The following is a 144,179-nucleotide window of genomic DNA, read 5'->3' as shown; positions in this document are numbered from 1 at the left end:
AGGTGCCTTTCTTATGTTTCACTTCAACAATATCTCCTTCACTTTGCTCTCAGTTATTACAAACTCATTTAGTCCCCTGTCAGAGTTTGATAAACTTCTGTCATTCCCCGCCCTGAATAACTCATGTGTGTGAATGTAATGCAAAATACTTATTCAGTTTGTCAGCCATCTGAGCAGGTCATCCAGAGCTAGATTTCTCATTAGGCACTGTAGGCACAGTGACTAGGGCCTATGAAGGCAGGGGGAAAAAAAAAAACAAAAAAAAAAAAAAAAACACAACAACGCTTCACTCTTTTCACTGCGACTAACAAAAAACAAGCTGAAAAAACGTGCGCAATCAACTCTAGGAGCTCCAATTCAATGTGCATACGCTATCTAGTAACTTTTCTCAAAACTAGAAGAATCGAAGTGATGGTTGCTCCGTGAATTGTTTATCATTTATTATAGTTTTAACTGATGTGATTCGCAGTCAAAAATTTTACCCCCACCACCCAATTTTTTAGCACATTTCAGAATAAAAGTCTTAGGGCCTATGAACACCAAAATCCAGCCCTAGGATCATCAACGGTCGAACCATCGAAACAACAGTTGAAACATCAAGTGGACCAATCTGATTCATCCCCTTCCTCCAGAATTTACATAACAGAAGAAGTACAAATTGCCCTGTTGTACTGGGATCCATGGTGAAATGAAATGATAATGGATTTTCATTGGATTTATACGTTATCATTATTTCATAACAGAAGAACTCTTTGCTGTTTTTCTTTGCATCTTTGTCAAAGATTTCTTGTAATCTGCCTTTGCCTGCCTAACCTCCTTTGTGATCTGATTACAGACCAGCTTTTATTTACCATAGGCTTCTGGGTCACCTGATAATTTATATGCATCTCGTGCATTTTTCTTCTCTGCCACGAGTCTCATTAGTTTATCTGACATCGAGTTAAGCCTAAACCCTAAACAATATTTTTAAGATGATATGAAAAGCCTAGTAGATTCCAAGGTTGAATGCTTCCCATTTTGAATTTGCTGTTGGTAACATCATCAGTTAGTCCCACTGTATAGAATTTAAAAAAAAAAAGTCTCAGACCACAGTAGTCGCCTTTATGAAAGCAAAAACACTTCCCTTTATCTCCGAAGTTACTGACATCTTTGAGTAAATACCACATCAGCAACAAACACTAGGTGCCATTGATACTGTGGTTAATGCCACCTAGTTTTTCCTTTATCTGCAGATTCTTAATGCATGAAGGATCACTGTTGATAATCAGATTAAGAGTATTACTCCCTCTGGTTGCCTTTTGAAAATGCTGCTCTAGAAAACAATCATCCAATAAATCCACAAAAGTCTTGCCAATGTGTGAGTGACTAACCTACCCACAAATTCCAGTCAATGTGTGGGAAGTTAAAATCCCCCATTATAAGACAGTCTCATTTACTGTCCCACGCTATTTCTCTGTAGTTGTTGGCTGTACTCAAAGTAATTACACCTATAGCACACACCTACTATCAATTTTGTTTTCCCTGTGCTTAGGTTGCACCATACTGACTCAACATTCCACTGTCCATCTATGTCAACTGGATGCACTTCCTCTGATTATGTGTTTCTTAACTAACAGCATAAACCTACCTACCTACCTACCTACCCACCCACCCACCCATCCATACACACGGTACTCCTCAAATTCAAATTCTGCATTCCTTATATCAGTGTCACACCACCATGTCTCTGATATCCCAACAATATCTGCCTTTGATGTTTAGACCAGCATCTCAAATTTATCAAATATATTTACTAAGCTTGTTGTTTGTTATTTTGGTTTTTAGGAGCATTAGCAACTAAGGCCATATTGCTCCGGGATATGCGGTGGTCATTCCCTGACCTTTCTGCATCCTCCGTATTTGGTGGTGACAAGCTCGAACCCCGGTCTAATCAAGAAGCGTGTGCTCCTTCCCATCTGGCTACGGAGCCGCCCTATTTACTAAGTTTCTAGCATTAGTGTAAATGCAACATGTTTCTTGCTCATATTCTTATACATGTTCTTATTCTTAGTTATCCTAACACAGCCCTTGTATCTATTTGTTCCATGATGACTCTCAAGCAGTCCTTGAAACCCCAGCACCTTTTTTTTTTCCACGTTGCTGCTCATTCCAATAGAAGCTGTGCTGGAATCACTTTTGCCTCTGCCAGCAGCTACTGTTAATCTTTAAGTCTGTGTACCCCCCCCCCCAAACTAGCAGTTTTCCAATCCACCTAGCACTGCCCTGACAACATCAGCAAATATTCCTGCACCCTTTCTATTTAAGTGTATCCCATCCTTGTAGAACCTCTAGAAGCAGCCCCTCCTGTTAACAAGCACAGACCATGCTGAGAAAAATTTTACCACGTTAGCCTTGCACAATCTCTCCAGAGCTGAATTGATCGGCAAGGCTCTCATCATATCGTATCTGGGCAGAATTGCAGACAGTGTCGAATTCAACCTTAATTCGTGACTTTTTTTTTAACATTCACCTGTACTTGTTAATTCCACAGTTCTCCTACTCTTAATGTCATTAGTGCAATGTGTACAACAATATCACCTTTTGTGCCCTAAAATACGATATCTGCTCTACAACGTCATTAACTTTTGCCCCTGGCAGAAATACCCAAGTCCTGTTCCACTTATCGTTTTGCCCAATATACAGGGTGTCCGAAAAATAATGGTGGGGTTTGGTGTTGGTTTATGTGGTAATAAACGTTACGCAATATGTTGTGAAATATTTTTATTGCAGTTAATAGGTAACATAGATTCTTAAAATTATTACAATGTGTCTAGATGTGCACCATTAACAGCACAGCACCCATCCAAACGATAATCAACCTCGGTCCATACTCGAGCAAGAAAGTCCTGAGTAATGCTTGCAATTGATGCAGTGATTCTTTCCTTCACATGGACAAGATTCTGAATCTTTTCACTGTTGTTTCACCTTTGTTTTCACATAACCCCAAAGGAAGCAATCCAATGGGGTAAGGTCTGGGCTTCATGGGGGGCCAAGGAATGGGTCCATTTCGTCCAATCCACCATCTTGGAAAACGAACATTTAACACATCGTGCACAATCACTGCAAAGTGTGCGCCATCCTGTTGAAAGATGATGAGATCAGATTCATCCATGTTCTTGATTTGGGGAAAGAAAAAAAGCTCCAGATGTCTAAATATACACTGCCATTAAGAAAAAGGGCCAAAATAACCCCAGGGGCTCATATCTGGTGAGTATGGGCTTGGCACACCCAGGATCCTGAGCAGGATATCATCATTCTTCTCTTTCTTGGTGATTCCCTTTTGACTCTCTCTCTCTCTCTCTCTCTCTCTCTCTCTTAGGGTAACTCGGGAATTTTTTTTTGGCTGGTGCAGCATAAGCCTCAGGCTTCCTTGCACCATATAGCTGATAATAATAATAATAATAAATCCTATTGTGCATTAAACCGCACCAAATATTGACCTTTGGAGAGTCTCTAATGTGCTCACGTATCACGGTAGGATTTTCAGTTGCCCATATCCGCCAGTTGTGATGATTTACACACCTACTGATATGGATGTAGCCTCATCCGAGAATATGATGCGATTTAAAAATCCTGGCTTATCGTCGCATCTCTGCAGCATGGTGACAGCGAATTCCGTTCTTCTCGGCTTGTCATTGGGGTGGATTGCATGCAGGAGTTGAATTTTGTAAGGAAAAAGGTTTAGCCTTTTCCGCACAACGTCGTGCACAGTTGATTTCGGGAGACACAATTGTCGACTTCGCTGGCGAATACTTCTGCGAACTTCAAATGGAGGACTTCCGTATTGCTTCCACGTTATCATCCGATGCCCGTGATCTTCCTGGTCATTTACATTTCTCAACACTGCCTCTCCTAAAACTGTTTAAACCATTGATGGATATTGATCTCTTGTGGCAGATCCTAGTGATATTTTCATCTGAAACGCCGTTGAACCTCTATTAAGGATTGGCATTCTGCCAACCACAAAACACATACTGCTTTCTCTTGCATGGTTGTCATTGCCAGACCAACTGACATGCCGCTGACTGTCCCATTGAACAGCTATTATACAGGGCACCTCACTGTGTGCACAGAGGACTGCCTGTATGCACAATGTGGCACCTGCCACAAACTTGTTGCCCTATTGACTTCATTTGAACACTTTTCCAGCCATGGTGGTTGCCGTGTGTCGCATAACATTAGTACAAAACCCCACCGTTATTTTTCGGACACCCTGTATTCCCCGTTCCCTTGACAAAAGTCACTGGCAACTAATTCCTGTTGGAACAATTACTTCCTGTGGGACATGTCTGTCTCTAGGAGAATAGTAATCTATTGTTTTGCCTTTTTCCACCAGCTCTCACCTTTAAATATACACATTTTATCAGATAGCAACTTAAAAAAAAAAAAAAAAAAAAAAGAGCCAAGTATCATGAACATTTTTTGCAGACATCATCAAAAGTCATTCCAAGAATACCATTTCAAGACTTGCATGCGTTGTCTTTTATTCTCTTATCCTACCTGGTGCAGGGATGTCTCTGAACTACAGCAAATGCTTAGAACATGCATCATCTACAGATAGTAAAATCTTAATCTTGTTTGCAATTGGCAAAGCTACCTGCTTCGTAGCAGCTGTACTGATAAACCAACAGTCTCTCTTTTTTTTTATTTTTTTTTTTATGTGAACTCGAAACACGAGAGGTATTAGAACCTATAGTACTTAGTACCATGCTTGGGGTGGAGGTTGAGAAGAAGATAGAAGATATTTGTTGACATTGGACTTGAATTTCTGTAGATTGTAATTTTCAGGAAATACGTATGAAGGAAGGTTGTTCCAGAAAACGGCAGTTGAATGAATAAATGGGGAAGATGAAAAGTTGGTTCTGTGAGTTTGAAGTTGGACAGTAAATGGATGTTGGCTTGTGGCGGCACATGTTCGGACTGTTTTGAAAGAGAGAGCGGGAATTATAGAAGCCAATTCAGAAAAACAGTGCCCATGGAAGTATATGTAGAAGAGACATACAGCAGAAACAGTACGTCTATGAGAAAGCAAGTGGAGAGACTCTGTTAGAGATGAATCATTAATTAACCTAACTGCCCTCTTCTGAATGGCATCAAGAAGCCTGAGAGAGGTTATGGGGGCACACCCCAGATGTGAGAACAATATTCCATGCCAGGGCAGTTTTGCGATTTATACAGAGTGAGCAGCTGTTTGGAAGAAAAGTAACGCCGAGAGCGAAAGAGAAAACCAAGTTTTTTAGATGCAGAGGAAGCAATATTTGTAATGTGCATGTGACAAGAGAGATTAGAAGTCAGGGAAATCCCCAAAACAGATATATCTTTTTGTCTAGAAATCGGAGTGTCACTAAAGATAAGCATAGGAGCAAAAGAATCCTTTTTGCGCGATATAAGACAAGACTGAGTTTTAGAAGGGTTGAAATCAAATAAGTTGTCTTTGCCCCACTGGAGAATTACCTGAAGATCGGCATTTAAGGAATTGGTAGCAGATTTTCGAGAAGTTGAAGCTGACTGAGCAAGACAAGGTTTCTCAAAATGGAAAGTGGAATGCAATGTGCTTTCATCGGCAAAACTATGGATAGGATTTCCAGTCAATGGAAGAAGGTCATTAATATACAAGAGGAAAAGCATGGGGGAAAGAACTGAACCTTGGGGGACTTTTTTTTTTTTTTTTTTGTAGTTGTTGGCGCATCGGCATCTGTGGCCATAATGCACCTCCCAAGGTTTTTGCAGTACTTTGATCCACGCCCGAGGCGGGATTTGAACCCGCGACCTTTGGGTTGCCAGACAGGTACTTTACCCACCCGGCTAGCCCGGTCGGCAACCTTGGGGGACACCGGCATTAGTGAAGAAGTTAGAAGACAGAGAGCCATCTACCATCACCAACAGTGAGCGATCAGAGAGAAAACTGGATAACCAATTACTAAAAACAGTTGGCAAACCATAAGATGGAAGCTTGTTTAGAAGTCCTTTATGCCAAACACGATCAAAAGCCTATGAGATGTCAAGAGAAACTACTTGTATTTCACCAAACCTTTCCATTGAATTAGTCCATAAATGGGTAACATAAGCCAGAATATCACCAGTGGATCGACACTGATGGAATCCATACTGGCGATCGTTGATCGGACGGAAGGTTTCTAGGTAGTTTAAGAGTTGGCGGTTAATTGATTTCTCCATTACTTTAGAAAAAGTAGAAGTAATTGCAATGGGACGATAATTGGATGGGAGGGATATGTCACAATTTTTAGGAACTGGCTGGATATGAGCAAATTTCCAAGCAGAAGGAAAAACACCTTTGGAATAAGAAATTGAAAAAAGGCAGCAAAGAACAGGAGTAAATTTCGGAGCATAGGTTTTGAGAACAAGTGGAGAAATACCATCAGGACCTGGAGATTTCTTTGCATTAAGATTCGTCAAAATCCTTCTGACATCCTTTTGACGGAAGACCACAGGAGGCATTGAATGGAGCGTGTTGGGAATGGTGGGAGGTGTTTTACCAAGATCATTAATAATACACGAGCTGGAAGAAAAATAGGATGCTAGCAGGTCAGCTTTATCCTTGGCTGAAGTGACAACAGAACCATCTGGTTTGGACAGAGGTGGGCAAAAGTTGCGGCCAATAGCTTTGGCAAGAGACCAGAATGCTCGGCTACCATTAGAGCAAGAAGCAAGTTTTCTACTCTTAGACTGTTCAAACTCTAGTTTGGACTGCTAATAACTGCTTTACAATTGTTGCGAGCTTTGGTGTAGGCAGAAAATGAAACTGAAGAATTAGAAACAAGCCAATTACGATATGCAACATTCTTCTCTTGAACAGCCTTAGCACATTTATTGGAAAACCAAGGTTTAGATAAAGGACGAGATTTTAAAGTAGAGTGTGGGATAAAGGATTCCATTCCTGCAAGAATAATTTCACTGATACGATCTGAGCAAACGTTGACATCAGAACTTTTGAAACAGTAAACCGACCAAGGAAAAGAAGAAAAGAAGTCTCGAAGGTCATCACATTTTGCATTCTTGTAATGCCAAACAACACGAGGTTGGGAATAGCCATGACATAAAGGTTCCATTGGAGAAGAGATAATCACCAAGTTGCGATCTGAAGTTCCTAAAGAACCTCTCACTTCGACTATGTACTTAGAAGGGTTGTTTGTGAGAAAAAGATCAAACGTATTGGCTGTATGATTAGGATTGTCCGGTATTCTTGTAGGTAAATGAACAGTCTGTGCTAGGTCATTAGTAATTGTAAAAGCCTCAGCATCTCGACCTGCTGGGTCGGTGTGACTAGAAAACGGAAGCCAGCTGGAGTTGTGAACATTAAAATCACCAAGGAAAATTACCTCACTGTTAGGAAAGTTGGACTGGAGAAAGCCAAGTTGCAAAGAGGGGAAGTCAAAGAGCTCCAAGTGATTAGTGGAGTTGGGAGAACGGAACAGACAACAGATGAATTTGACACAGAGGTAGAGAGATTTTAAGCCAGAGAAGATCAGAGGGGAGATTCCAAATTGCCAAGTCTCTGACAGGGAATATCAGAACAGACATATGCACAAGTACCACCTTTGAGGCGAAAGGAATCATACAGCGAATAATTTGGGAATCTGAGATGAGCAGTAGTTGAATCAACCGATAACTGAGATTCTGTCAGGAAAAAGTACATGGGGTTTAGCAGACTGCAAGTGGCAATGGACATCGTTGAGATTAGAATTGAGACTACATATATTTGTGAAATTAATTAGGAAATGCTTGGGAGGTTTAGATCTTTTTGCAGATAAAGCTTGCTCTATTAGTTTGACAATTCATGGTGTATTCAATAGTAAGAAAAAGTGAGTGAGACATGCCGTATGAAGTAATGAAATTTTTGGATATGGCGTACACATGGTAAGAATATACCCAGATCTTTGACATAACGTGGCCTCGACAATGCTCCCCGCATACACACTACTCGGACTCCCTCCAGTCACTATCTGGCAGAGAAGAGGTAGCAAAGTTATACACTAGCTGATCCGGAAGCCTCCTAGAGAGTTACCAATAGGTTGGTCCAGTGTACTAAATAGTGGCCGGCCTTCCAACACAGTTTTAGAGCTGTATCCTCGAAATATAAGGAATATTGGATCTCGCCACGATGTTCATCATAACCTTAAAAATCATCAATCATACTGCATGATGGAAGAGATGGGGGAAGGTTGACCGGAAATTACCTCTAGAGACTAAAAATGGGTTGCACCACTTCAAGCCTCCAATAAGCAAAGTGGTGGTATTTCACCGGTTGATGCGTCATCTACCACCTAGTACTGCCTGGTAACATAGAGGGGCGGCGTTTCTCCATGTAGTGTGTGCGCCACACCTCGACCCCTGCTTACGTTGGTTCACACCTGGGTGGTCACCCACCATGTACTTGTGCATGGAGGTTATACCCAGTCTCTATATATTTATAGTAAAATGAATTTCTAGTCAAAATTAATTTCATTATACCAATAAGTGAATTATCACAGTCAGACTGCAAGCTCATTATCAGCTTCAATATTCTTTCATTTTTAAATGTGAATACTGTTTAAAAAAGTAACAAATAAGAAGGAATGAAAGAAATTTTTCAGCTATTATGAAGAAACTTGACCTAGTCATTTATAATGTGCTGGGATGTTCAAAAGAGGACTGCTATAAAAGGATTTGGGTTCTAGGCTGTTTGGACTATACAACTGGATGACATTCAGTGCCCCCTAGTGGCCAGTTTGGGAGATATGCTATTTCTCTGCATTTCCCAAAAACTGGCCGCTAGGGCTTTGCCCTGTGCACGCACACACATGCACAGTCAAAGTTACCTACTATTCAGTGTATCCATTTCTAATAATTATCAATATATTTTTTTTAAAGTTGCCTCTCTGGTTATAGCTAAGGACACTTGCACCATTTTTTTGCAGTATTATTAACTGGCTTATTTCTTATGCTGGGCACTAATATATGCTATTGGCATTCTTGGCTTCTCTATTTAAAGGCACATTGCTTTACACTTTTTTTTTTAATAGTTTCCCATATATATCGTCTTCTTTCTCATAATTTCAGCAGATTACCTCTAAAAAAGACACTGAAATTGTAATACGGCAATGTGTTATCTTATCTCATTTTATATTATTATACCTCATCCCTTTTTAACTTCTTGTGTTTACTGTAAATTCAAGAATATCAGCTTTCTCTTACACTCTTTCAATATATCACTATATATGAGAAATTTATATTTATTTCAAACGATATAGCTTACTATAACCAATAAAGGTCACTAACAGTCTCAATATAAAGCAAAGTCATACTAATTCCAATATTAACAATCAATATTACCATAATGTCATTACTGAATAAGGCTTACATTGAAAGGCACGTCAACTGAGACTAGTGCCTCTCAATATATGCCAACAATAACAACATAAGCTATCTGTTTCAGCTAGCTAAATGACAGCTTCACCATACTAATATATACTAAACATAGCATAAGCATAGGCATTTGATGCAAGAAAGCAAGCTTATGCAGCACCAAACAAAAAAAAAAAAAACCACTTCCACTTCACCCCTCTGTTCGTTCAAAATACCTGTCCAGCTGAGCCTTAAACTTATTTAGGCTATCAACTTCCACTACAAGGGATGGAAGTCTGTTCCACCAACCAACAACCCGCTTGCTAAAGACAAATTTCCGCACATCTATCCTACATCTGTCTTTCCTCAATTTGAATTTATGCTCTCTCAGGTGATTATTCAGAGCTAGAGGAAGAATCCCATCAGCATTGAGCATGCTCAAACCATTCAAGGCTTTATGCACATCTATCAGATCACCTCGCTGGTGCCTAGTCTCCAGACACTGTAATTTGCAAAATTAAGCCTTTCTTCGTAAGAGCACCCCTTTGTTCCATTCACTAATCTTGTTGCCCTTCTCTGTACTCGTTCCAGCAGCTCTACATCCATCTTGAAATGAGGCCTCCAGACCTGTATACAGTACTCAAGGTGTGGCTTGATCATTGCCTTATACAAGGGGATAATCAACTTATCCCTGCTAGAAAAATTCCTGTATATCATTGACAAGACACCATGAGCTACTCTTGCAGACCATCTGCACTGCTCAAAAAACTTCATATCTGCCTGCACAATTACCCCCAGGTCCTTTTCGTTCTCTACCCCTGTCAGTGTAGTACCACACAGTCGATACGTTACTCTGGGGTTACTATTTCCCATATATAGTACTTTACATTTGTCAATGTTAAATTTCATTTGCCACCTCTCAGCCCATCTGCTCAACCTTTCCAGATCCCGTTGCAGCAGCATAGCGTCAGTAGTGTCCTTAATAACCTTGCCAACCTTTGTATTGTCTGCAAACTTGGACATTAAGCTTGATATACCATCATCAATATCATTTATAAATAGAGAAAACAATAATGGACCCAACACTGAAACCTGAGAGACTCCACTAATAACATTAGTCCACGATGAGCAGTGTCCATTGATTACCACTCCCCCCCTTCAATCAAATTAGCAGCAATTTGCCTCCAATGCCACACTGCTCCAATTTGTTTGTTTGTTTGTTTTGTTGGTTTTTAGGAGCATTAGCAACTAAGGCCATATTGCTCCGGGATATGCGGTGGTCATTCCTTGACCTTTCCGCATCCTCCGTATTTGGTGGTGACGGGCTCGAACCCCGGTCTAATCAAGAAGCGTGTGCTACGCACCGCTGCTCCTTCCCACCTGGCTACGGAGGCACCGCTCCAATTTGTGCAGCGGTCTTCCATGTGCAACAGTATCAAAAGCCTTTCTAACATCCAAGTATATAATATCAAAGTTATTCCCTGCATCCAGATCTTTTGTGACTGCATCATAGTATCCAATCAAATTGGTCAGGCAAGACTTCCCCTTAACAAAACCATGCTGTGTCTGGGCTATAACTGAAGTCTTGTCTAGATGATCCTGCAGTGCTTCTTTAACCAGTGCCTCCATTAATTTTCCTGGAACAGAAGTTAAACTCACAGGTCTATAATTACGTGTTTTGGCCTTTGATCCTCCTTTGTGAATTGGGGTCACATTTGCACATCTCCAGTCTGTGGTTACCTCCCCTGAGTCCAAGGAAGCTCTCATAATTATGGCTAAGGGTTTTCTGCCTCCTTTAGTATAACTGGATAGATCCCATCCACCCCAGGTGCCTTTCTTGCGTTTATCTTCAACAATTTCTCCTCCACTTTATTCTCAGTTATTACAAGCTTCTCTAGCTTACTGCCAAAGTTGAATACACCTCTGGCATTACCCTCGCTGAATAACTCCTCATGTGTGAATGTCGATGCAAAATATTCATTTAGTTTGTTAGCTGCCTGAGCAGGATCATCAACAGTTGACCCATCGATATCAAGTGGACCAATCTGATTCATCTCCTTCCTTCTAGAGTTTACATAAGTAAAGAAATCTTTGCTGTTTTTCTTTGCATCCCGTGCCAAAGATTTCTCGTATTCTGCCTTCGCCTGCCTAACCTCCTTTGTAACTTGGTTACAGATCAACTTGTATCTATCATAGGCTTCTGGGTCACGTGTTAATTTGTACGTATCCCATGCATTTTCTTCTCTGCCATATGTCTGATTAGTTCATCTGACATCCATTTAGGACTAAACCTTGAACAAGATTTTAGTTGGTATGTAAAGCCTAGTAGCTTCCAAGATAAGTTCTTTCGATGCTTACCCATTTTGAATTTGCTGTTGGTAACATCATTAGTTGGTCTCACTGTATAGAATTTAAATACTGTCTCAGTCCATCGTAGTCGCCTTTATGAAAGCAATAACCCTTCCCTTCACCCCTAATGGTAGTTACCTCTTTGAGTAAATCCCACTTCAACACACTGTGATCACTGCCACCTAGTGGTTCCTTTATCTGCAGATTCTTAATGCATGAAGAATCACTACTGATAATCAAATCAAGAGTATTACTCCCTCTAATTGCCTCCCGAACATGATGATGTAGAAAACAATCACCCAATAAATCCACAAATTCCAGTCAATATCTGGGAAATTAAAATTCCCCATTATAAGACTCTCTGATGTACTGGCCCATTCTATTTCTCTGTATAGTTTCTTATTATACTCATCAGAGTCATCGAGTCAAACTGACTCGACACTGCACGGTCCAGCGATGTCGACTGGCTTCACTTCCTTGGATTTTTATGTGTTTCTTAACTAATAGCATAACCCCTCCTCCCTTCCTATCCTTTCTGTAGACTTTGTACTCCCCAAATTCCAGTTCTGCATTCCTTATATCTGTGTGACGTGACGTCTCTGATATCCCAACAACATCTGCCTTTGATGTTTTGAGCAATACCTTAAATTCATCAAATTTATTTACTAAACTCTTACCATTGGTGTACACGCAAGTATACATGCACCTGTTTCTATTCTTAGCTACAACCCATGTGTTTACTTGTACCGCAATGACTTCCAGTAGTATCTGATATATCCTGCATCTTGTTTTTCAGGCTTCTGCTCATTCCAATAGAAGCAGTGCAAGAATCACTTTCACCTCTGCCACTGGCTACTGTTAATCTATTAGTCCTTGTATCCCTCCCAAGCTAGCAGTTTTCCGACCCACCTAACACTGCCTCGATAGCATCGATTCTTGCAACCTTTCTATTTAAGTGTATCCCATCCCTGTAGAAGCAGTCTCTCCTGTTAACAAGTACAGACCAGGCTGAAAAAAAAATTCTACCCCTTGAACCTTGCACAATATTTCCAGGGCCGAATTGATCGAGAAGGCTCTCATCATATACTCCCTCCTATCGTGTCTGGGCAGAATTGCAGACACTTTCAAGTTCAACCCTAATTCACGGCTTTTTTTCAACAGTGACCTGACTTGCTAAGTAATTCCGCCGGTCTCTACTCTTAATATCATTAGTGCCAACGTGTACAACTATATCACCTTTTGTGCCCTTAAAAGATGATATCCGCTCTACAACGTCATCAACCTTTGCCCCTGGCAGACATACCCTGGTCCTATTCCACCTATCCTTTTTACAAAGTATGTTCCCCGTTTCCCTGACAATAGTCACCAACAACTACTAGTTCCTGTGGGACCAGCGCATTCTGCCTAGGGGGCTGCTTCTGTGTTGCCTGATGACCAAGTGCAAGCTCTGGTTTCCAGGGCAGAATTAATCGACAAGGTTCTCATCATATACTCCCTCCTATCGTGTCTGGGCAGAATTGCAGACACTTTCAAATTCAACCCTAATTCACGGCTTTTTTTCAACAGTGACCTGTACTTGTTAAGTAATTCTGCCGGTCTCCTACTCTTGATAGTATACATAATTGCTTTAAGATTAAATTTAAGTAGCTAAATGTGCTAATGTTACCAAATATAAATCTCGCAAAATAAAATAGGAACGGCAGACTGGCAAAAAAATAACTGCTAACCCTACAGACAGCCATACTCTTAAATATTAATGGAATATTTACACACGTGTTTCTGTTTCCGTAGCAAAATGCATAGGTAGAAAGAATAGCAAGGGCATAAGCCCAAAAAACTATGCGAAAGGAATAGGCAAAAAGTATAGCAATAGCATCTCAATCTCCCTTGAATTACTCTAACAGATTTCGAGGCATAAGATACAAGAGTTAGATAGCATATAGATAAAAGTAGAGGTAAAGACAGCAAACTACTTCGGAAAATAACTAGGGGTCTAAATCCCTAGTAGTAGGGTTACTGGTAATTCATTGTGTACAGAAGCTTGTACTAATCCGATTAAGATTAAAAGACTTAAATATAGAATTAAAGCTAAAATTAACCACCATAATGACAGAAAAGCAAGCCAATATTAGAGAACAAAGCAAAAATTTACCAATATACAAAGGGTACTAGGAAAGTTTTGCAATACAGCTTTGTTTATTTAATTTTTTCAAAGTAATTTCCTCTACATTCAATACACCTCTCCATCCTCCGAAACCAATCTTTAAACCAGTTCTGCCAAGTTTCATTAGGGAGTAAAGCACACTCGTCCCAAGCCCGTAGAAGGTCCTCATCACTGGAAAACCGCCTCCCTTTTAGCTTCATTTTCACATGCGGGAACAGTGCAAAGTCGCAGGGAGCAAGGTCTGGACTGTAAGGAGGGTGCTAGAGTAGTTTCAGTCCTGTCGTGGTCAAATATTCGGTGCAGGCCTTGGCGCGGTGAGCTGGAGCATTTTCGTGATGGAGGTACCAGGTGTCCATTCTTGACTTTGGCCACAGGTTCTTCATAGATCCAATGACTTTAGGCAGTTATTGTTCAGTATACCACTTAGCTGTGACTGTCTTCTGCGTGTCCAAAACGACACGTTCCACAATTCCACTCGATTTGAAAAATACAGCTATCATTTTCTTCTTTACAGATCGGGATTTTCTGACAATTACGGGTCTGTCGTCATCATCAAAGACCCAAACTTTGTTTTGAGCCTTGGTCGGCAGATCGTAATAGTACAGCCAAGTCTCGTCACCTGTCACGATGTTGTTCACATACCGAGATTGTCCCTTATCAAAAATTTTTAACATCTCCAGGCACCAAGTCACACGTCGTGTCATCTGCTCTTCAGTCAGTTGATGCGGCACCCAGAGAGAACAAAGTTTCTCACGTGCAAATGATCTTGCAGAATCGAACGAATTGCTGGTGCATTTAGGCCCAAAGTATCCTCTGTCTGTTGGTAGGTCACTCGCCTGTTTTCGTCAAGCATTTTCCTCACAGCAGTAACGTTTTCCTCCATAACTGACGTTCGTGGCCTTCCCGGCCTCTCAGAATCCTCCAGAGTGAAATTTCCCCTTTGGAATTCTCTATACCACCTGAATATCGTTGTACGATGTGGACAATCATCATCTAGTGCAAGAGTCATTTCTTCTAAGCACTGGTCTATGGTTAAACCACGCACGAAATTATACCGCAAAACTGTCCTTATCTCATTTCGTGACCACGATGCCATCGCAAGCACTTTACACTCTCACTATTAATGAATAACTAAGCCCATCGACTTGGCGCGGCGGCTACTATGCATGTATGAACATGTCTCAACATGCAGCAACAAGCAGCTTCCTGTGATTCATTGTTGCGTCATATTGCAAAACTTTCCTAGTACCCTTTGTATCACGTGGATAGACCCAAGCTGCAGCGTGAAGTGAAAGAAAGTTCAAAGCTCCCTCTACGGCCATATGAGATTACGGAAAAGGTATCCTCCAATTAAAAGCATTGTGGACATAAGTGACCAATGGGAGAAGATAAAAAAAAAATCCTTCCCATAGAACAACTATGGGTACAACTCTTTCAGAGTGTAAGACACAGATCAACAGTTCTATAAGAAGTGCCTAACATGTACTTATATACATAAGCTTAAAAAAAGACATCTTTTTAGTAAATCCCCAAATTCCTAACTATATGAGGGCACATATTATCATACCATAAATTTATAGCAATATAAATAGCTTTACATAAATACTTAAACATGAATTTCACGGGGAATCCATTTTTACTAAGCTTTTTAATAAATTCTGTCAGTGAAACTACAATATTATTGGGACTATTACATATTGTTATTAATCTTAATTCCTAGGATAGAATTATATTGCTATGAATTCTGTGGGAGTTGTTTGATTGCCGCCAATGTGTGAGATTGATTGTCTCAAATTCAAAATCTTTACGTTTGTCATACACTTTAGCAACTACCTACTCAGTTGTAATTTTAATATCAACATCTAGAAATGTGGCTGCCAGAAAACTCTTTATTAGTACATTCAAGCTGCAAGTCTGTACAATAAAAAATTAGTTTCACTGCCAGAATTTATTAACAAGCTTAGTAAAAATGGATTCCCTCTTAAATTCATATTTAAGTATTTATGTAAAGCTGTTTATATTGATATAAATTTAGGGCATGATAATATTTGCCCTCAGACTATAGTTAGGAATTTGGGGATTTACTAAAAAGATGTCTTGTTTTAAGCTTATGTATATAAGTACATATTAGGCACTTCCCATAGAACTGTTGATCTGTGTCTTACACTCTGAAAAAGTTGTACCCATAGTTGTTCTATGGGAAGGAATAATTTTTTTTTTTTTTTTAACTTGTGCAGAGGTTGCTTATGTCCACAATGCTTTTAATTGGAGGATACCTTTTCTGTAATCTCATATGGCAGTAGAGGGAGCTTTGAACTTTCTTTGCAGCATGAAGTGTATAACTTCACGCTGCAGCTTGGGTCTATCCACGTTTTGTAAGCTCTGGTATATTGGTAAATTTTTGCTTTTTTCTTTAATGCTGGCTTGCTTTTCTTCATTATGACAGTTAATTTTAGCTTTAATTCTATATTTAAGTCCTTTAATCTTAGTTGGATTAGTATAAGCTTCTTTACACAAATTACCAGGAATCCTGCTAAGGAACAGGGATTTACACCCCCGGTTATTTTCCGAAGTAGTTTGCTGTCTTTACCTCTACGTTTATCTATATGCTATTTAACCCTTGTATCTTATGCCTCAAAATCAATTAGAGTAATTCGAGGGAGACTGAGGGCTATTGCTATACTTGTCGCCTATTCCTTTTGCCTAGTTTTTTGGGCTTATGCCCTTGCTATTCTTTCTACCTGAGCATTTTGCTATGAAAACAAAAACACTTGTGTAAATATTCCATTAATGTTTAAGGCAATACTATTGTATAAGGCAATGGTCAGGCCAGATCTTGGCAGACCACATTTTTGGAATAATGCATAGCTGCTGAAATTGGTACAGGGAAGGCCAACGAGACTGGTGAGGGGAACAGAATTGTGCTCTTGACATGAAATGTTTCAGTTCTGAAAATTGTAGCATCTAGAGACTAGACACCCATGAAGCGATCTGATCGAACTGTTTAAGGCTTTGAATACATTGAGCAAGCTAAATGTTGACAGGATTCTTCGTCCTGCTCAGGCTACACACGCGAGGGGAAATAAATTCAAACTGAGTAAGGAGGTTTTTAGAACAGATGTGCAGAAGTTTAGCATTAGCCAGCAGGTGGCCAATTTCTTGAACAAATTTCAATCTGTTGTTGTGGAAGTGTATAACTTAAATAAATTCAAAGTAGTAGACAAATTATTGGAGGAAATATATAAGAAAAATGGGATTTCTTTCTTTATTATTTTTTTTTTTTTTTTGTTAATGTTGTATAAACATGCTTTCTTGCATCACTTTCCATTATTAATACTGATACTACTCACACTAATTACTTAAATGTTAATCTCCAGATAATCCTCTATTGGGGCAAAGATAACTTAGTTTATTTCAATTCTAATAAAACACAATCCTGTCTTATATCTTGAAAAAAATGATTCTTCTGCTCCTATGCTTACCTTAAACAACACAAAGATTTATAAACAAGATGACATATCTCTGTCTGTTAGGGATTACCCTGACTTCTAATCTCTCTTGGCATTAGCATATCATAAACATTGCTTCCTCTGTATCTAAAAAACTGGTTTGTCTTTTTCGCTCTCAGTGTTACTTTTCTTCTAGGCAGCTACTCACTCTGTACTAATCCCAAATCTGCCCTACCAAGAATATTGTTCCCATGTAAGAGTGATGTTCCCACAACCTCCCGAAGGCTTGCAGGCACCATTCAAAAGATGGTAGTTAGGTTAATTATTGACTCTTTGCATACCGTCTCTCTACTCTCTGTCTCATAGTTGTTTTGTTTCTACTGCTTGTTTGTTTGTTTCGGGATTTATTAGGCACATCGGGAACTATGGCCACAGTGTACCAGACGTATGGTAAGTATACATGAAATTTCTTCTCAAATACAGATAAAATTGACAAAAAAAAAAAAAAAAGGATACCAGAAAGTAATTTTTTAACTAACTAAAGGAGGTGATATACTTTAATCATCTTAAGAAAGTTTAAATGCTTGAGACATTTGTTTCATCCTTTAAATGTGAAGTAAATGTAGGAGGATCTTCTGTTGTGGCTGGAGTGCAAAGATTCTGGCTTTCTCTTGTATATTCAACAAGAATATGTTTCACTGAAGACATTGTATTACAGTGATGACACTGAGGGGATATCTCCCCTCTTAAAAGATAACCATGAGTGATATTTGTGTGACTTATTTACAGACGAGTCAATATCACTTCTTGATGCCGGATTGAATTGAAGCTGGAAGGCCATTGTTCAAGGTTTGGCTTAATACTTCGAAGCTTATTGTTAGGTTGATTTTCACATGATAACTGCCATTGGCACATCCATTTTTCCTGGATCATTGGTCGATAGTCTTGATGAGGCACTTTCCACTTGTTCTCAGGCAGTAGGTGAGTCAATTTGGCAGCATTGTAAGTTAGTTCATTTCCTGGAATTGCCATATGTCCTGGGAGCTAGCAGAAGTACCGTATTTCCCCATGCATAAGATGCACCTTTTTTCGAAAAAATTGGGGTCTAAAAACTGGGTGCGTCTTATACAGTGGTTGTAGATTTTTTTTTACTTGCATTTCCTGCTTTTTCGCGCTTGTTGTCTTTGCGCTCATTGTTTCGCACTTGTTACCGGTATATTAGGTTACGTTTTGCCACGTTCTGCCCAGAAATGGCTCAGAAAATAAAAGTTTGTACAGTGCTGAATTCAAGTTAAAAGTGATCCAGTTTGCAAAAGTGAATGGAAATCGTGCTGCTGAACGTAAGTTTGGTCCTCCTCCAACTGAGAAAACAATCCGAGACTGGCTACGGGAAAAAGAAACCCTACTGAAAACGCCACGGCAGAAGAAGGCCATGAGAGGCAAGTCAGCAAAATGGCCTGATTTAGAGAGGGAATTGAAGATATGGATTGTAGAGCAAACGGCAATTGGAATTCCAGTGTCCACAAAGATGGTTCAGCATGAGGCAAGAAGAATTGCTGATGAAAAAGAAGTTACTGATTTCAAAGGAGGACACAATTGATGTTTCAGGTTCATGAAACGGAATGGAGTAAGCATGCGTACACGCACCAGACTTGCCCAAAAGATGCCTGAAAGCTATGAGCAGAAAGTCATTGAATTTCATCATTTTGTCATTCAATGTCGGAAGACACATCAGTTTGAGTTGGGACAGATTGCAAATATGGACAAAGTCTCCCTTCAATTTGATGTCCCAAGTAACAGAACTGTTGATAAGAAGGGGGGGGGGGTGAAAACTGTAACTGTGAAGACAAGTGGACATGAAAAGAGCCATTATACAGTTGTTCTAGCTTGTTGTGCCGGCGGAACCAAGCTGCCTCCTATGCTGATTTTCAAACGCAAAACAATGCCAAAAGAAGACATTCCTTGAGGAGTGATTGTCCACATTCATGACAAGGGTTGGATGGATCAGGATGGGATGAAGATCTGTTTTGAGAAAGTTTGTAGCAGGAGACCAGGTGGGCTCTTAAGCAAACCTGCCCTGTTGGTGCTTGATCAGTTCAGGGCACACATAACAAAAAACACAAAGCAGAGCTGCAGAGCTAAAAACACGTGATTTGTAGAGTCTTTACCTGGTTTAGGGAAGGCAAGGAATGTAGCATGATGCCATTGATTAGGGAATTTATCTTCCAGCAAGAGTCTACTGAATAGATGAAGAAGTGACTGTAATGATTCGGAACTTCGTATCTATATCAGGGAATAATGAATATTATCTGGTCCTACAGCACTGCACCTAGTGGTTGACAAGGCTCTGTGTAGTTCGTGGATGCGAAAAGTTACCTTTTCGCATCCCCGTTGTATTGTTCATCTCCTTTTGAAGAGAAGTTTAACTTTTGTTTTTCTGAACTTGTTTTCAAACTTCTGAAGGTCAGTCAGTGTATAACTTTCTGTTGCTGATGTTTTGGCAAAGGTTTCACTTAGTATACTGGCAATTCCAGCAGGATCATTTACATTCTGCCCTCTCCATTCCATGATGGGTAGATGTGTAGTTTCATATTTGCCACTCATTTTTCTGATTGCTTTCCAAATTTTATGTGTAGGAGTTGCTTGATTGATAGTTGAAGTGAAGCGGATCCAAGCAGCCTTTTTATTACAGTGTCTAAAATATCTCGCTCTTGATCTAGCGCATATGTTGAACGAGATTGGTTATAGTTGAACTGCGGAGAAAAGAATTCTAAGCTTTGCTTTGCTCTTTTTTAGCCACAAGGGATTCATCACTCCACCCGATTTTTGGATGAATCGGTAATTTTGAAGAGGATTTCGGTATGGTTTGTTCTGCTGCATGTATTTTCCAATGGAACCTTTTTCTCATGGCTATTCCCAACCTCGTATTGTTTGGCATTACAAGAATGCAAAATGAAATGACTTAAAAGATTTATTTTCTTCTTTTCCTTGGTTGGACTACTGTTTCAAAACTTCTGTAAACGTTTGCTCTGATCGCCTCACTGGAATTATTCGTGTAGGAATGGAATTCTTTATTCCACATTCCACATTAAAATTTCATCCTTTATCTAAACTTTGGTTTCTCAATAAATGTGCTAAGGCTGTTCAACAGAAGAATTTTGCATATCATAATTGGCTTGTTTCCAATTCGTCAGTTTCATTTTCTGCCTACACCAATTGTAAAGCAGTCATTAATCAGTCCAAACTAGATTTTGAACAGGCTAAGAGTAGAAAATTTGCTTCTTGCCCTAATGGTAGCCAAGCATTCTGGTCTTTTGCCAAATCTATTGGCCGCAACTTTTGCCCATCTCTGCTCCCACCTCTGTTAAAACCAGATGGTTCTGTTGTCACTTCAGCCAAAGATAAAGCTGACCTGCTAGCATCCCATTTTACTTCCAACCCATGTATCAATGATCTTGGTAAAACACTTCCCACCATTCCAAACAAGCTGCATTCAATGCTTCCCGTGGTCTTTTGTCAAAAGGGTGTCAGAAGGATTCTGAAGAATCTCGATACTAAGAAAGCTCCAGGTCCTGATGGTATTTCTCCACTTGTTATCAAAACCCGTGCTCCGGAACTTACTCCTGTTCTTTGCCGCCTTTTTTCACTTTCTTATTCCAAAGGTGTTTTTCCTTCTGCTTGGAAATTTGATAATATCCAGCCAGTGCCTAAAAAGGGTGACAAATCTCTCCCATCCAATTATCATCCCATTGCAATTACATCTACTCTTTCTAAAGTAATAAAGAAATCAATTAACAGCCAACTCTTAAACTACCTAGAAACCTTTTGTCTGATCAACGATCGCCAGTATGGATTCCGTTAGTGTTGATCCACTGGTGATATTCTGGCTTATGTTACTCATTTATGGACTAACTCAATGGAAACGTTTGGTGAAACACAAGCAGTTGCTCTTGACATCTCAAAGGCTTTCGATCGTGTTTAGCATAAAGGTGTTCTAAACAAGCTTCCATCCTATGGTTTGGCAACTGTTTTTTGTAATTAGTTATCCAGTTTTTTCTCAGATCACTCACTGACAGTGCTGGTAGATGGCTCTCTGTCTTCTAACTTCTCCACTAATGCCGGTGTCCCATAAGGTTCAGTTCTTTCCCCCACTCTTTTCCTTTTGTATATTAATGACTTTCTTCCATTCACCGGAAATCCTATCCATAGTTTTGCCGATGATAGCACATTGCATTCCACTTTCCATTTTGAAAAACCTTACCCTACTCAATCAGCTTCAACTTCTCGAATATCAGCTTCCAATTCCTTAAATGCCGATCTCCAGTGGAGCAGAGACAACTTAGTTGATTTCAATCCTTCTAAAACTCAGTCTTGTCTTATATCTCATTGGGAGATCAAAGGTCTTATAAGCATTGGGTCTTGTCTTATATCTCATTGGGAGATCAAAGGTCTTATAAGCATAGAGTCTTGTCTTATATCTCATTGGGAGATCAAAGGTCTTATAAGCACAGAGTCTTGTCTTATATCTCATTGGGAGATCAAAACTGAGAGTAGGAGTGTGCTCTAGGCATAATGACTGATGAGTACGATAAGAAACTGTACAGGGAAATAGAGTGGGCCAGTAAATCAGAGAGTCTTATAATGGGGAATTTTAATTTCCCAGATATTGATTGGAATTTGGGGGCTGGTCACTCACACACTAGCAAGGCTTTTGTGAATTTATTGGATGATTGTTTTCAACATCAGCATGTTCGGGAGGCAACTAGACGGAGTAATACTCTTGGTTTGATTATCAGTAGTGATTCTTCATGCATTAAGAATCTGCAGATAAATGAACCACTAGGTGGCAGTGATCACAGTGTGCTGAAGTGGGATTTACTAAAAGAGGTAGCTACCATTAGGGGTAAAGGGAAGGGTTATTGCTTTCGTAAAGGCGACTACGATGGACTGAGACAGTATTTAAATTCTATACAGTGAGACCAACTGATGATGTTACCAACAGCAAATTCAAAATGGGAAGCATTCAAAGAACTTATCTTGAAAGCTACTAGGCTTTACATACCAACTAAGAAATATTGTTCAAGGTTTAGGCCTAAATGGATGTCAGATGAACTAATGAGACATATGGCAGAGAAGAAAAATGCATGGGATACATACAAATTAACACGTGACACAGAAGCCTATGATAGATACAAGTTACAAAGGAGGTTAGTCAGGCGAAGGCAGATTACGAGAAATCTTTGGCAAGGGATGCAAAGAAAAACAGCAAAGAGTTCTTTACTTATGTAAACTCTAGAAGGAAGGGGATGAATCAGATTGGTCCACTTATTATCGATGTGTCAACTGTTGATGATCCTGCTCAGGTAGCTAACAAACTAAATGAATATTTTTGCATCGACATTCACACATCAGGAGTTATTCAGCGAGGGAAATGCCAGAGGTGTATTCAACTCTGGCAGTAAGCTAGAGAATCTTGTAATAACTGAGAGTAAAGTGGAGGAGAAATTGTTGAAGATAAACACAAGAAAGGCACCTTGGATGGATGGGATCTATCCAGTTACATTAAAGGAGGCAGCAAAGGAAGTAAGCAAACCCTTAGCCATAATTATGAGAGCTTCCTTGGACTCAGGGGAGGTACTCATTAACTGTAGATGTGCAAACGTGACCCCAATTTACAAAGGAGGATCAATAGCTGACACAAGTAATTATAGACCTGTGAGTTTAACTTCTGTTCCCGGAAAATTAATGGAGGCACTGGTTAAAGAAGCACTGCAGAATCATCTAAACAAGACTTCAGTTATAGCTCGGGGAAGTTTTTCCTGACCAATTTGATTGGATACTATGATGCAGTCACAAAAGAACTGGATGCAGGGAATAACTTTGATATTATATATTTGGATCTTAGAAAGGCTTTTGATACTGTTGCACATGGAGGACTGCTGCACAAATTGGAGCAGTGTGGCATTGGAGGCAAATTGCTGCTATGGATAAAGGGGTGGTTGAGGGGGTGAAGACAGAGAGTGGTAATCAATGAACACTGCTCATCGTGGACTAATGTTATTAGTGGAGTCCCTCAGGGTTCAGTATTGGGTCCATTATTGTTTTCTGTATTTATAAATGATATCGATGATGGTATATCAAGCTTAATGTCCAAGTTTGCAGACGATACGAAGATTGACAGGGTTGTCAAGGACACTACTGACACTATGCTACTGCAACAGGATCTGGAAAGGTTGAACAGATGGGCTGAGAGGTGGCAAATGAAGTTTAACATTGATAAATGTAAAGTACTACATATGGGAAACAGCAACCCCAGAGCAACATATCAACTCTGTGGTACTACACTGACAGTGGTAGAGAATGAAAAGGACCTGGGGGTGGTTGTGCAGGCAGATATGAAGTTCTCTGTGCAGTGCAGACGGACTGGAAGAGTAGCTCATGGTGTATTGTCAATGATATATAGGAATTTTTCTAGCAGGGATAGGAGGTGATTATTCCCTTGTATAAGGCAATGGTCAGGCCACACCTAGAGTACTGTATACAGGTCTGGAAGCCTCATTTCAATGTAGAGCTGCTGGAACGATTGAGAAGGGCAACAAGATTAGTGAATGTAATGAAGGGCTGCTCTTCCGAAGAAAGGCTTAAGTTTTGCAAATTACAGTGTCTGGAGACTAGGCACCAGCGAGGTGATCTGATAGAGGTGTATAAAGCCTTGAATGGTTTGAGCATGCTCAATGCTGATGGGATTCTTCCTCTTGCTCAGAATAATCACTTGAGAGGGCATAAATTCAAATTGAGGAAAGACAGATGTAGGATAGACGTGCGGAAATTTGCCTTTAGCCAGCGGGTGCTTGGTTGGTGGAACAGACTTTCATCCCTTGTCATGGAAGTTGATAGCCCAAATAATTTTAAGGCTCAGCTGGACAGGCATTTCGAACGAACAGAGGGGTGAAGTTGAAGTGGTTATTTTTTATTTATTTATTTTTTTTTTTTGCTGATGCTGCATAAGCTTGCTTTCTTGCATCAAATGCCTCTACTAATGCTAATGCTAATCTTGCAAAAAAAAAGGATTCTTCTGTTCCTATGCTTATCTTTGGTGACACTCCGATTTCTAGGCAAGTTGATATACCTCTTTTGGGGATTACCCTGACTTCTAATCTCTCTTGGCACAAGCACATTACAAATATTGCTTCCTCTGCATCTAAAAAACTTGGTTTTTTCTTTCGCTCTCATACTATTCTTCCAAATAGCTGCTCACTCTGTACAAATCGCAAATCCACCCTACTATGGAATATTGTTCCCACATCTGGGGTGGTGCCACCAAAACCTTTCTCGGGCTTCTTGATTCCATTTTGATTCCAGTTAAGTTAATTAATGACTCATTTCTAACAGAAACTTTCCACTTGCTGTCTCATAGACGTACTGTTTCTGCTGCATGCCTTTTCTACGGATTTCTACTTCCACGAGCACTGTTCTTCTGAATTGGCTTCTATAATTCCCGCTCTCTCTTTCAAAACAGTCTGAACACGTGCCGCCACCAGCCAACATCCATTTACTGTCCAACTTCAACTCACAGAACCAACTTTTCATTTTCCTCGTTTATTCATTCAACTGCCGTTTTCTGGAACAACCTTCCTTCATACACATTTTCTGAAAATTACAGTCTACAGAAATTCAAGTCTTATGTCAACAAATATCTTCTTTCGTCTTCTCAACCTCCAACCCAAGCATGGTACTAAGTACTATAGGTTCTAATACCTCTTGTGTTTGGGGTTTTCACATAAAAAAAAAAAATATATCGTCTTTGTGACACAGTCAACTGCTTCATCAGTTGTGGAATTTTGGATTACTTTGGGATCAAGCTTAATTAATTTTTTATAGGACTGCCAATCTGCTTTATCAGTGAACGAATGTGGAATTTTAGTAGTATGATGACATTGCTTATTAAGTAATTCAATTATTATGGGGAAATAAACGCTATGTAGTGAATCGTTGTTTATCGTCCACTTAAGGGTAGCATACAAGGTTGCTGAACAGATAGACAAGTCTATTGCAGTACTTGTTCCTGAAGGAAGGTGAACGTATGTAGGTGAACCGGCATTTAGAAGAAGGAGGTTGTTATTGTCTAGACACTGTTCAATCAGTTTTCCTCTTTGATTGATGTTGTTGTTACCCCATAGACTGTGATGACCATTTAAGTCTATCAGAATGAGGAAAGGTGTTGGGATTCGAGCTATAAGATTGTTTAGATCATTTTGTTGGAAGGTATACCTTGGTGGGATGTATAAGGAGCAGATTGTCATATGGATATCAGCAGCTACACGGACTGCTATTGCCTCTAGGGGAGAGTTCAGTAAGACCTGTTTGGTAGAAATATGTGGGTATGCTAAAACAGAAAAACCACCATGTGCAATATTTTGATGTGTTCTGCCTTTTCTAATAATATTATACTGAGACAGTTTTGGTGTATTTTTGGGTTTTAAACACGTCTCTTGTTTGTTGTTTGGTTTTTAGGAGCATTAGCAACTAAGGCCATATTGCTCCAGGATATGCGGTGGTCATTCCCTGACCTTTCCGCATCCTCCGTATTTGGTGGTGACAGGCTCGAACACCGGTCTAATCAAGAAGCGTGTGCTACGCACTGCTGCTCCTTCCCACCTGGATACGGAGGTGCCTAATACGTCTCTTGAAGGCCGAGACATATTGGTGAGAATTTGCACCTAAGTAAATACTCGATATTGGCATGGAATCGACTACAATTCCACTGTATTATTCTGTTCATTGTTTATCTCTTATTAGACTTTCCGAGTGTTTTTGTGTTGCTGAGGTTTTTTTCACTGTTCTTCAATCTTATTTTTATCTTTTTTTTGGGAAGGAAAGCCTTTCTGTGTCCACGACTTCTTCAACAAAAATTTGAAGGACAGGGTCATCTGCTGATTTTTATTTAGTGCTCATTTCTTGTTGGCGACTAGAAGTTAGGATATGTTTTTCTTTGAGTCCTTGATCCGGGGTGTGGAGGTTTTTGAGTGGTATGAAAATTGGTGTATTGACTGCTTGGGTTTGAGTTGCACTGAACAAAAATTTTACTTAATTCGAGAAAGACTTTTTGGGGGTACTGCTAGTTCAGTTTACGATACAGTTGATTGGAATTTTTTGGTGGATTGGGCATACGTAGGTCTGTTTGCATGAGTTGGTGGTGAGATGATTCTCTTTGCTTCTTGATAAGAAACATTATGGTTGGTTTTTTATTTCTGGATAAGTTTCTCACTGTTCCAGTGCTCACATATTCTAGCATAAGTGGAATGATCTTTTTTGCCGTTTGGACATACTGGTTGAGGAGCATTACAGTTTTCGCAATCGTGTTCTACTGAACCCCACTTTGCGCAAGTAGGGGTTCCCCAACAAGCTGTCTGCGAATATAAGTACTTCTGACATCAGAAACACCGTAGCAGGTTCGGGACATATGGGCTGACATTGCATACCAGATATCCGGCCTTAATGGATGATGGACGATTCGGTGAATTAAAGTTCAGGATCAGATTGACATATTTTCTAGTGGAGATTCTCTTGACATGAATAACTCCTTGTTCTTTCAGTATTCTGGCATTTCTACTTCAGATACATCTAGTCGCAGTCTGAGATCACTAGTTTAGAGGTGTAGTAGCAGTAGTGGCATGTAATGCAAGAAAGCAAGCTTATGCAGCATCAGCAAAAAAAAAAAAAAAAAAAAATCACATCATTCCCTCCAAATGCCTGTCCACTTCCTCCTTAAATTTATTTAACCTATCAACTTCCACAACGACAGATGGAAGTTTGTTCCAGCAATTAACCACCCATTGGCTAAAGGCATATTTCCGCACATTTATTCTATATCTGTCTTTTCTTAATTTGAATTTATGCCCCCTTAGGTTAGTAATCTGAACAAGTGGAAGGATCCCATTAGAATTCAGCGTGCTCAATCCATTCAAGGCCTTATACACCTCAATCAGATCACTGCACAGGTGCCTAGTCTCCAGCCACTGCAATTTTCAGAACTTAAGCCTCTCTTGATAAGAGGATCCCTTCATTCCCCTCACCAATCTTGTTGCCCTTCTCTGTACACGCTGAAAAAAATCTACATCCTTCGTAAAATGAGGCCTCCAGACCTGTATGCAGTACTCAAGGCGTGGCCTGACCATTGCCTTATACAGAGGGACAATCACCTCCTTTTCCCTGCTAGTAAAATTCCTATAAATCATTGACAAAACCCCATGACCTGCCCTGGCAGCCTGTCTGCATTGCTCAGAAAACTTCATATCTGACTGCACAATTACTCCCAGGTCTTTTTCATTTTCTACCACCTTAAGTGTAGTACCATACAGTTGGTACGTTTTTCTCTGGGCTTACTTCTATCCATATGCAGTACTTTGCATTTGTCAAAGTTAAATTTCAGTTGCCACTTCTTAGCCCATCTGCCCAAATTATCTAGATCCTGTTGCAGTAGCACACTGTCATTACTGTCATTAACAACCCTGCCAACCTTTGTATCATCTGCAAACTTCGACATTAAGTCTGATATACCTTCATCAATATCACTGATAAATATACTAAACAACAGAGGACCCAACACCGAATCCTGCGGGACTCCACTAATTACATTAGTCCACGAAGAGCAGTACCCATTAATTACCACTCCCTGTCTTCTCCCACTCAACCATCCTTTTATCCATTGTAGCAACTTACCCTTGATACCATTCTGCTCCAATTTGTATAAGTCTTCCATGCATAACAGTGTCAAAAGCTTTCCTGAAATCCAAATATATGATATCAAAATTATTTTTTTCATCCAGTTCCTTTGTAACCACATCATTAGCCTTTGCATTAGCCTTAGTAGAGGCATTTGATGCAAGAAAGCAAGCTCATGCAGCATCAGCCAAAAAAAAAAAAAAAAAACCACTTCCACTTCACCCCTCTGTTCATTCGAAATACCTGTCCAGCTGAGCCTTAAACTTATTTAGGCTATCAACTTTCACGACAAGGGATGGAAGTCTGTTCCACCCACTGGCTAAAGGCAAGTTTCCGCATGTCTATCCTACATCTGTCTTTTCTTAATTTGAATTTATGCCCTCTCAGGTGATTATTCTGAACAAGAGGACGAATCCCATCAGCATTGAGCATGCTCAAACCATTCAAGGATTTATACACCTCTATCAGATCACCTCGCTGGTGCGTAGTCTCCAGACACTGTAATTTGCAAAATTTAAGCCTTTCTTCGTAAGATCACCCCTTTGTTCCATTCACTAATCTTGTTGCCCTTCTCTGTACTCGTTCCAGCAGCTCTACATCCTTCTTGAAATGAAGCCTACAGACTGTATACAGTACTCTAGGTGTGGCCTGACCTTTGCCTTATACAAGGGAATAATCACCTCCTTATCCCTGCTAGAAAAATTCCTATATATCACTGACAATACACCATGAGCTTCTCTTCCAGTCCGTCTGCACTGCTCAGAGAACTTCATATCTGCCTGCACAACCACCCCCAGGTCCTTTTCATTCTCTACCACTGTCAGTGTAGTACCACAGAGTTGATATGTTGCTCTGGGGTTGCTGTTTCCCATATGTAGTACTTTACATTTGTCAATGTTAAACTTCATTTGCCACCTCTCAGACCATCTGCTCAACCTGTCCATATCCTGGTGCAGCAGCATAGCATCTGTAGTGTCCTTGACAACCCTGCCAACCTTCGTATCATATGCAAACTTGAACATTAAGCTTGATATACCATCATCAATATTATTTATAAATACAGAAAACAATAATGGACCCAACACTGAACCCTGAGTGACTCCACTAATAACATTAGTCCACGATGAGCAGTGTCCATAACCTCCTATCAAATCATAATATCCTATCAAATGTGTCAGACAAGACTTTCCCTTAACAAACCCATGCTGTGTCTGAATTATTGCTGCAGTCTTGTCTAGATGATTCTGCAATGCATCTTTAACCAGTAACTCCATTATTTTACCCTGAACAGAAGTTAAACTAACTGGTCTGTAATTACTTGTGTCCCCTTTCCATCCCCCTTTGTGAATCTGGGATACATTTGCACATCTCCAGTCCATGGGGACCTCCCCCGTGTCCAAGGATGCTCTCATAATTATGGCTAAGGGTTTGCTTAGTTGCTTTGCCGCCTCCTTTAATATAACTGGATAGATTCCCATCCACCCCAGGTGCCTTTCTTATGTTTATCTTCAACAATTTCTCCTCCACTTTGCTCTCAGTTATTACAAAATCATTAAGCACACTGCTACAATTTGATAACCTTCTGTCATTTTCAAACCTTAATAACTCATGTGTGAATGTAGATGCAAAATATTCATTCAGTTTGTTTGCTATCTGAGCAGGATCATCAACAGTCGAAACATCGATATCGAGTGTTCCAATCAGATTCAGCCAGCAATACCCCCACTCCCTATTGAAGGCAACCAGGCAAACCCCCCCCCCCCCCACATACACACCTATTGAAGGCAGCATATTTGAATTGTGTAGTAACACAGCCTTAAGGCTAACCTTAGAAGCATCTATAAATAGTCACCATTCTTTGGGAATGTATCTTGTGTTCATTGCTACCATCAACATCATTACAGTTCACCTTCTGTTTGATTGAATTTATCATAGTCTTTATTTCGAGTACGAAATTTTGTCACTTGCACAGAATGATCTAGAAGATTCCACTGTTGTAACCTCAAGGCCAAAAGTTCTGCCTTATCTCCAGAAGTTTGAGATCCCTGATGAGGTCATTAAGCTCACTTTCTATGATCTTATGGGGATCAGGAGGATAACGGTTTGGAAAAAATAGTGGATCCCTTGACAGAGATGGCTGTTTTACTTCTTCATGTATATTAAGTTGATGTTCATCTGTGTCTTCATCTTCATGAGAAGGTACAGAAAAACGGTTGGGTGGTTCAGGAATAGTTAGTACTTCACTGTGAGACACAAGATGAATTGCAGATGGTATATTTGGGTACATCTTTGTCCACCTGTTCTTCATTGTCATTGTACTGTGATGTTTCCACATTTTGCCAAGAGCCGTGGTTGATAATGTAGAGTAACTTGCTAATATGAGACCCCAACTGTAATTCAAAAACAAGAGCTAATTAGCAAACTTTAATGAGATTTTTGTGTTGAGCAGCATGAAATTAGTCAAGATTGGGTATTTTTCGTTTTTGTATCGTTTTACGTGTTGACCAGTGTTATCTTCACAAAGTTTAAAGTAAATTAGAGAAAGCAAAAACATGCAGTCTCCTGATGAGCAAAAAATGGCATTTTTTTTTTATTTTGCTGGATTCCAAAGACTACATCTGAAACATCATATGCAAGCAGAAGACACTTTCAGGCTGAATTTTTTTACCAGAATTTGGAGTTATTTGTCAATGTGTATCTGAATTATAGGTTGCAGGCACTGTCAGAATCTCTTATAAGTCTGATCTATTTCACATGATCAGATGTACATTATGTTATCAAAATTAGAGACCTTAATGGATAAGTACTGCTTGTTATGCAAATACTGTAGAAAGTAGAGTGGCAGCACAGTGGTATTAGTGATAATGCAGAAACAAGGTCTGTAAATGAAGACAACTTTGGAATGTAACAGGGCAGAACATAGCATATGATAGAGCTTAGCATTTTTTTTTTTCCCAAAAACCTCCACCTGAAACACCATACCCAAGTGGAAGACAGTTGGCCATGCCAAAGCTAGAAATTACACAGTGAGAATATGTATTCTGATAAAAGCAATCTCTGAACAGATGGATACGCTGTTCGGAAATTTGCACCTTGACCCTGATGTCTATCTGTCTGTCTCCTTGTAAAGATGTAAAGAAAATGAATTTTCAACATGCTTATGTCAATTTTGTAACTTTAGTGGACCAATATATTCACCGATTTCATGTTGATCTTAAGCAGAAATCATCATCCCATATCATTCTACCATGTCTTTTCAGTCTTTTTTCAGATTGGTACAACACCTCCTCTCTTTCTGATACCAGTGAGTTTATTTTATTATTTGCTACAAATTTGATGTTATCCCTTTAGTTTCTCTTTATTCTTTACCTTCTTTGGTTGGCAATAAATTGTTTATACATAAAAAAACATACCTTAACTCAGATCAGCAGGTACTTAAGAATTCTTCCAATCTGTGATGGGTTTTGGACCTAAATACTTTTGCTTATACATGGTTAAAAAAAGTTAGTAAAAGTACACTAAAATTTATTTTATATATATTGAACAGTTTCTTTAATGATCTTATTTCTTTAATGATTTCATGGTATAAAATTGACTCAAGCAGACACACAAGTAAAAGAACACTTTCACAGCATTTTTTCTAAATTAGAAAATCCAGTCAAATATGGATCTGAAAATTTATACATTTTTGTCATTTAATTTGCTGATACATCTCTAGCTATGAAACTTTATTTAAAGAAAGTTTTACATTTCAAAATATGTTGGTTATTAAAAATAATGAAATAGCTCACTGGCAAACCGCAAATGATAGTAATGAGTGCTGTCCATTGATAATTTTAAGTATATATGTCTACATGGCTGAAATCATATCTGCAGAAGTTATCTAGATATTTTGTTTTCATTACCCACTGGACTTTCCTGGATAAACAAAGTGGCAAAATAGCTACACAAGTTGTTCCTTCTTGTCAAGATACAAAGTCAAGCTGACAGATTTCAAGATTACTTATATTGTCAGACATCACAATGTTAGCATGTCGATTCATGAAATTACTGACAGCCTACACTATCCAGTGGTGTTATCAGGAAACAGAAGTGACCACCATCTAGTAATACAAAGGAAGATCACAGCAGCTTCATCCAGGTGAACAAAGGATACTCAGAATAGTAGCATGACAATCTTGTGGGTGTGCCTACAAAACACTGACTACAAGTTTAAGGTCAATAGAAGTTGAGTCTGCATGGACACTGTAATTGAACCACTAGTTTGAAGAAGGGAATAAGTGACAAACATTCAAAAATCAAGTTTTTGTCAAAAATGGTATATTCAGATGTTGACACATGTGTCAGTTTTATGAGAAAAATAAAAACCATAATCCTATGAAGTTACAGGTTCGAGTGGTACTCATAATTTTTAAGAAGGGAATGACTTGTGGATTTATTCCCTCCTTCAATTTTTTTTTTCATCAATAGACAGCAGCACATGTATACATCTATGCCATAAAGTTCTGTCGAAAAATGATTCTTGCACATGAATGAATAACAGATGGAATTACCATCACAGAGTTCCAACCTGAACTGTATGGAACACCTATGGGATGAACTGTAACGTGGAGTGAGGGCTAGACCAATATGTCTAAAATTAGTACCTCAACTGGTCACTCTTCTATACGAGGAATGAAGGGTTGTACCTTCTGCAATCTAAAATTCATTCAACAAATTGTCAGTGTTGAATGTAGAAAGAATTCAACACTGACAAGTTGTTGAAGTGAGTGGCGGTGATAAAAATATAAAATCAACGTGCATAACCCAAAGTATGGTAGAGTATGAGACAAAAAAAAAATGAAAAATAAAGTTAAATTATTAAAAAATATTGTTAGAATTTTGCCATTTTTGAAATTAACTGTACAAAATTTATTCATTAATAATATTTATTACGACATTTCTTACCAGCTCAAAATCCTCTAATTCTGATTTGATCATTCTCTTTACTAATTGTTTAAATTCTGAATGAAGCCTATTAAAATATCTATGATTGCAGCTATGATCTTCAGAGTCACTACTCTGCAATAAAAGCCTGTGAAAGACAGTAGTCAGACATAACTGAACTGCTGAGATTAGATGAGCCTGTATTTAAAAAAAAAAAAAGAAAGAAAATATATTCAAAATGAATTTCCAATAATTAAGCAGTACAGTGAATAATTTGACAACACAGGATGTTCTGGAAATTATAATTAATAATAAATAATTCTGAAACAACATAAATCTCTTGTTTATCAAACAATAAAGTTTATAACTCAGGCTATACACCCTAATTTGACACATGCGCACACGCACGCATGCACACAAATGTAAAACTTCCTTTTACATTTTTAATTTTATACTGGATTTATCTGTGTGAACTTGTGCTTAACGTTGTTTGACATATTGTCATGCAGGATCAAAGTGACTCCAATTCTAAACACTCAATGGTGCCAGCATTTATAAAGTATTTTATCTAATACTAAAAATAGCAAGCGCATGTTTTGAAGTAACTCACCTCACTGCCATCATCATCATCAGCCATTTTAAATCCACTGCAGGATGAAGGCCTCTCCAGCAACTTTCCAGTTCCTTCTGTTTTGTGCAATGGCCATCCATTTACTAGCCACAAAATCATGAATTTCATCTGTCCATCTCCGTCGTTGTTTTCCTGGTTTTCTTCTAGCTCCTCTTGGGTACCATTCTGTTATTCTCTTAGTCCATCTGTCATCATGTCTTCGAGCTATGTCTCCTGCCCAAGACCATTTTAGTTCTTTAGTTTTGATAAGAATGTCCTTTATTTGAGTTTGCTGCTTAATCCACGTGTTTCTCTTCTTATATAACAGTCTGAATGCCAATATAATTTGTTCCATTCTTCGCTGTGTAGTTCTCAGCTTCTCTTCCATTCTTTTGGTGAGTTCCCAAGTTTCGCTTCCATGGTGGTAGTATACATTGGTTCATTATTTTACTTTTCAGACAAATTTGGATATTACACCTCAGTAGGTGACCATATTTCCTGAATGCTATCCATCCAAAATTTATTCTTCTCTTTATTTCCAGCCATTTATCATTATTACACCTAATGACTTGTCCCAGATAAGTATACGACTCCACCTTTTCAATTACTGCTCCTTCAATCATTATATCCCTTTCTATGGCATACTTGTTCATCATTACTTTTGTTTTAGTCATATTCATATTTAGTCCAAAATCCTTACTAACTCTGCATAACTGATTAAGATTTTTCTCTAAGTCTTTGGGGGTCGTGGTTTATGACCACAATGTCATCTTCAAATCATAAATGGTTTAGGTACTCTCCATTCACACTGACTCCTTTCTGCGACAAGACTAATCTTCTGAAAGCTTCCTCAAAGGCAGCAGTAAACAACTTCGGAAATATTGTCTCCTTGTTGAACTCCTTTCGCAATTTTAAATTTGCTACTGTCTTTGTCTAGTCTAATAAAGGAGGTAGCGTTCTCATATATTTTCTTCAAAATCATAATATATTGGGTATCTATGCCTTGTCTTTCCAGTGCCTGAAACATTGCCTTATGGAGTCAAATGCCTTTTCATAATCCAGAAATACCAGGCATAATGGTGTTTTATATTCATTTCCTTTCTCCATTAGCTGTTATATTACGTGAAAGTGATCCATATTTGAGAATCCTGTCCTAAAGCCAGCTTGCTCTTTCGGTTGATTCTCCTCAAGTATTCTTTCTAATTTGTTTGTAATGTTCCTTGTGAACAACTTGTAGATGTGGGATAACAAGCTAATTGGTCCATAATTTCCAATTTCTGATTTATCTCCTTTCTTATGCAGCAAAACTATGATTGCATTAATCCACTCCTTAGGCATCACACCTTTTCTAATGCCTATTTGTTTGTTCGTTATTTGGTTTTTAGGAGCATTAGCAACTAAGGCCACATTGCTCCAGGGATATGCGGTGGTCATTCCCTGGAAAGGGTCATTCCCTTTCCGCATCCTCCGTATTTGGTGGTCATGGGCTCAAACTCCGGTCTAATCAAGAAGCATGTGCTATGCACTGCTGCTCCTGCCCACCTGGCTACGGAGGCACCTTTTCTAAAGCATTTTGTGAAGTCTTGCCAGTTTTTGTGCTGTCTCTTCCTCCCAATTTTAACAACTCTACAGTAACTTCAATTTCAACTGGGGCTTTCTGATTCTTCATTTTCTTCAACGCATGTTCTACCTCATCAGGAAGGATATCGGGTATGTTGTAGGTGTTACTAATTTGCAATCCATCTTCCCCACTGCTGGCATCATTCCCTTGTTCCTTGTATAATTCTCTATAGTAATCTTCTGCTATTTGAATTATGCCTTCTCTGCTATTTATGAGTACACTCTCGCTATTATTCAGTTTCAGTATCATTTGTCTTTCTGTATTACTGCTAATGGCTGCTGATTTTGGTCCTTTGTTTTCCCTTAATGCTTGTTCTACTTTTCTTGTATTAAATCTTCTTATGTCCTCTCTGAGTCCTCTCTAATGGCTTTGCATAACTCGGTATACTCAATTTTTTCCTTGTTAGTGTTTATTTTACTCTTCATTTGTCGACTTCGGTTCATCATGACAAGTGCTTCTTGACTAATTTTTTTCATCTTTGGATTTCTTTTTACCTAGGTTTCTTGGGCTTTATCACTTTCAGAAAGTTGTAATATTCCTCGTTGAAGCCTTGGTCCTGAAAAGTCTGCAGAAGCTCAAACTTGTTCTTAAGTTCTAGTACATACTGCTTTTTCTCCTCCTCTGTTATCTCAAAGACCTTCCTATTATTTACTCGTGTCAGTTTTTTCATTTCTTTTCTTACATCTATAACTTACCATTCTGTGATCACTTCCAACATTTACCTTGTTCAGGAAAGAACATAATTCCCGATATATCTTCTGTTAGTGAGGATGAAGTTTATTTCATTAGTTGTTAATCCATTTGGGCTCTTCCATGTCCACTTTCTTTTCACCCTTTTCTTGAAAAAAGGGTTCACTACTGACAATCCTTGAGATTCTGCAAATTCCACAAGTCTTTCACCTCTTTCATTTCTTTCACCAATTCCAAAATTTCCTATAGTTCCCGTTCCTGTGCTGTTCTGTGTCTTTCCAACCTGAGCATTGAAGTCCCCCATAATGATAGAGTAGTGGGTTTTCTGCTCATCTAGAAGACTCAATTGCAGTACATTTTTTCAACCTCTTCATCATCATGGCTCGATGTTGGTGCATAAATCTTTATAACCTTTAGCTTGTACCTCTTAGAAATGCTGAGTAGTAGTAGTCTTGACGCCCTTGGTGATGTACTTTTGAAATCCAAAATGTTGTTTTTTATATCTTTATGGACTACAAAGCTAACCCCACCTCACCGTCGGTTTGGTTAAATAATCATAAAAAGTACAGATGAAAAAATTTTAAATGTAGTTTGAAAAACTGACTTTATTCATCCTGTTGCAGTAGCACAGGATTTTCTAGATCCTGTGCTACTGCAACAGGATCTAGAAAATTTGGGTTTTTTGATTTGATTTGGTAGTTGTTGGCGCATCGGCTTCTGTGGCCATATTGCACCTCCCAAGGTTTTTGCAATACTTTGATCCAAGCCCGAGGCGGGAATCGAACCCGCGACCTTTGGGTTGCCGGGCAGGTACTTTACCCACTCGGCTAGCCCGGTCGGCTGAAAATTTGGGCAGATGGGCTAAGAAGTGGCAACTGAAGTTTAACATTGACAAATGCAAAGTACTGCATATGAGTAGAAGTAACCCCAGAGAAATGTACCAGTTGTGTGGTACTACGCTTCAGGTGGTAGAAAATGAAAAAGACCTGGGAGTAATTGTGCAGGCAGATATGAAGTTTTCTGAGCAATGCAGACAGGCTGCTAGGGCAGGTCATGGGGTTTTGTCAATGATATATAGGAATTTTGCTAGCAGGGAAAAGGAGGTGATTATCCCTCTGTATAAGGCAATGGTCAGGCCACGCCTTGAGTACTGTGTACAGGTCTGGAAGGCCTCATATTAGGAAGGATGTAGATTTACTTGAGCGTGTACAGAGAAGGGCAACAAGATTGGTGAGGGGAATGAAGGGATCCTCTTACCAAGAGAGGCTTAAGTTCTGCAAATTGCAGTGGCTGGAGACTAGGCACCTGCACGGTGATCTGATTGAGGTATATAAGGCCTTGAATGGGTTGAGCACGCTGAATTCTGATGGGATCCTTCCACTTGTTCAGATTACGAACCTAAGGGGGCATAAATTCAAATTAAGAAAAGACAGATGTAGAATAGATGTGGAAATTTGCCTTTAGCCAGCGGGTGGTTAACTGCTGGAACAAACTTCCATCTGTCGTTGTGGAAGTTGATAGGTTGAATAAATTTAAGGAGGAACAGGACAGACATTTGGTGAGAATGGTGTGATTTTTTTTTTTTTTTGTTGGCTGATACTGCATAAGCTCATACATTTGCTTTCTTGCATCACATGCCACTACTACTACTACATTTATAATTTGTAGTTGGTCCCACTGAAAGAAATTTAAAATCTAAGACCATTATAGTTACCTTTACAAATGCAAAATCCCTTCTCTTTACCTCCACAAGTAGTTATATCATTAAGAAAATCCCACATCAGTACAGTATCATTATTACCACATAGTGGGTCTTTTATTTGGATTGAGTGCATGAAAAGTCACTGTTGATAGGCACATTACAGATTTAAACATAAAAATAGCTTTGAAAATCAAGAAATTTGCACAATAAATTTCCAAATGGATTTACAAACTAAAGAATGGAATTCATTTCAAGAATTTTATATAACTGAATCAAGTAATACATAAATAGATATAAAGAATACTGTTACATCCAAAAAAGTAAGAACACAAATTTCCTTAAATTTTTTTTTTTTTTTTTTTAAATTCTGATTTCATTTTTGAAAATTATTTCACTCTAGTGTGGACAATTAAGTCAAAATAAAAAAAATATATTGATACTTTAAAGTAGTTATAAACAAAAGTATTTAAGAACGAACTTTCCATTTTAAAAAAAAATTGAAAATTACACACACACACGGTGCATTACAGCCTTAGTTGCTAATGTGCCAATAAAAATCCAACCCCCCCCCCCACACACACAAACACTCCCTCCACACAGCATCTGTCAAGAAATTTTGCTGTACTGCCAAAGTTGTAAATTGTTTATATTCTCAATGCTAGAATATCTAAAAAATCATAACCTAATATAAAAAAAAAAAAAAAAAAGTTTATATTCCAGCACTACAACCAGGTCAGTGGAATTTACAATAAATCAATCAATACAAATCTTAATTGTATTTAGCAGTCCCGGGCTTCAACCCTGGTCTATTCAAAGAGCATGTGCTATTGCACTCTCGTTCCTAACCTCTCGGCTATGTTTTATGGTTATAAATATTACTTCTAGAAGAAGTTGATGAGAAGCAAAAGAGAGCAGATGATGGTTTGATGGCTTGGCAGCTATTGGCTAAACTGAGCTCTATGCGCCATTATTGGTTTCAGTGACCACAACCACCACCATCTTTGGCAGTTAAACAGAAGCATTAAAATAGAAGCTGAGTACATTGAGAAGTCATGCACTCACAACCTGACCTAACCCAAACAATGGATCATCAAGTGCCAATCGCAAATAAAATGAGGTGATTTTATTTTTTTCCATTACTTAACTGTAAGAGACATTGGGAATGTTTTTTGAGAAAAAACAATGTTGAAATTAGAAAAGGAATATGTCTGCCTTGTGCAAAGATTGAAGATGTTACAAACCAGATGTCAGTTCTGTTAGACGAAGTAAAGGAACATGTACAATTGGCCCATGGCTAGAGACTACTGGTGTGAGGTCGAAGAATTTGGAACGGATGTTATTTGGAAATTTTTACTGTAGTTTTGATTAATTGACATGTCAAATTGTTTGAAAAATAGTTTAATAGTCTTTAGCTAGGTGCAGGCAAAGTTTGTATGGCTCCAGCTAATAGAGAAGTTTTCTTAATTTTTTCACATTTTATTGACTTAATTGGCATATTAATTTATTTTCTAGAAGTATCTTTATATTCCTAGTTACGATACTTAGTTTATTTTGAACTTAGACAGATATTTTGTAGGTTATTGCACAGTATCGGGGCGCCTCTGTAGCCAGGTGGGTAGGAGCAGTAGTGCGTAGCACATGCTTCTTGATTAGACCGGGGTTCGAGCCCGTGACCACCAAATACGGAGGATGCGGAAAGGTCAGAGAATGACCACTGCATATCACCGGAGAAATATGGCCTTAGTTGCTAATGCTCCTAAAAACCAAATAACATGAAAACACAACACAGTATCGGTAAAACTTGTACCGTTCGAAACTTGCTGTCATTGTTGTAGTATCGACATGGATTGGCGTAACATATATCTCAAACTTGATAGCATAAGGTATAACATAAAACTAGATAGCATAATAGGTAGCACTGTAGTGGGAATCTGTTAGCTTAGTATAGTATTGCCAATTAATCAATTAAATTTATAAATCCTTTTAATTTTTATTGTTAATTAAGCTGAATTTAAACATAAATTATGCCCCAGACTAGAGCAGCAAAGCAACGTGTGCGAAGTAGTGAAAGTACTGTTGCTCGGGGGAGAACCAAGGGGGGCAATTCTCCAATGAATCACAGCCTAAAAAAAGTGCAAAATGCGATATGTTTGCAGATCTCTCAAAGAGGACATGATCTAGCCGTGGAGGGTCTTTGTGTGTGTTAGGTGCAGAGAATGTAAAGAAATTAGGTGCCAACTCAGCATTCTGATGGGCGTCTAAGAGCTTGAAGAGGCGGGTAGATACCCTTGAAGGAATTAAAATGGAGGGAACACATCAAGCTCTCAGCTGCCTAACTCAGTGCCAGAGCTCACTATTGTGCACCAGGCAACACAGAAGCAAGCTTCAGGGCAGAAAGCACTGATCCCACAGGAGATAGTTATTGTTGGTGGCTCAATTCTCAGGGAAACGGGAAATATATTGGGCAAAAAGGATTGGTGGAATAGGAACAGTGCAAGTCTGCCAGGGGCAAAAGTTGATGATGCTGAAGAGCAGATATCATCTATTAAAGGTACAATAGCTGATTTCGTTGCACACGTTGGCACTAATGAAATTAAGTGTAGGAGATCTGTGGATTTACTTAACAAGTACAGGTCAAGGTAGGAAAAAAGTCACGAGTTAAGAGTTAAATTTGAAAGTGACTGCAATCCTGCACAGACACGACAATTCGGCCCTGGAAAGATTCTGCAAGGCTTGTGAGGTAGAATTTTTTTCAGCATGGTCTGTGCTTGTTAATAGGAGATATTGCTTCTACAGGGTTGGGATACACTTAAATAGAAAGGGTGCGAGGATATTTGCAGATACTATAGAGGCAATGTTAGGTTGGTCGGAAAACTGTTAGCTTGGGAGATTCACAGACTAATAGATTAACAGTAGCCGCAGGCAGAGGATTGTTTCTTGGATTGCTTCTATTGGAATTAGCAGCAGCCCGGAAAGAAGGTTTCTTATGATTTCAGGAACTGCTGGGAGTCATTAAACAAGTAAATACATGGGCTGTGTTACAGTAACTAAGAGTAAGAACAAGTGCATGTACACCAAGGAGTACAGGAAATAAATCCGATGAATTTCAAGTGCGGGTTAAGACATCCAAGGAGGATATTGTAGGGATGTCAGAGATGTGGTTTCACACTCAGATATAAGGGATGCAGAATTCAAATTTGGGGAGTATAATGTGAACAGAAAGGATAGAGTGGGAGGAGGGGTTATGCTCTTAGCTTAGAAACACAAAATCTGAGGAAGGCATTCCAGTTGGCATAGATGGTCAGTGCAATGTTCAGTCAGTATGGTGTGACATTAGCACTATGAAAGCAAAAATGAGAGTTGGCATAGATGGTCAGTGCAATGTTCAGTCAGTATGGTGTGACATTAGCACTATGAAAGCAAAAATGAGAGTAGGAGTTTGTTATAGGCCTAATGACTCTAATAAACACAATGAACAAATATACATGGAAGTAGAAAGGGCCAGTAAATCAGAGTGTCTTATAATGGGGGAATTTTAACTTCCCAGATATAGACTTGAACTTGTGAATTGGTCACTTGCACACTAGAAAGGCTTTTGTGGATTTATTGGATGATTGTTTTCTACAGCAGCATGTTAGACCGGCAACACGAGGGAGTATCACTCTTGATCTGATTAATAGTTGTGATTATTCATGCATTAAGAATTTACAGATAAAGGAACCACTAGGTGGGAGTGATCACACTGTACTGATGTAGGATTTACTTAAAGATGTAACTACCATCAGGGGTAAAGTGAAGAGTTTTTGCTTTCGTAAAGGTGACTGCAGTGCTTCCAGAGATTTTTTAAGTTCTGTGCAGTGGGACCAACTGATGATGTTACCAACAGCAAATTCTAAATGAGAAGCATTCAAGGAAGAAATTTTGGAATTTACTAGCCTTTTTGTTCCAACTAAGAAATACTGTTCTAGGTTTAGGCTGAAATGGATGTCAGATGAACTAATGAGACTCGTGGCAGAGAAGAAAAATGCATGGTAGATACAAGCTAGACTGCAAATCAAGTCACAAAGGGGGTTAGGTAAGCAAAGACAGATTATGAGAAATCTTTCACAAAGGATGCAAAGAAAAACAGTAAAGACTTCTTTACTATTTTTCTTTGCATCCTTTGCCAAAAATAAACTCTAAAAGGAAGGGTAATGGATCACATTGGTCCACCTGATATCAATTATTTGATGCAGATGATCATTCTCATATAGTTGCCAAATTAAATGAGTATTCTGCATCTATATTCACACATGAGAGTTATTGAAGGAGGAGGGGGTCAGATGTTTATCAAACTCTAACAGGGAGTTAAATGATTTTGTAATAACTGAGGGCAAAGTGGAGGAGAAATTGTTGAAGTTAAACATAAGAATGGCAACTTGCTTTCTTGCATCATGTTCCTTTACTAATGCTAATGAGAAAGGCACCTGGGGTGGATGGATTCTATCCAGTTATATTAAAAGGAGGGTGGCAAAGGAATTAAGCAAACCATTAGCCATAATAATGAGAGCATCCTTGGACTCGGGGGAAGTCTCCACGGACTCGAGATGTTCAAATGTATCTCCGATTCACAAACGGTAGTCAGTGGGTGATACAAGTAATTACAGACCTGTTAGCTTAACTTCTGTTCCAGGGAAATTAATGGAGGCACTGGTTAAAGAAGCACTGCAGGATTATTTAGACTAGACTTCAGTTATTGTTCGGACACAACATGTGTTTGTAGTGGGGAAGTCTTGTCTGAACAATTTGATTGGATACTATGACATGGTTACAAAGGAACTGGATGCAAAAAATTATTTTGATATCATATACTTGGATTTCAGTAAAGTATTTGATACTGTTGCACATGGAATATTACTGCTCAAATTGGAGCAGTATAGCATTAAGGGAAAGTTGCTAAAAGGAAAAAAGGAAGGTTGCGTGAAAGAAAACAGAGTGGTAATCAACACATACTGCACTACGTGGATTAGTGTTATTAGTGTGGTCCGTTAGGGTTCGGTGTTGGGCCCATTGCTGTTTTGTATATTTATCGATGATATTGATGAAGGTATATAAAGCTTAATGCCAAAGTTTGCAGACGATACAAAGGTTGGCAGAGTTGTGAATAACAGTAATGACAATATGCTGCTGCAACAGGATCTGGAAAAGTTATGCAGGTAGGCTGAGAAGTGGGAACTGAAGTTTAACATCGACATATGCAAAGTACTACATACGAGTAGCAGTAACCCCCGAGAAATGTACCAACTGGGTGGTGGATAATGACAGAGACCTGCAGGTAACTGTGCAGTCAGATATGAAGTTTTCTAAGTGGTGCAGACAGGCTGCCAGAGTAGGTCATGGGGTCTTGTCAATGATATACAGGAATTTTGCAAACAGAGATAAGCAGGTGATTATCCCCTTGTATAAGGCAAAGGTCAGGCTACACCTTGAGTACTGCATACAGGTCTGGAAGCATGTAGAGTTGCTAGAATGAGTACAGAGAGGGCAACAAGAATGATGAGGGGAACAAAGGGGTGCTCTTATGAAGAAAGGCTTAAGTTCTGCAAATTGCAGCTTCTGGAGACTTGGCACATGCACGGAAATCTGACTGAGGTGTATTGATTGGGATTCTTCCTCTTGCTCAGATTGCAAACCTGAGGGGGCATAGCTTCAAAATGAGGAAAGACAGTTGTAGAACAGATGTGTGGAAATTTGCCATTAGCAAGCAGGTAGTTGTTTGTTGGAAGAAATTTCCATCTGTTGTTGTGAAAGTTGATAGCTTAAATAAATTCAAGGCAGAACTAGACAAACATTTGGAATGAATGAATCAGTGAAATTAAGAGGTTTTTTTTTTTTTTGATTGATGCTGTGTAAGCTTGCTTTCTTGTGCATCATATGCCTCTACTAATGCTAATGCCATGTTCGTTAGCTTATTTTAAAATTTAGGTAGTGATTTTATAAATTACAACTTATTATTTAGGCTGTTTCAGCCCCAATATCTTAACACGGAACTAGTAGTCATTGGTGACTCTATTGTCAGAGAAACGGGGAACATGCTTTGTAAAAAGGATAGGTGGAACAGGACCAGGGTATGTCTGCCAGGGGCAAAGGTTGATGACGTTGTAGAGCGGATATCACCTTTTAAGGGCACAAAAGGTGATATAGTTGTACACGTTGGCACTAATGATATAAGAGTAGGAGACTGGCAGAATTACTTAACAAGTACAGGTCACTGTTGAAAAAAAGCCGTGAATTAGGGTTGAATTTGAAAGTGTCTGCAATTCTGCCCAGACACGATAGGAGGGAGTATAGGATGAGAGCCTTGTCAATCAATTCGGCCCTGGAAAAATTGTACAAGGCTCAAGGGGTAGAATTTTTTTCAGCCTGGACTGTACTTGTTAACTGGAGAGACTGCTTCTACATGGATGGGATACACTTAAATAGAAAGGGTGCAAGAATATTTGCTGATGCTATCAAGGCAGTGTTAGGTAGGTCAGAAAACTACTAGCTTATGGGGATACAAATACTAATAGATTAACATTATCCACTGGCAGAGGTGAAAGTGATTCTTGCACTGCTTCTATTGGAATGAGCAGAAGCCTGAAAAACAAGATGCAGGATATTTCAGAGATTGCTGGGAGTCATTGCGGTACAAGTAAACACATGGGTTGTGTTAGGGTAGCTAAGAAAAAGAACAGGTGCATGTATACTTGCGTGTACACCAATGCTAGGAGTTTAGTAAATAAATTTGATGAATTTGACGTATTGCTCAGAACATCAAAGGCAGATATTGTTCGGATATCAGAGACGTGGTGTCACACAGATATAAGGAATGCAGAACTGGAATTTGGGAAGTACAATGTCTACAGAAAGGACAGACAGGATAGGAAAGGGAGGAGGGGTTATGCTATTAGTTAAGAAACACATAAAATCCAAGGAAGTGAAGCCAGTCGAACTCACTGGACAGAGCAGTGTTGAGTCAGTTTGGTGTGACATAAGCATTGGGAGATCAAAATTGAGAGTAGGAGTGTGCTATAGGCCTAATGACTCTGATGAGTATAATAAGAAACTGTAAACGGAAATAGAGTGGGCCAGTACATCAGAGAGTCTTATAATGGGGAATTTTAATTTCCCAGATATTGACTGGAATTTGGGGGCTGGTCACTCACACACTAACAAGGCTTTTGTGGATTTATTGGAGGATTGTTTTCTACATCAGCATGTTCGGGAGGCAACTAGAGGGAGTAATACTCTTGATTTGATTATCAGTAGTGATTCTTCATGCATTAAGAATCTGCAGATAAAGGAACCACTAGGTGGCAGTTATCACAGTGTGCTGAAGTGGGATTTACTCAAAGAGGTAACTACCATTAGGGGTAAAGGGAAGGGCTATTGCTTTCGTAAAGGCGACTACGATGAACTGAGACAGTATTTAAAGGCTGTACAGTGGGACCAACTGATGATGTTACCAACAGCTAATTCAAAATGGGAAGCATTCAAAGAACTTATCTTGGAAGCTACTAGTCTTTTCATACCAACTAAGAAATATTGTTCAAGGTTTAGGCCTAAATGGATGTCAGATGAACAAGAAGGATAATGATGGATGTCAGATTTCAAGAAGGATAATGAGACATATAGCATAATGGATGTCAGATTTCAAGAAGGATAATGAGACATATAGCAGAGAAGAAAAATGCATGGGATACATACAAATTAACACGATGACACAGAAGCCTATGATAGATACAAGTTGATCTGTAACCTAGTTACAAAGGAGGTTAGTCAGACGAAGGCAGATTACGAGAAATCTTTGGCAAGGGATGCAAAGAAAAACATCAAAGAGTTCTTTACTTATGTAAACTAGAAGGAAGGGGATGAATCAGATTGGTCCACTTGATATCGATGGGTCAACTGTTGATGATCCTGCTCAGGTAGCTAACAAACTAAATGAATATTTTGCATCGACATTCACACATGAGGAGTTATTCAGCGAGTGGAATGCCAGAGGTGTATTCAACTCTCGCAGTAAGCTACAGAATCTTGTAATAACTGAGAGTAAAGTGGAGGAGAAATTGTTGAAGATAAACACAAGAAAGGCACCTGGGGTGGATATGATCTATCCAGTTATATTAAAGGAGGCAGCAAAGTAAGTAAGCAAACCCTTAGCCATAATTATGAGAACTTCCTTGGACTTAGGGGAGGTACCCACAGACTGGAGACGTGCAAATGTGACCCCAATTCACAAAGGAGGATCAAAGGCTGACAAAAGTAATTATAGACCAGTGAGTTTAACTTCTGTTCCAGGAAAATTAATGGAGGCACTGGTTAAAGAAGCACTGCAGGATCATCTAGACAAGACTTCAGTTATAGCTCGGACACAGCATGGTTTTGTTAAGGGGAAGTCTTGCCTGACCAATCTGATTGGATACTATGATGCAGTTACAAAAGAACTGGATGCAGGGAATAACTTTGATATTATATACTTGGATCTTAGAAAGGCTTTTGATACTGTTGCACATGGAAGACTGCTACACAAATTGGAGCAGTGTAGCATTGGAGGCAAATTGCTGCTAATTTGATTGAAGGGGTGGTTTGGGGGGGAGAAGACAGAGTGGTAATCAATGGACACTGCTCATCGTGGATGTTATTAGTGAGGTCCCTCAGGGTTCATTGTTGGGTCCATTATTGTTTTCTGTATATTAAATGATATTAATGATGGTATATCAAGTTTAATGTCCAAGTTTGCAGACGATACGGAGGTTGGCAGGGTTGTCAAGGACACTACTGACACTATGCTGCTGCAACAGGATCTGGAAAGGTTGAGCAGATGGGCTGAGAGGTGGCAAATGAAGTTTAACATTGACAAATGTAAAGTACTACATATGGGAAACAGCAACCGCAGAGCAACGTATCAACTCTGTGGTACTGCAACGACAGTGGTAGAGAATGAAAGGGACCTGGGGGTGGTTGTGCAGGCAGATATGAAGTTCTCTGAGCAGTGCAGATGGGCTGCAAGAGTAGCTCATGGTGTATTATCAATGATATATAGGAATTTTTCTAGCAGGGATAAGGAGGTGATTATTCCCTTGTATAAGGCAATGGTCAGGCCACACCTAGAGTACTGTATACAGGTCTGGAGGCCTCATTTCAAGAAGGATATAGAGCTGCTGGAACGAGTACAGAGAAGGGCAACAAGATTAGTGAATGGAACAAAGGTTTGCTCTTATGAAGAAAGGCTTAAGTTTTGCAAATTACAGTGTCTGGAGACTAGGCACCAACGAGGTGATCTGACAGAGGTGTGTATAAAGCCTTGAATTGTTTGAGTATGCTCAATGCTGATGGAATCCTTACTCTGCTCAGAATAATCACCTGAGAGGGCATAAATTCAAATTCAGGAAAGACAGACGTGCGGAAATTTGCCTTTAGCCAGCGGGTGGTTGGTTGGTGGAACAGACCTCCATCCCTTGTCGTGGAAGCTGATAGCCTAAATAAGTTTAAGGCTCAGCTGAACAGGTATTTTGAACGAACAGAGGGGTGAAGTGGAAGTGGTTGTGTTTTTTTTTTTTTTTTTTTTTTTTTTTGGCTGATGCTGCATAAGCTTGCGTTCTTGCATCAAATGCCTCCACTAATGCTAATGTTCGTTAGCTTTTTTTAAAATTTAGGTATTGATTTTATAAATTACGACTTATTATTTATACTTCCATTGTATCACTGTTTCAGCCTGAATTTCTTAACATGGAACTAGTAGTTTGGTGAAATAATAGGGTCACATTGTGGCCCTATTATTTCACCCAAATAAAAAAATCAAAGGTTCCAATCAATTATAAGGCATATTTTTTTTTTTTTTTTTTAGCTAATAAATTTTACTTTTTACTAAGGATAAAACTAACTTAACAATTTAAGTAATTTAAACTAATTTAACTAATTAAATTTAAGGATATAACTAATTTAGGCAATTTATTAATTGCTATGGTGTATTTTAATATATATAGCTTAAGGTATAATGTAAAACTGTATAGCATAATACTGATTAATTTTATTAATTTTTATTATTTTTGATCAATTAAATTTTATTTAAACAGAAATCATGTCCCACACTAGAGCAGAAAAGAAACGAGCACAAAGATGAGGGGGTGCTGTGGCTCACAGGAGAAGCGAAGAGAGTGATTCTGAAACCCATCAGACCCTAAAAAAAATGTTCAACTTGTAAAATGTTTGCAGACTTTTCTGAAACAGGACATGATCCAGCCAAGAAGGATGTACTTTGTGTGTGTGTGTGTGCGCTAGGTGCAGGGAGTATGATGAAATTATTCCCCAACTCAGTGTTGTGATGGGCATTTATGTGAGTTTGAAGAGTAGGGTAGATGCCCTCAAAGGAATTAAAATGGGTGCCCGTCAAGCTGTCAGCTGCCCAACTCAATGGTAGAGCTCACACTTGTGTATCAGGAAACACAGCAGCAATTTAAAAGGCAGAATGTGCTGGTAATTATTGTTAGCAATTCTATTCTCAGGGGAATAGAATATATGTTGTACAATAAAAATAGGTGGAATAGGACCAGGGTATGTTTGCAAGGAGAAAAAGTAGATGTAGAGAAGATATCATCAATAAATGAACAAAAGGTAACATTGTTGTTCATGTTGTACTAATGATATTAAGAGTAGGGGACTTTAGGACCTACTCAATAAGTACATGGCAACATTGAAAAACAGTCGCAAGTTAGGACTCAATTTGCAATTCTGCCCAGACTCGATATTAGGGAGCATACATTGAGAGCCTTGTCAATCAATTCAGCTCTAGAAAGAACATGCAAGGCTGATGGGGTAGAATTCTTCTCCATGGTCTGTGCTTGTCTACAGGAGAGACTGTTTTTACAGGAATCGGTTCACTTGAATAGAAGGGATGCAGGAACATTTGCTGATGCTATTTAGGCAGTGATAGGTGGGTCAGAAAATTGTTATAACTTGGTGGGATAAGCAGATTAATAGTTTAACTCTAGTTGCAGGCAGAGGTATAGGTTATTCTTGCGTTGCTACTATTGATACATGCAGCAGCCTGGAAAACAAGTTGTCTGGGATTTCAGGCCCTGCTGTGGATCATTATGGAACAAAGGATTATGTGGGCTGTGTTATTGTAACTAAGAATAAGAGCATGTGCATGTACAATAATGCTAAGAGCATTGAAAATAAATTTGATGAATATCAAGTACTGACTAAGTTGTCTAATGCAGACATTGTAGGAATAGCGGAGACATAGTGTCACTGAGACATAAGTGAGGCTGAATTTGAATATGGGAGTTCAATTGATACAAGAAGGACAGCAGGTTGGAGGGATTATACTCTTAGTTAAGAAACAAATCAAATCTAAGGCAGCCTCTTAGTTAAGAAGCAAATCAAATCTACCTAACAGCTCCAGAGAGAAGTAGAGTGGGCCAGAAAATTCAGAATTCTCATAAAGGAGGATTTTAAATTTCTAGATGTTGACTGGAATTTGGAGGTTGGTAACATGCATGCATGCACACTAGCAAGACTTTTGTTGATTTCGTGGATGACTGTTTTCTGGATACTGTAGTGTTTAACTGTGTGTGTGTGTGGGGGGGGGGGCCTTCTGGTTGTGCAGTAATCGGCTTATTTATAGCTTTACTTTTTTTGGTTTCTGTTTGGTTTGGTGGAATGGTGGCCAATACTGACCTTACCCAATTAGATAGTGATTCATTTAGTGGTATGGTTACCACTGTTTTGGTTGCAATTGATATATTTTTTTTGGTTACTTGAGCATAGGTTGGTTTTTCGCCTTAACAAAGTTTAGCTACCTTCTACTGCTACTTTGTAAGTTATTATTTCTTTGCTATCCCGGGGTTTGAGCATCATGTACTTAACTTTAACCTAGCGTAGTCCACCGCTTACGTAAATTACATAATATACAGACACCAAAATTCGTCTAACGCTAGGAGCTGCTAGCGTTTCTTCGCATATATACACGGGTTAGCCTCCGGCACTGTCTTTTCTGTCAACCCGTCCAGTAGCGGTAAGTTCTTGTCATTCTTGTCATTCGGACACTACCTTCCTTTGTCTTCACCTTTTTGGCGGGCCACTTACTTCTGTAAGGTCATCCATGTTCTGCATGTTATACTTTTGGCATAATATTTTTGCTTAACTTGTATTTTATTTATTTATTCAAAATTTATATTCTAAATTATTTTAGTTTTTACCACGTGTCTTCGTACACGTGTTTTTTGACATACAGAACATGTCAGAAACAGAAGTAAGAGTATTGCTGTTCTTTTTCATAATTTGGGTGGATGACCTCTGAAGAAGACACAGAAATTATGAAAGATACTGCAATGCTATTTCTACCTTGGTCGTTCTTTTCAAAAATCTGCTATTTCTACCTTGGTCGTTCTTTTCAAAAATCTGCTATTTCTACCTTGGTCGTTCTTTTCAAAATTTATATTTTTTCAAAATTTGCGCTTTGTTTATAACGTTACATTTTTCTTTTCCGTTCTTCCCCCTTTAATCAACATATATCGCTCCCAGGGTACACGGTATTTTCATTATTAGCATTAGTTATATTATAGATTTATACCTACTACATTCTACACATAACTTTAAAAATAATTTTATATATACATTATGGTTGTAGGGTACCTTTGCTCTTGCAGTGTCCCTGTTCCATAATTCATATTATCGATAATTCATTTTATCGCTATTCAAATTCAAATCCATTTCTCTACTTAATTTTAATTTTATTATTCATAATTATTATTATTTATATATATATATATATATATATATCAAATTACAAACAATTCTAGTTAAGGGTAAATACTTATTGACTACCTGTTTGAACTACTGCTAATGGAAAGACAATTGCTTTCAAAAAAAGTGAATAGAATGGTTTTAGACAGATTTTAAGTTCTATTCAGTGGGACCAACTGATGATTTTTTAATCACTTAAATGAAATCTGATTTTCCTGGAATTATACTTTGGAAATATACAAGTGACAAAATTATTCAAGAACATACCAAAGGTTCTATCAAGTAGACGTGATCCATCTGTATCTGCAGACAAGGCTCTAGCTTCACAGGTGGATTTACTTCCTCATCACTTTCATAGTATTTGTGGAACTACATGTTGAAAAACATGGTGTGAGAAAAAAATGGAGAAAAAAAAAAAGACATGAATTAAATTATGAATCACATTTTATGTATTATATTAAATTTTCATATAATAAATGATATAATTCAAATATACAAACTCTACACTTTTAAGACTACATAATTAAAAATAGATTTTTTCATACACATTTCATACATTTTTTTATATGAAACTTTTCTACTAGATCACAATGTTTCAAAAATTTTAAATAATAAGCCCTTCACTCAACATTTCCTATGTAGTTTTAAATGGTTTCTTTAGTCCCAAAAGTAGAAAATCTTAAACTTATTTCCTAAAAAAAAAAATTATGTTCAATATACTTAATAACACTTCACTAATATTGATTTCCGATGTAACTCTGGAGGTACTGGTCTCTTCCGAATTTGTCAAGCAACATTTAGCAAACTAATAAGAAACTAGATCCTTCTAAATTTTATCTTGATAATGGATACCCAAATTTCAGCATGAAACACTGATATTACTGCAGTATCATTTAGTCTATTGAACATGCTTTTTTTTTGTTGTCGTTTGTTTGAATTTTTCCACTGCAAATTATATGGCTATATATGGAAGATACAATGGTGAGTTTTGCCCAAGGAATGTCTTGAGAGTAATGTGTTACAGCTAAGACAGTGAGAGAATTCACTGCCTCTTAGTAGATAGATATAAGCAGCATTTGAGTGTCAAATTCTCAGAGGTGCAAGTATAAATTCCTAATGCCTGTTCGTTCTGAAGATAGATGGCCATGGTTGTAAAACTTGTTTGATATGCTTCAGTCTGTCTCTTTGATCTTTCCAACTTAGTTGCTACTGGTTTATGCAACTGCATACCATTATGTCGGTGAGATATTTTTTTATCTACTGTCAAGCAGAGTGGCAACTGACTTAGCAACGTTATCTGCCAATTCATTGGCTGGGATTCCTATATATTCATGTATCCAATGAAGTGTATGTAGGATTTCAAGAAGGGGCTGATGGGGGACCTGATTGCAAGCACTGAAAGCACTATAGTGGTTCTTCAGTGCTTGCAATGAGCTTAATGCATTGGTAAATATTAGGAAACTATTCCTAGCTATTTCCACTTTGGTTTCATTTTTTGAGCTATATGTGTATACTGAAATGTAATTGGAATATTCAACTTGTAGTGGCATGCATCTGCAGGATGTTCTCGTTAGGTATTCTTGTTCCATTATTAAAGCTGAGAGAGACATTTTGGCAGAACTGTGCTCCAATGTGGTGGAGGAAGCTTTGGAGCAGTTGTTGCATTGTTTTCTAATGTGAAATTCAAGTCTGGTGAGAATTCCTTGAGTCGCATACTAACTAGATTATTGACAGACAGGCAGTTGTGGTACAGAATTTCCCACGGTGGCAAAAATAATATTGGCCAGTTAGGCTGATTGAGTAGTGAATGAATGTTGCATGAATATTACAACATCATCTGCTGTATTCTAATGGAGGATGGTGGTTACAGCATACAAACTATTGGGGAATATGAAAGATTCTTAATACGATACATACAGCACCGAGGTGAATGGGACCGAGCTCACTTCAGAAGACTGGGCTCCACAGAAATATAGACTGGTGCTCTACAGTCAAGTTTGGACTTAATCATAGTTCTGTATGAACAATCAGTCCCACATGGTTGCTGAGAGAACTTGTATGATATGAAGCTATTTAGGTAATTGGTTTTCAAAATTTATTATTATTAGCAATATGGTGCAAGGAAGCCTGAGGCTTATGCTGTACCGGCCAAAAAAAAAAAATTCCGAGTTACCCTGAGAGGGAGAGAGAGAAGTAGAAAGGAATCACAAAAAAAGAGAAGAATAATGATATCCAGCTCAGGACCCTGGGTGTGTCAAGCCCATACTCACTAGATGTGAACCCTAGTTTGACATGTTTAAAGAAATTAAGCTTGTGGTCAAAAATGATGTCTAAGAAATGTATGCTGATTTGAACTGGTATTGGTTGTTTGTCCATCATCTAATAGTTCTGGTTTGAGATGAAGTCTTTGTTACCAACATAGATGAATAATGATGTTTTTTTGTGTAGGAAGTATGAAAGTATGGAAGTATGAAAGTAAGAAAGTATGAAACCACTGATTTGTACCAATGTACTTTATTTATGGCCCCCTTGAAGCTGCCTCTCTCTATAGCTCTCTTTTTTGGTAGTGACAGGAAAGGCTGAGATCATCAACTAACAGTTCTAAAGAAAATAGACCAGTGTCCACTGTGTTTGGAGGCTTCTCTGCTAGTGCATTTATTACAACTATACGCAGGGTAGATTAAGGTGCTATAGGCCTAATGACTCTGATGAGTATAATCATAAGTATAATGATTATACTCATCAGAGTATAATCATTATACTCATCAGATGAGTATAATAATAAGAAATTGTACAGGGAAATAGAGTGGGCCAGTAAATCAGAGAGTTTATAATGGGGGATTTTAATTTCCCAGATATTGACTGGAATTTGGGGGATGGTCACTCATACACTAGCAAGGTTTTTGTGGATTTATTGGATGATTGTTTTCTACATCAGCATGTTCGGGAGGCAACTAGTGGGAGTAATACTCTTGATTTGATTATCAGTAGTGATTCTTCATGCATTAAGAATCTGTAGTTAATGAACCACTAGGTGGCAGTGATCACAGTGTGCTGAAGTGGGATTTACTCAAAGAGGTAACTACCATTAGGGGTAAAGGGAAGGGTTATTGCTTTTGTAAAGGCGACTACGATGGACTGAGACAGTATTTAAATTCTATACAGTGGGACCAACTGATGATATTACCAACAGCAAATTCAAAATGGGAAGCATTCAAAGAACTTATCTTTGAAGCTTCTAGGCTTTACATACCAACTAAGAAATATTGTTCAGAGTTTAGGCCTAAGTGGATGTCAGATGAACTAATGAGACATATGGCAGAGAAGAAAAATGCATGGGATACATACAAATTAACATGTGACACAGAAGCCTATGATAGATACAAGTTGATATGCAACCAAGTTACAAAGGAGGTTAGGCAGGCGAAGGCAGATTAACAGAAATCTTTGGAAAGGGATGCAAAGAATTCTTTACTTATGTAAACTCTAGAAGGAAGGGGATGAATCCGATTGGTCCACTTGATATCGATGGGTCAACTGTTGATGATCCTGCTCAGGTAGCTAACAAACTAAATGAATATTTTGCATCGACATTCACACATGAGGAGTTATTCAGCAAGGGGAATGCCAGAGGTGTATTCAACTCTGGCAGTAAGCTAGAGAATCTTGTAATAACTGAGAGTAAAGTGGAGGAGAAATTGTTGAAGATAAATACAAGAAAGGCACCTGGGGTGGATGGGATCTATCCAGTTATATTAAAGGAGGCAGCAAAGGAAGTAAGCAAACCCTTAGCCATAATTATGAGAGCTTCCTTGGACTCAGGGGAAGTACCCATGGACTGGAGATGTGCAAATGTGACCCCAATTCACAAAGGAGGATCAAAGGGCGACACAAGTAATTATAGACCTGTTAGTTTAACTTCTGTTCCAGGACAATTAATGGAGGCACTGGTTAAAGAAGCACTGCAGGATCATCTAGACAAGACTTCAGTTATAGCTCAGACACAGCATGGTTTTGTTAAAGGAAGTCTTGCCTGACCAATTTGATTGGATACTACAATGCAGTCACAAAAGAACTGGATGCAGGGAATAACTTTGATATTATATACTTGGATCTTAGAAAGGCTTTTGATACTGTTGCACATGGAAGGCTGCTGCAGAAATTGGAGCAGTGTGGCATTGGAGGCAAATTGCTGCTAATTTGATTGAAGGGGTGGTTGAGGGGGAGAAAACAGAGAGTGGTAATCAATGGACACTGCTCGTCGTGGACTAATGTTATTAGTGGAGTCCATCAGGGTTCAGTATTGAGTCTATTATTGTTTTCTGTATTTATAAATGATATTGATGATGGTATATCAAGCTTAATGTCCAAGTTTGCAGACGATACGAAGGTTGGCAGGGTTGTCAAGGACACTACTGACACTATGCTACTGCAACAGGATCTGGAAATGTTGAGCAGATGGGCTGAGAGGTGGCAAATGAAGTTTAACATTGACAAATGTAAAGTACTACATATGGGAAACAGCAACCCCAGAGCAATGTATCAACTCTGTGGTACTACACTGACAGTGGTAGAGAATGAAAAGGACCTGGGGGTGGTTGTGCAGGCAGATATGAAGTTTTCTGACAGTGCAGACGGGCTGCAAGAGTAGCTCATGGTGTATTGTCGATGATATATAGGAATTTTTCTAGCAGGGATAAGGAGGTGATTATTCCCTTGTATAAGGCAATGGTCAGGCCACACCTTGAGTACTGTATACAGGTCTGGAGGCCTCATTTCAAGAAGGATGTAGAGATGCTGGAATGAGTACAGAGAAGGGCAACAAGATTGGTGAATGGAACAAAGGGGTGCTCTTACGAAGAAAGGCTTAAGTTTTGCAAATTACAGTGTCTGGAGACTAGGCACCAGCGAGGTGATCTGATAAAGGTGTATCATGCAGTCAATGGCAAAGGATCATGTATTCCAAGTGGTATTTATTTATGATCAAGTACTCCAAGTGGTAATTATTTGTGATCAAGTACTCTAAGTGGTATTAAATGGGCTTTATTGATGTTGATACAGACCATGACCTGGTGTTCCAATCAAAGGAAAACATTTCTGATGGAGTCATCTAACTTTACCAACATGCCCGGTGTTGATCAGTGTCGTCCTACTTCACCTTAGCCTATAATGGATGATGTCATAATTTTCCAGACCATGTAAGTCAATGGTTAACCATTTTCCAGAAAATGGCTTTCCAGAGCACTGATCTGGAAAGCAATTTTCCAAATAGATTTTATTATAGAGGGTTAGGAGTGGCTGTAGTGGTATTGCAGTTTAATATGATTTTCCTGTAAACTTTGGGAGTTTACAGGAAGCCCACTGATACTGGATTAAAATTAAACTACAAATACTGCCATCCTTTCTGAAGAAAAATTAGTGTTCTAAAGTCCTTCATCCTACAGAGTTTGTAAAGAAGATAATCAACAACAGGAACTAAAAGCAATAACCACCATGATGGCCATGAACAGATATCCTCTACACATTATCAACAAAGCCATAAAAAGACACCTCTAAGACCATCACACAACCGCAACCCAACAGGAACAGAACTTCCATATGTATACTGTACATACCATCTGTCAGCACTAAAATAGCTAAAGAAGCCTGGAAATTTGGTATCTTTATCTTTTTCAAAAGATGAAGATACCAAAGTTTTTGGTATCTTCATCAAATTTTGGTATCTTCATCTTTGATGAAGATATCAAAACTTTTTTCAGCCCCCATCAAACAGATCGTTAAATAACAACCCAGACAGTCCTAGAGGTAATATCTATAAAATAGAGATACAGATATTTAATATCTATAAAACAGCCTTCCATCTTTCCAATGTGGTGACATTTGGGATTTCAACAACAGATAGACAATACAACAGAAGGTAAGTTTTTTATATAAAAATGTTCAGAGCCTCAGCAATAAACAGAAAACAGGGAGTCAAGTTCAACATGAAATATTTTCATCTTTTTAATAAGAAAATAGGAGAAGAAATGAAAAAACCAGAAAGAAAAGGGGCAAGTTGTCTGGAGAAGTAGCCCACAGACAACCCCTACCAGACAATCAGAACTAACCTGCACACCAATCCTGATGCCCAGAGTATGAAGGCTCCCACATCATAATACCTCCGGATCCAGGACAGAAAATCTATTGGCTATTAGAATTAATCCCTCACCTACAAATTAACTGCTGGCGGCACCCCGTGCCCGTAAGCACATCAGGTTTTTGGGAGCATTGGCCAGAGGAGTCTGTCAGCTGGTACAAATTTAATCTCTTTGTATTTACCTACGATTTACTTAATTTAATATCTGGTTTCCACCGTAACAATAATTCAAACTTAGAATTGTTTATTAGCAAAACTGTAATGATAATTGTAATCAAAATTTGATAATTGTATTTGTAATAAATTCAAATTTGTAACCCCCTTTTTTTTTTTTTTTGCTTCCCCAACAGCATGGTCTAATGCTGGGTATTGGTAAGATACCTGAAACGTCACTAAATGTATAGTAGTTTAGATGAATAGCTTAATAAACTAAACTATATTATTAATTTCACATGGTATAAGAGTGGTATTAATTATAGTAGTAATCTTACAGGTACTATGACTTATCCAATATGAAATTATCAGATTTTATTACATTCTCAATAGCTTCTGAATTCAGTCATATAAACACATCCAGTCCAATAAGTTTTTATTTAAAAGAAATTTTTTAGTAAAAAAAAAATTTATGTTTATTATGATACAATATTAGCAAGTTTTTTTTTTATGTACAAAAGTAACTTTTATTATAGGACCATGGGGTCATATGACAAAAACTGCTTTTGCTGGTATTCAGAAGATTAAATTAGGGTTAGTTCAGTATAAAATCTGAATCACAAGTCATCCATTTAGATGGCAAGGATGTATTAGTATTAATATTAGCCATATGGTAAAAGGAAGCCCTTGGCTTTTGCTGCAGAAAAAAATAAAAAATAAATAATAATAATAATAAAAATTAATTAAAAATAATACAAAAACTGTACTTAACTCCCTCCTCATGTAGATATCCATTCAGCTGACCTCTGAATTTCTCCAAATGAACAGCCTGAACCACTTAAGGAGGTATTCCAGCAATATAAGTTGTTCCCTAATAGAAAAAATTCTGAAATCCAGTCGAAACCACTTCCCTTGTAATTTTAATTTATGGCCCCTATTCCTGGAATCATTTATAACAGTCAAAATTCCACCTTCATTTTACTTTCACCCTTCAGAACTTTATACATCTCAATCAAGTCTCCTCTAAGGTGCTAAGTTTCCAAGCACTGTAACCACATATTCAAAGCATTTCCCCATCTAGATGACCTTTTTTGCCAGTCTTGCAAAGTTCACTGTTAGTCTTGGATCCTTATTCAAGAAGCATGTTTTTTTTTTTTTTTTACGTGACAGATCAGATTTTCAACCAAGAAAATCTGATCTGTCACAAAAAAAGTGATGCGGAAGTGGAGTCATCTGCAGCTTCTGACAGAGGCAAATTATTGTAATTTGTATTATTGCAGTCATACAAGTAAGATTGCAACATCATACTTCTTGCAGCTGCCATTTGATTGCAGCCATTCAAATGGCTATAATCAAATGGGTAATTAGGTTATTGGCTTGGTATTTATTATTGACGTTTCAAATCAATAAAAAATACCAATATCATGTGCCGTGTGCATATCGTAAATGGGCATGGATTTTGCTAACTCGGATTTTGCCAAGGATATGTCATATAAAACCATCTAATTTGCATGCTCGGCACACATGCCGTGTTTTTTTTTTTTTTTTTGTGCAGTCTCTAAACTTGAACCCGGTATCTCAAAGTGCATTCTTAAAATTTCTTTATACAGTGGGATTATGGCCTCCCTATATCTTCACACAAACATATGATTAATCCTCGACAATACTCATTGGGGACCTTCCTTGCTGCCAGTCTAAACTGACGGAGAACTTCCTATCCAACCATACATTAACTCCAAATCCCTTTCTTCTTCTACTGTTTTTAGTTCAACCCCACTACGTCTTCAAGTTAATTTTTGGTTGCCTATTCCTCAGGTCTAAGATCTCGTATTTTGCTTCTTTAAGAACAAATGCCCCTTGTCTGACCAGCCCTGAAGAAGTGCTGATTGCCACCGATCATTAGCTACCCTTCCAATCTTGACATCTGAAAATTTTAACATCACACTCTGTATATCTTCGTCATTCTCATTTAAGAAAATCAAAAGCAGCAATGGCTCAGTATGAAATTTTGGGAACCCTACTTCTTATGTCAGCAAAATCTGAAGAATAACCATTAATCACAACCTTTGCCTCTTGCACAGCAGCCATCCTGCAATCTATCTAAGGAATTTCCCTCTTATTCGAACATGTTCCAGCTCATACAGTAACCTCACATGCAGGACTGAATCAAATACTTCGTGGAAATCTAAGTAAATTTATGTTGAAGGTATTTCCTGCATCAAATCACTCTGATGACTTTTCCTGTACAAAATTGTATTGTTTCATTCAAAATTCCATTCCACTCCAATCCAAGGGAATCTCTACAGATTAGAGATTCCCTTGGATTGGAGTGGATTTTTTAATCTCGGACGGTTGTTGGATACTATGATGTAGTCACAAAAGAACTGTATGCAGGGAATAACTTTGATATTATATATTTGGATCTTAGAAAGGCTTTTGATACTGTTGCGCATGGAAGACTGCTGCACAAATTGGAGCAGTGTGGCATTGGAGGCAAATTGCTGCTATGGATAAAGGGATGGTGGAGTGGCAGAAGACAGAGAGTGGTAATCAATGGACACTGCTCAACGTGGACTAATGTTATTAGTGGAGTTCCTTGGGGTTCAGTGTTGGGTCCATTGTTGTTTCTGTATTTATAAATGATATTGATGATGGTATATCAAGCTTAATGTCCAAGTTTGCAGACGATACAAAGGTTGGCAGGTTTGTTAAGGACACTACTGATGCTATGCTGCTGCAACAGGATCTGGAAAGGTTGAGCAGATGGGCTGAGAGGTGGCAAATGAAGTTTAACATTGACAAATGTAAAGTACTACATATGGGAAACAGTAACCCCAGATCAACGTATCAACTCTGTGGTACTACGCTGACAGTGGTAGAGAATGAAAAGGACCTGGGGGTAATTGTGCAGGCAAATATGAAGTTCTCTGAGCAGTGCAGACGAGCTGCAAGAGTAGCTCATGGTGTCTTGTCAATGATATACAGGAATTTTTCTAGCAGGGATAGGGATGTGATTATTTCCTTGTATAAGGCATTGGTCAGGCCACACCTTGAGTACTGTATACATGTCTGGAGGCCTCATTTCAAGAAGGATGTAGAGCTGCTGGAACGAGTACAGAGAAGGGCAACAAGATTAGTGAATGGAACAAAGGTTTGCTCTTATGAAGAAAGGCTTAAGTTTTGCAAATTACAGAGTCTGGAGACTAGGCATTGGCGAGGTGATCTGATAGACTTGTATAAGGCTTTGAATGGCTTGAGCATGCTCAATGTCGATGGGATTCTTCCTCTTGCTCAGAATAATCACCTGAGAGGGCATAAATTCAAATTGAGGAAGGATGGATGTCGGATAGATGTGCGGAAATTTGCCTTTAGCCAACAGGCCGTTGGTTTGTGGAACAGACTTCCTTCACTTGTTGTTGAAGTTGATAGTCTAAACAAATTTAAGGCTCAGCTGGACAGGTATTTCGAACGAACGGAGGGGTGAAATGGGATTAGTGGTCGTGTTGTTTTTTTTTTTTTTTTGGCTGATGCTGAATAAGCTTGCTTTCTTGCATCATATGCCAATGCTAATTACAGCTTAACATGCATCATGGGTTTTACAGCAAGAGAGATATATATATATAAAGAATTTAATTCTAGTTTTTATAGTCATATGACTCATATTCACTCACATTTTGCTTTCTCTTGTAAATTAGAAAAAAAAGCCTATACAGCAAACATAAAATACAAATAAAAAATTTCTGTAAAAGACAAAAGAACTAGCTTCAAAGTAATAAATAAAAATAAGAGAATCATCATAAATAATTTAAATTAACTTTTTTAATGAACACGTAAGAAGAATAACACTCACCTGAACAGTAAACAATCCCAAAATTGCATCAGTAAGTTCAGGATTCTTGTATAATACTTCATATAACCCCTAAAGCAATTATGCTTTAATAAAATTAAATGCCAGGTAAAAAATAACAAATATAATGGTTACAAAAATATTTCAATTGAAACCAGTTGACACTAGCAATTACTATCTACATAAAAACCCTCAAAACATAAATGATAGTTGAACCTTTGTAATGTCCAAATGACATTACACTTGAATTTATTTGGAAAATTAAATGCACTAGGCATAATCCTTATGGGTTTTGATAATTAACTATATAATATCGGTGTAAATACACCATAGTTAACCCATATATTTGAGCTACAATTGTAGCATAGAAGGCATCGTTTTAATTGTATCTCATAATGTGGTTGCCTTCACAACAAGATAGCTACTATTGAATTACCTCAAATAAATAACGCTTCTCTAGTAGAGAAGGCTACTGTTATTTATTTTCAGCGGTTCCACCACGCAGACGATCGTTTCGAAGCTGTTTGGCTTCATCATCAGTTTTTGGCATCTCTCATAAAGTGGATATAACTTCGCAACTGAGATGGAGATGGCTTGTATTACCTGGGTACCTGCCCGCCCACTGATTACGAAGCCAAACAGCTTCGAAACGATCGTCTGGGTGGTGGTACCGCTGAAAATAAATAACAGTAGCCTTCTCTACTAGAGAAGCATTATTTATTTGAAGTAATTCAATAGTAGCTATCTTGTTGTGAAGGCAACCACATTATGAGATACAATTAAAACGATGTCTTCTACGCTACAATCGTAGCTCAAATATATGGGTTAACTATGGTGTATTTACACCGATATTATATACTTGAATTTATATAAACTGATTTTCAAGAAATACATGTGAAGGAAGGTTGTTTCATAAAAGAATATATAAATTGAGAAGAGACGAAGTTATTTCTGTGACTTTAGGATTTGGACAATGAATCAATGTCCACATTGGGTGGAAACTACAGAAAAAGCATGCAGCAGTAAATGAAACACTATGAGACAGAGTAGAGAGACTTTGTGCGGGACACGTTACTGATTAGAATTAGTAACGGCCATGTGGTGCAAGGAAGCCTAAGGCTTATGCTGCTCAAGTCAAAAATAAATAAATAAATAAAAAACAAAATAAAATAATTAATAAATAATAATAAGAGAAAAGGAAATAGACAACCCATACATTTCCCTCCTCCTGTAGGTCAACTATCCAGATGACCTTTGATCTATTATTATAATAGGCTAAATGATACAAGGAAGCAGTTTTTCTTAAACTGCTAAAAAAACAAAACAAAAGAAGAAAGAAAAACACTGTCATTCGTACCTTCCTATCGTGAAAAGTATCTATCAAATTCCACTTTGAACTTTACCAAATTATCTATTTCAAACACATTGGCAGGCAATTCATTCCAATGATCTATAATATGCATCCTGAAAGTAAATATCTTTAGCTCTACTCTTCTGCTACCCCCACAATTTTGTATTTGTGTCTATCTTATTCTACCCATTGAAAATATACCACCCTCATTCATTTCACTCATTTCCTTCAGAATGTAATACCAATGGCATTTGAAAAATTTGTGGACTGAGTATGAACAGTTTATTTTGAGGTGTCTGGTAACATTATTTTTCAACACAGTTCATTTTAAAGTAAAGAGACTTTTGTGACAATGCTGCAATGCGATTATTCCAGATGCAAAGAAAGTTTTCTCTTGGACCTTCAGAAATGCATCCACTACAACAATGACATCACTGTTGGTGGGAAATTGGATACCAGAAAGTATTTTCTCAAATTAGGAAATAAGTCAATATGGGGATTGTCCAAGATTTCAAAGCCACAATCATGCAGTGCAGGTATGCAAATGACAGAATTGTGAGCAGGCACACTGTGCTGATGAAATAAAACTCCTTTGCTGAGTCTTCCTTGGTGATTGTCTTTGATATTTTCACAAATGTCTCACAAGGTCTGTGTAATATGCATCCCCTTGACTATCTGGCCTTTCTGAAGGTAATTCACTAGCACCAGTCAATCAGCATCCCAAAACACTGATGCCATCACCCTACCAGCTTGGCTTTCTTTGGTGGGGAGAATAGCTATGTTTCCACTGTTTAGACTGCTCCTATGTTTTTGGCTGAAAGTGATTAACCTCAGTGTCATCCATGGTCACAAACCTTGCAAGTAAATTTACTGGATCTGCTTGAAAAACAATGGAAACGTTCTCTTGACAACTCTTCTTGTGCATTTTTTTTTTATCTGCTGTCCCATCATGCTGACACCTATTTCATAAGGAGAACCTGTTATTATGCAGTGCGCACACTCAGATAAGATATTGGTAATGTACTGAACTGTTTTACTGTCAACTTCTTATTTTTAGGAGCATTAGCAACTAAGGCCATATTGCTCCGGGGATATGCAGTGGTCATTCCCTGACCTTTCTGCATCCTCTGTATTTGGTGGTCACGGGCTTGAACGCCAGTCTAATCAAGAAGCAGGCTATGCACTGCTGCTCCTGCCCACCTGGCTACAGAGGCACCTACAAAATGGGAGAGGGATGGTTAGGTTCCAAAATTTAACAAAAATGAACCAATTTTTCTTTATAACTATCGGAAAATGAATTTTTATTAAAACTAGTAATGACTGAACATCTTCACCTTCTGAATTTTCTTTTGCAGCATCAATATTTCGTGACTCTTCTGTTCTCTTTAAAAAAAAATCAGTTATCTGGATTTGTCTGCTTTCGCTTTATAGATTTTTATAAATTTCATGGTATGGACCTAAGCATTTTTGAAGCTTCCATTTGAACTTTGTGCTCCTTTCAGTCAAAGGATCTGCATTCAAAAAATAAGATTATAATTGCTTGGCTAAATGTATCCATCTAGTAAAATTTTTAATGTAAAATTTGGTACTTCAGAATTTTCATCTGCACTATCATCCTCTGAATTGATTTGGTTTACCTCCATTTCCAGCAAATCTGCTTTGCCAGCTTCTTTTTCTACCAGTAATTCTTAAATGTCTTCAGTAGTCATATCATCAAAACCTTCCTCTCCTACTGACTTAGCAAGTTCTACTGTCGCACCGATTCCATTTTCTGCTGGGTCAACCATATTTCCTGAATTTTCTGCTGGGTCAACCATATTTCCTGAATAAACTGACTCTAGCCATACATTTTTCCAACATGTATTTAATGTTGACAATTTTACTTCTTTGAGAGATAAAGCTATGATTCCGATACAGGTCCACAATTGAAAATGTTTCCATGCCTCCATCACTTCAACAGATTTGGAATAACTTTTTTCCAAAATCCACTGTAATGATTACTATCCAACATGATTTTTACCTGCAGAAAATCAATGGCTGTTTCTGGTCAAGTTTTATGTACATAATTTAAAATCAATCATAAAAATTTCCTATCATGTCTCAGTTTTAAGATATAAATAGATAACTGGATTCTGTACAAAGACATCATTACTGTTTGAAATTCAATTTTTAAACATTAACTTTTCGTTGGTTTTGTTTATTGGGCTAAAAGTTAAGGAAGTACATCATTACTGTTCTTGCAATAAAGTATATTTTGATTTTGATGCACTTTTCCAGACAAGTCAGTATTTTTATTAATTTTAATACACCATTCAACGGTTCAATAATACGGCGTATGATAAACTACGCTACAAGAATTCGTCTTCTCTTCAAATTTACCAATTGCTTTTACTGTTTTTAGGCTAATGCATTGTTAAAATGGAGCAGACAAATCAGAGAACTTGCATCAATCACCCAGACAACTTCTGCTATGTTTGTGGACACTTAACCCCAAAAATTCAGAGGAAGAAAATATACAGTCACAAAATTTGCATATTCATTGTACTTTGGCTGCAAGATCGGTGACCAAGAAAAAAAATTGGGATCCACATATCAGTTGTATTACTTGTACAACGAACTTAAGGCTGTGGTTATATGGCAAGCTGAGAGCATTATCTTTTGCCGTTCCTATGGTGCGGCGCAAGCCCAAGAATCATTTTAACGACTGCTATTTCTGCATGACAAAAATAAAAAAAAAGAGCAAGCCCTGCATCAAATATCCAAATATCCCATCAGCAATTAGGCCAGTGCCAGATGGTAAAGAACTGCCAGTATCTGTGCCACCAAAATCTTGGGGTATTGGAAGTAGTGATGAAGGTACAGAAGAAATTGTTTTACCAGATTTCATGGAACCACGTACTTCACATGATTTGGACCACGAGTCAGAAAAAGAAAAGGCTGCACACTACACCAAACAAGAATTAAGCGACTTGATCAGAGACTTGGGCTTACCCAAAGAGAAGGCTGAATTACTCGGACCCAGACTACAACAGTGAAACTTACTCACCAAAGGTACAAACATTACTTACTCACCAAAGGTACAAACATACTGTAAGCAAAATGAAGAGTTTTCAAGATATTTTACAATGGAAAACAACATGTGTGTCTGCAAAGACGTTGTTGGTGTTATGCATGAACTGAATATTGATCACAATACTCTGAATGGCATTTGTTCATTGATGTGACAAAGCTGTTTGAAAGCAGTATTGCTTCATAATGGAAATACTTTACCATCAATTCGTCTTGTTTAAGCTATTGGCCTGAAATAAACTTACGATAGCATGTCCCAGATTCTTGCTGCTATATGTTACAATAACTATGGTTGGTATATTTGTGGTGATCTCAAAGTGATTGGACTGCTTGTTGGGTTACAAGGTGGTTTCATTAAATACTGTTGTTTCCTGTGTTTGTGGAATAGTCATGCAACAGCCAAACAGTTTTCTTCTTCTTTTGAAAGGATGCAGAAATTTTTACCAATGGAATCGAAGATTGCAATTTTAAACAGACTTTAAAAGGAAAAAAGTGGGTCTCCATTAGCAAAATTTTACGAGGTTGGAGTCAACCATAACAGACATTAAAAAAAAAAAAAAACAAGGAAAAAATTTAATAAAAGTTTGCATCAAAACTTGATTCAGATGGTGCAAAAAAAAAAAAAATAAATAAATAAAATAAAATATGAGAACAGCTAATGACCCCATCCCTCGAAGATGTCGTTTATTTGTGGTTCACACAGAGACAAAGTTTAGGAGAACCTATATCTGGACCTTTGTTGTGTGAAAAGGTACTGGATTTCAACAAAAAAAATAGGCAGTCCCTCAGATTTAAAGCCAGTACAGACTGGCTAAAAAACTTTAAATCATGGAACGGCATTAGAGAACTTCACAGTGAAGGGGAAATTTTACTTTGTGATATTGCTGCAGTGGAATCATTTAAAATAAAATATATCAATCTTATGGAAAGTGAAGGATATTCCAAAGATGATGTATACAATGCTGACAAGACTGGAATAAACTGGAAATCACTGCCTCAAAAATCCCTTGCATCTTGCCATGAAACACCTGCTCCCAGGTTTAAGGTGAGTAAAGAGCGAATTACAGCTATGGGTTGCACTAATGCCAATGAGGCTCATGCTTTGCCATTGATGTTGATAGGAAAATCAAAGAAACCCCTTGTTTTTAAAATGTCTCCTGCCTCCCTGTCAGTTATAAAGCGCACAAAATGCAAGGATGAACTCAGAAGTGTTTACTGATTGGTTTATCCCAATGTCAAGAAGTATTATAAACGAAAGGCAAAATCAGCAAGGTCTTGCTTATTCTAGACAAAGAGCCATCACATTCTTCAGTGGAAACATTAAACAAAATTTACAACAGATTTAAGGTCATGATTCTCCACAATATGTTTCTTGACTCTTCCAACTGATGGACCAGGAGTCATTGAAAAGTTGAAGAGAATTTAAAAAAAAAAAAAGCTCACTCTCAAGGACAACTGTTACATGTTGGCTGCCGCGCGAGAATCACTCACTGTGCACAATTTAAAAAATGCTCAGAAAAAACTGTAGCCCATTGCAGAAGAAACCATAGGAGATGAGCAGAATCGAACTGAAGGAGATGATCAACTTGTTTAAGTCAATCCCTGGGTTTGAAGATTGCGATGAATGTGATGGAAGAGCAGGGCTGGAAAATGATACTGATGCTACAGGGTTTCCTGAGTTAAATGAAAATGAAATTGTGAATGTGAAAGAAACTGGAGCTCCTGAAAATGATACAGATGAAGACAACGACAAAGAAAATGACATCAACACTGGGCCTGTGCATGCTGAGGCATTCACCATGCTAGAGACTGTGATGGCTTGGTATGAGCAACAAAGTGAATGCTGTCCAACTCAACTACTCTTGCTGCAAAGAGTGAGAGATATGGCAACAAAGAAACAAAGTTCGAAAATGGTGCAGAAAAAACTAAGTGATTATTTTCATTAAAGACCTATAAATATGTCTTATTGTGGTTGAAAATTCCATTTGTTTTGTTATCTATGGATAAATATACATCAGTACAACTTAGTCTTTATTTCTAAACTTACTAAACCATTTTTTTTTTTTTTTAGTCTCCAGACAGTATTTTTAATGAGTTAATAAATCCACATTACCCCCAGTCTATACCTATGTGTATTGTGTTTGTAAATTACATGTGTTCTCTGAACAAATCAGCTACAGCTACTGCACACTAGCTAATTCTGTACCTCGCATGTTGGAAAAATCCAGCAAATGAGGAAGTTTCTGAAGTAAGCCTTAGCAAAGGTAACTCCCACTTCTTTATATTGAGAATAAACTAAAAAGGCTTCATAGCATTTCATACTTGAGTCTACATTTTTCTTTTTGCCTAATTAATAGGGTTCGGGAAAATTCAATGGAAAAAATTGAACTAAACACTTTTTCTGAAAGGTTTGAAGAGCAAAAAATTTCTGAAATTCAAGCAGTGTCTCTAAGACCCCATGCATGCAAAAATCCACATTAATATCATTTAATAAAATTAGATAGAGAAATGATTTCAGAACTGATCAGGCGCCTCCGTAGCCAGGTGGGAAGGAGCAGCAGTGCGTAGCACACGCTTCTTGATTAGACCGGGGTTCGAGCCCATCACCACCAAATACGGAGAATGCGGAAAGGTCAGGGAATGACTACCGCATATTCCCGGAGCAATATGGCTTTAGTTGCTAATGCTCCTAAAAACCAAATAACAAATCAGAACTGATCCCTGAAGGAACCTCACTTCCAATTCAACTCATTATGAAGCATAAACATTAATCACAACCATGCTCTCTCCTGGACACTGTGAGTTTAGTTAGATTATAAACAAAAATATATTTACTTACAGAACACCACTGATAGCAGAAAAAAAAGATGATAAATACTAGCAGTACTGTGCCATACAACATTACAATAACAGTTTAAAAAAAAAAAAATTAATTATAAGTTACTGTATTTATTAAAACAATATTTCAGTTTTATAATACTTATAATATTATTGATCAGTTTAAAACAACTTCAACAAGAAATATCTACTTTGTGGTATTTCAGGTAACACCCATCCCCTTCCTAATACCAATGCATCTTAATGTGCCCCTGGCAACTCCATGTTAAATGAAAATTAACTTCCGCTGGAGTTCTTTTGTTTACTAATGAAGAAACAAAAAAATAACAAAAACTTTCTACGTCGTATACAGAGGGCTTTTTTTTTTTTTTTTTTTGTTTATTACGCAAAAAATTGCATCTCACTTCATAGCACTCACTTGTGAAAAGCCACTGTCACACTCTTTCAAGATTTATCCAAACTGCATATGGGTTTAGATTATTGTTTTCTCAAAGGCAATGTGGAAATCTAACTTATACAGCTTATCATGAATAAAGGACTCGCTGCAGGAAGTTAGTAACTATTCTGTGTCATAGCCCCGATCCCTTTAATCTCTGCTGCAGTTGCTCCGGGGCTCATATCTTCAGTTGCACCGAACAGCTCATCTTCGAAAGCAGAGGAGTGCTGTATGATGGCTACATACAGTTTCTTGCTAGGTAACCTTCATGCAAGGTGAGGAAACCTCATTGCTAGCCTAATACAGGCAATCCAAAACTAATAATAATAAAGCAAAGCCTTGATTAGTATGGATTTGAATAGTACAAAATTCGATTTAGTGCGAATTCTAAAATGATACCACACCTTATTTAATACAAGTCAAAATTCGGTTAGTATGAGTTTTTATTCCATATTGCAGCAAAAATTACACATGGGTTAGGAATGACTCACACCGCATTGCACCAACTAAACACTCACTGGTCAGTTTGCATATGGATATTGTAGTGTGAAGACATGTTGCAGCTTATTATCCTATATACATGTACAGTACTATACTTTAAATTTTGATAAACTGGCCCTAGCAAATATGGATAAATGGAAGAATACTTGTAGTCCAAATAATGCAAGTGCAAAAAAGAGGAGCCTTGTTATTAGAACAAAAATCTGATGTAATAAAACAACATATATATGATGACAGCAATTCTAAAATAGGCAAAAATGTTGGAATGCATGAACCTACAGTACGTAATATTATAAAACATGCAGATGAAATTGTGGTTGGTTTGACTATTTTAGAAATCAAATTCAGTTACATGATGTTAAAATTACTGGTAAGAGTCTGCCAGTGCAGATAAAGAAGCTGCTGGTAAATATCCCGATATTTTGAAGAAAATGGTGGAGGAAGGTGGATATACATATACACACCAACAAATTTTTAATGTTGATGAAACTGGATTATTTTGAAAAAGAATGCATTCCAGAACTTATATTTCCAAAAGAGAAAAAAGTCAATCTGGATATGAAATGGCTAAGGATTGTTTAACCCTTTTATTGGGAGGAAATGCAGAAGGAGATTTTAAATTGAAACCAGTGCTCCTTTATCGTTCATCGAATTCTCGTGTTCTTAGGTGCTATAATCAGTGATCGCTTCCAGTTTTTTGGCATTCAAATAAGAAGGCTTGTCTATCAAAGCTCTTTTTGAAGACTGATTTTCAACATATTTTTGCCCAGCTGTTGAAAATTATTGCAAGAATAATGATATTGACTTTAAAGCATTATTGATTTTAGATAATGTCCCTGGTCATCCAACTACACTTGGTACATTGTGTGAGAATGTAAAAGTCGGTTTTTTTTACCATCAAATACATCTTTATCACAGCCCATGGACTAAGGAATAATCACAACATTTAAACCCTACTACCTAAGAAAAGGTTTTGCACAGGGAATTGCTCAAACAACAGGTGACAATGCAATTTCTTTAACTGACTTCTGAAAAAAATATAGCATCAAAGATGCAATTGAAAATACTTCCCATGGTTGGGAAGAATTAACTGAAAGGAAAATTCGTGCAGTGTGCAAACAAATTTTCCTCATTGTGAAAATAATTTTGATGGCTTTCCCTCTCAAGTGCAAGCTGTTGTTGAAGAAATAACAGACATTGGAAGATGGCTTGGTTTAGATGAAGTGGACACTACAAATGTCCATGACTTGCTTGAATCACACCCGGAAGAAATGACTGATGGAGACCGTTTTAATTTAGTTGAACAGTGTGCATTTGAAAAAGCCAACAATGCTAATGAAGAAGTAGAAAATGTGCAAATGAAAGAGTTCACCATCAAAGAATATGAAAAAATATTTCAAACTCTGGAAGCTTTAAATCAACTAGTTATGGATGCTGACCCCAATGTCGACTGAAACATACAAGTCTGCTGAGATATGGATAAAGTTTTCAACAATTACAAGCACATGTATGAAGACTTAAATAAAGAGAAGACAGTTCAATGTAGCCTGTTAAAATATTTTAATAAAATGTAATAACGTTTTCTTCGCTTAGTTTATAATAAACTGTATCAGAAATACATTTTTATTATCCTTTGGTAATTTATACGTTAATAACCAGATAAAAAATTGTGCTTAAAAATTTTTATTGCATATTTTCATTGGGGTGGGACCAATTACCAAATTTTGTGTGTTATAATAGCTTAAAATAGTATAAATTCATTTAATACAATGGTTTTGCAGGATTCATTATTCGTACTAATCGAGGCTTTGCTGTATAGGCAATCCAATACTGATGTCATGGATTGCCTATATTATTAGAAAAATTTTTCAATTGGTTGCACACTTTGTCAATCCTGGCTACTGGTATATGAGTAAAATAATTTCAAGACAGCATGAGAGAAAATCTCCTGGCACACAATGATGACAGTGGCCAAAAGGTGGTGGTGGTAATGGTGACTTTGGATATGACAATTTTCCACAAAAAACCTGATAGGCTAGCTCCAACCTGTAAAAAAATTTGCTTTTTAATTTTTTGAAATATAAATTGCATTATAACAAATCTGGGGATCATATTAAGCAGTGGTAATATGAATCTCAAAATAGTAATAAATGTTGCTATGCATAATTACCTACAACATTTAGTCAGGGATGCAAAATTATTTGATAAAAAGAAGCTGTGATTATGAAAACTTTTTAGAATTATAGTGCTTACAGTACTATTGATATGATTAAAAAAAAAAAATTATATATTCAAAGATAGTCACAACAACAAAAAAAAAAAAAAATCTACAGCCAATATCAATCCACTGCAGGATGGAGGCCTCCTCAAACAAGTCATGTTGAGAGAAATGGACCACAATCTGCCACACTGATCCAGTGCTGGTTGGAAGATTGACTATATATAGCAGTCAGGGGCTTGAACCCTAGTCTTCTCAAAGAGCATGTGCACTCCCAGTCCTGCCCACTCGGAATGTGGCTGTCCAAACCATTTGTGTATCAAACACAGTACTTATCAGGAATTAAATTTAATTTTGCAAAAAAATTACATTTTTAACACAAGTAATTAGTTGGCATGAACAGTTCTTACACTGAAACCTTTAGAATGTCCACAAGTTAATCACTTGCGTTAAAAATATAATTTTTTGTAAAATTAAATTTAATTCCTGATTGGGCACTGATGTTTGATCCACAAATGGTTCCAGGGGGCCAGCCACTTTGTAAGCTTATATATAATGTGTCTATCTTTGAAAATATAATTTTTTATCATATCAACAGTACTGCTGATATGATTATATATATATATACAGGGTGTTTCAGTTAAACGTTTCAGAACTTCTAAGAGGGGTAGGGTACATCCTGACAACTCGAAATCATATAGCAATGTGGGGTCGGAAATGCTTTCCTGAAGCGGTGTTGTACACAGAAGCACCATAAAAAGAAAAGAGACCGTAAGTGAGAAATCGTTTTAATAAAACATGAAAAGAAGCAAAAGGTACATGGATTAAAGTAAGTGTTCGAAGTTTCTTCAACCTCGTATTGCTTTCGCACAGTGGTACCTTGGAAAATGTGCTACAAATCCCCTTTTTCCTGCTGAAGTGTTGTTTTCTGATGAGGCATCCTTCACAAGGGAAGGAATTTTCAACACGCATAACGACCATATCTGGGCGGTCGAGAACCCGCATGCAATACGACGTCGTGCAGCACAGATTCGATTTTCGGTCAATGTATGGGCCGGTATTATGGGAGATCACCTCATCGGACCTTACCTGTTACCGTGTCGTCTAACCGGACCTATCTACTTGATCTTTCTGCAGCAAGTATTGCCACAACTTTTGAGAGATGAACAGATTTCTGCATCAACGCAACAGACAATGTGGTTCCAACACGATGGAGCCCCTGCCCATTATAGCGGAGATGTTCGTAACTACCTGGATGTCACATTTGGTCAACAGTGGATCGGACGTGGTGGTCCCGTGCGTTGGCCTGCTCGGTCACCCGACCTATCATGTCTTGATTTTTATTTCTGGGGTCATATGAAATCGCTAGTTTATGACACCCCTGTTGACAATGCTGAGGAGCTGGTTGCAAGAATCGCAGTAGCTGCCGAAGAAATTCGAAATTCGCCTAGAGTATTCCGGAATGTTCGGATGTCCATGCGTCGGAGATGTGAGGCGTGCATTGTAGCCCGTGGAAGAAACTTCGAACACTTACTTTAATCCATGTACCTTTTGCTTCTTTTCATGTATTATTAAAACGATTTCTCACTTACGGTCTCTCTTCTTTTTATGGTGCTTCTGTGTACAACACCGCTTCAGGAAAGCATTTCTGACCCCACATTGCTATATGATTTCGAGTTGTCAGGATGTACCCTACCCCTCTTAGAAGTTCTGAAACATTTAACTGAAACACCCTGTATATATATATATATATATATATATATATATACATACACACACAGTGGAACTTCTCTATTACGAACTTCTATTTAAAGAATTTCTCTATATTACGAATTTTTTTGCAAAACATTGCACCTTGAAACGAAATTACATGTAAAATTAACCCCATATAGCGCGTGTTAGTCTCTCTCTCTATAATAAATTTTAAAAAAATTAGTAAAAGCATTTTTGAAGATTTTTAAGCATTTACTGCTAAACAGCAGCTGAAATATATGACCTCCTTCCCTCTGAAATTACACATTAGCATTTGGAATTAATTATCCTTTTAGTGAATACTTGTGGCCATTGGCGCCTGTAGGAGGTCTTTGTTTCATTTTTGTTACAGTTATAAAACCAAATGTGTTTTCTTAAAAGTGGTCATAAACTTTACAATAAATAGGATAGATTTGTAAATTGATGTTGGCTCAGAGGAAAACGAAATTCGCTGCGGTAAGCCTTTAGCGTGCTGCGGCGGCAATACATAGAATGCTACCACAGTCGATTTTTATAACGCCTACTGAGTGACATTCGCTTCTCACCTCAACCGTACCATTTACCTGATATTCGGGTGACACTCAAGTCAAGTGGACCCAATTTCGGCGAAGTCTGGACGGTCTGTGACAGCCAAATCCTCTGCTTGCATCTTCACGTTGGTGGGACTGTTAGTAATCCTGGGTATAACCTCCATGCACAAGTACATGGCGGGTGACCACCCAGGTGTGACCCAACGTAAGCAGGGGTCGAGGTGTGGCGCCCACACCACATGGAGGAACGCCGCCCCTCTATGTTACCAGGCAGTACTAGGTGGTAGATGACTCTCATCAACCGGTGAAATACCACCACTTTGCTTATTGGAGGCTTGAAATGGTGGAACCCATGTTTAGTCTCTAGAGCTAAGTTCCGGTCAACCTTTCCCTATCTCTTCCATCATGCAGTATGATTGATGACTTTTGAGGTTATGATGAACGTCGTGGCGAGATCCAATATTCCTTACATTTCGAGGGTACAGCTCTAAAACGGTGTTCGCAGGCCGGCCGCTAGTTAGTACACCGGACTGAACCTATTGGTAACTCTCTAGGAAGCTTCCGGATCAGCTAGTGTATAATCTTGCTGCCTCTACTCTGCCAGATAGTGACTGGAGGGAGTCCGAGTAGTGTGTATGCGGGGAGCATTGTCGAGGCCACGTTATGTCAAGGATATGGGTATATTCTTACCACATGTACGCCATATCCAAAAATTTCATTACTTCATACAGCATGTCCCACCTACTTTTCCTTACTACTGAATACACCATGAATTGTCAAACTAATAGAGCAAGCTTATCTGCGAAAAGATCTAAACCTCCCAAGGACTTCTAATTCACTTCACAAATATACGTGGTCTCAATTCTAATCTCAACGATGTCCATTTCCACTTGCAGTCTGCCAAACCCCATGTACTTTTTCTGACAGAATCTCAGTTATCGGTTGATTCATCTACTGCTCATCTCAGATGCCCAAATTATTCGCTGTATGATTCCTTTCGCCTCAAAGGTGGTACTTGTGCATATTTCCGTTCTGATATTCCCTGTCAGAGACTTGGCAATTTGGAATCTCCTCTCTTTGATCTTCTCTGGCTTAAAATCTCTCTACCTCATTGTGTCAAATTCGTCTGTTGTCTCTACCGTTCTCTCAACTCCACTAATCACTTGGAGCTCTTTGACTTCCTCTCTTTGCAACTTGACTTCCTCTCTTTGCAACTTGACTTCCTCTCTTTGCAACTTGACTTTCTCCAGTCCAACTTTCCTAACAGTGAAGTAATTTTCCTTGGTGATTTTAATGTTCACAACTCCAGCTGGCTTCCGTTTTCTAGTCACACCGACCCAGCAGGTCGAGATGCTGAGGCTTTTGCAATTACAAAAGACCTAGCACAGATTGTTCATTTACCTACAAGAATACCGGACAATCCTAATCATACAGCCAATACGCTTGATCTTTTTCTCACAAACAACCCTTCTAAGTACACGGTCGAAGTGATAGGTCCTTTAGGCACTTCAGATCACAACTTGGTGATTGTCTCTTCTCCAATGGAACCTTTATCTCATGGCTATTCCCAACCACGTGTTGTTTGGCATTACAAGAATGCAAAATGGGATGACCTTCGAGACTTCTTTTCTTCTTTTCCTTGGTCGGATTACTGTTTCAAAACTTCTGATGTGAACGTTTGCTCAGATCGTGTCAGTGAAATTATTCTTGCAGGAATGGAATCCTTTATCCCACACTCCGAATAAATGTGCTAAGGCTGTCCAAGAGAAGAACGTTGCATATCGTAATTGGCTTGTTTCTAATTCTTCAGTTTCATTTTCGGCCTACACCAAAGCTCGCAACAGTTGTAAAGCAGTTATTAACCAGTCCAAACTAGAGTTTGAACAGGCTAAGAGTAGAAAACTTGATTCTTGTCCTAATGGTAGCCGAGCATTCTGGTCTCTTGCCAAAGCTATTGGCCGCAACTTTTGCCCATCTCTGCTCCCACCTCTGTCCAAACCAGATGGTTCTGTTGCCTCTTCAGCCAAGGCTAAAGCTGACCTGCTAGCATCCCATTTTTCTTCCAGCTCATGTATTAATGATCTTGGTAAAACACCTCCCACCATTCCCAACACGCTCCATTCAATGCCTCCTATGGTCTTCCGTCAAAAGGATGTGAAAAGGATTTTAATGAATCTTGATGCTAAGAAAGCTCCAGGTCCTGATGGTATTTCTCCACTTGTTCTCAAAACCTGTGCTCCTGAACTTACTCCTATTCTTTGCCGCCTTTTTTCACTTTCTTATTCCAAAGGTGTTTTTCCTTCTGCTTGGAAATTTGCTCATATCCAGCCAGTTCCTAAAAAGGGTGACAAATCCCTCTCATCCAATTATCGTCCCATTGCAATTACTTCTACTCTTTCTAAAGTAATGGAGAAATCAATTAACCGCCAACTCTTAAACTATCTAGAAACCTTCCGTCTGATCAACGATCACCAGTATGGATTCCGTCAGTGTCGATCCACTGGAGATATTTTGGCTTATGTTACCCATTTATGGACTAATTCAATGGAAAGGTTCGGTGAAACACAAGTAGTTGCTCTTGACATCTCAAAGGCTTTTGATCATGTTTGGCATAAAGGTCTTCTAAACAAGCTTCCATCTTATGGTTTGCCAACTGTTTTTAGTAATTGGTTATCCAGTTTTCTCTCTGATCGCTCACTGAGGGTGATGGTAGATGGCTCTCTGTCTTCTAACTTCTCCACTAATGCCGGTGTCCCCCAAGGTTCAGTTCTTTCCCCCACTCTTTTCCTCTTGTATATCAATGACCTTCTTCCATTGACTGGAAATCCTATCCATAGTTTTGCCGATGATAGCACACTGCATTCAACTTTCCATTTTGAGAAACCTTGTCCTGCTCAATCAGCTTCAACTTCTCGAAAATCTGCTACCAATTCCTTAAATGCCGATGTTCAGGTAATTCTCCAGTGGGGCAAAGACAACTTAGTTGATTTCAACCCTTCTAAAACTCAGTCTTGTCTTATATCTCGCAAAAAGGATTCTTCTACTCCTGTGCTTATCTTTAGTGACACTCCGATTTCTAGGCAAAATGATATATCTCTTTTGGGGATTACCCTGACTTCTAATCTTTCTTGGCACAAGCACATTACAAATATTGCTTCCTCTGCATCAAAAAAACTTGGTTTTCTCTTTCGCTCTCGGCGTTACTTTTCTTCCAAACAGCTGCTCACTCTGTATAAATCGCAAATTCGCCCTGCCATGGAATATTGTTCCCATATCTGGGGTGGTGCCCCCAGAACCTCTCTCCGGCTTCTTGATTCCATTCAGAAGAGGGCAGTTAGGTTAATTAATGATTCATCTCTAACCGAGTCTCTCCACTCGCTTTCTCATAGATGTACTGTTTCTGCTACATGCCTCTTCTACAGATACTTCCATGGGCACTGTTCTTCTGAATTGGCTTCTATAATTCCTGCTTTCTCTTTCAAAACAGTCCGAACACGTGCCGCCACCAGTCAACATCCATTTACTGTCCAACTTCAAACCCACAGAACCAACTTTTCATCTTCCACATTTATTCATTCAACTGCCGTTTTCTGGAACAACCTTCCTTCATACGTATTTCCTGAAAATTACAATCTACAGAAGTTCAAGTCCAATGTCAACAAATATCTTCTTTCATCTTCTTAACCTCAAACCCAAGCACGGTACTAAGTACTATAGGTTCTAATACCTCTCGTGTTTGGGGTTCACATAAAAAAAAAAAAAAAAACCGTGTGACCTTCCTGTCAATCATTATATGATATGTCCGTTCTCATCTAACTGGACTCCTAGTAGATGGTTTTCATGAAATTTTTTTTTTTTTTTTTTTTTTAATTTCGTTCTTTTAGAACAATTTGTCATCAATCACAAAGGCTATATGCTCTTGTAATTTTTTTTTTTTTTTTTTTTTCTGAAAAGCAACATACAGCATACATTAACCGTAAATTTTCTTTCGTGTTTATATGAATGAAAGTCGTATATTTCTTCAAAATGATTGATAGGAAAAGTCACGTGATACTGTTGAATTCGCAAGCGCATGTCATTGAGTAGGCGGTACTAACAATTCACTGTATGGCCAGCGCAGCAAAGTTTGCGGTGTATGTATCGGCAAGAGCTGCAGTCCAGTAATTTTTACATTTGTGGAAACAATGTCGAAGAGAAAGTGAATACGAAGAGTTTAGGTATTAATGATAAAGTAAAGATTCTTCATGATATTGACTAGGGTTTTAAGAAAAAAGATATTGCAGAGAAATATGGCATACCTGCAAGCAGCTTATCTATGATTTTAAAAATCGAGAATCAATTTTAAATGCAATTGAAGGAGGAGGAGGAGCAGACAAGAAGCGAATTAAGTTGTGTATATATGAAGATGTTGATAAAGCTGTTCTAAAATGGGTGCAAATGATACGTGAAAAGAATATACCAATATCGGGTCCAATAATTAAGAAACAAGCTCTGAAATTTGCACAGTCCCTGGGACATACATCATTTAATGCAAGTACTGGGTGGCTAGATAAATTTAATTTATCTGGGTGGCTAGATAAATTTAAATTGGAGAAAGTGTTAATGTAAGTGAAGAAGATTGCAACATTTGGAGGAACAATACCTTAAAGAAGATTTTGGAAGAATATGAACCTAAGGATGTTTTTAATTCTGACTAAATGGGTTTATTCTTTAAATGTTTACCGAATAGAACACTTTCTTTTAAGGATGATAACTGTTTTGGCGGAAAACAAAGCAAAGAAAGAATCACTGTGATAGTTGGAGCAAATATGACAGGAAGCGAAAAATTAAGACTTTTAGTCATCGGAAAATCAAAAAACCCAAGATGTTTTAGAGGCACAAAATCTTTGGAAGTTGACTACACCTTTAATAAAAAAGCATGGATGACCAGTGATATCTTTGAAGACTGGATATTAAAACTAGACAAGCTTATAACAAAAGAAAAAAGGAAAATTGTGTTGGTAACTGACAACTGTTCAGCACATCCTGCCAGTATTTCTGCCAAATTTAATAAAAGTGTGAAATTTTTGTTTTTACCACCAAACATGACGTCAAAACTCCAGCCAATGGACCAAGGCATTATTAAAAATTTTAAATTTCATTATCGAAAGAGAATAATAATGAAGATTGTCAATGCATTATCAGAAAATAGAAACTTGGAAGTTACAATTAACCTTAGGGATTGCATCTCTGAACTGGCAAAAGTTTGGACAAAGGATATCACTGAATACACTATTGAAAATTGTTTTTCGAAAGTGGGATTTGCATTGAATACAGAAGTCGAACATCAACTGGATGAACAAGATGAACTGCCCCTTTCACACTGAAAAACCTTTGGTTATTAGAATCGTCCAGAAACATCGAAAATGAAATAACACTGGATAGTTATGTTTATGTAGATCAAGATCTGACTACAACAGAACATCGAAATGAAGATGAAATAATGCTGAACAGTAACAGTGTTAGACGCGACCATGATCACGAAGAAATTAACGATGACGCTGAAGACACATCAGAACAACCTGTAGAAAAGTCAACTCGTGAAGAAATGATTAATGCTTTTAAAATGGTTTGTATGGGTCTACAGTTTTGTGAAAATGTTTCTGATAATGTTTTTAATGCTCTGAACAAATGTGAGGTTTTCTTTGAGAATCAGACATTTTTTAATTGTACTGTGCAAACGAAAATTACGTATTTTTTTTACTTTGTGACACTTACTGGTGAAAATTGTGTAAACGTAATTTAAATAATAAGTGTTTTTGAAATAAAATACATTAAAAATAAATGTAGATTCATTTTCGTTTTCTAATTAAATAACAATTTCTAATAAAAAATATATTCTCTGTATAACAAAATTTCTCTATAACGAATTTTTTCACTGGATTTATCGAATTCGTTATAGGGAAGTTCGACTGTATATATATATAAAATTAAACATAAAATAAAAATAGAAATAGAAGGTAAAACAATAAATAAATAAACCAACAAATCAGTGAAAATTATTCATATATGGCAACCAATTTAAGGCTATATGCTTCATCCATAAAGATCACCTACAAAATTGATTCAAAATCAATAGTTAAATTTCATTTTACACAAAACAGACTTTTAATATAAGTTATTGATACAATTTCTATCTAATGCTGAATTAGCTAACCTCATAGAGAAGGTTTCTCACTTCTGCCTGTTGATTCATAGCTCTTCTCAGAGTTCCCAAGAGTTCAAGACACAATGCTTCTGGTGACATAACATTACTGTCTGTCAGATGGACATCTACTCTAATCTAAATAACATTTTAATATACATACAGGTATATTTTGATAAAATGTGCAAAAAAATTTATATCTGTATATATTCACTTCAACAAATAAGAAATAAAATATAAATTCCATTTGGTTTAAAGTAATCATATGTTCATTTTTTTTTATTATTACAGTCAGAATAATAATTACAACTGACACTTTAGATCATGTAGGAATTTTGCTGTAAACTGTTTTTTTTTTTTTTTGTTGTTGTTGTTTTTTTTAATGAAAATCCCAAACACGAGAGGTATTAGAACTATAGTACTTTATACTGTGCATGGGTTGGAGGGTGAGAAGATATTTATTGACATTAAACTTGAACATCTGAAGATTGTAATTTTCAGGAAATGCTTATGAAGGCAGGTTGTTCCCAAACATGGAAGTTGAATGAATAAATGAAGTAGAAGAAAAGTTGGATAGTAAAAGGATGTTGACCGATGAGGGAATGTGTTCGGACTGCTTTTAAAGAGAGAGCAGGAATTATAGAAGCCAATTCAGAAGAAGAACAGTGCCCATGGAAGTATCTATAGAAAAGGCATGCAACAGAAACAGAATGTCTATAAGATAGAATGGAGAGACTCTGTTAGAGATGAGTTGTTAATTTATCTAACTGCCCTCTTTTGAATGGAATCTAGAAGCTTACTGCAAAAAGATTATGCATTTTGAAGTGCAAACTGAGTCTGTTAAATTTAATTCTTCTAAGTTGGCCTAATTCAATCATGAATGAAAATGAAAGTTGATAGTCTCTATGGGAAGCACAACAGCAGCATATAAACTTGCACAAGATGCTGCAAACTGCAACCAGAATAAGGATAGGACCAAGTATTCCTGTTAATAGAGGAAAATGATGCAAGAAAGCATCAGCAAAAAAAAAAAGAAAGAAAAAAAAAGAAACCACATTACCTGTCCATCCCATCCAACAGTTTGTCTGTCTAGTTCTTCCTTGAATTTATTCAAATTACCCACTTCCACAACAAAGGATAGAATTTGGTTACTAGAACCAACCATCCATTAGCTGAAGGCATACTTCTATACATCCATTCAAAGCCTTTAACACCTGTCATATCACCTTACAGTTGCATAGTTTCCAGATGCTGCAATTTGCAAAGCCAAATTGCTTAGCCTGTGTGATTTCTTCCTGTTTCTATGTCTGATGAAAGCTCTGAAAGGCAAGTGTTTAGCATCCGACACATGATACTGTCAGAGCCGTAATGGAAACACTTTGCAGCCTTTCGAAAAATGGATTGCAAGAAGTATTTAATGCATGGGTACAACAGTGGCAAAAGTGTGTAAAGTTCAAGAGGGAGTATTTCGAGAAGGAGAAATCCATAGAAGATTCAGATGATGACAATTCAGATAAGATCTTGCTAAAGTCTGCGAATTAAATGATCATCCCTTGTATAAGCATAGAAGACTTTGCTGTTTTTATTTGCATTCTTTGCCACTGACTTCTCATAATCAGCCTTAGCTTGCCTAATCTCTTTTGTGACTTGATTACAAACTAATTTGTATCTACCATAGGCTTCTGTATCACCTGATAATTTATATGTATCTCAATAATTCATCTGACATCCACTTAGGTCTAAGCCTTGAATAGCATTTCTTTCTTGGTATGAAAAGCACAGTAGCTTCTTTGACTACTTCCCTGAATATTTCCCATTTAGAATTTGCTGTATGTAACATCATCAGTTGGTCCAATTGCACACTATTTAAAAACTGTCTGAGATCTCTGTAGTCACCCTTATGAAAGGGAAAGTCTTTGCCTTTACACTTTATAGTAGTTATTTCTTTAATTAAATTCCACATTATTAATCAGTGCTACCTAATGGGTCTTTTACCTACAGGTTCTTAATGATGGATGAAGAGTCGCTGCTGATAACCAGTATCATGCACTTTTTCTCTGTCAAAGAAGACTGACACCAGGTGTTGTCATTTAAGGAAAAGATCTTGAATTGAAGATTCCAGTCTTAATGGTCCAGGGTAAATGTTTCTTTGGAAGATGCACTGAATGCTGGAAAAGACATCACTTCATTTTAAATAGCATATATAACAAGGGTTGACCATTGTATCCATGGTTTTGCACAAATATCTAGTTAGAGCAATAGGCTGATAGCAAAAAGCAATTTCTGGATCCTTTCCTGACTTAGCAAAAGCAAGGACAGTTACCTTGCACTAGGCATCGAGAAAGCTGCTCTTCAAGAAAGATATTGTTATACAGAAAGAGCAAACGATCCATGAATTTGGGAAAAGGGTGCTTAATCATTTCATAATGGATGACATCTGGTCATACAGCAAACGTTCCTAGGTCTATCTAAAAAAAAAAAAAAAAAACACCCTTAAAAACCTGGTCATCATGCTCACCTTACAATGATAATTAGATACGACAATGCCTGGAGTTCTAACTTTTTAGAATTTTTTAATAAGTAAGGGTTAGAGCACATTGTAGCTCTTGTGTGTTAAGTGGCACAATGAATGCTTTACTGATTCTGCAACAGAGCATCCATTACACTTGAGGATCAATGAAGAGTGAGATGTGTATTTTGCTTCCATTTTCCAAAATTTGTACCAGACCACTTTAGCACTAGTTGAGTGAATAATAGATGAGGTCAACACAGGTCTGCAATTCCTTTTGACTCTTTAACATGAAATACAGTGTTCTTTGTCTTCTGCATATCTCCTAAACTTTATTTTTTTGCCTCCCTCCCCTTTTTGTTTAAAATCTTGACAATAAAAAGTCTGCTGTGTGACACGAGGATGGCAGGATGGCATAATGTAACAAAAGCTGGCTGATGCCATGAATATAGATAACAATAAAATTTATTATCTCATTTCATGAAAAAGAACTTGCTTTGGGAAATAAGAGGTAAAAGGTAAACTGCGGCCATTATCAACCCACTGTGGGATGGAAGCCTCCTCAACAATTCGTGCTGAGAGAAATGGACCATAATCTGCCACGCTGGTCCAGTGCGGGTTGGCAGCTCGACCACATTTTGGGGTCAGGGGCATTAATCCCAGTCTACTCAAAGAGCGGATGCTACTCCCACTAGGCTGCGGAGGCTGTTAACAAGCGATAAATACCAATGTAATCTTTCCATAGCTAATATGGAATGTTTACATATGTTTTTCAACAATAAAATGAGTTGTGCTTATTGCCCCCACTTAGCAATCAAACAGAATGAGCTGTGAAGAGGGAGGGAGGGAAGGGGGAGAGAGAGAGAGAGAGAGAGAGAGAGAGAGAGAGAGAGAGAGAGAGAGAGAGACTTGAAATATGTAAATTAACTGACATAAGTGAACCGAAATGATTTTGCTCACAACAAAAACGCTTCTATTAAAATTAAAATTACAGTTGCTCAGAGCGAAACGGATACAAAAATATAGATTGTAACAGGTTTAATAACAGGAAATATACATATATTAGATTAGATACATAAAGTTTTCGGTTATCTAGTTAACCTTCTTCAGTTGATATGAAATGACAGTTAGAATGGAGGCATGTACTGCCAATCTGGTACGTGAAGCGCGTGGCTAATTGTTTGAGGTTGAAGCCTGAGGTTGTGATGTTTGTGGACGTGGCCAGCATTGTCAATGGACAGGATCGTTGCTTCGGTGATAGGGTGAACTTGACAACCACTGTTCCTGTTCACTGAGGTATTGGAGCATTTGATGTTTAACGATTCCAACCAGGCGCAGCGCAGATAATGGCGGGACTTATCCATAATCACGACATCGCAGTGTGGATCTATGTTGTGGTGGGTTGCCCAGACGTGCTCCACATCCGCTAAGCGGATTGCTCTTTTGTGATCGGAAAGGCGTTTTTCGAGCCGTCTCCCAGTTCCCGGAAGTAAACAAAAATGCTTGTTTAGACCATTGCATATTCATATTAACAATTAGAGAGAAAAAAAAAACAGGAAAATTTTATTTTGGAAAATAACATGGGTGTTGGTGTTATCACCGACACTGAGGTTGTACCGCATGCATTATATACATGCATCACTTTATAAAGATCATTAAAAGACCATGTATATATTTGGTATCTTTATAATGTACTAATATTGAGGGGACAAAATCTTGACCCCTCAGTCTGATTTTATAGTGTATTTTAATCTATGGCAGGTGTGTCAACAATTCCTTTTTTAATTAAAATTATATTTAAAAAGTTTTGAAAACTACATGACAACATGCCGATCATGTAACTTTTGAATTTGCATAAATCACCTGAATGGGAGCATCTGATTTATCAAACATTATCCTGTAGAGATACGGAAGTCATAATCCCACTGCATAAGGCAATTTTAAGACCACATTTATTAGAATACTGTGTTCAAGCATAGAGACCTCATCTGAAAAAAGACACCGAGCTTCTTGAGAGGATCCAAAGATGGCAATTCGAATGGTGAGATCAGCAGAAGAATGACAGTATAAGGAAAAAACACTCCAATTATGTGGGCTACAAAAGATTGCAACCAGGCACCTCAGAGGTGATCTGATTGAGGTTTATAAGCCTCTGAGAGGGATTAGTAAAATGAATGAAGGTGGAATTCTCGCTGTTATAAAGAATTTCAGAACTAGGGGTCATAAATTCAAATCAGGGGTTGAGGTTTAGATTAGATTGTAGACAGTTTTCTTGTAGATAGTGAGTTGTTGATTACTAGAATAAGTTACCCTCGCAGGTAATTAAGGCTGGCAGTTTGAATACATTCAGGGGTCAACTGGATTTACCTGTGTGATGAGGGAAGCATATAATTTGTATTTTCTTATCTAGCTGGTTTTTTTTTTTTTTTTATTGCCAGTGTAGCAAAAACCTGTGGCTTACTTGAACTATTCTTAATCCAAATATATGATATCAAAATTATTTTTTGCATCCAGTTCCTTTCTAACTGCATTATCCAAGCAGATTGGTCAGACAAGACGTCCCTTAACAAATCCATGCTGTGATACGAATACAGTATAACCAGTGGTGAGCTGTGAATATTTTAGCAATGGGCTCGCAGTTTTTCCGAATTTCTACAGAGTAAATTTGATCGATCATAGAAATGACATCATCCGCGGCTTCACTAGAGGCACTTCCCACGCTCACACTACTAGTAGTGTGATTCGAGCGTGTGACGCATTTTTCGTGACTGGTATGATATCTCGAGTCAGGGGGGGACAGATGTGGCTTATTACATCCCTTAACCATGTGTATAAGTGAATGTGCAAAGTCCTAGGTCTATCTAAAAAAAAAAAAACCTTAAAAACCTGGTCATCATGCTCCTCACCTTACAATGATAATTACATACGACAATGCCTGGAGTTCTAACTTTTTAGAATTTTTTAATAGTATGCCGTTGCAATCATGCTTCCTGAAGTTACTACTGCAGTAAGTATGATTGCAACAATTTCTTTTTTCGTCTTGCATTTTCGTTACATTCCATTGTTAGGTTCCCCTAACAACTGTGTATATCGCTTCAACTACAAGATCGGTAAATCAATCAGTGCTATTTTACAGAGATATTTAGGTACGTTGCTCTTGCAAGTATACATCTCTTTAGTTATCATAAATCCATTGTATCGTGTCTTACAGAAATTATGAAAATCTGTGAACGATCAATAAAATATTTACAATAAAAAAAAAGCTCTTTTATTTTGTAATCGATATATACAAATCAAAATACCTAAAAGAAACGTGAAAGATGTTTTGCATAACCATCTACTGCACGTGCTCAGCACATGCGCAACTTTTTTATTCGTCTCTTTTTTTTTTTTTTTTTTTTTTTTTTTTAAAAACTAGGGAAATATAATGGATACATTTTTTCCAAGATAAAAAATTTTAATATTACAAATAAAAAATAACATGAAATATTTCCCATATCACAAATAACATAAAAACTATCACAAAACATTCCACAATATAAAAACAAATACAGCCAGTCCTCATATAGCACGATAGTTGTGTTCCAAGAAACCCTCATGCAATGCAAAATTGTGCAACATAAATAACAGGACCTATAGGAAAAATAGGGTTATGTGCCGACCACCCAAGGCTGAACACACATTTGTAACCAAAACGTTACCAAACACAATAAATTATCGCAATAAAATACGTAAGTATTTTATTACGACTATTACGTAATAAAATATTGCTAATGCTTTCGTTTCTATCGTAAGCAAACTTGTTCTTTGTTTGATCTTCTATCTAAACAGATGTTCCATCACTTCCAATTCTTTGTGTCTTGATCTAATGGATTTTGTTGCACTTTGAGTTGTTCCTGCTATGAAAGTTTTTATTTTCTCTGCATTCTTTCTAATTCTAGGCATTGCTTCATTTAGGCCTGTAGCACTTGCAATATCACGTGGTCTTTCATTTCGCTCAGTGTTTCACAATTTCATATTTTTTTTCTCTATCGACAGAGGCAGACTGGCCATAAGTCTTACCAGGGAAACCCCGGTAAGGCTTATGGCCAGTTTATATAAGTTTATATAATATCTTAGTTGCCTCACTCCCCACCCCCACATTGCTACTCTCACTAGTTCTTTGAATAAAGTACAAAATATCGGAATCACACAGATATTCAGCTACTGTGACCATGTAAACATATAGACAGGAGAAATTTACTGGAAAGGGTGAATCACTCACTTCTTTGATAAACACACGCCCGTTTGTCGGAGTAAAGGGAAACCACAACACAGGTTGACCAGAGGCTATAATCCATGTCGGGAATATTCTTAATCCTCTGACTGGCTATGGAAAGCATATTGACTAGCGCAACTTCTCGGTGTGTGACTGCATAGGTTTTACAGACACCACTAACATTGTGAAAAGGTAATCCCTTTCACCCTTAATTCGCACTTTCTAATTACCTAAATTGACTAAAGGCCAGAGGTGAGAACAATGCTTACACAGTTGTCTCTTCTAATCCGATCGTTACATGGAAATTTTCTTCATTCAATGGAAACTATTTAAATTTAATTACCAAGAGGGAATCAAAAAAATTTGCTATAAAGAAGTTCATTAAACAGAGGTCCGACTGTAATTAACTCAAAAATGAAGCAATTTTAAAATACATAACTGGCCGACTGTGCTATTAAAATGCTGGGGATGGGGCCCCCACTCGACCCACTATAGTTCCGGCTGTGGATACTCTATAATTAAATTCAGAATTTCGTTTGTAAAATAAATGATTGTTTCAACAATTGGCTCACAAATTTTCAAAAAAAATAAAACAATGGACTCTCGCAAGCCCACTACAGCTCACCACTGAGTATAACTACATTGTTGTATTACTTGTTTAAAAATTTTCTGTGAAATTGATGTTAAACTGACAGGTCTGTAATTAGTCATGCCACCTTTTGATTCCCCTTTGTGAATTGGGGATATATTCACTTATCTTCAGTCCATAGGGACCTCACCTGAAACCAAAAATGCTCTCATAATTATGGCTAAGTTTGCCTCCTTTGCTGCCTCCCTTATGACATCAAATGGACCAATGTGATTTAACCACTTCCTTCTACACGATTTTTGAAAGAAAATTGGCAAAAGAGCATAACCAACCCCTTCCTGTCCTGTCTGTCCTTTCTGCACCTCCTTGTCAAGTATTTCTTGTAAATCCATAAATGAGGCATTGCATGATTCATTTTTGAAAACCTTGTCGATTGCATTTACTCAATTTGCACACCCCAATTCTTTTCAACCACTTTGTAATGTAAACTTTGGGATCAGACTTTAGCAGACCACAGTACCAGTTGTAAAACAAAGGAGACACACCAGGCAAGTAGCTGTTCAGAATGATCAAGAGATAAATGGGGCGGAATTTGTAACAAGGCCCCCGTCCAAGTGGAAGCACAGGGCTCTGGCATGTAGATCATTCACTCACTAAATCATCCCACAGCAGCAACTCAGGGAAATAATGTCAGGGTGAAAAAAGCTCTAGCCCAATGGATTCCTGTAAGACTAACGAAAAGAAGGAATTGAGCAAACATAGATTCAAAAGTCTAAACAAGGACAAACGAAACCAGACTAAGAACTAAAATGGAGACCAACCAACTCAGAGCAGCAGAAAACCAATATAAACAACTCCAAAACCTAAAATCCCCCTGGACGTCACAGCTGTCCCTAGGCTGCAGCTAGAGAAACACAACCTAACAGGATCACTACAGCAATGCACCAACAAATTATTCAGTATTGGCTTGATACAGAGACTACTGTAACAGAGATAATAATCCAGATTATTGTGACTGAGCTGAACTCACAACAAAGGAAAAATTATGTTATGTCCTATGTGCAGGTGCTTAGTACACACACGAGCAAACTACAACAGCTGGAAACCCTCATCTAGGGAAAAGAACTTCATGATCGTAAGGCATAAGGGAACATTAGAAACCAATGAAACAGTCAAAGAACTAGTAAAAAAGGAGCCAAAACACACGTCAAGAAAGTCAAGGTGAAAAGTGTGCAGAAAATAAGAATCACAGGAATTCTAATAGAGAATGTCACCAAACTGGATGCTGAGTTCATAAAGGCTCATCCAACTCCGACTATAATGTGACTAATGGCAAGGTGCTCACGTTTGTGCAGCTGAATGCTCAAAGGGCCCAAGCCATTGTGAATGAAATTATTGATGGCCATCAATCAGAGGCCATCAATAATTATCATTGATGCTGAGAAATCAAAAAGTGCAAACTCACTAAAAAGTGAAATTTATGACAAAACCTTCCAAGGAAAGATAACACAGTTAGAAATGGCCAAGGACTTTTGACAACTGCATTACAAACTTGTCACCCAGGATTTGGCAGATCCTAACAAGGAATGACCAATCTAGGCTGACGACCAGTTGAGAGGTACAGGGAACACTTTCCCCTTGACTAAATTTTTGAAATATCTAAGGTATGGCCACACTTTACATCAGTGTCAGCAGAAGGGCAACACATGCAGGAATTACGCAAAAAGCAAAAACAAGAGCGCAGACCAAAAGTATGCCACTTCTTAAGCAGCTGGGCTTAACTACACCTATTCTATATGTAATAGTAAATGTCCCGTCCCATGTATCTAAGATTAGTTGACAAGCTGAAATCCAAGACAAATTATGGACTCCGACTATAATGTGACTAATGACAAGGTGCTCACGTTTGTGCAGCTGAATGCTCAAAGGGCCCAAGCCATTGTGAATGAAATTAAAATCAGAATAGAGGAGGAAGAAATTGACCTACTAACTGTACAGGAGCGCTACACTCATGGTGGTATTGTGCAGGATTATTCCCTGTAATTCCAAATGTTGAGGTTGTCCTTGACGTTGTCACAGACATTCTCTCAGATATGCCAGACAAGCTGTACTTGCTACCTGGGATTCTAAAATGCTGATGGAACTGATATTTGGGTAACACTCAAGTCAAGTGGACCCAATTTCGGCGAAGTCTGGACAGTCTGTGACAGCCAAATCCTCTGCTTGCAACTTCACGATGGAGGGACTGTTAGTAATCCTGGGTATAACCTCCATGCACAAGTACATGGCGGGTGACCACCCAGGTGTGAACCAACATAAGCAGGGGGTCGAGGTGTGGCGCCCACACCATATGGAGGAACGCCGACCCTCTATGTTACCAGGCAGTACTAGGTGGTAGATGACTCTCATCAACTGGTGCAATACCACCACTTTGCTTATTGGAGGCTTGAAGTGGTGCAACCCACGTTTAGTCTCTAGAGCTAAGTTCCGGTCAACCCTTCCTTTGAGGTTATGATGAACGTCGTGGCGAGATCCAATATTCCTTACATTTCGAGGGTACAGCTCTAAAACGGTGTTCGCAGGCCGGCCGCTAGTTAGTACACCGGACCGAACCTATTGGTAACTCTCTAGGAAGCTTACGGATCAGCTAGTGTATAATCTTGCTACCTCTACTCTGCCAGATAGTGACTGGAGGGAGTCCGAGAAGTGTGCATGTGGGGAGCATTGCTGAGGCCACATTATGTCAAGGATCTGGGTATATTCTTACCATGTGTACGCCATATTTCATTACTTCATACAGCCTGTCCCGCCCACTTTTTCTTACTATTGAATGCACCATGAATTGTCAAACTAATAGAGCAGGCTTATCTGTGAAAAAAATCTAAACCTCCCAAGCACTTCCTAATTCATTTCACAAATACAGGTGGTCTCAATTCTAATCTGAACGATGTCCATTTCCACTTGCAGTCTGCCAAACCCCATGTACTTTTTCTGACTGAATCTCAGTTATCAGTTGATTCAACTACTGCTCAACTCAGGTGCCCAAATTATTCGCTGTATGATTCCTTTCGCCTCAAAGGTGGTACTTGTGCATATGTCCGTTCTGATATTCCCTGTCAGAGACTTGGCAATTTGGAATCTCCTCTCTTTGATCTTCTCTGGCTTAAAATCTCTCTATCTCATTACGTCCAATTCATCTGCTGTCTCTACCATTCTCCCAACTCCACTAATCACTTGGAGCTCTTTGACTTCCTCTCTTTGCAACTTGACTTTCTCCAGTCCAACTTTCCTAACAGTGAGGTAATTTTCCTTGGTGATTTTAATGTTCACAACTCCAGCTGGTTTCCGTTTTCTAGTCACACCAACCCAGCAGGTCGAGATGCTGAGGCTTTTGCAATTACTAATGACCTAGCACAGATTGTTCATTTACCTACAAGAATACCAGACAATCCCAATCATACAGCCAATATGCTTGATCTTTTTCTCACAAACAACCCTTCTAAGTACATGGTCGAAGTGAGAGGTCCTTTAGGCACTTCAGATCACAACTTGGTGATTGTCTCTTCTCCAATGGAACCTTTATCTCATAGCTGTTCCCAACCTCGTGCTGTTTGGCATTACAAGAATCCAAAATGGGATGACCTGCAAGACTTCTTTTCCTTGGTCGGATTACTGTTTCAAAACTTCTGATGTCAAAGTTTGCTCAGATCGTGTCAGTGAAAAAATTCTTGCAGGAATGGAATCCTTTATCCTACTCTCCACTTTAAAATCTCGTCCTTTATCTAAACCTTGGTTTTCTAATAAATGTGCTAAGGCTGTTCAAGAGAAGAATGTTGCATATCGTAATTGGCTTGTTTCTAATTCTTCAGTTTCATTTTCTGCCTACACCAAAGCTCGCAACAATTGAAAAGCAGTTATTAATCAGTCCAAACTAGAGTTTGAACAGGCTAAGAGTAGAAAACTTGCTTCTTGCCCTAATGGTAGCCGAGCATTCTGGTCGCTTGCCAAGGCTATTGGCCGCAACCTTTGCCCATCTCTGATCCCACCTCTGTCCAAATCAGATGGTTCTGTTGACACTTCAGCCAAGGATAAAACTGACCTGCTAGCATCCCATTTTTCTTCCAGCTCATGTATTAATGATCTTGGTAAAACACCTCCCACCATTCCCAACATGCTCCATTCAATGCCTCCTGTGGTCTTCCGTCAAAAGGATATCAGAAGGATTTTGATGAATCTTGATGCTAAGAAAGCTCCAGGTCCTGATGGTATTTCTCCACTTGTTCTCAAAACCTGTGTTCCTGAACTTACTCCGCCTTTTTTCACTTTCTTATTTCAAAGGTGTTTTTCCTTCTGCTTGGAAATTTGCTCATATCCAGCCAGTTCCAAAAAGGGTGCCAAATCTCTCCCATCCAATTATCGTCCCATTGCAATTACTTCTACTCTTTCTAAAGTAATGGAGAAATCAATTAACCGCTAATTCTTAAACTACCTAGAAATCTTCCGTCTGATCAACGATCGCCAGTATGGATTCCGTCAGTGTTGATCCACTGGTGATATTCTGGCTTATATTACCCATTTATGGACTAAATCAATGGAAAGGTTCGGTGAAACACAAGTAGTTGCTCTTGACATCTCAAAGGCTTTTGATCGTGTTTGGCATAAAGGTCTTCTAAACAAGCTTCCATCGTATGGTTTGCCAAAAGTTTTTAGTAATTGGTTATCCAGTTTTCTCTCTGATCGCTCACTGAGGGTGATGGTAGATGGCTCTCTGTCTTCTAACTTCTCCATTAATGCCGGTGTCCCCCAAGGTTCAGTTCTTTCCCCCACTCTTTTCCTCTTGTATATCAATGACCTTCTTCCATTGACTGGAAATCCTATCCATAGTTTTGCCGATGATAGCACATTGCATTCCACTTTCCATTTTGAGAAACCTTGTCCTGCTCAAACAGCTTCAACTTCTCGAAAATCTGCTACCAATTCCTTAAATGCTGATCTCAATGTAATTCTCCAGTGGGGCAATGACAACTTAGTTGATTTCAACCCTTCTAAAACTCTGTCTTGTCTTATATCTCACAAAAAGGATTCTTCTGCTCCTATGATTATCTTTAGTGACACTCCGATTTCTAGGCAAAATGATATATCTCTTTTTGGGGATTACCCTGACTTCTAATCTCTCTTGGCACAAGCACATTACAAATATTGCTTCCTCTGCATCTAAAAAACTTGGTTTTCTCTTTCGCTCTTCGCATTACTTTTCTTTCAAACAGCTGCTCACTCTGCGTAAATCGCAAATCTGCCCTGCCATGGAATATTGTTCCCACATCTGGGGTGGTGCCCCCAAAACCTCTCTCAGGCTTCTTGATTCCATTCAGAAGAGGGCAGTTAGGTTAATTAATGATTCATCTCAAACAGAGTCTCTCCACTCGCTTTCTCATAGATGTACTGTTTCTGCTGCATGCCTCTTCTACAGATACTTCCATGGGCACTGTTCTTCTGAATTGGCTTCTATAATTCCTGCTTTCTCTTTCAAAACAGTCCGAACACGTGCCGCTACCAGCCAACATCCATTTACTGTCCAACTTCAAACCCACAGAACTAACTTTTCATCTTCCCCATTTATTCATTCAACTGCCGTTTTCTGGAACAACCTTCCTTCATACGTATTTCCTGAAAATTGCAATCTACAGAAGTTCAAGTCCAATGTCAACAAATATCTTCTTTCGTCTTCTCAACCTCCAACCCAAGCATGGTACTAAGTACTATAGGTTCTAATACCTCTCGTGTTTGGGGTTCACATAAAAAAAAAAAAAAAAATGTTGAAATCTTCTACTGACACAACATAGGCAGCCACAGTAGTAAGAAACACTACTCTCACAACTATTAAGGTAAATGCAGTGTGTACCCTGCTGGTAGCATGTGTCCATGCCACAAGCCAGTTGGGCTCCCTCCATGTGATCTCCCAGTATTGCAGAGCAGGAGAAGACATAGCCACAAGCATCGATTCAGAGTGCTTTTGCTCTCTTACGCTGTGTCAGACTGCTTGTGTCCATGGATCCCAATTGTTGCTAACTATGGTATAGTCATACTGATGACCAGAGTGGTACCACTAATGGCCAAAAGCTGAAAGACTTCCTAGCCACTACATTATTCAGGGTGTTAAACTACCCATATAATGTGCCTACCTGCAGTAGAACCATTTGACGCCATTTTTGCCACACTAGCAACTACAACCAAATATGTCTACTGGGGTGTGAGGAGGTATGGACCATCCAATCACCAGTCCATAACTTTTAAATTGGTGTGTCATCAGGATGTGGAACCCCTCCTAGCAAAATGTGCCCACTGAGGCACATTTTGCTAGGAATTCCTCGGAATAACTAAAATGAAACAGATGATAATGAACAAACAAAAAAAAAATTAAATAAATAACAAAAGCACCGATAAAAGCCTCTAACCAATCCATGCAGAAAATGCAGTCTGGATTTAATGCTGTCCTGAGCCTTGTACCTTGGGTAAAGGGTAAATCAGAATTAGAAAACATTTCCAAAAATTAGAACAAATTGGACCCTAAATGAAATAAATGCAAAAGAGAGAAATATAAAATCCTGAGGACCTCTATAATGCACTGATCCGAAGACAGGAAAAAAAAAAAAAAAAAACTTTTGGCAGGCTCTAGTTGGAACATCTGGGACCACTGACACATAGGCTGTGGTCTATCGGACTGTTACTAATTAACTACCAAGAGCAGAAACAGTCAACTGTTTATATCAGATAGGCCCAAACCTTTACACAGAAAGATACCATAAAAAATACTCTTGATGCCCTGTTTCCCCCAGATGATCTAGCACTTAGCTCTGAGAAAATGGAAATATCAGAAAATAAAAATTATTGTACAGTATACATCCAATGACAAATTTTAATGAATAAAAATTGAACTTTCACCGTAAATGGACCCTTTGTTCAGCATTATAACGTATACAGATTCTAACAGAATATGGACATTAGAGATAAAGATTTAAGAGCTGTGCGTGCTCTTGTGCGTAAATGGCTACATGATTGAGCATTTTATATACTAGATTGGCGTTCATTGTTGGTACATGGATGTGTGTGGGTTTGCTGCCAGTGTTTGTGAAGCTTCAATACAGTTGATTCCAAGGTAGGGTGTAGTCTTGTGCCCTTGAAGCGATTCAAGGTTCTTGAATTGCATGATATGTTTAATGATTCTAGACAAAGGTGGTGGTGGAAGTGCCGGGATTGGTTGATCACTTTGTAATTGCGTTTAGGGTTAAGGTCATGGTGACTCGACCAGAAATGTTCCGTGATTGTGGAGTGATCAGTGTCACCAAGGTGAATCGATCTGTCATGCTCTGCAAGGCAGTCTTGAAGGCACCTCGAGCTCTCCCATATAACCAAATGTGTCTACTGGCATGTGCAGAGGCACATGACAGTAGACACATTTTTGTAATCTTTGCAAGTTATGCGGTATACCACTCCAGCAAAAAGAGGGGCGACTGGAGTTTTCATCTTAGAAATCAGAGAACGTAAGCTTCTACCAGGTAGCTGAATGCATTTTATGCGGTATTCCCGGAGGATTTTGAAAATCTGGTCGGACATGCCCGGATAGTAGGGGATATAGGCGGTAGGCATATTGTCATGTGGGGATGAGTCGGGCGGGTCGTAAGCTCTTGCACTTGCAGCAAGCACTTGTCTAATATATGGGTTGGGTAACCACAATTGACCAGGTCAGTTTTAACTCTAGAAAACTCAGTGCACCTAGCTTCCTCTAAGCTGGAATGGCTCCAAGCTCAGGAGAATAGAGCACGGGCAATGCTGTTTAGATAATATTCCAACAGAATGGAAACTAGCAAGTCTGAGGTTAATTCTAAAAAATCCACAAAATCATCCCCCAGATGATTATAAGTCCTACAGACCCATAGCTTTATTATCAGTTTAAGGAATTTTTTTTTTTTTTTAATGAAAACCCCAAACACGAGAGGTATTATAACTTTGTGAGAGATTATAACCTACAGTACTTAGTAGCGCGCATGGGTAGGAGGTTGAGAGGATGAAAAAAGATATTTGCTGACATTAAACTTGAACTTCTGTTGATTGTAATCATCGGGAAATACGTATGAGGAGGGTTGTTCCAGAAAACAGAAGTTGAATGAATAAATGAAGAAAAACAAAAGTTTGTTCTGTGAGTATGAAGTTATTATTATTATCATTAGCCATATGGTACAAGGAAGCCTGAGGCTTATGCTGCACCAGACAAAAAAAAAAAAAAAATCCGAATTACCCTGAGAGAGAGAAGTAGAAGGAAATCACCAAGAAAAAGAAGAATGATGGGTGTGCCAAGCCCATACTCACCAGATGTGAGCCCCTCGGTTGGACAGTAAAAGGATGTTGAGTGGTAGTGGCATGTGTTTGGAAATGCTTTGAAAGAGAGAGCAGGAATTTTAGATCCCAATTCAGAAGAATAGTGCTCATGGAAGTATCTATAGAAAAGGCATGCAGCAGAAACAGAATGTCCATGAGACAGAGAGTGAAGAGAGACTGTAAGAGATGAGTTATTAATTAATCTAACTGCCCACTTCTAAATGGAATCTAGAAGCATGAGAAAGGTTTTGGGGGCACCACCACAGATGTGGGAACAGTTTTCCATGGTAGTGTGGATTTGCACCACCACACACATTTGTACAGAGTGAATAGCTACTTGGAAGAAGAGTAGAGTTGAGATCGAAAGAGAAAACTCAGTTTTTTAGATGCAGAGGAAGCAATATTTGTAATGTGCTTATGCCAAGAGAGAGAGAGATTAGAAATCAGGGTAATCCTCAATAGAGATATGTCATCTTGCCTAGAAATCTGAGTGTCATTGAAGATAATCGTAGTAACAGAAGAATCCTTTTTGTGAGATATAAAACAGGACTGAGTTTTAGAAAGATTGAAATCAACTAAGTTGTCTTCCCCAACTGAAGGATTACTTAGAGATCAGCATTTAAGGAATTGGTAGTGGATAATTGAAATACTTGTGGATACAAATACTTGAAAGGTTAATATTATACAAATCAACAAGCCACTACCAAGTGACAAACTGCATTCAGAAGAACAATTCAGATTTAAACAAGGCAGATCAATTGAAGATGCAATGAACTACACTGTTGCTGTAGCAGGCTCCATTCAGGATAAGTACATGCTGGCCACCTCTGTGTACTTCACCAGAAATTGATACTTTATGGTGGCCAAGAATCCTGAGAAGGCTTCACAACACAAGTACAAACCAATATGTATAGATGCCTTAAGAACTATCTTGCAGATATAAGGGCTGCGGTGCACACCAGCTTTCAAGAAATCAACTGCACAGTTCTTGTATCCAAGGATCAATGCTGGAGCCATACTTTTTGGCCACTGTACTGGATGAATTTTTCAACAGGGACCATAGTATGGCTGATAAAGCTGCCTCGGATTATCTTGTCCTTTCGGTCAAGGGCAACACAGTAGTACTAGAAGAACTAGCTAACCTAGCCACAAGGGAATCCCAACAGTGGGGTACAGCTTCATAAATTATCGACCTCATATATATATATAAAAAAGCTTGTGTGTACCATGTACGTACGAAAGATATTTTATGTGAAGCGGAAATTATCTAAATTACGTCAATGCTGTCACTAACGTTGATTCGGTAGAGTAAGTAGAGGGCTTGAGCCCACTATTTATCGGTGGAAGGTCAAAGGTGTCGTTACCAATTCCGGCCAGTTTGAACTTGTTCCTCATCATCCTTATCAAACCAATTATTTTTAAAAATGTTGGCAGTATCATCACCCATGTTTTCTCGTTCCATTTCTTTGTACAATTTTCTATTACGCTGTCACTCAATAGGTCACACAGTAGGTATATAAGTTACGACAACTGAACTCGCAGACATCGGTTAATGAAGCAAAATACCAAGCAGCCTCAACTAGTAATTTCGAGAGAGTTGAGCATGTCAATGCTTAATTTTCATGCAATTTCAATGATGCCAAACTAGGGATACTCATTCATAATTTCAATAATTTTACGTTGTAAATTGCTAATACCACGATTGGTCTTATTTACGTATTCAACGACATAAGCAGCACAAGAATATTCTTCTATGATGAATTGAATGTCCATGTTAGACTTTAAAACATTAAACACAAAAGGATTGAGAGGGTTATGCCATTTTTGATGAGGTTCTCATTTCAGAAAGACTTTTGGCCGTGTAATACCAGCTTGAAGTAAACTGATATAATACGATTACGAATGAATGTGATTTTCTTTACAGAAGTGATCGATGCTAGTATATTCATTGTCCTCTAGATTCTTCCACAATTTCTTGTATTCAGCATTATATTTGACATGTCAAGTGTCTGCTTTTGGCATGGGAATTAAAATCATTGTAGATCGTGGTGGCATAAATGAAGCTTCAAAACTGCAAACTCATAAAAAAGTAAAAGTATGTTTATGAGTTTGATATTACTAGAGACTTTTGCAGTAGAAACAGACATGAGCTGATTTATCATAGCTATCATTACATTCATGCCGTTTCCCCTAGGTTCTTTTGGAGCATTATTAATGCCACAAAAGAATATGAGCACGTGGACTACTACAATGTTGAAATTCAATCCATTTAAAATAGTTGACGATGTAATATTGTCGAAATGGACTGAAACACTTAAACTAAAGTTAAGTTAAAATACAATCCACAAGTTTATTAAAATAAATTGCACATGTTACGGCATATTCATTAACCAATGTTACCTTTTGCATAAAACGAAGAGCTTCTGCTATCTTGTCAGGGATATCCAAACAGCCGTGCTGCAATTTGTACAAAATTTTTAGCAATTTAGGGCAACCGATTTTGTTTGCACTCAAAGTTCAGAAAAGCATGGGTTTATCCGATTGTCTGATCATTGCAAACAGATCTCCTTTAAGTTGTGTCCAGTAATAAGTTGAATTAGGAATCGAATTCAAAAACACTAAATTCTTTTCAATGCAGCTATTGACGTATTCTCTAGACTGGAATTGTTCTTTGGTGAGCTTACTATCTTTTCCCACGGATTTAGAAGCAACTGTTAATGAATCTCGAGTTCTTAATCTTTTCCATTTCCCTTTTAGTCATTTCCATGGCCATTTAAAGAAGATAATGCGTCACTCCATGCTGTCGTAAAAGGTGTAACTTTTAAATTATCTGTAAACTCTCAATACTGACCAAGGTAAATTCTAGGAAAGGACACTTCTTTGGCATGTTCATCAAAAAGTAAATTTTGTGGAACATTTCGTTCACCAGGAGCTATTCGTAAATATTTGTCATCGCTCCACAAAAGAGTTTGTTGTTGAGTGACTAAACTTTCTTCAACAGGTATAGTTTTACTCATTTCTTCACGTGAGGAGCATGATCATGTTCCATGTCTTCATCAAAGCATGCTTCATCAATCTCAATATCATACAGTGATACAAGTAAGTAGATATTTTCACCAAACCCTTACATCTCGTTTCCAAACCTAGCCCTTTAAATTACTTGATTTGTGAATTTTTTTCTTACGTTTGATATGGATGTTAAGGAAATAATCATCTGTTCTCTGTGGCAAATAATTGATCATCGAATTAACATTTACAGGAATATTTATCATTTGGCCCAAAATTCCATATTGGCCAAAACCATGTCTCTGTCTTCTAATTTGCACGAATGGTATATGAGGAGAAATGAGTCCCTCTATCACTAAATCCAATCGAGGCAGATAAGACGGAATAGCGAGATAAACCGTTGCTCTTCAAAAATGTTGGAATGGAATCATTTTTGAGAGAGACTCAACAAGTATCACAAGCCTTCGTAGTCGTTACGTCTCATAAAATCTACTTCTCAAAATCTTGAGAAGCTGATTTTATTTCTCTATGTTTTTGAACTCATTCTTTTGTCAACATAGGAGCCTTCTTCGGTGGCTTTGAAGCTTTTATTCTTGCATACTTCTCTTGATTTCGCTCAACTAGAGTTTTAGCTATCATTGAAATACTCTTATAAACTAAAATTAGATTTAGTATTTTCAAAATTCAATAGTTAGCAAAATCCATTTGTAGACTAGTATGATGTCATAACCAAACACTACCGCAAAAAGTGAATGTTGTTTGTTCAAGTGATTGTTTTATTGTTGTGTTCTTGAATCAAAACCCTTTAAATTTTTAAACATTTTAATCGAAACTTAGTTACGTTACTTAGAAGGTTGTTTGATGTTGATCAAAATCTTGAGAAGCAGATTTTATTAAAGTCTGCATTTTTTTCGTTCTCTACATTTTTGTACTTGTTACTTTTCGACATGAGAGGCTTCTTCGGTGGTTTTGAAGCTTTTCTTCTTGCATAATATTACTACCACTGCTTACTCTACTGAATCAATGTTAGTGATTGAGTTAGCATAGTTTAGGAAGTGACATAATATCCGCCTCTTAGTATGAACGATGAAACATTTTATTCTCATGCTCACTACTTACTCTACCAAATCGTTTGTGCCTGAGCTAGCATCTTAATGTGTTATTTAGGAAGTGACATCATCTGCATCATTTAAAATCTAACAGCCACCTAATAGTAAGTGACATCATTTAAAATCTAATATCCACCTAATAGAAAGTGATGTCATTTTCGTAAGAAAATTTCGTTACCAATCGGTTTTACTCGATACGACATGCACTGCTTCTGTTGACTGAAATATTAGAGCACATGAGCTTTAATTACTCTAACCAGGTGTGCCGCTAGTAATGGCAGGACTGATCGACAACCATGACATTGTGGTGTAGGTCAATGTTGTGTCAGATTGACTAGAAATGCTCGGCAATGTGAGAGAGAGAGAGAGAGAGAGAGAGAGAGAGAGAGAGAGAGAGAGAGAGAGGGAGAGAGAGAGAGAGAGAAAAGGGAATCACCACACTTTGTAGTAAGGTGGGAACTGGTGTTTTCATTCTAGAGATGAGGAATTGCAATTTCCTGCCCGGGAGCTGTACGCACTTTATCCCATGTGATTTCAGGACCCCAGAAACCTGATGTGATAGGTTTGGGTAGTATGGGATAAAAGCGCTCTCGTTTGGAGTCATTACCTTGAATGCTCATATTGGTAACCATGTGGTCATGTATGTGCAGGCCTCTTTAAACTATAACCACCTGCTGGCTAAAGGAAAATCCCAGCACATCTATTCTACAATTGTCTTTCCTCAATTTGAATTTATGACCCCTCCTGTTCGTAATCTGAACAAGCGGAAGAATCCCATCAGAATTCAGCATTCTCAAGGCCTTATACACCTCAATCAGATCATTTTGCAGGTGCCTAGTCTCCAGCCGTTGCAATTTGCATGAGTTAAGGCTTCTTTGGTAAGACCCCATCGTTCCACTCACCAACCTTGTTTTCCTTCTCTGTACACACTCAAGTAACTCTACATCCTTCCTAAAATGAGGCCTCCAGAACTGTACGCAGTACTCAAGGTGTGGCCTGACCACTGCCTTATACAAAGGGATAATAACTTCCTTTTCCCGACTAGCAAAATTCCTGTATACCATTGACAATACCCTGTGCCCAAATTTTTTAGATCCTGTTGCAGTAGATCACTGCCATTGCTATTATTAACAACCCTGCGAAACTTTGTATCATCTGCAAACTTCAACATTAAGCCTGATCAATATTATTATCAGCCATATTGTACAAGGAAGCCTGAGGCTTAAGCTGCACCAGGCAAGATAAAATTCCAGAATTATCCTGAGAGAGAGAGAGAGGTAGAGTCAGAAAAAGAAAAGAGTCACCAATAAAGAGAAAAATGATGCTATCCAGCTCAGCACCCCAGGTGTGCCAAGCCCATACTCACCAGATGTGGGCCTCTGGGGTTTATCATTGATAAATATACAAAACAACAGTGGGCCCAACACCCAGAGGAACTCCACTAATAACATTAGTCCACAAAGAGCAGTGCTTACTGATTACCACTCTGTCTTCTCACACTCAACCATGCTTTTATCCATTGTAGCAACCTGCCCTTAATGCCATATTGCTCCAATCTGTACAGTAGTCTTCCATGTATGACAGTATCAAAAGCTTTCCTGAAATCCAGGTATATGATACCAGTATTATTTTTTGAATGCAGTTCCTTTGTAATTGCATCATTGCACCCAATCATATTGGTTAGACAAGATTTTCCCTTAACAAACCCCATGCCATGACTGAAGTATAACTGCACTCATGTGCAGTTATACTTCACATAATCCTGCATTACTTCTTTAACCAGTAACGCCATCAATTTCCCTGGAACAGATGTTAATCTAACAAGTCTGTAGTTACTCGTGTCATCCACAGTCTCTCTCTCTCTCACTGTGTCTGTTAATTGGGGATGCATTCTCCAGTCCACAGAGATCTTGAATCTGAAGATGCTCTTATAGGTATGGCTAAGGGTTTGCATACCTCCTTTGCTCAGCAACCTGATCAGGATCATCAACACTTAAGTCAACAACGTGATTCAATCTTCATTCTACTGTTGCCCATTGTATTTTTTTCCAAAGATATCTTGTATTCTGCTTTAGCTTGCCTAAACTACTATGTGACTTTAGTTAATCTATTAGTCTGTATATTCACTACACTATCTGACCAACCTAATACTGCCTCAATAGTATCAGTGAATATTTTTGCACCCGTTCTATTTAAGTGTATCCCATATTACAGTCTGCCGACCGACAACAGACTATAAAAACAGTCTCTGGCAGTTTGGGTATGGGTCTAAAACAGTGGACAATAATGTAATATATATCCAAAGATTCAAAACAACCTTTAAAATGTAGACCTACATATGTTCAGACAAATCATACATGAAAGACATAGCTCTAAATAAGTACTACTGAAAAACTTACCTGACTACTTGAAATAGAAGGCTGACTACTATTCTGGCTTAGACTCTGGCTAAGAGGTAGTGCTGCTAATAACGTCTGGTGTTTCAGTACTATTAAAAAACCACTCACAGCTATTTTTCTTGCTTGAAGATCTCTGCAAAAATGTTAATGACTCTAAATCTTATACAGAATTAGCAGAAAATTCATTTATATTGTTAAAAACTATGAACACATAAACCATCAAACTCTTTACCTTAATTTTTATAATCTACATCCATCAACAGTATTGTAAACCTCCATAAGCCTCTTAAAATGACCTGTCTTAACTAATTTGAAGAAAGATTAAATTTAACTTGTCTGCATTAAGTAAGTCTCCAACTTAAGCTCTTGAGTGAGATGGGTTTATAGGGTGTATAGTTATAATTAGCTTGTTGTCCCACATCTACAAGTTGTTCACCAGGGTCATTACTAACAGATTAGAAAAAATACTTGGTGAGAATAAACCGAATGAGCAAACTGACTTTAAGACAGGATTCTCAACTATGGATCACCTTCACATGATATCGCAGCTAATGGAGAAAGCAAATGAATATAAAACACCATTATGCTTGGCATTTGTGGACTATGAAAGGCATTTGTGGACTATGAAAGGCATTTGATTACATACAGCATAAGGCAATGTTTCAGGCACTGGAAAGACAAGGCATAGACACCCCATATATTATGATTTTGAAGAAAATATTTAAGGACACTAACTCCTTTATTAGGATGCGGCAAGGTCAGGGAATGACCACTGCATATCCCGGAGCAATATGGCCTTAGTTGCTAATGCTCCTAAAAAAAAAAACCAAACCAAACCTTGACTTACAAGAGAGAATTGCCTTTGGATATTTTCCCCAAAGCATAGGGGAAATGTTCAAAATGCTTAGGTGAAAAAGGAAATGTTTCCTTTTTTTTTGTCCAGTAATTTCGGTAGTTTCACTACCTGTCATTCATTGGAGAAGTCAGTCTGGATTTTAGTTCTATCAATCATTGGAGGAATTTCTATGGGCCTTTTAGTTGATGCTTTTAGCTGATCCCTTAGCAGAGGAAGAATGTTTTTCAGTCAACACAACGTGCAAAATGGCCTATGAACGTGCACGGACACATGGCTGTACAGACCATACACAATGGTCCAATATGGTCTATGTCTTTGATGGTCTAAGTTATTGATACACCTAGAACCAACAACAATAATTTCCGTATATATATATCTGAACAGAAATATTTTGTTAACTAATACATAAACATGCTGGAGTATATATGAAGAACCTCAAATTTTTGTTTTTTTGTTTGCTTTCACCTATCTAACCCACCTAACTCTTTGGTGATAGTCATTGTTTAAGAAGTTTTTAAAAGAAATAATAACATTTCAATAAATTAGATATTCAGAAAAGTTTCTTTATCTCCCATTTGAATTATTTTGTACTATTCTGTTTGTACTATCCTATCCTAATGATGGCTAATGATGTTGAAGAAATTATAGCTAATGATGTTTACTTTTCTTGTAATGATTTCCAGCTCAGTTGTAAGCAGAGAAAATTTTAGCTTTGTCTATTTTACACTATACTGTGTTAAATTCAAAGAAATATGTTTGAAAATAATGTGAACTGAGTTTATCTTGACTTTTCTGCAGCTAGCACTTCCAGTTGGTGTGTAATTTGTGAAATGAAATATGACAAAAATTTATATGGAAAGAAGGATTTCATCTTTTAGTGTTCCATTTTATCCAGAAACTTCCATGATTAAAAAAAAAAAAAAACCCACCCAAAGCACAGCATTTCAATAATCCTGCATAACACTAACTCCTTTATTTACTGAAGAATTTGGTATTGACCAAAAGGTTGTGTCAGATATTAAAAAAAAAAAATGAATCTCTAAAGACATTTCCTATAAAATTCGATGTTAGGAATGATAAAAGCAGTGTATCAAATTGACAGACATCGAATTTGATTTTTTTTTTTGTAGTTGTTGGCGCATCGGCTTCTGTGGCCATATTGCACCTCCCAAGGTTTTTGCAGTACTTTGATCCAAGCCCGAGGCGGGAATTGAACCCGCGACCTTTGGGTTGCCGGGCAGGTACTTTACCCACTCGGCTAGCCCGGTCGGCACAGACATCGAAAAAGCCAAAAGACGTGTCAGCATTAGCATGGGCATATGATGCAAGAAAGCAAGCTTATGCAGCATCAGCCAAAAAAAAAAAAAAAAAAAAAAAAAAAAAACCCACTTCCATTTCACCCCTCCGTTCGTTCGAAATACCTGTCCAGCTTAGCCTTAAATTTGTCAGGCTATCAACTTCCACAACAAGGGATGGAAGTCTGTTCCACAAACCAACTACCCGCTGGCTAAAGGCAAATTTCCGCACATCTATTCTACATGTCTTTCCTCAATCTGAATTTATGCCCTCACAGGTGATTATTCTGAGCAAGAGGAAGAATTCCATTGGCATTGAGCATGCTCTTTACACCTCTATCAGATCACCTCGCCAGTGCTTAGTATCCAGACACTGTAATTTGCAAAACTTAAGCCTTTCTTTGCAAGAGCAACCCTTTGTTCCATTCACTAATCTTGTTGCCCTTCTCTGTACTCGTTCCAGCAACTCTACATCCTTCTGAAATGAGGCCTCCAGACCTGTATACAGTACTCAAGGTGTGGCCTGACCATTGTTGCCTTATACAAGGGAATAATCACCTCCTTATCCCTGCTAGAAAAATTCCTATATCATTGACAAGACACCATGAGCTACTCTTGCAGCCTGTCTGCACTTCGTATCTGCCTGCACAATTACCCCCTTTTCATTCTCTTTTCATTCATTCTCTACCATTGTCAATGTAGTATCACAGAGTAGATACGTTGCTCTGGGGTTGCTGTTTCCCCATATGTAGTACTTTACATTTGTCAAGGTTAAACTTCATTTGCCACCTCTCAGCCCATCTGCTCAACCTTTCCAGATCCTGTTACAGCAGCATAGCGTCAGTAGTGTCCTTAACAACCCTGCCAACCGTTGTATTGTCTGCAAACTTGGACATTAAGCTTGATATACCATCATCAATATCATTTATAAATACAGAAAGTAATAATGGACCCAACACTGAACCCTGAAGGACTCCACTAATAACATTAGTCCACGATGAGCAGTGTCCATTGATTACCACATTCTGTCTTCTCCCCCTCAAACATCCCTTTCTGTTGCTGCAAGAAGCTATATTTAAGTGGTATTCACAGCAACGATAAAGTGGCGCTGGTGTGTGACATCAGCAACACCAGATAAATGCATAAAAAGACAAAAGACAATATATTTTATCTATCTATCGATGGATAAATGTATTGTCTTTTTATAGTCTTTAAATAAAGGCTCTACAGTGATATATATATTTTTTTATTTTCATAAGCACTACCTATATCATTAAATTTTCCATTTATTTCTGTTCTAAGATTTTTTTGTGTTTTAGGGCTATCTTTTGCTTCATATCCAGATTATTGCTTAATCTGGATGACCTCTCCCCCGCAATTACTCCGGATTAGTGAGGGTTTACTGTAGTTGGATTTCAGGAAAGCTTTTGATACTGTTGCACAGGGAAGACTGCTGTAAAAATTGGAATGGTATGGCATTAAGGGCAAGTTGCTGCAATGGATAAAGGGATGGTTGAGTGGGAGATGGCAGAAAGTGGTAATAACACTGCTCTCTGCAGATTAATGTTATTTCTGGATTCTCCCATGGTTCGGTGCTGGGCCCATTGACGTTTTGCATATTTATTAATGATATCGATGAAGGTATATCACGCTTAATGTCCAAGTTTTGCAGATGATCCAAAGGTTGGCAGGTTTGTTAATGACAGTAAAGACAGCATGCTACTTCAACAGGATCTAGATAAGTTGGGTAAATGGGCTGAGAAGTGGCAACTGAAGTTTAACATTGACAAATGCAAAGTACTGCATATGGGTGGCAATAACCCAAGACAGCACCCAGCACGAGAAATGCACCAGGTGGTACTACACTCAGGGAGATGGAGAATGAAAAACACCCAGGAGTAATTGTGCAGTCGGATATGAAGTTCTATTAGCAGTGCAGCCGGGCTGCAAGGATAGGTCATGGAGTTTTGTCAATGATATATAGGAATTTTGCTAGCAGAGACAAGGAGGTGATTATACCTTTCTATGAGGCAATGGTCAGGCCAGGCCAAATCGGGAGGCCTAATTTTAGGAATGATGTAGAGTTGCTAGAACAAGTACAAAGAAGGGAAATAAGATTGGTGAGAGGAACAAAGGAGTTCTCTTACCAGGAGAGGCTTAAATTCTATAAGTTGCAGCATCTGGAGTGCAAGGCCTTGAATAGTTTGAGCAGCCTCAAACTATTGCTATTGCTCAAACTAGACTCAATTCTGATGGGATACTTCCACTTGCTAAGATTAACCGTAGGGGGAATAGATTCAAATTGAGGAAAGACAGTTGTAGAATAGATGTGCAGAAGTTTGCCTTAAGCCAGAGGGTGTTCATTGCTGGAACAGACTTCCATCTGTTGTTGAGGAAGTTGATAGCTTAAATAAATTTAAGGCTGAACTAGATAAACATTTGGAGTGACCGGATGGGTGAAATGGGAAGGGGTTTTTTTTTTTTTTTTTTTTTTGGCTGATGTTCTATAAGCTTGCTTTCATGCATCATATGCCTCAACTAATGATAATGATAACAAACATTGGCCTAATGAAAAGTTTTGCAAAAGTAATGGATAAGATTGAGAGGATTTCATTGCTTAAGTGAAAAATTTCCAAAGATCAGTGAAAGATGAAATCTTTCTGGGGCCACAAATCAGTGAGGTTTTGAAGGATGAAAATCAAAAAAATAAAAAATAAAAATCTGAAAAACTTAAACATATTAGAACTAAAAGCATGGCAAGCTCTCAAATGACATTGTGGAACTTTTTGGGCAACCACAGATTCTTTCATACAAAAATAGTGTTCAGAAACTGCTTGATGCATATAACAAAATGGAATGTTATTTTGTTGTTCATACTTCATTCCTTGGATTCACATTAAGACTTCTCTTATGAAAACCCTGGCATGGTAAATAATGAGCACGGCGAAACAATTCCATCACGATATTAATTCAACAGAAAATCACTAACAAGGCTTCTGGAACGAATATGTTTAGCAAACTATTACTACTAGATCTATGTCAACATCCCAGTCAGACAGAAACGAAAGGAAATTATCCACACATTTTAAACTGTAAATAATAGAATATAATTAAAAAAAATAATATAATACACTATTGTAAACTTCTTTACAATAGCGTATTATATTATTTTAAGTGTATAAACGAAACTATAAAAGTGATAAAAATGTAACTGTAACCAGTCTTTTGTGTTTTATAAAGTAATTGTCTTAATTAACTTGTACTGAGCATTTGCCTTATGAAAACTACTTACTAGGAAAAACCTGAAAATATCTTTGATAAAAAAAAAAAAAAAACGTTTTCCATATTGTTGCCAAGTGTAACTATTGTTGTCAAGTGTAAGCTTCAGACCATCATGAGAAATCGTGACTCCAAAGGAGTCGCGATTTCTCATGATGGTCTGAATGAATAACTGAATGACTACATGATGACTAACTGAGACCCTTCATTAAGCTTATGTAAATGAAACATCATCCTCATCCACTGAATACATACAACATTGTACTGTTTTGTGTATCATGCAAAGGATCTTGCTTAAAATAACACTAAACTTTTAATTGAAATTGCCAATGTTATGCTAAAGATTCATTATCTATTATGTATATCTTGTTGTCATACAATACACTCTAGTGCTTTCTAAACAGTTCAGTCCTACAGAAAACTGCTACTCTAATAACAAAATAACACTTACCTGTTAAACAAAGCTTTCCTCAACACAATCATAAGGGCATCTTTTAAAGGCAGGCTGATTTTTAACAGAGGAGTAAGAGCTTTCAATAGACCCACTGTGGATAAATGGGGTAGGAAGGGAAAGTAATCAAGAACTTCCCTTATTTTCACTAAAGCATCAAGCAGCAGTTGAGGTGCTGAATGGATAATTCTTGCAAGGAAATCTAAAATAGGAACAAATTATTTATACTTCCCAAAGAAACACAAAGTAAATCTGTTATAAAAGAACTACACATAAATTCAGAATTTCACAAGACTTAATTCTGGATTTAAGAGCTAACTTGTTATTTTTTTATTTTTTTTTTTTTAGGAGCATTAGCAACTAAGGCCATATTGCTCCGGGAATATGTGGTGGTGGTCATTTCCTGACCTTTCCGCATCCTCCTTATTTGGTGGTGACAGGCTCGAACCCCGGTCTAATCAAGAAGCATGTGCTACGCACTGCTGTTCCTTCCCACCTGCCTACAGAGGTGTCTTTAAGAGCTAACAAAACAGAACCTCTATTAAAGTAATGAAAAGCTTAACTGTGATCAATTTTGCAGATGCTGAGTATGGCATAAGGAAATCAAAGGAAACTATGTAGGAGGAGGAGAGAACCAGTAATGGTTGTAACAGCGTTCAGTAAGAACAGATAATAAAAAAAAATCATTTTAATAGTTCACTAAAAATACATTAAAAATAAGTATTTTCTTGCCTTTAATTTATAGTTTCACTTTTCTTAAGTCGCAGAAATCTGACATTTTTTTGGCATTTTGGGTGTTACTGTCCTCTAACATGAACTTAGGTGATAATGCCAGTGTGTCCAAAACATTTGCTATATATTACTAATTCAGTTTTATTAAAATTTCAGCAGTGTCTAATCTGGATTTGTGATGTAACTGGTGAACACACAGTATTATTTTGAAATCTAATTATGAAAGAAGGTACAAGTGTTCAAATTAGGGGCAAAGGTTGATGACGGTGTGCGGATATCACCTTTAACGGCACAAAAGGTGATATAGTTGTACACGTTGCAGTAATGATATTAAGAGTAGGAGACCAGCACAATTACTTAACAAGTACAGGTCACTGTTAAAAAAAAAAGCCATGAATTAGGGTTGAATTTGAAAGTGTCTGCAATTCTGCCCAGACACGATAGGAGGGAGTATATGATGAGAGCCTTGTCGATAAATTCGGCCCTGGAAAGATTGTGCAAGGCTCAAGGGGTACAATTTTTTTCAGCCTGGTCTGTACTTGTTAACAGAAGGGACGCTTCTACCGGGATGGGATACACTTAAATAGAAAGGGTGCAAGAATATTTCCTGATGCTATCGAGGTAGTGTTAGGTGGGTCGGAAAACTGCTAGCTTGGGGGGATACAAGGACTAATCGATTAACAGTGGCCACTGGCAGAGGTGAAAGTGATTCTTGCACTGCTTCTATTGGAATGAGCAGAAGCCTGGATATCAAGCTGCAGGATATTTCACAGACTGCTGGTAGTCATTGCAGTACAAGTAAACACATGGGTTTTGCTAGGGTAGCTAAAGAAAAACAACAGGTGCATGTATACTTGCATGTACACCAATGCTAGGAGTTTGGTAAATAAATTTGATGAATTTCATGTATTGCTCAAAGCATCAAAGGCGGATATTGTTGGGATATCAGAGACGTGGTGCCACACAGATATAAGGAATGCAGAACTGGAATTTGGGGAGTACAACGTCTACAGAAAGGATAGACAGATAGGAAGGTAGGACGGGTTATGCTATTAGTTAGGAAACACATAAAATCCAAGGAAGTGAAGCCAGTCGACATCGCTGGACAGTGCAGTGTCGAGTAGTTTGGTGTGAAATAAGCATTGGAAGATCAAAATTGAGAGTAGGAGTATGTTATAGGCCTAATGACTCTGATGAGTATAATAAGAAACTGTACAGGGAAATAGAGTGGGCCAGTAAATCAGAGAGTCTTATAATGGGAGATTTTAATTTACGAGATATTGACTGGAATTTGTGGGTTGGTCACTCACACACAAGCAAGGCTCTTGTGGATTTATTGGATGATTGTTTTCTACAGCAGCATGTTCGGGAGGCAACTAGAGGAAGTAATACTCTTGATTTGATTATCAGTAGTGATTCTTCATGCATTAAGAATCTGCAGATAGAGGAACCACTAGGTGGCAGTGGGATTTACTGCTGAAGTGGGATTTACTCAAAGAGGTAACTAGCATCAGGGGTAAAGGGAAGGGTTTTTGCTTTCGTAAAGGCAATTACGATGGTCTGAGACAGTATTTAAATTCAGTGGGACCAACTGATGATGTTACCAACAGCAAATTAAATGGGAAGCATTCAAAGAACTTATCTTGGAGGTTTCTAGGCTTTACCTACCAACTAAGAAATATTGTTGAAGGTTTAGGCCTAAATGGATGTCAGATGAACTAATGAGACATATGGCAGAGAAGAAAAATTCATGGGATACATATAAATTAACACGTGGCACAGAAGACATTGATAGATATAAGTTGATCTGTAACCAAGTTACAAAGGAGGTTAGTCAGGCGAAGGCAGATTACGAGAAATCTTTGAAAAGGTATGCAAAGAAAAACAGCAAAGAGTTCTTTACTTATGTAAACTCTAGAAGGAAGGGGATGAATCAGATTGGTCCACTTGATATCGATGGTTCAACTGTTGATGATCCTGCTCAGGTAGCTAACAAACTAAATGAATATTTTGCATCGACATTCACACATGAGGAGTTATTCAGCGAGGGGAATGCCAGAGGTATATTCAACTCTGGCAGTAAGCTAGATAATCTTGTAATAACTGAGAGTAAAGTGGAGTAGAAATTGTTGAAGATAAACACAAGAAAGGCACCCGGGGTGGATGCGATCTATCCAGTTATATTAAAGGAGGCAGCAAAGGAAATAAGCAAACCCTTAGCAATAATTATGAGAGCTTCCTTGGACTCATGGGAGGTACCCATAGACTGGAGATGTGCAAATGACCCCAATTCACAAAGAAGGATCAAGGGCTGACACAAGTAATTATAGACCTGTGAGTTTAACTTCTGTTCCAGGAAAATTAATGGCGGCACTGGTTAAAGAAACACTGCAGGATCATCTAGACAAGACTTCAGTAATAGCTCAGACACAGCATGGTTTTGTTAAGGGGAAGTCTTGCCTGACCAATTTGATTGGATACTATGATGCAATCACAAAAGAACTGGATGCAGGGAATAACTTTGATATTATATACTTGGATCTTAGAAAGGCTTTTGATACTGTTGCACATGGAAAACTGCTGCACAAATTGGAGCAGTGTGGCATTCGAGGAAAATTGCTGCTATGGATAAAGGGGTGGTTGAGGGGGAGAAGACAGAGAGTGGTAATCAATGGACACTGCTCATCGTGGACTAATGTTATTAGTGGAGTCCCTCGGGGTTCAGTGTTGGGTCCTTTGTTGTTTTCTCAATTTATAAATAATATTGATAATGGTATATCAAGCTAAATGTCCAAGTTTGCAGATGATACAAAGGTTGGCAGGGTGTTAAGGACACTACTGATGCTGTGCTGCTGCAACAGGATCTCGAAAGGTTGAGCAGATGGGCTGAGAGGTGGCAAATGAAGTTTAACATTGACAAATGTAAAGTACTACACATTGGAAACAGCAACCCCAGAGCAAAGTATCTACTCTGTAGTACTACACTGACAGTGGTAGAGAATGAAAAGAACCTGGGAGTAATTGTGCAAGCAGATATGAAGTTCTCTGAGCAGTGCAGATGGGCTGCAAGAGTAGCTCATGGTATCTTATCAATGATATAGAGGAATTTTTCTAGCAGGGATAAGGAGGTGATTATTTCTTTGTATACTATATGAATACTATATACGGGTCTGGAGGCCTCATTTCAAGAAGAATGTAGAGCTGCTGGAATGAGTACAGAGCAGGGCAACAAGATTAGTGAATGGAACAAAGGTTTGCTCTTACGAAGAAAGAGCTTAAGTTTTGCAAATTACAGTGTCTGGAGTCTAGGCACCAGCGAGGTGATCTGATAGAGGTGTATAAAGCCTTGCATGGTTTGAGCATGCTCAATTCTGATGGGATTCTTCCTCTTGCTCAGAATAATCACCTGAGAGTGCATAAATTCAAATTGAGGAAAGACAGATGTAGGATAGATGTGGGAAATTTGCCTTTAGCCAGCGGGTAGTTGGTTGGTGGAACAGACTTCCATCCCTTGTTGTGGAAGTTGATAGCCTAAATAAATTTAAGGCTCAGCTGGACAGGTATTTCAAACGAACAGCGGGGTGAAGTGGAACTTTTTTTTTTTTTTTTTTGGCTGATGCTGCATAAGCTTGCTTTCTTGCATCATATGCCCCTACTAATGCTAATGCTAATGGTCAGGGTGAACATGTCTCAGACAAAAGCAATGTACAAGAAGCATTTCCAAAGTTAGTAGCCTGCATATGCAAATGGTAGTGATACAGTGTTAAAAATTCCTGTACTTAATGCACAGTACCCTTTATATAATGCCCTTTATTTATTATTTTTTTTATTATAGATAAAGTCAAGAAAGTTGTATGAAAGATGGACAAAAATCAGTCGCCATGCAATCATCCAATATTTTGGAGAAAGGGGACCAATGCCAAAGGCAATTCATGAGGATGCCTCTTCCTATTCCAGGTTAAGTAGTGTACACCAGAATTTAAACTCAGGAAGGAGAGCCTGGAAGACAACCCAAGCTATGGAAGATCTGCAACAATCATCACTCCAGAAGTTATCAGTGTGGCATTCTCTGGTAATGAATAATTGAAGAGTGACAGTTCACTACACTGCCAGCATCTACTGCATCTCATCTGAACATGTATACTACATAATAAAAGAGGTTCTCACTATAGAAAAAGGTGTCACCATGATGGGTCCCAAAGTTGACAGCAAATCAAAAACACAAAACTTGCCAAGTCAAGGGAACATCTGCATCATATTCAGCAGATTCAGCAAATTTCCTTGCAAGGTTTGTGACTATGGATGAGACACGGGTGCATCACTTTCAGCCAGATACAATGGAGTAATCCAAATGTCGGAAGCAAAGCTCTCCACCTCTCCAAAGAAAGCAAGTCAATTCCTTCTGCTGGCAAGATGATGGCATGCTTCTAGTACAGTGCCTTCAGAAAGGCTGGACAGTCACAAAGGTATACTACGCAGACCTTGTGAGCTATTTGCATGAAAATATCAAAGCCAAATGCTGAGGAAAACTTGGCAAGGAATCTTGTTCCACCAGGTCAATGCACCTGCTCAAGTGCAGCTTTGAAATTTTATACCATCCCTAGTATTGACCAGATTTGACACCACTGGACTTTCAGCTATTCCTAATACGAAAAAATACATCACTGCTGCAGTGGATCCATTTCTGGAAGGCCAAGAGAAAATTTTCTTCATAGATAGAATAAGGACATTGCTGCATTGGTGGAAAAGGTGTATTAAATCCAAAGGTAAATATATTGAAAAGTAACAAGTTACAAGACTCCTCAAATAAACAGTTCACACTCAGGCAAAAAAAAACTTTTCAAACTCCCTAGTATTTCAACGTTCAATTTTCTTGACAGTTTATCAAGTGGCTATATTATCTGATTTAATTTTATTGTTAATTAAACTGTATTTAAACAGAAATCATGACCCAGACTAGAGCTGCAAAGCAAAGATCACAGACTAGCGAGAATGCTGTGATTTGGGGGAGAAATGAAGGGGGCGATTCTCCAACGCATCACAGTCTCAAAAAATGTGCGAAATGTTTGCTGAATTTTCTAAAACAGGACATGATCTAGCCAAGGAGAATGTCTTTGTGTGTGCTAAATGCCTAGAGTGCCAAGAAATTAAGTGCCAACTCAGCATTCTGATGGGCAAATGTGTAGGGTAAATGCCTTAGAAGAAATTAATATGAGGGGCCCATCAAGCTCTCAGCTTCCCAGATCAACGGCAGAGCTCACTCCTGTGCATTAGGCAACTCAGAGGCAATCTCCAAAGAAGAATGCACTGGTCCCACAGGGACTAGTTATTGTTGGTGACTCTATTGTCAGGGAGATGGGGAATATAGTATGCAAGAAGGATAGGTGGATAGGTGGAATAGTATGTCTGCCAGAGGCAAAGGTTGATGACGTTGTAGAGCAGATATCTTTTTAAGGGTACAAATTGTGATATTGTTGTACACATTGGAACTAATGACATTAAGAGTAAGGGATCTGAAGATTTACTCAACAAGTACAGGTCAATGTTGAAAAAAATTTGCGTTAGGGTTGAATATGAAAGTGTCTGCAATTTTGCTCAGACACGATAGGAAGAAGTATATGATGAGAGCCTTGATCAATTCGGCCCTGGAGAGATTGTGCAAGGCTCAAGGGGTAAAATTTTTTTCTGGCTGGTCTGTGTTTGCTGACAGGAGAGATTGCTTCTACAGAGATGGGATACACTTAAATAGAAAGGGCGCAAGAATTTGCTGATGCTATCGAGGCAGTGTTAGTTGGATCGGAAAACTGCTAGCTTGGGGGGGGGGGGATACACAGACTAAAAGGTCAACAGTGGCCACAGGTAGAGGCAAAAATGATTCTTGCACTGCTTTTATTAGAATGAGCAGCAGCATGGAAACCAAGGCAATGGAGATTTCCAGCACTGTTTGGAGTCATAGTGGAACAAATAAATACATGGGCTGTGTTAGGCTAAGTAAGATTAGAAACAGGTGCATGTATACTTGCATGTACACCAATGCTAGGAGTATAGTTAATAAATTTGATGAGCTTGAAGTGCTAGTCAAGACATCAAAGGCAGATATTGTTGGGATATCATAGAAATGGTGTCACAGAGATATAAGCAGTGCAAAATTGGAATTTGGGGAGTACAATGTGTACAGAAAGGACAGACAGGGAGGAGGTGTTATGCTGTTAGTTAAGAAACACAAAATCTAAGAAGTGCATCCAATTGATGTTGGTGGACAATGCAATGTTGAGTCTGTTTGGTGTGACATAAGCAATGGGAAAGAAAAAATGAGTAGGTGTGTGTTATAGGCCTAATGAATCTGATGAGTATAATGAGCAATTGTGCAGAGAAATAGAATGGGCCAGTGAATTAGAATGTCTTGTAATGGAGGATTTTAACTTTCTAGATATTGACTGGAATTTGTGGGTTGGTCCCTGCACACTAGCAAGGCTTTTGTGGATTTATTGGATCACTGTTTTCTGCAGCAGCATGTTCTAAAGGAAACCAGAGGGAGTAATACTCTTGATCTGATTATCAGCAGTGATTATTCATGCATTAAAAATTTGTAGATAAAGGAACCACTGGGTGAGAGTGAAATCATATAGAAATGAAAAAGAAATCATATAAGCTATTGAACCCACATTACGATGAAAGTGGCCTTTGTAGCTGAGTGGGCAGGAGCGGGAGTGCAGTAGCAGGCACTTTGGATAGACCCAAAGAGTGTGTGCTGCTAAATACGATCAATCTGAAAACCATACTGGAAAAGTGTGGCGGATTATGGTCCATTTTCGTCAACACGAATTGCTGAGGAGACTTCCATCTTGCAATGGTTTGATAATGGCTGCAGTAGATCTTGCAATGGATTGATAATTTCCATCTTGAAAGTAAAAAACAATGTGAAAAATTTTATATAAAATAAATACAATAGAAACCAGATAAGAAGTTTTCCGAGGGACTCAAGATATAGAACTTCTTAGAAAGGAAAATGACCTAAGGGTATGAAATATTAACTACACAAATAAAAATGAAAAAATACACATAAGTTAAAGGTCATTTCAGAATTTATAAATATTTCGCTATGCCTATGAGAAACATTTTTAAACTGAGGATTTCTAATTGCTTAACATTCTGTTCATTACTCATTACCAAATACTCTCATCCTTCTAGTCAATGGCTGTCCCAGGATGTCTCCTCAACAGAGAAATAAATTGATAATAATACTAATTTTTACGAAGTTGGAAGTGAGCTCCTTTGGAGTTTCAAAATACCTTAAAAAGTTACAATTACAATAAGATAGAGCAACAATCTGCTAAGTAATTCAGAACAGTTCAGAAAAATGAGAACTTAATGGCAAAAACTTCATGTGGCCGCTGCTTTTTTTGTTTGGTTTTTAGGAGCATTAGCAACTAAGGCCATATTGCTCCGGGAAATGCGGTGGTCATTCCCAGACCTTTCCGCATCTTCCGTATTTGGTGGTGACGGGCTGGAACCACGGTCTAATCAAGAAGCATGTGCTACGCACTGCTGCTCCTTCCCACCTGGCTACGGAGGCGCCTGTGGCCGATGCTATCCAATTATGGATATCTATGTAAACAATTGCAATATGTCACTTCAGTTATATCAAAATGTTTATACCAAAAAGGTTTTAGCGTTGAAAGCCTCAGACTACGGAAAATTCACTAATCGAACAAGGCAATTGTTTTTGTAATATCTCAAATTGTGATTTATGCGCATCGGCAGGATATTTTGCAAGGTGTTGTATGTGGTAATAAATTTTTTGTTCACCAAATTTGACTACAGACAATATTTTTATTAAGTTTGGCTGATTTACGTGCATAGCCTAGCCAACATTTCGTGATCAGTGGGAGAAAGTACTTGTATTTTGAAAGAAACAATTTGTATTGTTTTAATGTTTCAATAATTTAATGAAAATATTAAAAATTGTGTTTACAATGAAATCCAAAGGTGCATTTTCACCACCTTGCACCATGTTGCCAGTGCCCATATTGTGAATGCCTTCACAACGAGTTGCCCTGATATTGAGCTACCTAGAATACGCAAAGCTTCGCCACTGGATTCTTGAATAGGCAACACTTTGTCAGTGGATTCTCGGCAGATACCATCACCCAGGGGTGGTGGTGATGTTATCTGCTGAGAATATGTAACATTAGTCTTCTCCATTAACAAAGCTTTGCTTATTGGAAGTAGTATATCAAAAACGATGCCATTTCACCTACTTCGGTGATTTACTACAAAAATGATGCTTGGCACTAACTTGTTCGATTACCAAAATGTTTATATTGTTTAATATGTTTTAATGTAAATATGAAAAATTTCTATATTTAAAAAATGCATTAGGTGGGAAAACGTCATTATAATAATACACTGTGTGTATTCCTTATCACGAACTTTTTATGCAGGAAAACTTTTTACCCAGGAAAATAATACATTACAATACATAGAGGTGAAATTTGGACTTAAGAAACCAAACCTAGCACTGGGGAAAACTTCTTATGCGGGAATTTCTTATCTGGGTTCTACTGTACATAAATTACATATTTGTAAAAATTTTACAGAATTTGTTTTACAAATTTTACAGAATGTTCACTGAATTTGAAGGAATATTTTGGAAACCACTTATAAAAGTACACAACACCTACTGTAACTATCCTGTCTCCTCTGCAGCTAACACTTTCAAAGGATACAAAATTTATAAAATCAACTACAATAAGACAGAACACAATAAACATTAAAAGATTTGCAAGGATATTCTCCCTCAGGAATCACAAGGCCTCTATGAATGAAACATTTACAGGAAATATCATTTAAATAAATTCTAAACTCTACCTCATAGCTAATATTCAAGGCTTTCTCTCTTTAGTTCAGTTCTTGGTAAATACCCCGCAACTGCAATGCCATGGGAAACTGTTTGTCAATGCTATGTTACAGGATTATTGAAATGCTGTGCTTTGGGTGGGGTTTTTTTTTTTTTTAATCATGGAAGTTTCTGGATAAAATGGAACACTAAAAGATGAAATCCTTCTTTCCATATAAATTTTTGTCATATTTCATTTCACAAATTACACACCAACTGGAAGTGCTAGCTGCAGAAAAGTCAAGATAAACTCAGTTCACATTATTTTCAAACATATTTCTTTGAATTTAACACAGTATAGTGTAAAATAGACAAAGCTAAAATTTTCTCTGCTTACAACTGAGCTGGAAATCATTACAAGAAAAGTAAACATCATTAGCTATAATTTCTTCAACATCATTAGCCATCATTAGGATAGGATAGTACAAACAGAATAGTACAAAATAATTCAAATGGGAGATAAAGAAACTTTTCTGAATATCTAATTTATTGAAATGTTATTATTTCTTTTAAAAACTTCTTAAACAATGACTATCACCAAAGAGTTAGGTGGGTTAGATAGGTGAAAGCAAACAAAAAAACAAAAATTTGAGGTTCTTCATATATACTCCAGCATGTTTATGTATTAGTTAACAAAATATTTCTGTTCAGATATATATATACGGAAATTATTGTTGTTGGTTCTAGGTGTATCAATAACTTAGACCATCAAAGACATAGACCATATTGGACCATTGTGTATGGTCTGTACAGCCATGTGTCCGTGCACGTTCATAGGCCATTTTGCACGTTGTGTTGACTGAAAAACATTCTTCCTCTGCTAAGGGATCAGCTAAAAGCATCAACTAAAAGGCCCACAGAAATTCCTCCAATGATTGATAGAACTAAAATCCAGACTGACTTCTCCAATGAATGACAGGTAGTGAAACTACCGAAATTACTGGACAAAAAAAGGAAACATTTCCTTTTTCACCTAAGCATTTTGAACATTTCCCCTATGCTTTGGGGAAAATATCCAAAGGCAATTCTCTCTTGTAAGTCAAGGTTTGGTTTGGTTTTTTTTTTTAGGAGCATTAGCAACTAAGGCCATATTGCTCCGGGATATGCAGTGGTCATTCCCTGACCTTGCCGCATCCTCCGTATTTAGTGGTGATGGGCTCGAACCCCAGTCTAATCAAGAAGAGTGTGCTACGCACTGCTGCTCCTTCCCACCTGGCTACGGAGGCGCCTGTAAGTCAAGGAAATATTAACTGTACCGTGTGATTGTGACATGTATACAGAGTTGATTGTAGCTGGACATAACAGTTCCAAGGATATGACTTTGTGTGTGGAACAAGAAGAGTGAGAAAGTGTAGAAATTAAGTGCTTGAAGAAAAGTCAGTGCCCTCAAAGTAATTAAATAAGGGGACTCATTAAGTACTCAGCCATCGAATTCAATGCTTGAACTCACTCTTCTGCAGTTGGCTGCATGGCAGGATCATCAAGAATCTACTCTTAATGATCCTGCCATTAAGCAAAGAATGACAACCTCCTGTGAGACCTGGTCTAACATGAGGTAGTTGTCATTCTATACTGTTATAAAATGGAAAATATTATATGCAATAAGCATAGGTAGAACAGGAATAAGGTATGTCCGCAAGGGATTAAAATTAGTAATACTTCGGAAAAATTTTTTAGCACAAAGGCAGCAAGGCTGGAAATGAGGGTGAGTGGGGATGGACACTGTCCTCCTATTTCCACAGCTGTTGTGACCACTTACACTAACATTACTGGAAGTTGGTATAAGTGGTCTTTCTTTCTTATCTTATCTTTCTAGAACTTTGTAAATAAAGCATCCACCTGGTTTCCATCACTGGGAACAAAATACAACATTCTTATATATGTAAGTTTAACGACATTAAGCAAAGGCACCCAGAAGCTTTATTTATACTTATGAAGTGTTGCTAAGAAAAAGTTGTAAGTCGGGTGAATTTTAAAGTGTCAGGAATTTTTGAGGATGCATGATAATAATTACTTCCAGTTGAAGTATCTATTCAGTTGTATACTGTGGTAATAAATCTGAAATCATTCACTTACTTTGGAAGCAATTATATTTCAGCTGTTATTATTGCACACTGCTTTTAAATTAAAATGTTCTCAATGCAACATTAACAGTCTTATAAAAAAAAATTACTCCTTAAAAGCACTGTATTAAACATTACAAATTAATTAAAATATTTTTATAATTAAATATTCAATTACCTATGAAATGAAATATTGGATTTGATGTTCTGGTAATAATACGGTTCAAAACTTGTTCTAAAATTTCTACCCGAACGATATTATGCACCTGAAAACAAAAGAGTGTGATAACAGATATTAATAAAATTAATATCTAGTAAAAGATTTAACTGCACTCATTTTAAGTAAAGAAAAATTAGTAAATGAGAAAAAATAAATAAATAACAAAGGAAAAAATCCATTTCCTTCAGAATATTGTTATTAGCAATTTCAAAATCACTTAATCCTAAATTAATTAGAGAAATATTTTCTTTTCAATTAAAATAAAGGGGCTATTCAATTTTATAAAAATAGACTAATCCTAGCCTCCTGGTATTTTACAATACATCTTTATATATTAAAGTTTTTGTACTGCTTATAAACACTGCTTTGTTAACATTTACATTGTGGGTTTGTGAAACATCAGCCACTTCCTTAAGGCCACTTCCCTTGGTAAAAACAATCCTGAAAGTTGCATACAATCCTCCATTAATGATTTTACTTCTTTTCTACTCTGTTCTGAAGGGAGGTTTCAATACACATCCTTAATACTAATTGATGCCCTCCCTTAATGATCTCGAAGGGGACATTTCCAAAGTGGCCTTAAGTTATATGCTGGAAGTGAATAATCACCTCCTTATCCAGCAGGGATAAGGAGGTGATTATTCCCTTGTATAAGGCAATGGTCAGGCCACACCTAGAGTACTGTATACAGGTCTGGAGGCCTCATTTCAAGAAGGATGTAGAGCTGCTGGAACGAGTATAGAGAAGGGCAACAAGATTAGTGAATGGAACAAAGGGGTGCTCTTACGAAGAAAGGCTTAAGTTTTGCAAATTACAGTGTCTGGAGACTAGGCACCAGCGAGGTGATCTGATAGAGGTGTATAAAGCCTTGAATGGTTTGAGCATGCTCAATGCTGATGGGATTCTTCCTCTAGCTCAGAATAATCACCTGAGAGGGCATAAATTAAAATTGAGGAAAGACAGATGTAGGATAGACGTGCGGAAATTTGCCTTTAGCCAGCGGGTGGTTGGTTGGTGGAACAGACTTCCATCCCTTGTCATGGAGGTTGATAGCCTAAATAGGTTTAAGGCTCAGCTGGACAGGTATTTTGAACGAACAGAGGGGTGAAGTGGAAGTGGGTTTTTTTTTTTTTTGTTTTTTTTTTGGCTGATGCTGCATAAGCTTGCATTCTTGCATCAAATGCCTCTACTAATGCTAATGCTAAGTGTGAACCAATTTATAAGGTGTATCTGAATTATAATGACCAATCCATGACTCATCGCCAGTCACCAAGTGACTAAAAAATTCACAACTGTCAAACCATGTTAGCATTTCTCTAGACACTTTTTCACAATTTTTGTGACTAATCAAACAACAAATGGAGTAGTGTGGGATCCAATAAGTACAGATTTGCGACATTTTGGGGTATTTTATACACTTTTTATACAGGATTTTTATACACTTAATAAAAATCCTGTGAATACTGCTGTAAGAGACTGACACTCTTCTGCTTATCTGAGGAAGTATGATTCTCCTGTTTTTCATCTAGAATATTGTAGGTCTTTGCAAATTGCTCTGGAATGTGAAATTCCTCTGTCCAAGCCAAATCATCAGTCACAAATACTTGACTTCCTTTAATTCACCTGTGCCACTTTATCATTGTAGTTTTCTTCAAAACTTTTCTCTGTAAACCTCTGAAATTTCTCTATCTTTGTAATGCCATCATCAGTGATAGTTAGAATTTAACATAGCTAAGCTTGTATCTCTTCTGACATAGTATCTTAAACATAACTAATTAATTAGGAGAATGTGACACAGATATAGTAAACAATTTAATAAATTACATTTCTATGTAATTTATTAAATTGTTTTAATAAATACCAAGTACTAAGAAATTTTATTATAGAAATATAATATTAAGAAATTTTATAATAGAAATATAATATTAAGAAATTTTATTATAGAAATATAATACTAAGAAATTTTATTATAGAAATATCATCAGAAGAACCAGCAGAGAAAACAACAATGGACGCATTAAAAAAAAAAAAAAAATATCTAAAATAGTTACAGTTTACATTGCATTCCCATTTTACACAGTAGATGCAGCATGTTTCAAAAGAATGCACAAGAAATTCTGAGACATATTCTTAAGTCCAAAATAAGTGGTAGATGTTAGTTATAAAAAATTATTCAAAAACACTTTAGTTCAGAGATATTACATTAAACTTCCAAAACAAGTATGCTGATATAAATAAGGTTCAGGTATTTATTTTACAATAACTTCCAAGTGATATATTTCCACTTGAACACACAGATTTCGGTTCACTTCAAAAGTCACTGTCGAATATGTTTAAACACTCCTACAGTGGTGATGATTGTTTCCCACCCACATTCTATTAATCACTGCAGTTTTAAACTTTTAATCACTGCTCTTTAAATGTTGTCATTTAAATGACAACATTTAAAGAATCTGGTACATGAAAAAGAAATAGGGGGGTTCGAAGTATGGGGGGGGGGATTTTTGTTGGGTGAACATGCTAACCAACCAAAAGGGATGCATCAGCCATCTCAGTGGATAAGTATCATTGACATGAGCCCTTATTTGCATTATCAACTTAAATGGATGGGAGTGTCACTGTGCAAAAATCAAATCACCCATGTCTGGAGATGAACGTTTCCATGCAATGGCTGTAAACTATCTTCCAAGTAGTGTTGCTAAACTTGGATAGTTGGTGGATATGAAAGGACATGTATCCTGATTAACAAATCATCAACAATACTGAACGAGATGTTAACAGAGAATTGCTCTTCTGTATCTCAGAATTACACCATAAGGATTTTCTTCCACCCGCTCGTGTGAGTTAATGATTTCAAATGGACATATTACTTGCTTCATCAGTACACATTATCCCAATTGCAAAACAAGGACCCATGACATGATGATGGAGGGGACATTGACAAAACTGGTGTCACCTAAGATGGTCTGCTGGATTGAATTATTTCACTTTCTGCAGATGAAAGAGGTACAATTGCCGTTGCCCATACATATCTTACACTGACAGTGGTGGAGAATGAAAAGGACCTGGGGGTAATTGTGCAGGCAGATATGAAGTTCTCTGAGCAGTGCAGACGAGCTGCAAGAGTAGCTCATGGTGTCTTGTCAATGATATACAGGAATTTTTCTAGCAGGGAGAAGGAGGTGATTATTCCCTTGTATAAGGCAATGGTTAGGCCACATCTTGAGTACTGTATACAGGTCTGGAGGCCTCATTTCAAGAAGGATGTAGAGCTGCTGGAACGGGTACAGAGAAGGACAACAAGATTAGTAAATGGAACAAAGGGTTGCTCTTACGAAGAAAGGCTTAAGTTTTGCAAATTACAGAGTCTGGAGACTAGGCACCGGCGAGGTGATCTGATAGAGGTGTATAAGGCTTTGAATGGTTTGAGCATGCTCAATGCCAATGGGATTCTTCATCTTTCTCAGAATAATCACCTCAGAGGGCATAAATTCAAATTGAGGAAGGATGGATGTCGGATAGATGTGCGGAAATTTGCCTTTGGCCAGCAGGTGGTTGGTTGGTGGAACCGACTTCCATCACTTGTTGTTGAAGTTGATAGCCTAAACAAATTTAAAGCTCAACTGGACAGGTATTTCGAACGAACGGAGGGGTGAAATGGGAGAGGGTTTTTTTTTTTTTTTTTTTTTTTTTTGGCTGATGCTGAATAAGCTTGCTTTCTTGCATCATATGCCTCTACTAATGCTAATGCTAATGCTATACACATACACTTGGGGAAAACCTGCTGTGGTTTCCCTTAGTTTTTGATAAGCTGGTAGAGAAGCAACAATTTGTCAGAGTGGATCTTCTTGTACCACTTGGAGAATTCCAGTGGGTTCAATGACTTTATGGTAGGCATTACATGGTGAAACTAGTACTTTTCTTCAAACTCCTACTTACAGCCACAAATATCTGACAATCTTGCAGTCCTCTGTCAAAAACAATATTGCAATGCCCTTTGACAATAAATCTTTATTGCAATAATAATAATAACATAATTCGATAGATTGCAATATTGCCCTTCACAGCCACAAGACAAGGGTTTACTTTCCCTTAAAGATCCACGAAAGAGACAAATCTGGCAAACTGCCATCAAGAATACAAGCAAAGACCTATTCCTTTTCTGGAGGCCTCATTTTAGGAATTTGTGCATATCTGTGAAGTAAACAAGGATTGGGAAACATTGCAAACATGCAGAAAAGGAGAATACCAGGAAATCCAAGGTAGCAGAGCATGAAAGTTCCCATACTTTAATGTAAAAAAAAAAAAAAAAAAAAAAAAAAATGAAATTACCTGATACTCTCCTTATAGTAGACTTTAAAGATAAGATAATTAAACAGAAATGTGGAGAGTAGTAGTAGGGGTATGTGATGCAAGAAAGCAAGTGTATGAGCTTATGTAGCATCAGCCAAAAAAAAAAAAAAAAAAAATTTACAAAACAATTCCCTCTAAATGTTTGTCCAGTTCCTCCTTAAATTTATTTAACCTATCAACTTCCACAACAACAGATGGAAGTTTGTTCCCGCAATTAACCACCCGCTGGCTAAAGGCAAATTTCCGCACATCTATTCTACATCTGTCTTTCCTCAATTTGAATTTATGCCCGCTTAGGTTTGTAATCCGAACAAGTGGAAGAATCCCATCAGAATTCAGCGTGCTCAACCCATTCAAGGCCTTATACACCTAAATCAGATCACATCGTAGGTGCCTAGTCTCCAACCATTGCAATTTGCAGCTTAAGCCCCTCTTGGTAACAGGATCCCTTCATTCCCCTCACCAATATTGTTGCCCTTCTCCGTACATGCTCAAGCAAATCTACATCCTTCCTAAAATGAGGCCTCTAGACCTATAACACAGTACTCAAGGCGTGGCCTGACCATTGCCTTATACAGAGGGACAATCACCTCCTTTTCCTTGCTACCAAAATTCCGGTATATCATTGACAAAACCCCATGACCTGCCCTGGCAGCCTGTCTGCATTGCTCAGAAAACTTCATATCTGACTGCACAATTACTCCCAAGTCTTTTTCATTTTCTACCACCTAAAGTGTAGTACCACACAGTTGGTACATTTCTCTGGGGTTACTCCTACCCATATGCAGTACTTTGCATTTGTCAAAGTTAAACTTCAGTTGCCACTTCTCAGCCCATCTGCCCAAATTTTCTAGATCCTATTGGAGTAGCACACTGCCATTACTGTCATTAACAACCCTGCCAACCTTTGTATCATCTGCAAACTTTGACACTAAGCCTGATATACCTTCATCAATATCACTGATAAATATATTCTCTAGGGACATCTACTAAACAATAGAATATAAATTTATTCAGTTGCCATAAAAATAAAAATAAAAAAATCTGTTCTTTCTCCCCCCCGACTCACAACCAGGTTTAAAATCATAGTATGTAATTACAAAAAAATTACAATAAATTACACTAATCTTCAGAGATTTGAATAAATTACTGGATCGCAGAAAGAGGAGTTCTGCATGTGATTAAGGGGACTACAGGTTCTGAAATGAGATATTTTTTACAAAGTTAATTATTGCAATTACCTTTTAATGTAAATAACCCACAAAGGTAATGACTCATTCAAAGTTATGAAAATAAAAAAAAAAAAAAAAAAAAAAATGTACAATTGCCCAATAGCATGAACTTCATAAGCTCAGTGCCATTCATGAAACTGCAGCTATCTATAGGTCAGCTGCATTGGAACTAGAGATTCCAATGGGTATAATTTGCCAATACATAATTAGCAGACCACAAAGTCTGCATAATAACCCATTCACGGCCATGATAACCAAGGGAAATGGTAATATTAATGGAAATAACCAAATTTTCCATGCACAATTTGTGCATGGAAAATTACTTGAAGTCGTTTTGAAGAAGTTTACATCCATGTGGTTGACAAAAATGAAGAACCAGTAATAAAACCATATATACACGCATATACACATCCAGTCACACAACCTATCTTCCTGCTCCATTCTGCTCTTTCTAACATTCATATTTTATAATCTCAATGAATATTAGTATCAGTATTAGAAGTAGAAATGATGAAATAAATCAAGATTGCACTACAGATCAGCAAAATAAAAAGTCATTCTATAGCACCAATCCATCCATTCAGAGAGTTTGTCTATTTCTTCCTTGAATTTATTCAAACTACCCTCTTCTACAATACCAGATGAAGGTTACTTCCAGCCCACTACCAGCTGGCTGGAGATAAATTTACACACACATCAATTCTGCAACCTTCCTCAATTTGAATTTACATCCCTCATGTGCAGAGTCTGAGCAAGAAGGATTCCATTAGAATTAAACTTACTCAATCCATTCAGAGACAACATCTCAATCAGATCTCATTACAGATTTCTAGTCTCCAGTTGGTGCAAAAATTTACAAAATTGAAGCCTTTCTTGGTAAGACCACCTTTCTCCCCCTCACCAAACTCATCTTCTGTGCACCTTGCAATCAAATATGAAATCGCACAGTTGGAATGTTACCGCACAGTTGGAATGTTACTTGGGCTTACTGCTACCCATATACAGTTCCTTGCATTTGTCAATGCAAACTTCAATTGCCACTTCTCAGCCCATCTCTCCTAATTTATCTAGATCATGCTGCAGTAGCATACCATGGTTGGTGTTATTAAACTTCCTGCCAATCTTCACATCTTCAACAAACTTAGACATCAAGGTTGGTATGCCTTCCCCAATAAATATTAACAAATACTGAAAACAACAACCAGCACAAGTGAATCTTCAGGGGGTCCTCTGATAATATGTCCAAGAATAGAAATTCCCCTTTAATAACAACTCTGTGTTCTCAAACTCAACCATTCCTTTATATAGAACTTTCCCTTCATCGTACATTCCTCCAATTAGTACAGTAGTTTTTTTTTATGTACAACAGTGTCAAAAGCTTTTCTGAAATCAAAATTATTTTTTGCATCCAATCAAATTAGTCAGACAAGATCACCCCTTAGCAAATCCATGTTGTGACTGCAGCATGATTGCATTCCTGTCTAGATGATCTTCCATTACTTCTTTAACTAGTGACTCCTTAATTTTCCCTGGAACAGAATTCAAGCTATCTGGTCTGTAATTACTCATGTCACCTGTTCATTCCCCTTTGAAAATTAGGGATACATTTGCACATTTGCAATCCATAGGGACCTCCTCTGAATCCAAGGATTCTCCATAATTATGGCTAAGGGTGTTCTCACCTCTTTTGCTGCCTGCCTTAATATCATTGGATAGTTATCCATCCATCCCAACTGCCATCCATCCCTTTATTCTTCAACTTTTCTCTCAGTTATCACAAAATCATTCAGCTTCCTGTTATAATTTGATACAGTTCTGGAATCCCCATAATAATAAAATTCTTTAATAAATTAACTGTTATACATTTTTGATTCCCTGCACAGATAACCATAGGAATCTTACAAAACATTCACTATACAAGTGACCAATCATAAAAATACAAAGTTCAGCTACAAATTAACCATTAAAGACAAAACATCTGAACAGGGAATTAATCTTAATAAAAAAGAAGACAACAAATTAAACATAATATAAAATGATATTGGCATACTAGGACCAGCACTTGCAAACCTGTCCTTTTCATACATTAAGATAGCCCAAGATGTCATCTCGATATGACTTGTCAATTGACCATAGGTCCAAGTCAATGTTAAGCGAGTTGAGAGTGTCCAAAGTCACATCTGGGAAGTGCCTATTGAAACTCTGCAGCCTCTGGAGCCTTGAGCACAAAGAGGGAGTACTGCGAAGGTGTCTTCCTGGCAAATGCCAACCGTGTTCCAGATGTTCATATGATCATGCTTAAATGACCACAGATGAAGGAACACCTTTATTTTCCGCACGTGGGCTTGTGGACTGTAGGCGTATATCGCAGGTTGGAACACAGTACACATTTGGGTGTCATGTAGATCTGGTGAGACCACCCATTGGCCCACTTCAGCACCCAGAATTCTAGACCCCATAGTTTCTTGAGGCTGGTGGGAGGTGCGGCTGACCAAACTTCCACGGCACAGGAGATCACACTACTGAAGTACATTTCAAGGTATTTCTTGATCATTTGTTTGTTGTGAGTTCAGCATAAATCTATTTTCATTCCCCAGAAAGTTCCCAAGGCTTTGGCATGCTGGGCTTGGATTTGTTGTTTAAAAGTGAGATTTGCGTCTAGGATTACCCCTAGGAATTTGACACTGTCTGTGGGAATCAGAACCTTTCCTGCTAATTTTGGAAGTAAGGTATCAGCGGATGTTATGTGACTTGAAAAAAGATGAGATGGCTTGACTTCTGAGGAATAACTGAAGGACCAAAACATTTGGCATATTGGCAGAAAGTATTAAGGTAGTTGTTTAGAGTTTCTGAGAAGGTTTGTCTTTCCTAGGGATCAACAACCTGGCATTTGCATGGCAAGTAACACACAATATCATCAGCATACGACAAAAATGCTGGAACTTGATCAATAAGTGGAATGAATATTGCAGCGAATAGCAGAGCTGAGAGAGAATTACCTTGTGGGATTCCTACTACAGCAATAATTCAGACACAGCATGGGTTTGTTAAGGGAAAGTCTTGTCTGACAAATTTGATAGGATATTATGATGTGGTTACAAAAGAACAGGATGCAAAAAATAATTTTGATATCATATATTTGGATTTCAGGAAAGCTTTTGACACTTCGCACAGGGAAGACTATTGTACAAATTTGAGCAGAATGGTATTAAGGGTAAGTTGCTACAATGGATAAAAGGATGGTTAAGTGGGAGAAGACAGAGGGTGGTAATCAATGGGTGCTGCTCTTCTTGGACTAATGTTATTAGTGGAGTCAAACAGGGTTCGGTGTTAGGTCCACTGTTGTTTTGTATATTTATCAATGATATTGATGAAGGTATATCAGGCTTAATGTCGAAGTTTGCAGATGATACAAAGGTTGGCAGGGTTGTTAACGACAGCAATGGCAGTGTGCTACTGTTTGTGCTACAGGCGTGGGCTGCCTGTTTTTCCATGAAGGCCTTAGTCAGGAGGTCCTTTCACCATGGCTTCGAGAGGGTGCTAAGGATGCAAGTTTTGGACACTGCAGCCCTTGCAATGAATTCCATCCATCTCAAAAGCCAGTAGGCAACCTCATTGATATTAAGTCTGCCAGTATGTTCCATGGGTAAAGTTGAAAAAGGGTAGTAACTTTTTCAACATTGATGTATTTAGGATTGTACACTCTCCTGACAGTGTTTTTAGCTTGTACTGGCAAACATTCCTCCTCAGGTGCCTGCAGTGATATTCTGGCAGTGATCAGATCGTGATCAGACAGGAGGAAGTTATCGGTGATAATCAGGGTTTCTTTTATGGAAGAGTTTGAGAGGATGTGCTGAAGGGTGGCATCGCCATGTGAGGGAGGAACATCAATAAGACCAATGCCAATTTCTGACATGTTCAATGACAGTGTATCTAGGAGCTTCTTTGTGGCTGGCAGTGGTAGGTTAAAGTCTCCTAGGATGATGAGCTTTTGATGACGATTGAATGTGGATGACATCCATGCCGTCGATTGAGAATATAATCATCAGAAACCCAGTGGAGGGAAATAAACAGTGCACACTAGAACTACATTCCAGACATTCTGAAAATTCCCACAAGAGTTCTACATCTCCTCCTGGGTAAATGCATCCCTTAATTAGAGGAAGGCATGCATTTACCCACCACCTCTTCTCTATATTCTGTTAGTAGCCAGAGTGTGATAACCAAGGTTTGAAGTGAAGGTAGCAATTTTCATCTCATCTCTGAGCCAGGTTTTGATCAGAATTGTGAAGTCTTACTTCTGCACAGGAAAGTAAATTGAGTAGGCCACCTAGTTTGTTTTTGACAAACCTGATGTTTTGTAGGAAGAATCTGATATTTACCTCTGCAGGTTGTACCAGGATGACATTTCTATCTGAACAGTATCTGCTTGTCCTATAATGATACGAAGTCTTGTCTGGGTGGTGTCGTATTCGTGGACCCTTTTGTTGGATATTTTTGTTGGAATTAGACCAGTCTGATGTTCAGTCGTCATCACCCTGTCAGATGAATTGCATCCACTCCCAGATATACTTTGTGAGACTCTGCTAGAGAAGTCAGGTAGCTATGCTGTTGCAATTGTGCATTGTTGTGGATTGGGGTTCGGGCATGCTGAGTTCTGAGCCCTTAGTCTTCCATAGTATGGCGTCACCAACAGGCCTTTGGGCCAGTAATCTGCATTGAGATATTGTTGGTAATTGGGCCCATCCATTTGAATCCTGAAGGAGGCATACAAGGGATGCCCGGTATTGATTTTAAAAGGCTTAACAGGTATGTCTAGTTCCTTCAATAGTGCCTTAATTTACTCAACCTTTGTTAACGGATCCAGCCTGCTAATGAAAATATTCGAGTGAGTATTGCTGGACACTTGGCTTTTTGCCACTTGGCGATTTCGTATTCTGAGGCTCGTGTTAACCACTCTCGTGCCGATCAAGGTGGCCTTGCTGTTTCTGTAATGCAGTTGTATCATCAGCAAAACTATGAATAGGATTTCCAGTCAATGGAAGAAGGTCATTAATATACAAGAGGAAAAGAATAGGGGAAAGAACTGAACCGTAATGTTGTTTCTGTAATGCAGGTGTGACTATAGATGCAAAATACATATTCACTTTGTCTATAACCAAAGCAGGATCATTAATTGTTAAACCACCATAAGTGGAACAATGTTGTCCATACCATTCATTCTACTCTTCTAGTATTTATATAAGTAAAAAAGTCTTGCTGTTTATCTTTGCCACAGACTTCTTGTAATCTGCCTTGTCTAACCTCCTTTGTAATTTGATTGCAGACAGTTTACATCTATTGTAGGCGTCTCTATCACCCGATAATTTATATGCATCTAATGCATTCTTCTCTGCAGAAATCTCATTAGTATATCCGATAACCATTTAGGTCTAAGCCTTGAACAGTATCTCTTAATTGGCATAAAAACCTTAATAACTTTACGATTACATCTCACAATGCTTCCCATTTAAAATTTAATATTGGTAACTTCATTAGTTTGTCCCACTGAAGTAACCTTTATAAGAGCAAAAGCCCTTCCCTTGACCTTTGATGGTAGTTACATTGTGAAGTAAATCAATACACTGTGATCACTGCCACCTAGTTGGTTTTTTATCTACAGATTCTTAATGCATGAAAGCTCACTACTGATAATCAGATAAGAATATTGCTCTCTGCTGTGGCCTCTCTATACATAATGCTGTACAAAACAGTCATATAATAAATCCACAAAGGTCTTTCGGCGAAAGTAAAGCAAGCCAACACGAGAATGACAAGACTCTTTGGAAAACTTACTGGGCAAACTCATTTCCCGCTACTGCAGTTTCTCCCTGGTTTAAACAAGCGTGCGTGTTATCTGTAGTGGCAGTAGAAGTCAACGATGACGTATTGATTAGCTTTTTCTCATTATTAAAATCAGATTATTGGAGTTCATGAGTACAATACCTTCGCAGTTGAAATTTACTTAAAAAAAGGTACACCCTACAGACTGCCTCAGTTGTAAGGTGTTTATCCCCCCTTCCATCTATTTTAACCCGATAAGAAAATGACTTCTACTGTAACTACCGATAACACTCACCGTCTGTAGTAGTTTTCATATTGGGTTAAAACAGCAGGAAGGGAAGATAAACACCCTAAGACTGAGGCAGTCTGGAGGGCATTCCAGTAAGTAAATTTCAGCCCACTCATGAACTCCAATAATCTGCTTTCAATAATGAGAAAAATCTAATCAATACATCGTTAGTGACTTTTACTGCCACTACCAAGAGTGCACACACCATCTTTTACTGAGAATGCAGGGAGAAGCTGTGGTAGAGGGAAACTCGTTTTCCTGGAAAGTTTACCGAAGTTTCCCGTGGTTTTAGTGTTGGCTTTCTTTACCTTAGCCAGTCTTTCTAGTGTTTGAATGACCATCCCACAAGTTCCAGTCAATATCTGGAAAGTTAAAATCTTCTATTATAAGATATTCTAATTTACTGGCCCACTCTATTTCTCTATATAGTTGTTCATTGCTCATCAGTCATTCAGCATGTCCAAGTTTATATTAAATACAATTTGTGAAGTTTGCTAATTTCAGGAAAGTAAAAATCTCATTAATGTTTCAATTATCTGACATAATTGTATGCAATTCTAGGAGATAATTGAAAAATTGTCTGTTGAGCATTATGAAAAAGGGGACATTCTATGAGAATATGCTTTACTATCAGCTGACAGCATCTGTGACACTGGAGAGAATTATCTTTCATCAGGAGAAAAGTGTGTCAGATATCTATGTCCAATAAGCAACTAGGCAAGGATGACTTTGCACCTGCTTGAGCGCAGACTTGATTTCCAATGTTTGTGTACTTGTTTTGTTTTCCCAAATAAATTCACAGATATCAATCAATTCAGTTTCACAGGCTAGTCTAATTACATGGGATGCAGTCATTATATGTTATCTGCTGATTTATTAGAAAGACATTTGATGGGTTTTTTGCAGCATTGTTTTCTTGATCATTTTCTAAAAACGAATGTCTCACAAACAATTTAGCAGAATCTAATTAGTTGCTGTTTATTACTGAGATAAAATAAAAGAAAATAATTTTTTCTTAAGTGTGGAGGGTAGGCACGTTGCCCTTGCAACAAGTTATAAATGCACTTCAAGGGTGTGTAAAAATCTTCAAGGTGATATGAATCAATGCTTTAAATCTAACAGCAGTATATTCTGCATTCTACTGAGACAGAAATGAGAAATTGTATTGTTTTGTAGAGCTACTGCAGCTCCTTCACATCTGTCTGTTTTTATTATTGGAGTATTGCAAGAAATATGCAAATACAATGCTAGGAGTATAGTTAATAAATTTAATGAGCTTGAAGTGCTAATCAAGACATCAAAGACAGATATTGTTTGGATATCAGAGATGTGGTGTCACACAAACATAAGCAGTGTAGAATTGGAATTTGGGAAGTACAATGTGTACAGAAAGGGAGGAGGGGCTATGCTGTTAGTTAAGAAACACAAAATCTAAGGAAGTGCATCCAATTGATGTTTCGAGACAATGCAATGTTCAGTCTGTTTGGTGTGATAAGCACTGGGAAATTAAAAATGAGACTGTGTGTGTTATAGGCCTAATGAATCTGATGAGTATAATGAGCAATTGTGTAGAGTGGGCCAGTAAATCAAAAATGTCTTATAATGGTGGATTTTAACTTTCCAGATATTGACTGGAACTTGTGAGTTGGTCACTCGCACACTAGCAAGACTTTTGTGGACTTATTGGATGATTGTTTTCTACAGCAACATGTTCGAGTCGCAACCAGAGAGAGTAATACTCTTGATCTGATTATCAGCATGATTATTCATGCATTAAGAATTTGCAGATAAAGGAACCACTGGGTGACAGTGATCACTGCACTGATGTGGTAATTACTTAAAGATATAACTACTAAAAGTGAGGGGCCCATCAAGCTCTCAGCTGCCCACACCAATGCCAGAGCTTGCACTTGGTCATCGCGCAACACAGCAGCAGCCCCAAAGGTAGAATGCGCTGGTCCCAAAGGAACTAGTAGTTGTTGGTGACTATTGTCAGGGAAACGGGAAACATGCTTTGTAAAAAGGATAGGTGGAACAGGACCAGGGTATGTCTGCCAGGGGCAAAGGTTGATGACGTTGTAAAGCGGATTTCATCTTTTAAGGGCACAAAAGGTGATATAGTTGTACACGTTGGCACAAATGATATTAAGAGTAGGACACCGGCGGAATTACTTAACAAGTACAGGTCACTGTTGGAAAAAAGCCATGAATTAGGGTTGAATTTGAAAGTGTCTGCAATTCTGGCCAGACACGATAGGAGGGAGTATATGATGAGAGCCCTGTCTATCAATTTGAACCTGGAAAGATTGTGCAAGGCTCAAGGGGTACAATTTTTTTCAGCCTGGTCTGTACTTGTTAACAGGAGAGACTGCTTCTACAGGGATGGGATACACTTAAATAGAAAGGGTGCAAGAATGTTTGCTGATGCTATCGAGGCAGTGTTAGGTGGGTCGGAAAACTGCTAGATTGGGGGGGATACAAGGACTAATAGATTAACAGTAGCCACCAGCAGAGGTGAAAGTGATTCTTGCACTGCTTCTATTGGAATGAGTATTTCAGAGACTACTGGGAATCATTGGGGTACAAATAAACACATAGGTTGTGTTAGGGCAGCTATGAAAAAGAATAGGTGCATGTATACTTGCGTGTACACCAATGCTAGGAGTTTAGTAAATAAATTTGATGGATTTGAGGTATTGCTCGAAACATCAAATGCAGATATTGTGGGGATTTCAGAGACATGGTGTCACACAGATATAAAGAATGCAAAACTGGAATTTGGGGAGTACAATGTCTACAGAAAGGATAGACAGGATAGGGAGGAGGGGTTATGCTATTAGTTAAGAAATACATAAAATCCAAGGAAGTGAAGCCAGTCGACATTGCTGAACAGTGCAGTGTCGAGTCAGTTTGCTGTGACATAAGCATTGGGAGATCAAATTTGAGAGTAGGAGTGTGCTATAGGCCTAATGACTCTGATGAGTATAATAAGACACTGTGCAGGGAAATAGAGTGGGCCAGTAAATCAGAGAGTCTTATAATGGGGGATTTTAATTTCCCAGATATTGACTGGAATTTGGGGGCTTGTCACTCACACACTAGCAAGGCTTTTGTGGATTTATTGGATGATTGTTTTCTACATCAGCATGTTCGGGAGGCAACTAGGAGGGAATAATACTCTTGATTTGATTATCAGTAGTGATTCTTCATGCATTAAGAATCTGTAGGTAAATGAACCACTAGGTTGCAGTGATCGCAGTGTGCTGAAGTGGGATTTACTCAAAGAGGTAACTACCATTAGGGGTAAAGGGAAGGGTTATTGCTTTCATAAAGGTGACTACGATGGACTGAGACAGTATTTAAATTCAGTGGGACCAACTGATGATGTTACCAACAGCAAATTACATGGGAAGCATTCAAAGAACTTATCTTGGAGGCTACTAGGCTTTACATACCAACAAAGAAATATTGTTCAGGGTTTAGGCCTAAATGGATGTCAGATGAACTAATGAGACATATGGCAGAGAAGAAAAATGCATGGGATACATACAAATTAACACGTGACACAGAAGCCTATGATAGATACAAGTTGATCTGTAACCAAGTTACAAAGGAGGTTAGGCAGGCGAAGGCAGATTACGAGAAATCTTTGGCAAGGGATGCAAAGAAAAACAGCAGAGTTCTTTACTTATGTAAACTCTAGAAGGAAGGGGATGAATCAGATTGGTCCATTTGATATCGATGGGTCAACTGTTGATGATCCTGCTCAGGTAGCTAACAAACTGAATGAATATTTTGCATCGACATTCACACATGAGGAGTTATTCAGCGAGCGGAATGCCAGAGGTGTATTCAACTCTGGCAGTAAGGTAGAGAATCTTGTAATAACTGAGAGTAAAGTGGAGGAGAAATTGTTAAAGATAAATACAAGAAAGGCACCTGGGGTGGATGGGATCTATCCAGTTATATTAAAGGAGGCAGCAAAGGAAGTAAGAAAACCCTTAGCCATAATTATGAGAGATTCCTTGGACTCAGGGGAAGTACCCATGGACTGGAGATGTGCAAATGTGACCCCAATTCACAAAGGAGGATCAAAGGGCAACACAAGTAATTATAGACCTGTTAGTTTAACTTCTGTTCCTGGAAAATTAATGGAGGCACTGGTTAAAGAAGCACTCCAGGATCATCTAGACAAGACTTCAGTTATAGCTCAGACACAGCATAGTTTTGTTAAGGGGAAGTCTTGCCTAACCAATTTGATTGGATACTATGATGCAGTCACAAAAGAACTGGATGCAGGGAATAACTCTGATATTGTATACTTGGATCTTAGAAAGGCTTTTGATACTGTTGCACATGGAAGACTGCTGCACAAATTGGAGCAGTGTGGCATTGCAGGCAAATTGCTGCTATGGATAAAGGGGTGGTTGAGGGGGAGAAGACAGAGAGTGGTAATCAATGGACACTGCTCATCGTTGACTAATATTATTAGCGGAGTCCCTCAGGGTTTAGTATTGGGTCCTTTATTGTTTTCTGTATTTATAAATGATATTGATGATGGTATATCAAGCTTAATGTCCAAGTTTGCAGACGATACGAAGGTTGCCAGGGTTGTCAAGGACACTACTGACACTATGCTACTGCAACAGGATCTGGAAAGGTTGAGCAGATGGGCTGAGAGGTGGCAAATGAAGTTTAACATTGACAAATGTAAAGTACTACATATAGGAAACAGCAACCCCAGAGCAACGTATCAACTCTTTGGTACTACACTGACAGTGGTAGAGAATGAAAGGGACCTGGGGGTGGTTGTGCAGGCAGATATGAAGTTTTCTGAACAGTGCAGACGGGCTGCAAGAGTAGCTCATGGTGTATTGTCGATGATATATAGGAATTTTTCTAGCAGGGATAAGGAGGTGATTATTCTCTTGTATAAGGCAATGGTCAGGCCACATCTAGAGTACTGTATACAGGTCTGGAGGCCTCATTTCAAGAAGGATGTAGAGCTGCGGGAACGAGTACAGAGAAGGGCAACAAGATTAGTGAATGGAACAAAGGAGTTCTCTTACGAAGAAAGGCTTAAGTTTTGCAAATTACAGTGTAGGGGACTAGGCACCAGCAAGGTGATCTGATAGAGGTGTATAAAGCCTTGAATGGTTTGAGCATGCTCAATGCTGATGGGATTCTTCCTCTTGCACAGAATAATCACCTGAGAGGGGATAAATTCAAATTGAGAAAAGATAGATGTGAGGAAATTTGCCTTTAGCCAGCGGGTGGATGGTTGGTTGAATAGACTTCCATCCCTTGTCGTGGAAGTTGATAGCCTAAATAAGTTTAAGGCTCGGCTGGACAGGTTTTTCGAACGAACAGAGGGGTGAAGTGGAAGTGGTTATTTTTTATTTATTTATTTATTATTTTTTTTTTTTGGATGATGCTGCATAAGCTTGCTTTCTTGCATCAAATGCCTCTACTAATGCTAATGTTAATGCTAACCATCAAGGTTGGAAGGGCTTTTGTTTCGTAAAGGTGACTACAGAAGCCTATGGCAGAAAAAAAATTATTCTGTAATGAAGTCAAAAAGGAGGTGAGGCAGGAAAAGGCAGATTACGAGAAATCTTTGGCAAATAATGCAAAGAAAAACAGCACAGAGTTCTTTACTTATGTAAACACTAGAAGGAAAGGAATGTATCAGATTGGACCACTTAACATAGATGGGTTGACTTTTAATGATCATGCTCAGGTAGCTGATCAACTGAATGTATTTTGCATCTACATTCACACGAGGAGTTATTCAATGAGGGGAGTGCCAGAAGTTTATCAAACTCGAACAGTCAGCTAAATTATTTTGTAATAACTGAGAGCACAGTGGAGGAGAAATTGCTGAAGTTAAACATAAAAAAGACACCTGGGTGGACGGGATCTATTCAGTTATATTAAAGGAGGCAGCAAAGGAAGTAAGCAAACCCTTAGCCATAATTATGAGAGCTTCCTTGGACTCAGGAGAGGTCCCCATGGATTTTAGGTGTGCAAATGTATCACCAATTCACAAAGGGGGTTCAAAAGGTGACACAGGTAACTATAGACCTGCTAGTTTCACTTGTGTTCTGGGGAAAATAATGGAATCACTGGCAAAAGAAGCATTGCAGGATCATCTAGACAAGACTGCAGTAACAGTTAAGACACAGCATGGATTTGTTAAAGGGAGGTCTTGTCTGACCAATTTGATTGGATACTATGATGTGGTCATAAAGGAACTGAATGCCAAAAATAATTTTGATATCATATACTTGGATATCAGGAAAGCTTCTGATACTGTTGCACATGGAAGACTGCTGTACAAATTGCAGAGGTATGGCATTAAGGGTAAGTTGTTATAATGGATAAAAGGATGGTTAAGTGGGAGAAGACAGAGGGTGGTAATCAATGGGTGCTGCTCTTCTTGGACAAATGTTATTAGTGGAGTTCCCCAGGGTTCGGTGTTGGGCCCATTGTTGTTTTGTATATTTATCAATGATATTGATGAAAGTATATCAGGTTTAATGTCCAAGTTTGCAGATGATACAAAGGTTGGCAGGGTTGTTAAGGACAGTAAAGACAGTATGCTACTCGAACTGGATCTAGATAAGTTGGGAAAATGGACTGAGAAGTGGCAACTGAAGTTTAAAATTGACAAATGCAAAGTACTGCATATGGGTATCAATAACCAAAGAGAAATGTACCAACTGTTTGGTACTACACTCAGGGAAGTTGAAAAAGACCTGGGGGTAATTGTGCAGTCAAATATGAAGTCCACTGAGCAGTGTAGATGGTTTGGCAGGGTGGGTCATGGAGTCTTGTCAATGATACATAGGAATTTTGCTAGCAGGGACTGGGAAGTGATTATACTGTTATACAAGGCAATGGTCAGGTCACACCTAGAGTACTGTGTACAGGTCTGGAGGCCTCATTTTAGGAAGGATGTAGAGTTGCTAGAATGAATACAAAGAAGGGCAACAAGATTGGTGAGGGGAAGAAAGGGGGTGCACTTACCAAGAAAGGCTTAAGTTCTGCAAATTGCAGCATCGAGGTGATCTGACTGAGGTGTATAAGGCCTTTAATGGGTTGAGCAAGCTGAATGCTGATTGGATTCTTACTCTTGCTCAGATTAAGAACCTGAGGGGGGGGCACAGATTCAAATTGAGGAAAGACATTTGTAGAATAGATGTGTGGAAATTTGCCAATTGGTTTAGCAACATTTACGACCGCTTCTGTTTCATTTTGTAAGATCTCTGCTGGTTCATCAGTTTATTGATAACTTTGAAATCCTTCACCGTTATCAATAAACTGATGACAGAGTTTATTCCAAACACACTTTATGTTCTCTGTAATTTTGTTCCAGGCTCATTTTGTTATTTTGATTGTATCTAAAATATGGAATTCTTTCCAAAATTCTATAAGATTTGGACCTCCCTTCTTATCTCTGCCTGAACAAACAAATGCACATTCAGTAGTACTGTATTATATAGTTACGCACGTGTTTTGAAATGCTGTATTGATGGATGTTTAGCATTTATTTATTGCAATTAATGTTCATATTTTTGATTTTGTTGATACTTGAAAAAAAAAAAAAAAGAACTTGTAAAGCGGGAAATGCCTGTATATCACTTCACAACTTGAATTATGTAGGTATTGCCATGTTAAATGATCAGGTAAGCTTTGAATTTTTGTGGCATAATTTAGCAGAAGAACTTGTCTGAGAAGACTAAGAGAAGCTTCATAGGTGTCAGTACATAAAATTTGTACTGGTAATGGTCAAAAGACCCGGAGAAAATGCACCGTGATAGATAGGATCTAACCATTTTAATACACTTTTTCTGACAGAGTTATCAATGGAAGATCCACAGTCTAACCTAACTCTTATCATGGCATGATATGCAACAGCAGTGAAAAGGTCTGCACCCCATTACATGGAAGCTATTGCCCTTAGAATATTTAATTTATCATCCATGATTAGTCCAAGAAACTAGACACTATGTGTAAGTGGGACTGCTTGATTCCTGATTTTATACAGAAGTATATTGCTGCTGTCTTCTGCACCGAGATCTGATATTCGTTACAGATGGACCATGTCTATTTTATTTAGAGCACCTTGCAACTGTAAATCTCTGTATGTCTATGGTGTGCATATTTTGTCAGTGGCATGAAATAATTAAGTCATCTGTGTATAAGTATGTTTCAACAATTTCAAGAATGCCTTGTGTAATGCTATTGTTGTAATAGGATTTTAGGAGCATCTGTGACTAAGGCCATATTACTTTGTGTATTTGTCCATAAATTGCTTGATTTCTATGGTTGATTTTCTGTTTGATGGGGAATAATCAGAGTTTCTGGGAGAAAAACCATGCTAACCTCACCTGAGACCTACTAACTCAGCACTGTTGTGAAAAAAGCCCATAAAAATTCCTCACATCAGCGACGGACTCTAACCCAGGTCTTTTCCCCCTGTTCTGGGAAGGACGGCGATCCCACCAACTGGGGGATCGCTGTCCTTCTCAGGGTTCCCTCGTGTGTGCTACAAATGAGGGAACCTTGTGTGATGAGGTTAATTTTAATTGTGAACAGAATTGCCCTGAGGAACTCCATCTTAAACATATTTGTGACAGAATATGGTTAAACTGCACTTAGATGGTTCTTTTACTTAGGAAATCATGTATAAATTTCAGCAATTAACCTCAAATTCCTATTCCGTATAAGTAACGCAACATACCATATCACAAGGTTGTATCAAAAGCCTTCTCAATATGAAGATATATCATAACCGAGTGCTCATTTCTAAGAAAAACGGTGCATGTATTTGTACTGCCATTGTCACGACATCCCAAGTTAATCTATTAAAACCATACTGACTAGATCTAAGAAGATTATGTCTCAAGAAACCATTTTATATGATTGTTTATCTTTCTTTCTAAGATTTTTTTAAGCCAACTAGTGAGGCCAATAGGAGGATAGTGATTTGGATTTGTGTGATTTTTGCCACAATTAAAAAATGATAGTACGTTCAGGTGTTGCCAATGGGCAAGATAGGTATCTTCAACATAGATTCTGTTACACAGATGCAAAAGAATATGTAAGGAACTCTCACCAACATGCTTTATCATTATAATGAATTCTATCAGGGCCTGCTGTCTTCTCTTGGTAAGGCTTTCTGTAACTCTATAAAGGAAAGAGTGATTGTATAATATCTGTTGAGTAGTATCAAAATTCATTTTATATATTTCAATCTGTATTTTATGTTTTTGGATAACTGGGTCATACAAAGAAGTTGCTGATAGTTTTGCAAAGGTGTCCCATGTGCATATGCTAAGTCTCAGTCAAACTGGATAGGACATATCTTGTATTATTTATTGGATATTTGCCTGCTTTTATTCAAGGTTACTGTAGTGTTCGTGCTTCTATTAATCTTACTCACAAAAGACATTGAAGATTCTTCCTGACATTTCCAACTGATACAACAGGCTTTAGCTGGGATGCCTTTGGAATTGATTCCATGCCTTATTTTTCTCTGCTACGAGCCTCATTAATCATTCCACCAGTGTTTGTACTTTTTACAATACTCACTGGATGCAAGTGAAATTGCGATATCTGCTGTGGAGACAGTAATAGTATTCACCCATATAGTGCAAGGAAGCCACAGGCTTTTCTGCAGAAAGATTATTTGATTCGTGGCAAAACTAATTGCGTTTTCAGTATCAGAAGACATTATGATTTTTTGATCTGTTGCATAGGACTGATATTTTGTCTAGTTTTGTTTGGGAACTTTCCATTTGTTGCCATTTGTATTTTTTTCACAATTTATTCATCAATATTCTGCAAATGATTGAAGAGTGGTTATTGCTGTATGTATCATTTGAGACTGACCAATCAAGAAGCAGAAACACAAGGGTGGGTAAGCAGAACCTCAGCATCTGCTTACCGATCTTGTTTCTATTACCGATTGTGCTGGCCCAGAAGAGGTAGCTGTTGTCGGTGACTTTGTCGGGGAAATGGGAAATATATTGTGCAGAAAGGATAGATGGAATAAGACCAGGGTAAGTCTGACAGGTGTAAAATTTGATGACTTTATACAGCTTATAAAACCTTTTAAGGGCATAAAAAGTGATACTGTCGTGCACACTAGCACTAAGGTGCATTAAGAACAGAAGAACTGAGAACTTACTTAAAAAGTACAGAACAATTTTGAAAAAAAATCATGAGTCAGAGTTAAATTTTAAGGTGTCTGCAATTCTGTCCATATGATGGGAGGTAGTACATGATAAGAGACTTGTAGTACATGTCAATCAGTTCAGCACTGGAGAGACTGTGCAAGGCACATAACATAGGGTACAATTTTTCTCAGTGAGGAGAAAAATTGTGCAGAACGCTTGATAAGAGAAGCGACTGGTTCTACAGAGATGGGATAAACTCAAATAGAAAGGGTGCAAAAATATTTGCTCATTCGACTAAGGCAGTGTGAGATGATTTAGAAAATTGCTAGCTTAGGGTTAACACGGTGACTGTCAAATATGAGTTAACTCTTATTTGGTGATCTGGCCCGGGATACCGCATACAAGTTAACTCAGGCTGGTATAACTTGCCTTTTGGGTGCAGCTACAAGTATATTTGTAGCAAATATGTGCAAATGATGGATATGGGCTTCTGGAATAAGAATGAGAAATCAATCACAGTGCCAGAAAACAGAAAATTTATTCACAGAAAAAAAATATTTTATTCACAAATACATAAAGAGAAAAGTGTATTACTAAAACTCATGAAAATAATATTGTTTATTTGTGATATTTCTTGAAACATTCTTGTAGACAAAGAGCTGGCTTCTCTCGGCACACCGGACAATAACAGCGTGTTTTGCGGTGTTTGTTATTTCTTGTACATACTCGACATGGCTTAGTTGGGCATGGTTTTTTTCAGTTGGTGGTATAGCCTCTAAATAATGAATTTCACATTCAGCCCTAATCTTCTTTGGAACGTTTAGAATTTTTTCTCCAATCAAAGGTTCAATGAATGTTTCACTGAATTTCAGAAATTTTATAGTGGAACCTGTAACTTGATGGAAAAGGATGTATGCATTATGTATATATATTTCTATAATATTTAATGCAATTTTTTTCAGCCATCTGTTGGTTTTTGTTAGCGCTGAATAATATGACAGCATTTTATCCGCTCGATCTATGCTGGACATTCCGCTATTGTAATATCGAATTATGTTTGGTTTTATTGAAATTTTTCCATTCCGGTTGCAAACCTTGATCATTTCAACGTGTATGTTTAGAAATAGTGAGAACTTCTCTTTATCCCTCCACTTACATACTAAAACAGGGCCATTTCATTGCCATGCAACTTCTCCTTCTTCAATTTTTTGAATCACCAAATCTTTTGGATTTTCTTTTCTGTTGGTGCGTAATATATTTCACATACATAAGTTTTTCGAACAGACAACCATCCAAGTAGTCCTCAAGCAAGTATAGCACAACTTCAGCAGTATGACCTACGTTTTGTTCAGTTTCTTCTGATTTACCAGAGTAAATTTTTATTTTCATAACAAGGTCATCAAACTTTATGAACTCACACAGTTCGTAACGTTTAATTCGTATTTATGCTTTTTATTTTTTATGTACTGGTGGAAATTCAGTTTCTCATGCCACAACATCATCGACTCGTCAAATACAGATGTTTTTATCTGGTACGTAATTATTGCGCATAACATTACTGAAATGATTCAAAATCGGTCTTACTTTGTATAGCCTGTCAGCAGATTGTAATGAATTATCTGCGAAGTGAAAAAAATGTTAATATCAACTGTAAACTCTTTCGACTCATAGAATGATTGCCAAAACATAACATTTTGGAATACACTTGTACTCCAGTAATGATCTATTGAAGGAAAAGAACAAGGACCCATTTGTAACAAAAGTCCAAGAAACACTTTTTTCATTTCTGAGATGTCAGTGTCCTTCCATCTTGACAACCTGGCAGATTTTTACAAATGTCCACATTTTTCAATTTCTTGCAAAGCGTATAAATTAGTTTGTTCAACTAATAATGTAAGAAACTCTTCCAAAAAATTTAGGTCTACCAATTTTTGTAAACTAAATTCTGTTATGTCCATTTTCAAACCAACATTCTCTTCAAAAATAAATTGTGGAGCAGCTTGTGCTATTTCATTCCACAAATTATTGTCATTATTTGATGTACTTGCCTGCAGAGAATTAGGATTATCTTCAGGCTGAGAGCTGGCTTTATCTTCGCTATCCTCACTTGAATCATCAGAAGGTTCATAACTGTCACTGTTGGAACCAGAAGTGTACAGCTCGTCAAAATGCTCTTCAAATTACGAGTCACTCATATTAGCATAGAGCTCAAGCTCTTCTTCGGTCAGTGGTCTCTTCTTACCCATGTTTTAGATTCTTAAAAAAAAAAAAAGTGCTAAATACGATGTAAACGACAAAGTCTGTGTCACTACTACAGATTTACGCACAGTGCTGACTCATATATAGCAAATTCTGAAAGTTACAACACGTCTAAGTTAATCAAGTTAACTCGTAGTTGGCTGCCAGAAAGAATTTTCTATTACATACACCAACTACGAGATAATTTGCGAAGCTTTTTTTTTACAGCAATGAATTTTTTTTAAGAAATCTTCAAATAGGCCTCTGGGTTGGGAATATTCATGTTCACAATAACTGTATAATCCTACACCAACCGTTATTAAATAAATTAGAGTTGTGTTGTATTAAGATAATAATGAAATGAAATAAACAGAATAAATAATATAATTACACCAGATAAAACTGATAAAATAAGATACCTGTCTGTACAATAAAAATATAAAAATTTTTTTAAATACAATAAAATAAAATAAAACATAGATAAAACGCCGGATAAAAGCATTAAAACACCAATAAAAGCAATAAAATATCGAAGCTTTCAGAGCCATCAGCCTCCTTTTCATTTCCCATCCATGTGGTGTTTGCATCAGTGTTGTTTATAGAGTCATTT

The 144,179-nt window shown here is 37.9% G+C and overlaps 1 protein-coding gene across 1 annotated transcript; it reads right to left on the bottom strand.

Moving 5' to 3' along the window:
- Nucleotides 1-30,564: 30,564 nt before the first annotated feature.
- LOC150078352 (Fanconi anemia group I protein homolog) lies at nucleotides 30,565-128,951 on the bottom strand. Its single transcript, XM_090384540.1, has 9 exons — nucleotides 128,706-128,951; nucleotides 119,409-119,496; nucleotides 107,537-107,738; nucleotides 101,656-101,788; nucleotides 79,422-79,547; nucleotides 60,534-60,602; nucleotides 50,662-50,763; nucleotides 33,019-33,195; nucleotides 30,565-30,585 (listed from the first exon to the last, which is right to left on the bottom strand). The coding sequence occupies exons 1-9, from the start codon at nucleotides 128,949-128,951 to the stop codon at nucleotides 30,565-30,567; spliced, it is 1,164 nt and encodes a 387-aa protein (XP_090240666.1).
- Nucleotides 128,952-144,179: the final 15,228 nt, after the last annotated feature.

Source organism: Mastigoproctus giganteus, chromosome 11 (assembly GCF_048544385.1).
Source record: "Mastigoproctus giganteus isolate SK-2022 chromosome 11, ASM4854438v1, whole genome shotgun sequence".
Classification (NCBI taxonomy): Eukaryota; Metazoa; Arthropoda; class Arachnida; order Uropygi; family Thelyphonidae; genus Mastigoproctus; species Mastigoproctus giganteus.
The sequence above is the reverse complement of the archived record's forward strand: the minus strand, read 5'-3'. Positions and strand labels throughout refer to the sequence as shown.

Bases quoted from the DNA above. Each gene is read 5' to 3' on its own strand.
- LOC150078352 (XM_090384540.1), bottom strand. From the start codon at position 128,951: ATGTCAGAAATTGGCATTGGTCTTATTGATGTTCCTCCCTCACATGGC. The intron at 107,739-119,408 runs GTAATTGAATAT...TTCCTATTTTAG, and splicing joins TCCAATATTTCATTTCATAG to ATTTCCTTGCAAGAATTATC. The intron at 50,764-60,533 runs GTGAGTGTTATT...TTCAACATGTAG, and splicing joins TGGGATTGTTTACTGTTCAG to TTCCACAAATACTATGAAAG.